The sequence below is a fragment of the Cygnus atratus genome, chromosome 3 (assembly GCF_013377495.2).
Source record: "Cygnus atratus isolate AKBS03 ecotype Queensland, Australia chromosome 3, CAtr_DNAZoo_HiC_assembly, whole genome shotgun sequence".
In the NCBI taxonomy this organism is placed as follows: domain Eukaryota; kingdom Metazoa; phylum Chordata; class Aves; order Anseriformes; family Anatidae; genus Cygnus; species Cygnus atratus.
The window spans coordinates 21,061,970-21,206,148 of NC_066364.1; the positions used below are offsets into that span (position 1 = coordinate 21,061,970).

At 37.6% G+C, this 144,179-nt stretch overlaps 3 protein-coding genes across 4 annotated transcripts; 2 read left to right on the forward strand and 1 right to left on the reverse strand.

The window, feature by feature from the left end:
* Positions 1 to 22,613: 22,613 nt before the first annotated feature.
* ALKAL2 (ALK and LTK ligand 2) lies at positions 22,614 to 30,863 on the forward strand. The gene is made up of 4 exons (XM_035542978.2): positions 22,614 to 22,872; positions 25,369 to 25,422; positions 25,532 to 25,612; positions 28,294 to 30,863. The coding sequence occupies exons 1-4, from the start codon at positions 22,614 to 22,616 to the stop codon at positions 28,356 to 28,358; spliced, it is 459 nt and encodes a 152-aa protein (XP_035398871.1). The 3' UTR covers positions 28,359 to 30,863.
* A 9,710-nt stretch (positions 30,864 to 40,573) lies between these two features.
* ACP1 (acid phosphatase 1) lies at positions 40,574 to 56,218 on the reverse strand. 2 transcript variants are annotated; one of them, XM_035542975.2, is made up of 7 exons: positions 56,018 to 56,218; positions 55,714 to 55,853; positions 48,590 to 48,663; positions 48,196 to 48,309; positions 44,379 to 44,440; positions 41,815 to 41,920; positions 40,574 to 40,924 (listed from the first exon to the last, which is right to left on the reverse strand). In XM_035542975.2, exons 2-7 carry the CDS (start codon positions 55,754 to 55,756, stop codon positions 40,847 to 40,849), a joined length of 477 nt encoding a protein of 158 aa, XP_035398868.1. In that variant the 5' UTR covers positions 55,757 to 55,853; positions 56,018 to 56,218; the 3' UTR covers positions 40,574 to 40,846. The 2 variants fall into 2 exon arrangements, with proteins under 2 accessions (XP_035398868.1, XP_035398867.1); XM_035542974.2 differs by lacking the exon at positions 48,196 to 48,309 and adding an exon at positions 48,365 to 48,478 and having other exon boundaries at positions 56,018 to 56,150.
* Positions 55,990 to 99,668, forward strand: SH3YL1 (SH3 and SYLF domain containing 1). The gene is made up of 10 exons (XM_035542973.2): positions 55,990 to 56,109; positions 66,057 to 66,167; positions 67,137 to 67,250; positions 67,744 to 67,808; positions 70,492 to 70,604; positions 75,615 to 75,743; positions 76,696 to 76,846; positions 77,610 to 77,682; positions 78,392 to 78,448; positions 99,078 to 99,668. Coding segments are annotated over exons 1-10 (1,014 nt in total). The 5' UTR covers positions 55,990 to 56,108; the 3' UTR covers positions 99,278 to 99,668.
* The last annotated feature ends 44,511 nt before the right edge of the window (positions 99,669 to 144,179 follow it).

The following is a 144,179-nucleotide window of genomic DNA, read 5'->3' on the forward strand; positions in this document are numbered from 1 at the left end:
GTCAAGAGAGGAGTCATCTGGCAATATAAGGTTACCCTACTATTTCTACCTGTAACCTGAAATAGCAGAGGTAATTTTTCTGGAATATTTTGGAAGCATAGATAACCAAATTGCAAACAAAAAAATCCTGAGGTGTTAAATAATTTATGGTTCACACATCTGTATTTTGTCTTTTTGCTCCTGTTAAAAAGTCTAGAGACAAATAAAAGTTTATTTAAATAAACTGCAGCTAAAAACCATTACTAATTGCAAAATTAGTTCACATACTGTGAGGGATTTGGAGAAGCAGTCCAGATATATTCTTGCATTTTGAATTGCCAAGGGGCTTCTGCCATGCTTTTTTCATACTAAATAAAGAAAAACTCCTGTTAGCCTTATGGAGTCCTGATCCTTGTAACACATTCAACAGATGTCTTCTATTAGGAAGAAAATGCCTGTAGGGTGTAAGTACTGCCTAGTCAGACTTTAAACATGAACATATAAGGGATGCAGATATTTGCCACATTTATCTCTCTTTTTTATGATGGAACTTCGGTGAGAATTTACACATGAATAAGGGAAACAAACCTGAAAAAAAAAAAATCTTTCAGAAGACAGTAGACATTAAAGGAAGTAAATATATCAGTTAGTAAGCTTCCCTTTGTGACAGGAGGTAACTCAATTAAATACAGTAATTTAGTAAAGTCTGAAAGTACAAGTGTCTGTTATTTCTTTGCACACTTTGTTTTAAATTATTATTTATTTATTTATTTATTTATTTTTATTGTCATAGTTAGGTTAGATCCTATTAAAGTTACATGTTGCAACTACCTTCTAGGCCCCTGAAACTTAAACTCAGATCTGGTCTCTCAACAGTAGTTGGGATGCCGAACACCTCAGAAGAGGACCCAAAATAAATAACACGGAAGAGACCAGCTCAAAGCAGCTGTTAGAAAAATTATTAGGAGAAAAGCATGTCTTTGAACATTGCCATTGCCTAAATTGTCCCTAACGTGTTTATTTCCATGCTGTCAAAGAGCTAAGAGGGATTTCATGTCTTTCATAGAATCATAGAATCATGAAATGGTTTTGTTTCAGAGAAATACTAAGAATGCAATCATTCCATCTTTTCTTAATTAGTGCACAAACATGCATACGTGTTGAAACACCCTCTGTGAAGCACGGGTAGACCTCACTTTGTTCTTTAGTCTTAAGGGGACCCACACAGACACGCAAACACACACCTTAGACTGGCTCAAGTAGTTCTCTAGAGTTCTTTCTCGGCACAACTTCTGAAGAGATGCAAAACGCTTGGTCAACACCAGCCAAATCATCCTGTAAAATAATATTTTCACATTTATTTATTTATTTATTTATTTATTCCATGGAGTTCATGATCACCCCCTGGGCTGTATATGGTATTCAGGTTCTCTGGTATTGGGATGGAGGCTGTAGCTATGTGCTGCTATGTAGAGGGGAAGAAGGATTGGATTAGGCTTGGCTGAGCTTGGCACAAAATTGTACACACTTGCAAAGGCTTTGTTTAGACAGGGGACTTTGTAATGGCTCAGCACCAATCCCAGCCACATGGTGGAACAGATTTGTGATCAGAGTTCTTTATGCTTCATCTATATGGATTAAGCATGTGTCAAATGGGCAAAGTTTAAGGAAAAGGAAGGCTGCTTGTTAGTTTAGCATTTAGGGAGTTAAATTGTGCCTTTCCTAAATTAAGACATACAATGATGTGAAAAAACTTGTATACAAAAAAAAAAAAAAAAAAAGGTTTGTTGTCATGCTACTGACTGCAAAAATGATTAAAATAAAAATCGGGAGAGACATTGACTATATAGAGATAGGGCAGTTGGTAGAGATAATACAGTTTAAAAGGGAAGACTATGACAACAGTTGTTGCTGTTCTTAATAGAGAGCTTTTTCCATTTAGACTGCAGTAGTGTTAATAACTTCATCTCATTTGAATACAATTGAAAAAAAGTATTTTTTGAAATAAATGCGGGATAAATATTCATAAGATGTATTTCTATGCTTTTGTTTCTAAAGAACTTTTAAGGCTAAGGCTTTGATAGGAAAAGGTTTATTTATTAAGCTTAACAGGGCTGTATGTTTTACTAAGTGATCTCAAAAAAAGAGACTGTACATCAGTAACAGCTGAAAAGACCCCATGTATAACTGAACCTTATCACACTCAAAGGCAAAAAGAAATAAAGAAGCACCCTTCGTGTCTTAGGAGGGCTAAGGCAAGCAAGCAAGTCATCATTTTAAGTGTAAGATACATTGGTAACACAAATTAACATCTCAGAATCTAAAGCTCTAGCTCTCAATTATGCAAACATCAATGTCGTGATTTTTCTTTTTCCAAACAGACAGATAATAAATCCAAAACATTTTTTAATTACACAGTATAGGGAAAAGAAGGAAGTACTTTAAAACTTGATATTTTGGCATAGAACAAAATATACATATATATATACTTTACCATATAAGGTGTAAGATAATGTTTTATATTGACATTTTTTCAAGTAAAAATTTAGACTGAGTTTCTATAAAAAAAAAAAAAGGAAAAAGAAAAAAAAAAAAGAAACAACTTGATTTTGACCATGAATCCCAAGATCTATGTAATATTGTATTATGATAAAGGAAAAGAACATTGAGCATTTTTTAGTGAGCATAGGTTCTGGTTAGAAAATCTCCTGGATATGTTATGTCGTTTAAGAACTCACTCATGAATAGAAAACACAATGAAGCATCTGTGAAAAGCCAGAAACAAAACTCTGATATGGAAAACATAATATGGTTTGAATTAAGATTGGAGTATTGATTTTTTATTCTGAAGGTGGAAAGCAGCCCTGCTGATATGGTGAATTGGTCATGCAAAGTCTATTGTTTAATGTATGTGAGAAGTTTTGGCAAAATTTATTTTGGACCATGAAATATTTTATGACAATCCTCATATTGTTATGAAAAACAGATTCATGTATTTTGTAATAAAGATATGTATATAATATAAGGATGTACATAAAAAATATCCCCTGCTTCATGCATGGCATGGTCCATAGCTGTAGAAGACAAAAAAGATTTGGGAGGCAGTTTATCTTTGGAAAGCAGGAACTGAATTTTTCACTTCATTATGCATGATTTGAAGGCCTGAGAGGGTATGATTAGCACAGTCAAACAGGTTAGAATGAATAAAGAGAAGCACCTAACCAGCAAGTCCCTTATTAAAGTTTGGTTAATACATTATTTCAGTTTGAGGGAGCTGGGATTGTTCAGCCTGGAGAAGAGAAGGCTCAGGGGCGACCTTATCGCACTCCACAGGTACATTAAAGGAGGCTGTAGCGAGGTGGGGGTTGGTCTATTCTCCCACGTGTCTGGTGACAGGACGAGGGGGAATGGGCTAAAGTTACACCAGGAGAGGTTTAGGTTGGATATTAGGAAGAACTTCTTTACTGAAAGGGTTGTTAGGCATTGGAATAGGCTGCCCAGGGAAGTGGTTGTGTCACCATTCCTGGATGTCTTTAAAAGACGTTTAGATGTAGAGCTTAGTGATATCGTTTAGTGGAGGACTTGTTAGTGCTAGGTCAGAGGTTGGACTCGGTGATCTTGGAGGTCTCTTCCAACCTAGATGATTCTGTGATTCTGTGATCAGGAACTACTAGAGATTTGGGCTATTTGTAAAAAGAAAAAAAAAAAAAGAAAGGAAGAAAAAAAAAGAAAAAAAAAAGAATATAACCTACTTTTACCAGCAACCAATGTCCACATCAATATTAGATATTAGACTTTCCAAAACTATCCTTCATCTTGAAACAGAAGATCCTGAACTATATTGTGATCAGCTTAGTTCCAGAGGTCCTGCGTTACAGTTCCTGATCTATAATACAAGCACATGTGTTGTTATAAGTAAGGATCTATAACTTAAACCTGCCTCAGATTTACTGAAAACCCACTCACCTTTATTGATAAAATCCTACTCTAACCCTGTGATATTCGTATTTTCAGATCCACTATAAACAGATTTTTGGCATCTTCTGTACCATTCTCTAACCAAGACACCAGTCCTTCCTCTAGCATTAAACACAATTTTCCTCTAAATGACAGGATTTTTTTTAGTCCATACAGGATGCAGCAATTAGCTTTTGTCAGTCACTTATTAACAGTTATGCTGCCTTACAATCATTACGGTGTTCATCCTAGATTTATGAGAAACATTTTCAAATAAAATATAAAACCATTTACCCAGGCAAATGGTGTGGAAGTTAGGGTTTTTTCAAATTTCAAATATTTCCCTCAGCTTTGCTTTAGGGGTCCATAAACTCCTCAGCAGAGCCTCTTGGCCCTGTATACCCTTCTTGGTCTAGCAACAAACTCAATTTCTTCATCTGTTTCTCTTACCTTTAACTTATTTCTATTCCTAACCCTCATTAGAACAGTAAATCCTCAATGCAACCACCATACCTAAAGACTCAAAAGAAGTATTTTTTTTCCTAACAACATTCAATCTCATTCTGCCTCTGCAAAATACATGTTAAAAGACTTCAGTCCCTGCTGTTCTTAATATTGGTATATATACGATAAAATTAGCTCAGGCTTCACCTTTTCAATAGAACTATGGTCCCTTCCCTTGCAGAACTAACCTTAACTTCTCATTCAGATGAAAAACAGCTACAATTCTAGTTCTACAGACCTGGCAGGAAAGATAAAGCCATTAGCCCACTCTATAGTCTCTGTTATCATAATCTGTTATCATAATCCTGATTCTTTTCTTTTTTTTTTTTTTTTTTTTATTCTGGTAACAGTATACTCATCCATAGGAAGAAGTCTCTAATGAGCATCATTTGGAGATAGTTCTGCGGCTATTTCAGCATGCTAGTATGCAGTTAAGATAAAGGAAAAGGTTGGGGTTAAGCCAAAATGAGAATTTACTGCATTATATTGTCAAGGTATGCTAACTGGCAAACTGGGATTTGAGCTGGACCTGGCAAGGACTAGTACCTTACAGTTGAGTCCTGGGTTATCGTATGCTGTTAATAAGTCTGAAGACAAAATCTGTATTGGTAATACTGTTGGGGTGATGAGATGAGGAAAAATTGGTGCAATAGCTGTATTTTGTATTGTTCTTACTTCTGTTCCATCCCCCTCCCCCCAATTTTGTGATTAAGTTTAAGAATAGGAGTGATTTATTTCTTAAGGTTATTGCTGGACATGCAGAAATTGGATGAAAGTTGGGTCTGGAATACCTGTATCCTCTTTCTCCTGAACCCGAAATCAAAGTATATATCTACTTTTAACCAGAAACAAGTACAAAGTGTTTGTCCTGGTGGTTTCAACCCCCATCTTAGCTCTGCATGACTTGCAGGATGCCTGCAAAATCAAGTTCTTCAGTATCTATTCTGCCAGCATTAACTGCATCACTGTTCCTAATCTTTGTTCTCAATTTGCATCTATTAGTCATAACTGCCACAGAAGAAACCATGACTCCCCCACTCCTGTTTGCACCAGCTTTTATTCCAATAACTTGCGCCTTTATTCTAGTACTGTATTATTAGCTACCCAGTCTCACTTTATAATGCTATGAAACTGGTGGGCACTAATATCCAACCTAAGGATTTAGGGAGGAATGAAATATCCTGGACGTAGCTAAGTGCCTAGGATTTTGAAAAAGGTGTGAGGTGACAGTGTAAGACACAGTAGAAACTTAACTTCTTTTTCTACAAGACCAGTAAAAGCAAAGTTTGAACCAACAGAGATGGATATGTTCAATGAAGTTTTTCCCAGATTGTAATTCCCATCTACTGAATTCTCAGGATCACTGACTTATTGAAAATGATAAGCTTGCAGTTTTAGTAAAGGTTTCGCTGACCAGCATAACAGACATAAATTCAGTATGAGATGGGTGCTGTATTTGATACAGGTAAATGTTTTACAGCTGTTTCTCTAGCCACTGCAGGTACCCTTCAGTATAGTAAAGATGGGTTTGGGCTGAATGTGAGTGTTGAACACATGCAGTTTGAAAAGCTAGCTTTATTTGTAGATCTTACAAGGTCCACTGAATAGGAAAAGTATTAGGAAGAAGTAGGGAGACAAAGTTTTGTGCTAAATACTGGTTGCCTGCTTATGCTTCTCATTATGGTTAAAATAATAGAGGATAACAGCAAGGACTCAAGAACAGTTAACTGTTACATTCTTATAACATTTCAACAGAGTGAACTATGTTTCTGCTACAGGTCGCTGTTAAGAAGTTTAACATTTGATTTCTACGCAGTACAATTTCCAACACCTAAATCTTCTGCTGGATGCTAGAAAGTACAAAGATCTAGACAAAGATCTTTACAGAAGTTAACCAGAAGTGGGCTATTGCGTTTTGAATGAAGAAGAACCAGAGCTGGATTCAGGCTCAGATTGTAAAAGAAGAGTGAAGAGTTGAATAATAAGTATGTTTCTTGAGCATAGCAATTCCTCAGGGCCTTCACAACTGCCTTCCATGAACTGTTTATTCAATACGATTGATGGTATAGGATTAACATACTTATGGACAACAACAACAACAACAAAGTCCTTTGCATTTTCTTTTTATTTTTTATTAGTTCATATATATATTATATTATTATATATATTATACTGTCATTTATCATGTCACTAAAGACTTTTCTTTTGACAGATGGCTGCTTCTGGGACTTGGTAGAGTGTTCTTGCAAGAAATTATTGAGGAGCAGAAAAAGTGGGCTGCTCTGCAGAAGAAGGCAAGCTGGGAGGAAAGCAGATGGAGCAGTAGCTTGACTGAAAGGACAGACAGTCCCACAGTACCCAAGAGCAGAAAAAGTCTTCTGGCAGTAATTAGAATCAACCAATAGTCCAGTGATCACTGAACAAGTTCAATGCGATAAGGTAGTTCTGAGGTCAAGCAAGAAAGTCAAGTCAGCATGATACACAGCCAAGCACACAGCCAGACACGGGCAAACCTATGCTCAGAAAAGGACCAGGGGCAAGGGCCTGAACTGAAATTCAGCTCCTGAGCCAGCTGAGGTCTCCATCATAGCTTCTCACAGTGATCTCACATGACATTCTTCACAGCAATGAACCCAGGTTACGTGGCTGCACTGTATCAGAACTGGCCTTCACCACAGTTGGTCGAACACCTCAGAGAGAGAGAAAGACTGCACAGGCATTGGTGCTCTCAGGATCCTGACAGCAAGGCTGGGAAACACATATCAAACGTTTTCACAATAAACTCCTACGATGAAGAGCTGATTTAATGTACAGTAAAAGGAAAGAGGCACCTTAGAAAGCAGATTAGCCTCTCAGTTCATTCCCCATGGGAGTTAGTTACCCTTACAATATTATTCCCTGTTAAAGTCGTTGTAGACCATGCAAGAGACAAGCCCCAGGTCAGCCTTCTGATACTACAGTAAGGACATTAAAATGGTTCAACATCCACAAAAGATAATCATGGCATCAGATATACCACAGTCAATACAGAGTCTCATCTCTGTCACACTTTATAACTAATGTCTTTGAGCTATTCTATGGACTATGTAACTCGTTAATGTTGTTAGCACCCATCTTCTGCTATTCTTTTACTGTGTGCTGCAGGCTTTCTCTGTTCAGAAGCTGTGCAATCACATGTATAGAAGTGTTCAAATAAATGCATGTCCTTAGCACAAAAACATGTCTGAAAGCTTCCCAAGCAGCTGCATATCTTGCCCTAATATCCTGAAAACACTATCTTTATATCTGTTAGTGTGTCTGAGTCCTGAAAATCAGAAGACTAAAAATCATCAAGGACTTGCTAAATATAATAGATCCAGACCCTGTATATTATAGCCATCCTTTGCAACATGCCACAGAGTCCTACAAAGATCAAGAACTTCACTAATAACTTGCTTTCTCTTAAAGAAGTAAAATATGGTATTGGTTCAGGGATGCTTGGGATTCTTGGGAGATGCTCCCACTGTTGCTGGTGGTGTGCTGCTAACCCCGTGTTTCTTCCTCTGAATCTGTGTTTTCTACTGCACTGTAGAACATGCCATGATTTCTTTCTCTGAATCTGTATTTTCTACTGGCCTCATCCCTGCTGCACACATTCTCCATCACAGGTGAACTGGCTTCGCCTACAGCCTTTGCAGGACTGTTGGTATCACTCCTTTAAGCTACTCTTGATCGCAATTTCAAAAGAAAGCTAATGTAGCAATCCTACCCAGGGAACAACAACTGCAAAGCCCTTGTTCTTCAGGTAAACAAGAAGCTTTTTCAGTTATTATAGAAGAATCATGACACACACAATGGCAGCCCACCAGTTTCAAAATCCACAAATACTTGAAAAATTGGTATGCAAGCTCTCATGCTCCTTCTTTCTGGACCTTAATTCACTGAGGTAGGAATTAACCTCCTGGATTTATTGCAAGCATGTATCATTTTATTAGAGAAAGAAGAAAAAAACAAAACAAAACAAAACAGTTTGTTAGATTCAAAAAAGGCACATGAACTCTATTTGAAGGAGTTAACAAAATTAGTTCTTGTGAGTCATCACTGCATTGCTGGTAAAGTGAAAGTATTCAGAACAGGAAGAATAGATGTATTAGTTTTAAACTTGAACCCTGCAAAGCTCACATGACTAGGTTAAAACCAGGAACCAGCAGGCATATAATGACTTTTTATTTTATTTTCTAGCAAGTATTAATAGGTGGTTTATAAGGGTAACAGAGCTGAAGAGCATAGCCTACTCATCCACAGGATTATAATGAAGGTCAGAGATATTAATGGTCATGGGTCTTTGGCCTACAATAGAGATAATTCTACTTTCAATTAAGTTTTCTCTACAGAAACTGATGAAAAGTTTTGTGTATTTTTTTTTGTCTGATGATGATGATTACTATTAATTTATTTTTTATTTAGATTTGGTAAGGTCTTCAGGAATATCTGGAGTCCTGGAGACATCAAGCCAATGTTGATTTCTGAAACAGATATGATCACCACACCACACAAGAAATACAGTTGGGTTTCAGTGACTCAAAGTGGGTATGTGATAGGAACTGTTAAGTAAACAGTTGGGCCTAGGAATGGGCTAGGGTTCAAGACATACAAAGAATTGGAAAAAGTGTATAATTCAAGGAAGAGTCCTTGGAAAGAAAAAAAAAATAGAATATTAGTCAGTACAGAAAGCGCAGCCACTGAGGGTAGAGGCATTACCAGCCTCAGACAAGAAAATAGGAAAAGTAAAAAATGTGGAAAAAAAAATAAATCCTTGAATGTTTTTAAGTGGTGAACACTTTGAACTTAAAGGGCCTGAATCTGCACGGACCTCTGAAGCATCTCTCTTTCAGTTCCCAGGGGATCTCCCAAGACAACTGACCCATAGATCATGAACACATGTTGTTAATGGAGGCTACGCACTGGGGCCTATACATCTGCAGCAAATACCAGCTGGAGGACAAATTATGTAACTTCCTTTGATGGCCACTCAGCTGCCCTCTATTCAGGCCAATCACTTTGGCAGATCTATTGCTTTGTAGGCTTGTAAGCAAAATTTAGGTGAGAGGTGGGGTTGGCATTACAGTTTAGGGCAGCACCAGTGAGAAGCTAAAACCCAAGATCCAGGAAGTGGGCTGGTGCTGGTAGAAGTGAAATGTTTATGTCTGTAGGTTCCCATGCTGTCTCTAAAATGAGGGTTGTGCTGTGGTTTCCTTGCACATGGATTCCAGGTTATATCAGAGCCCCCCAAGACGTGCAGGGTTAAAATGAGGACTGGGAAACTGATTTATGGAAAACTAGGGAAAAGCTGTTTCACTGACTTTGATAAAATCTAACACTGGGCATGGTATTATGATTAAGGTCATCTTATAAATGATGAATTGACTAATGCTGCAGTTGTTATCAATCAAACTGGTTAAACTATGGATAGGTTTTAGATAAGACAACAGTTATGAAAAATAGGGACTGAAGATGTTAATTAATTCCTATACTTTATGGTATTCTCAGAGCTAGGAGAAAAAATAGAGCCAATGAAGCAGTTTGTAGTTGATTTAAAGGTAACTGAAGGCAAGCAGGCTCTAGATAGACTTAAAATGTAGCACCAACTACTGTCACAAAACTTGATTCAGATTGCAGAGCTGGACTGCAATGTGTTTTCTTTTTTGTTTGTTTGTTTTAAATTAATATTCCTTAAGATGGGCCCTGCCTAATAAAATCAACATTCCATGTAGACCAGTATGAAGACTCTGACAAGAAGACTCATAGGGAAACAGCAAAGAGGTGTGTGTATTTAACGATACATTTATCAGAAAATCAGATTCTCCAAGCATTCATTCACAAACTTCAGACACAAGCAACAGTTTTGTTTGCCTTTTTTTTTTTTTGCCTTGTTTTGCTGTTTTATTTTTTTTTAATAACCTTTTTTTTTCTTCCTTTTTTTTTTTTTTCCTTGTCACTCCTAAATACATTTAAACTGTCACCATTTGGAGGATCTCATATCATGGGGTGCTGTAGATAATCTATCTGTGTTAAGAACCACTTCCTATCAACTGTTTGAAATCTAAGGTCCACAAACCTTGTTTTGCAAGACAAAATTACACCATACTTACTACCCTACCAATGGCTCTCATGATTTCATAGACCTCTATCATGTACCCCTTTAGCACATAATTTCCTTGTTGAACAGTCTTAATCTATTTAGCTGTTCCCTGTACAGAAGCTATTTCAAGTATCTGGTCACCTCTGTTAAACTTTTTCTGAACCTTCTTCAGTTCTAGTATATCTTTCTGCAATGAGGAAGGAGGATGCAACACAGCTGCAGATCAGCACCCTCCATGGAAAAGAAAGAAGCAGTTTCCATTTTGTTCTCTGTTGTGTTTGTTTGTTTGTTTGCTTGTTTTTTAATTGTTCTTAGCACTCAAAATCAGATAGTACTAAGATGACATTTTTACCAGAACTATGTAATTCCAGGATGTCATTCCATAAGAATAGTAATCAGCTCAGAGCTCAATTTACTCTCTGTGTAAAATTTAGATTTACTTAATTTACAGTTTAATAAATTTACAATTTACTTAATATTGGATGTATCAATACTATGTTTCATCTTCCATTATAGTCACTACTCATTTAGTCTCATAGTGCTCTTTTTTGATTTTTCATAATAAGGCTTTCCTGATTAGCTTGGTATCAGTAAATGCTGTCACAGTTTCCAAGGAATGTCTCATCTGTGAAATCTGAAAATTACCAAAATCTCATCTGGAAATTACCAATCATAGCTCCAATCCCTGAAGAGCTCTACTTATAGCCTTCTTGCACTGTGAAAATTGACTCCTTAGTTGAATCTCTATTTGCTGCATTCTAGGCCATTATTTACCTATGCAGAGACTTTGGTTCTTATTGGAATTATTTATAATTATAATTATTATTATTATTTTATGTAGGAGCATTTTGAGAAAGTTTGTTGACAAGATCAGCTAGATTTCCCTAGCACATGTTGAATCTTCCAAAAAAAGCACAACAAATTTGTAAGGCATGACTTTTCTTTACAAAACCTGCGTTAATAATATTGAAACAAAATGATAGGCAGCTAAAATCACCTGAAATATAGCAAAACTGATAACAATGGGGAAAAAAATCCATTTGTGGCACAGATAAGAGTGAGGAATTCTAATGCACTGCAAAAGAAATGAATCATAGCAATGAAACGGGCCTTTTAACTAGATATGAATTGTTAAATTATTAATAGTGTAGAAAAGGAACATTTATTCAATTAATACTTTTGTTCTGTCTTTAGAAGGAAGCCGGATAAGATACATGGATCACATAGGAATAAAGGAAAGATCTTACTTCACTAGTAACTGAGAAAGATATTAGACAACATCAAAAACAGATAAATATCTTACAGGCTCATAAGATGTTTCCAGTAACACTTAATTGTTTGCTGAGGAAATATCTGGCCTCCTAATTTTAATTTTTTTTTTTTTTATTACAGTGACAATGAAACCATAGGAGACTGAAAACACCTTTTTTTTGTCACCATTCATGATGAGGAAATGGAGTGATATGGATGCTAATTGATTAGCCTAATTCCAGTAAATTAATAGAATTAAAATAAACAATTAAAAGATGGGATTCTACTTAATGTAATTCAAAAAAGATTTTATAAAAAATAGGCTTTGTTGAACAAGATGAGATGGACTTTTAAACAATATATTTTCTTGACAAAACTAACCATACAGATATCATATTGTTAAGGAGTTAAATATGTGTTACTAGTATAAGAACTCAATGTTAACCTGTAGCAAAATGATAGAATGAATTGGCACTGGAGTTTACAAACGAGATATATAAAACTGTAAATCCAAAGACAGCACTGGTGATACTGTTACTGGCATGCTACGAACTCTTTTGATTTTTCCTATCGCAAAAGGATGTTGGAAAAAAAATGGAAGAACCACAGAAAAGAACATAAAAATATTTTAAGGGCTGTAGAGAGTGTCAAAGGAAACACTTTAATCTAAATTGGAACAAGACAGGTAATCAGGGGTTCTTGCCTTGAAAAACATGAAAATTTATTAAAATGGGCAAGTAAGCACAATAATTTATCTCTGTTGTCTTCCATTAAGCTGTGAATAATCCACTGATGTCTGAATAGTTCATTGGGGCTGGCTTCAATAAGACTCTTTTATTAAGTCCATGGATACTTCATCAACTGAGAGAAGTAGGACCTTCAAGGTTTACGTGGTTCCACTGAGTTAAAAATCACTTGAGTTTGATCTTCTGTATGTATTCCTTTTGGGTAAGATAAGAAAGAATCATGCAGTTTCCCTTTCACGTCAAGAAAAATGAACCTGTTTTCTACATTACCTAGACCAACTAATCAGAGTATCCATTTGCACTGGGCAATACTGGAATATTGTTTCTTTTCCGAAGTATCCTGTAGAAAACTACCAGACCCACTTGACAGTCTCGTAGGATACACTGCTGGCAGATAACTATTCTGCTGTTGCCATCTCACCTCGAATACAGACTAAGAAGAATGAAATGAAAATGCTTATTTTTGCCATGAACATACAAACCAGAGCTCTTTCTGATGTTTGTTTGTGTCCCAGTGTTTGGTAGTCAACTGCTCACCTAAAAGCAAGCTTCTGCAGAAATATTTTACTTTTTATCAACCTCTGATAAAACGCAAACACATTTTCCTAGTAGGTCCCACCAAACAGATTGCTTCAGTCAGTCAACTGAGGATTTCAGAGACTTAACAGTCAATGTCAAAATCAAGTTTCTTGGCACAGTCACGAGTTGCAGGACATCATGGAGCCAAGAACACAAAAATCTTGAGAAATCTATTTAGATCCAAGCTTTAAAGATGTTGGAAAGCCTTTCAAGTCTTGGTTCATAAGACATTCTGTTCCAGATGTTCCTTGTGCTAGTCATTGTTCTGGGGAACTCCCAAGAGTGTTCCCATTTATGAATTAGATGGGTGCCTCATTTAATTATGGAAAAAATCATAGGATATGCTGTGATTTCCTTATTATCTTTATTATTTACTTTCCACCATCAATATTTTTGAAGTTTTTTTTTTTTTAATGAGGTTGTCTTCAAATCAAAGGAAAGACGTTTTGAAATGTTTTCCAGAAAACTTTTTTTTTTTTGAAAACTTTTCCAGACAATGGAAGTTCCATCTAATGCCTAATCACAATTGCTTACTGTCAAAAGCCTTTTCCTTTGAGTGCTGTCCTCTTGCTCCTCTAACAACTAGAAACCAATGAGGAAACAAATATCTCCATCTGAAATGACAATAATATTTTTTTTTTTCTCTAAAATTTTCCGTGTTTTTTTTTTTCTTTTCCACAAGGAATAATTGCAAAGGTCACATCTGCATTGGTCAAAACTAACCACAGAACATTCTCATTCTATGACAGCCCCGATTAGAAACATCTGACTGCATCTGCTGACAGAACAGAAACTATCAAAGTGTCTTTCCACTAAATTTGCACTGCAGAACAAGTATAAGAAAATGGGTGTAAACGTATCTATGTTCAGTACCTGACGACAGCAATAAAAGTCCACCTGCATTCCTTTCACTACAGAGGCAAATTCTTTGGTATACCAGAAAAAAATATATAGAATTTGCATACAAGAGAAATAATCTCTCAGTTGAATATTTTAATTGGAAATTAACTTTTTAAGACAAAAGATTTTCCCTTGTGGTATTTTTTTTCCTCTAAATCATTACAAAAATGCATAAAGACTTCCCCAGATGACATTGCCAACTGGAAAAGGTGAAAATGAATGCTTTCATTATCCAGGCTGAACTCCATGTAAAACCTAAATGAATAACATAAATAGTGAATCATCAGTTAGATTTTTGATGATAGTGAATAGGTACAAATTCAGCAACATAAGGCCTTTTCATAGTTATATGTGTGTAGTTTATATTTTTTTATTATTTTTTTTCGCCTAGCTGCAATGCAAAAATAAAAACAAATTAGAGTGAAGATGGTAGAAAAGACCTGTATAATGTGTTTTTTGGAATATGAAACTTTAACACCAACAATTAAAGCAACACATGCAAATTGAAGATTGGCTGCACTTTGTAATGAATGTCAAATCCAAGTAAATTTTAAGCTTCTGAACCATTTCGCATTACTGCCAAATTGTTCTGTGAGACAAATTTTTACAAACCTGGTCTTTTAGCTTAGAATTAGATTAAAATATAGAAAATTATTATAATAACAATAATACAAATTCAAATCTATAAAACATTTAAAATGGTCCCAAAACAGTATTATTCTGTCACGTGTGAAAATTTCTCCATTAAAAAATAGACGTGAAAATTTTGGAGGGAAATCAGATGAGGAAAGATGCTGAAGAGAGCAATTGCAGTAGTAAAATGTTGAGTAAATACAGTACAGCTTGTTGAAAATAACGTAATGTGAGGCAAGCCCATTTTCTGCCTTAGGAAAAAGACCATCTTTTCAAGGTCATACAGTATTATTTTTTTAATTTTTGTTTTCCCCCAGGCCACAACTGAAGATACTGGCTATTTTGGTCCCTTGCCATACATGATCTAAGAGACGTCATGCTCAAACAGACAATGTACAGAAGATAGAGGGGAAAAAAATCAGGAAAAAAAAAGATATTTTTAGATCCTTTTTAATCCTGTTTTGCAACTAAGCTGATGTCACTGTGCTTCATCCTTATTTACATTGATTCTTTACTGCCTCCAGTGGAGGCTGTGTACAGCTGCCTGGCTATACAGAACTATTTTTGAAGCTGCTTATGAGCTCCCAGATTCTGATGCTTGCTTTGCTCCAGTTTAAGCCATGATGCAAAAAAGCTCCTGTAAGTTCTTCCAACTGGTAGGAGACCTGAAAGGGATGACTGGTTTGAAGCTGCCTGCATCCATCCTTGCAGTACGGGCAGAACTCACAGACTGTGTCTACACTAGAAGACAAAGCCGAACACTACCAGGGAGGGCTCCTGGCACTGCAATCCAGCTGTGTACGCTGCTGGATTGCTGTAGCGGTCCCTGACATGTGGTTGTGACAACTCTCCCTATTGATTCTGTGGTAATGTTGGGAAGTTAGGCAGTCCAGGAAGTAATAAGTAGTTTGCATAAGGCTGTCCTCTCACAGGGAATAAGGATGGGTTGTGGTCTATCCTGTGCCAGCTGGCACTGTCTTTAGCAATGGTCTTGAGCACATTATATTTACTCCTACAAATGTAGCCTGTATATGCTAGGTCCTGGATTTCCTGCAGTTTGGCTGACTCACGATGTTTTCTTTCCTTCAAAGGACAGCAGTCTTCCACACAAGAAGAGACAATATTAACTCATGGGCTAGTAGACAATTTCAAGTGGACTTGAAGTGATTCGGCACCTAAAGTGTGCAGAAAGGCTAGGAGTCAAAATCTTAAATCTTTAGATTGTTCTTTATGCTCCTGTGCTGCTGCTGAATAAACTTTATGACTTTACCTGGAAGGCAGCTTTTTTCATTATGAAGCTGGTCACGAAGAGGCTACAGTGTACATTCCTATGTACACTTCCTATGCAACCAGTGTGCATTCCTACGGGGAATGCAATGATGGTTTCTGGAAGGACAGAACCACTGATTATTTTGTAGGACTGTGGTCTTAAAGAGTATGCTTGCCTACAAGCAGCCTCTAGACCATGATCTTGTTGATAGGCATGCTCTACATCTGAACCACCACTCACAGAGGCAGTTCAAAAATTGAGTAGCACATTTGCCTATTCATGATCCAAAAGAGGAAAAAAGGAGGAAAAAAGTACCATGGCTTTTAAAAGTTCTAGTTGTTTGTGCTTAGCATTCAGATGCTGATAATGAGTCGTATGTGAAATACCCTAGCATTGCCTAAGATGGCTTTGTTTTTCAGCGTAAATCTTTTCAGAAATGGTGCAAACACACATTGAGATAACATTCTCAAATTTCAGCTGTACTATCAAAATATGTTATCATTTATCACCAAGGGCTCTACAAAACACATGTGATTCATTTGTCTGTTCAAGTTAAGATCTACTGTTGGGAATGAAGGCAGCAGCTACTCTGCCTCTAAAACTACTTTCTTATGTACACTGAAGCCATCCTCTTTCCTTTTGCACAGAGATCAGAGCAGGCCAGCAAATGTAATGCGTTCTATCGCTAATGAGACATCAGCTAGGGCTTTTACTCATACTCTTAATTTGATATGGAAAGGCAGTTTCTTGCAGCTGCAGCTATATAACTCTAAGTGAACAGATATAATTCAACAGTGAACACACATAAAGTAGGCTTACTGCTGCACAGTAGCTATAGAATTGCCTATGGCCTAAAATATATGGTTTTGTTTGTTTGTTTGTTTTTAATGCAATTAACCTCCTGCCCTCTCTCAACTGTTTAAAAGTTAGGTATCTGGTGTATGTTAGTGTCCCGTCCACCCCATAGTCAATAGTCAAGAGAGGTTTGACTTTCTTCTCTGGGGCATTTATCCTTACTCTGCAAACTAAAGTACCTCTGAAAAACTACATACATAATTCAGAGTGGTGGTCTCTGGACCTTGAGATTTCATGGGATACTTTGCACACAATGAAAGGTGGCTAAAAAAGGTGAGACTATTCTCATAAGGCTTGAATTCCTCCTGATGGTTCAGTAGGATTTACACTGATGCAGACTGTAAAACTGATTAAGATAATTTTGCAACTGTTTTAATGACTGTTGGCCAACACAGAGACATCTTTAGTCTTGAATTTACACATAGAGAAAAGATATAGCCAGAAATCTGTTTGTGGTATTTTTTAAACTTTCTACCAAATATCAGGCTGGCCCTGTTTGTAATATCACTAAAATATTTAGGAAATATGTCAAAGTTCTTCAGTTTTTGTTGCAGTGATGATTGATGGGATTTTAATCTGGTTGGCATTTGCATCAGGTAGGAAGTTGGGGAAAGCCCTTAAATACTCAATTGGCTTTAATGTCCTTAACATCTGTTGAAGTTTTTGTTCAAGTTATATATGTTCTCTGGCTGATTTTAGTGCTATAGGAATTCTTAATGCCTCGGCTTTACTCTCCCCAGCAGCTGTCATTGTGCATTGCTTCTGAGAGTTGGAGGCTCACAGAGATGACTGAGCCAGGAGGATAAATATTATTTTATCTGATGTACAATACATTATACTGAAAACATATTATGCATTTTCACAGCTTGGAGAAGAGATTTTGGAAAGTATCATCTGTTGAATGCAATGTATATATTTTTCTGTACAGATTTTAAAACTAGCTATCATACATGTAGATTCCAAAGTAATGCTTACTTGCTTAGTATACTGACAGAAAAATACCACAGTGACACTGGCCAGAAAGAAAATCAGCTTGCCACCTGCCTGTGTAATTATTCTTTAATCACCAGATAGGATAAAGTTTCCTCAATAAGGAATTATTAACTTTTATATGGGATAAGCAGCTTAAATTATAAGCAGTATCTGTGACTATCAAATTCTCATTTTTATAAAGGATCTGGCAAATATTTTGGAAGTCCAGTTGCCATCTCAACTAGCAGATATCTACTCAATTAACTCAACAAAAATTGCCAGCCCCATCTCATTCTATTATATTTATCTCTAGCAGGATAGACATACAATCTGAAGATTAAATGATTAAATGTTGCTTTTCTTTCATGAGGAGTGAGAAGTCTGCTTTAACCCAACAGTGTAACTTCAAATTTTAAGATTATTGTAAGTAGTGTTAATGTTTAAGGAAAAAAATGTATTTCAAAATCTTTTTTTGAGGTTCTGAGATCAATAAAAAGTAGCAAAAGGAACTTTTTCATAGTCTAGTCATTTGAATGTCCATCCATCGTAATTTTCTTCTAAGCATACGCTGTATTGGTTATGAGCCTGATGTAGACAATCAGCTTTGCTCTGCAATCACTTCAGAAAATGTTGCACTTGCTTTTATTAAATATAGATAGGAACCTTTATGTCTGTTATAATCAGCCAAAACAAGAGCATGCTTGAAACCGTAAAGCTCTTAGCATGAAAATTTCACCAGTCTTAGATGACAGAACCGAAGGGTACACATTTTCTTGTTTTCACGTACACTGTGTAAGTAAAAAAAGTCAAGATATCTTTTCTGTACTCTCTCAGCATGCCACAATAGAGTAGACATGGTAGAAACAGTGACTAATGTGTGTTATTTAACAAAGCTAAAATTCTGCTTGGTTTTTGCTCCAAATTCCAAATGTAGTGCCTCTGTTTCGTAACCAACCAGGGGAATGTGGGAACATTATACTGGTTAAATCTATCCACCAAGTACAGCATGTGATCTTTTAATTTGTGTATACTTCACAGGGTCCTTATTCTGAGGATCACAATGTGTATTTTAAAGACAGAGCATTAAATAATATTGTAGACGTATACATTTATAGATTTTGTTTGCAGAGTAGACAACTAAATTTACATTCTGTAAAAATAAGCCAAAAAAAAAATCACATCAGGTGTTTTTAAATGAAATCTATCCCCCTCAGGACAAGCCAAAATACTGACTGAATAGCATTACGTCTATGATCTGCTCTCTCTGGTTCAGGTTGCTTTTTGAGACTTGGTTTTCATATCTCCCTCTCAACCTTCTTTCATGGAAAGCAAGCCAGTTTTTGTCCTGGCTGGGAAGGTGTGTTCATCTTTCATCTCTACCTGAAGGGATTAGAGTTTACATCTTGTAAATCCTGGAAGAACACTTTCTGCAGCAGAATGGCTGCTTAGTGTTGACAAGAGTCATGCTTCCGGGTATCCAGGGAGGAAATCCAAGATCATTAATGGCAAACAGTGCACCTACTCACTCCAGAAGCCTCAGGAGTCAGACTGAAGGTGGGTGGAAGACTTGAGGATCAGTTTTGGCAATATATATGCAGAACAGGAGCTTGGCAGCATTTAATTGCTTAGCGTTTAGGTAGTAAGCTTAGATTGAGAAACGTACTTAACAAAATGAAACCTGGTGGAACATTCAATTATCATTGCAAATCGATCAGTGTAAATTTCGCTTTACTGCACTGAAATCATGGGAACTATTACACATATTTGTATTATTCAGTGTAAGCAAATCAAAACAGACCCTTGCCTCAGTTTCTGTATGCATAAAAAGACAGCAGACTGTTTACTTATCTACTTCCTATCTCAGTTAACATTTCCATCGTGCTTTGATTCTGTATAAATTAATTAAAAAAGGGAATATTCCTGGGAACTGGAATGAGGTTGTCTATGATAATTTGTCCTCGGCATGTTTTTGGCCCATGCCAGACATCCCTTTCTGAGACTTATGCTGAAGTTACCTCATAAAATGGATTGATGCATAGTTTTTGATACGTCCAGACTTTTCAGGAGGAAGAAAGCTATGTACACCTTATTCAGCAACTCACAAGTTGTTCCATGGCAGCTGGTCTCCATGCCAGACATGGCAGACATGCCTTGGTACATCTAAATTACGAGGAACGATGTGGTCTAAGAGTTGTGAGCTGAATGGTGCATAGCTGCTTGGTGCATACTTGAAATGCAAGATACTTCTTACTTACGGTACGGTGACCAAAAATCACACAGAAAGTGTAATTTTAAGCCGGGGAGAATCTTTCATAGAATCACAGAATGGCTTGGGTTGGAAGGGACCTCAAAGATCATCTAGTTTCAACCCCCCCTGCCATAGGCAGGGATGCCACCCACTAGTTCAGGTTGCCCAGGGACTTGTCCAACCTGGCTTTGAACACATCCAGGTATGGAGCATCCACAACTTCTCTGGGCAACCTGTGCCAGTGCCTCATCACCCTCTGAGTGAACGATTTCCTCCTAACCTCTAATCTAAATTTCCCCTCTTTTAGTTTAAAGCCATTCCCCCTTGTCCTGTCAATATCTGCTTGAGCAAAGAGTCGCTCTCCATCTTTTTTACAAGACCCCTCTAAGTACTGAAAAGCCACAATGAGGTCTCCGCGGAGCCTTCTCCAGGCTGAACACCCCCAGCTCTCTCAGCCTTTCTTCACAGGAGAGGTGCTCCAGCCCCTTGATCACCTTCGTGGCCCTCCTCTGGACCCGCTCTAACAGCCCCACATCCTTCTCGTGCTGAAGGCGTTGAGCTGGCTCTCCAAACCTTCCTTTCAGCCCTGTACCTGCCTTTTCCCGACAAATGAGACGAAGGACTCCTTGAAGCATAACAGCAGAACACCAGCCTGCGCACTACCTGCCCAGCTTTCCACCTCGCCTGCCTCCATTAGGTGACCCTAGCACACAACCAGAGTCAATATTTGGCATGACTCGGCGTGCAAACATAACCACGCCACGCCATGCCAATGCCAAGCGCCGAACCGCTCTCCCGAGCGCCAAGGCAGCACAGCGCCCAGCCGAAGGCAGGCTCCTGGACTCCTTTCCAAGCCGCTCTTGCTCGGTCTTGCCTCTGGGTGTCTTAAGCACGCTGCGAACGGCGGCCACGGCCGGGACATGGCGCTGGGGGGGAGCCGGGGGCGGCCGGGGGGCTCCCCCCTCACGGCGGCGGGCTCCCGCCCCGCCGTTACGGCCGTTACGAGCCCCTCAGCGCCCGATCCCTCAGGGCGGCCCCGCTCCCGCCCCGACCCCGTCTTGGAAAGCGCTCCCTCCGCGCCGTCCAACTTTATATTTGCCTTTATTTTCCTCCCCCGGCTGCCAAGGGAGAGGTTTATACACACAATCAGAGCAAATAGAAGGAGTTCAGCCGGATCGCGTTTCACCGGCAGCCCCCTTCCGAGGGGCTTAACGAGGGGGGGAAGAAGGAGCGAGCAGGGAGCGGCGGTGCCACGGCGGGACGGCTCCGGCTCCTACCGGGAGCTGCCTTCCTCCCTCCTTCTCCTCCTCTTCCTCCTCGTCAGTCCACCCGGCTCTCCGGGGAGCGCTTCCAGGCAGCGCCGGCAGCCCCGGGAAGCCGCCGGGGGCTGCCCCTGCCAAGAAGAGGCGACGCGCACCGCCCGGACCCTCCCGCGGCCACCTCTCCGCCGCCTTCCCGCTCGGCGGCTGCCGAAAGCAGCCGTCCCCCGTCCCCTTCCCCGCCCCAACACCGCCCCTTCCCCGCCGCCGCCGGAGCCTCAGGTTCCCGGTAAACCGGGGCCGGGGACCCGCCCGGAGGGAGCCGCGCCAGGGCCATGAATATTTCAGCGCCTCCTCAGCGCGTTTCTAATTAAAGGTTGGGGCCCAGCGCTCCCCCCCCCACCCCTTTCCCCGTCTGCCCTCCTCCGGCTCACACACACACACTTGGGACCAGCTCCTTACGTCGGAGCGAGGAGAGGAGCGACCGAGCCCTGCCCGGGGGAGGGACGGGGGGGACCGGGGAGGGAGGGGAGAGGAGTTGGGGGGGGGGGGGCTGTGCAGCAGCGACGCTCCCCAGGTTGCCAAGTGGACTTTTATTGTTTTCCACCCACTTCCAAGTCGATACTATCTGCCGTCTCATGTCCATCCTATAGCCTATATAAGCGGCTGCGCCGGCGATGGAGTAGGTGGCGGAGGGACGGGAGGGGGGCGGGCGGGCCGGCCGCCGACAACTCGGACTGTTCTGCTGCTGCTGCTGCTGCTGCTGCTGCTGCTCCTACTCCTACTCCTACTCCTGCTACTGCTCCCACTGCTGCTGCTCCTGCTGCTGCTGCTGCTGCTGCTGCTGCCCGGGGAGAGCGGCCCCCGCGGGGAAGACAGCTCGCCTTGCAGCACGGAGAGCCAGGTAACCCGGCCAGCAAGGGGCCGGCCGCCTCCCTCCTCCTCCTCCTCCTCCTCCTGCTCCTTCTCCCCGTCCCGGAGCGCTTGCCCGGCCGGGAAAGTTGGCACGGGTCAGAGAGGGGCGCCACGCGTGGGGCAGCCCTTGTGCGGCGGAGCCCCGCGGCGTGCGCCCGGCCAGGGTGGGAGCAAGGGGAAAACTTCGGGGAAAGTTGGACACCGCTCGGTTTGTCCCGGCTCGGCGGGGCTGCTCTGCCCCAGCAGACACTGAGCAGAGCAGGCTCGATGTCCCGGACCCCCCGTGTTTCCCATTTCACCCCCCGTGTGCCTCCCCACCTGCAACCCACTCCCGTTTTTCTCTTGCAGAGGAATAGGAAGCCTCCCCCGCCGGCAGCGGATCGTTCATTTTCATCTGCTCGCTCGCCCTTTGGGTCAGGCTGCGATGAGCGGACTGAGGTCTCCTGGGCTGCTGGGGCTGGTGCTCTTAATGCTCTCGGCGGGATATTGCAAAGAGAAGAGTGACTCCGCAGATCTGAAGGACAGGCAAAGCCTCTTAAATCTTATCATGGAGATCATTCAGGAACTGAAAAGGTACCACCTGGAGAAGGACAGTGGGGTGCAGTACTTCTCCAAACACAACTATAACTTAGACCGACGGGAAGTGGCAGACTACGGAGGGTACCAGGATGAGCAGAGAGTTGGTAAGTCACAGCCCCTGACTTGGGAGAGCTTTCTCCTTCTGTAGGGTGCCTTGGGGAATCAGACATCACATCAGGTTACTAATTTTGTATCGAGGATCCACCGCCCAAAATACCTGCAGACACTCTCTGGTATCAGAAACTGACGCAGGCGGCAAATTTTGGAATAGAAAAACTCCATTCGCATCTCAGAGCCTTTTACTGTCTGGATAATGTACTCAGCTGAAAGTCTGACTTCCTGTGTGTTGGCTTTGAACAAAATCTATTAACAAGGGAAAGGAGTGAAATGGGCTGAGATCAAAGAAATAAGGGATGAAAATGCTCTTTCTCCTGGAAGTTTACCATTTTTTAAAATGTGCCTAGTTTAAGTGTTTCTTGGAAATGACCCTAGCAGTAATTCCCCTGCAGGACTCTACTATGCCCGTGCTCTTAGAGATAGCAAGAAGTCTGTCCTAGAGCTCAGCTTCATTAAACTTTTCACCCTGCTTATTAGTGCTGCTAATAATTATTCTGGAGGGTAGCACCATTGAAAAACACTAGGGAACTGAAATAGAGCACTCCTCTGTCACCACATGAGCTATGCATGCTTCGAGTCACTCCTTCAGTCATCATTCTACTCATCTGTAACCTCCAGTGAAAGTCCCCATGTGTTTGTAAGATGCTCGGAGCTGGATGTTCAGAGCAGTCATACTAAGCCACGCAGTGATGGATAGCTACAGCTCAGTTTCACGATGTGCCTCTGTGCATCCCGCTCGAAGTTGACTTGACTTCTCCTGCTGCCATATCTCATTTAGTGTTTCCTGTCACTCCCAAACCCCTGCAGCACTGCTGCCACTCCTCTTACCCCTCCCACTGAAAGGGACTTTCTGAATATTTTCCAGCAGATGCATACTCACCTTCTTCCAATCTGGCTTTCATTTTGCTAGCATGCTATTTGTTTTGCCTTTATTGATCTCATAAAGCTCCTTTGTACCTTTACTTCAGTCATTCATGTTCAAATATCCTCATGATTTGCATTTGTTGGTGATTTTCATGAAAATGTTACTCCCCCATCTAGATGATTAATGAATACACAGAGGAAGACAATTTTGTTCCATTTAAGCTCAGCACAGTGAGAACATTTTGTTTTGTAAATTTTGAAGAGTTAAAAAGGCCAGATGAAGCAGTGAACTCTAATCCGCACAACTCTAAATTTCAGCTAGAAACATTGGCATGGTTCTTGGCCATCCGACATCAGCACATTGGTGCAAAACATCTGGCTTGTATTCATCAGTTATCTATGTAAATATAAAACCACTTCAGAGCAGAATAGTTGGTACTGGTGTCATTGACTCCTAAGCACAATTTTACATTTTATTCTTATAATGGAGTTATTCCCAGCAACTCTGAAAAGGAACTATTGCTTAAAGTTCTTCGTCTCAGTTTTGGCATCACTTTCCCAGTGAGCCTGTCCCCTGGGAAATTTCTGAGTGAAGCATGTGTGTTTTTAATGCTCTTCGTGACATAATTAGGTCAAATACCATAAGGTCAATTTTACTTAAACTGACTAAAGTTAGAAGTAAATGAAGAATGACTTTCGAGAAGTGTCTAACCTCACAAGTGAATCAGATCTGGATGGAAATGTTCTCTGCTTTATATCTGATAAGAGGTGCCAGGGGAATGAAAAAGGCTGCTCAGGCATTTATGGTCAAATAAATAAAGCACCATGTAGTGTATCATACACAATCAGCGCTAGGCTATCAGCATAGAGTTCGTAACGGAAAGCAATCAAAGATAGCTGTAAATCAGGAAGACACAGGGAAGGGTTAGGGCTAAAATGGATTTCAGAAAACCAGTTTCATTTTGCCATCTGCTGAACACAAAACGCGAGGTGGTAAACCACAAATATAGGGAGCCAGAAGAGAGCAATTTGCTTGGGATCATTTCCTGTGAATTTTATTTACTGCCAGAGGGGAAAAAAAAAAAAGATTCCTGTAAGTAGATCAATCCAGTTTCACGATTACAGCAGGACAGTGCTTGTACAGACATACCTCTGACAAAAGAATGGATATGGTTGCATAAGAGAATTAGAAGACAAGGCACAAAACCAAACTTGAATGTATCTTTGGATCTTTACCAGTAGTGGGAGGAGTCATTTCCAAGCAACTGTAAACTAAAACGTTGTAAAGAAATTAAACCTAGGTAAACGTGACAATGTAATTTATAGAGAGCTGAAATCTGATTCTTATTTATCAGACTACATCATTAATAACTGCACACCTAAGAGACACTACTTGTTTCATCCGCACACTGTGTTTCATGGTGCATTTTACAGTGGCTTCATATGTAAAACAAGAGCTTGCAATTTGGCCTATTGTATGCAAATGAGTTCTGACCACTGTGCATCTGTCAGGAGGTAGCGGTGATGTTTGCTCGTCAGAATTTATTCCTTTTTCTCATGCTGTGCCTGGCAAGCACAGTTCCTACAGCACAGTGACTATGCTTTTTTCTGTCCAACAGAAATAGTTCCCAGAGATCTGAGGATGAAAGACAAGTTTTTAAAGCACTTAACAGGTATGTCTTAACTTTGTGTTGGTATCCATTATGTCGCGTACATACCATAAGCTGTACTTTTTCCTGTAAGCTGCACTGATTCTTAAGTTATTTTTCCCTTCTATTTCAGGTCCACTCTACTTTAGCCCAAAATGTAGTAAACACTTTCATCGGCTTTATCACAATACAAGGGACTGCACCATCCCAGCATGTAAGTGCTAAAACCAAAGGCTAACTTTCATAAAACAACAGAAAACTCTGAAGTAGAGTAGCTCTGTGGGATACCACTTGTGATACAATGTTAGAGTATATTTCTTGCAGTGCAGAGTCTGTAGTGCTCTGCAGCATGTTTGCTGAAACTGCATTAGCATTACAGTGAGGGAAATGGCTACACAACATTTTCACTGCAAACAGACTGCATAGAATGACTGTAAACACTGGTTACTTAGTTATTTATGCATGTGCCTTTTTTGTTCGAAATCAAAGGCGTTTGTTGTTCATAGGAACATGTGACTTCTTTCCCAAACCTATCATACTTAACTTACAGTGCTGTAAATTCAAAATAGGATCAGAAATTCAGTTGGGGCTATTTCCTGTTCATTATTTATGGAGAACATATAATAGCTGGCACAGGTTGTCCAGAGTGGCTGTGGAGTCTCCCTCCTTGGAGATCTCCATAAAACTCCTGGACATGGTCCTGGGCAGCCTGCTCTGGGTGGCCCTGCTTGAGCAGGGGTTGGACCAGATACCTCCAGAGGTCCCTTCCTACCTCAGCCATTCTGTGATTCTGTAACATATCTTGAAGGCATTATACATTTTGAAAGTTCAGCTACCAATCTACCAGTCATGCTGAAAGTGAAACTTTGCAATCCTTCTCTTTAGTAAATTACAAAAAATGTTATTTTTCTGAGGCATAATGAAAACAAACAACAACTAGCTGATGGACACAAGTAAGCAAATCCATATTACGTTATCTCATCAGTGTTGGCAGCAAAGATTGTTGTTTTTTTTAATCTGAAATCGACATTTATCACTCAGGAGATGTGATTCTAGATTCATACCAAGGTGGGCCTGTTGAGTAAGAAGATGCTATTTTGGTGCAGCTTTTCAGAATGGAAGCACACTTTATTTTACTTTTCTAAGGTCAACCAGTTGGGTCAGTAGCAGAGCTGGGAATAGAAACAGGAGTTCCTGATTCCAAGTTTCAAGTATTAATAAATATTTCAGCCAAATATATTTTAAAGGCATATTTGGTAAGACCTGCAGACTTTCTCCATATTCATAGTTCTTCATATTAGGACTAATTTGGAAAGATAAAGGTTTATAGATAATGGCTAACCAGATCACGTTCAGTTTATATGGATGGTGATGGAGTTGTTAATAAGAAGTGTGTTTTAAATAAGCACATGGGCATATTACCTTTTTCATAAGGATCACATCACAAACATCATTTGACTCAGCACTAACAAGTACTTCAACCTGTGAAGATAAGTTGGCCTCTTAGTCTGAATTAGCCTTGTCCTTCTGACAGGTGACATACCCACCAGCATAATGTCTGGATAATGGAGGATAATTTGTACAAATGGTAATTATAGCATACCTATGCTGTGAGTTAAAGATTGTTAACATGGCATCTCTAGGAAACATAAGATGTAGTTACCCATTAATGGAAATAATGCCTAAAAAAATAAACATCAGTCACTGGACTGGACTGACTAGCATCTTAAAGTAACTTTCTTCTACAAACATGAAGTAAAAATCCTCCTTTAATTCTACATGCACAGTATGATGTTACTTTTTGATAATACTTTTGATGATACTTTTTGATATCCTGACTTCCGTTTAAACTTACTGTTTATTCTATGTTGTCATTCAAAGGCAAGACAATAAAGAAATTAAAAGCATCTGTGATGCTGCCACAAGGTGGGAGGAACAAGTACAAAAGTATTTTGTTGGCATATCTTCTTAGTAGCACAGACACCTAACAGCTACTTTAGTCTCCTGCCTGTATGTGACCAACTTTCACATAATTTGCTTTACATTGGCCATGGGGGGAGGGGGGAGGAAAAAAAAAACACAATTTGATTGATTTTGCAGATCTGCATTGGTTCTGTTCATCATTATACAGCTCCTTATTATTAATGCATCAAAATAAATAGATAAAAAAATAAGGTACCTAAAACAAGAACTACCAACAATAGACCTACTGTGGAAAAAAAATTACCAGTCTCAAGATGGAACTTGATACAGTTATGAATGAACTTATATTATGTGGTTGCTAATGGGCAGCATTCCTATGAATATATAGAAAACACCAACAAACGCAGGTGATGTTATTCTACACCGATATAACACAATGTATACAACATGTTTCTATCAGAGACCTTATTTGTCTAGTTTTACAATTTTTCCAGGAAGAAAAGTTAATGTAAAATATTGCAACTCCCCAGTAAGTTGATATACTTGCTCACTGATGGCTGGATTTCAAAGATGGATGAGCACTACTTATTCATCCTCTAGCATGGAAATACAACACTCACATATTTAGACCCCCACATGTAAGCACATACACAGATGGGTAAATGTTTATACATACATACACTTGGAATGCCTACAAGCACATTCATGCTATTTATTTATAGATATTAAGCATGCAGAAATACCATGCATACAATTATGTGCGCCATTAGACATGGCTCTCATTACGGAGCTTTTACACACTGCTTTTCTAAGTCTAAGGAACTGACTTCCATATTGTTGCAAACTAAGATGTTCATTTAACTTAATCATGACAATAATTTGCACATCTTTATCAAATTTGATTTTTAAAAGCAAAAGTTTTTTACTTCATTAATGTCTATATTTATGCTTTTTTTTTTTTTTTCCTGACAGACTACAAAAGATGTGCCAGGCTTCTTACTCGGTTGGCAGTAAGCCCAATGTGCATGGAAGGATAAGGTAAGCTTTTCGATAGTAATAATGACATTATACTGCATAGCAAAGCTGTGGATTTTGTTTCATACATGAAAACTCATAATAAAAATAGTTTTTTTGGCTAAGATATTCCTCTTTCAGAGTATTTGCAGTAACTGGTTTAATCTAGCAAATAGTGGCAATAAATAAAGGCTACCCCCTACTGGAAGTCATTATATAAAAGTCCATGTGCATCAGCTATGAATTATTCATAGAATTATACAGTTACCAGCTAGTGAATTTGTTGTTATAGAACAAAAGACAACAGCTGTAGCATATTTTTTCAAGAGTTGACTCAGTATACAATTGTTTATATTGGTAGTGGCAGCCCTTTTATGTGTGCAGCTGTAGATCTCTGGTGTACATTTCAGTATAAGTTAATATACATGTAGCTATACACATGACAGCTTTATACATGCAGATAGGTTGCAGGTGCTTTTATGGTACTTAAAATGTATTAGTAGCATTGACAAACTAACTTTAAGCTGTCCAGATTTCTAGGGATTTTCATTGTGTACACTATGTCTATGTACACTTCTATGTATGGGTTATTCCCTCCCTTTTTGCTTAGATGTACCTCTAATTCTTAGTACTTTGAGAATCTCAACATGTACCAAAAAAAAAAGTTCTTCCAAACGAACTGAATTTCTAGAAAACTGACACATAAGAATACAAAAGAACTAATTTAAATTCTGTCCTCAGCCTTTACCCGAGACAGAAATGTGACCTCTAACAAAGGGGTAAGTAATAACCCATACAGACATTTCAGTAACAAGTGCTATCAAAGGTATTTTAACTCTGTGACAAGATACACATCTTGTGGAGAAAAAAAAAAAAAAAGCATTAAGGCTTAAGCATCTTAGTTGACTTTTTAAAGCACAGAAACTGTTTTGCATGGCATTGTCACAAGCAAGCTAGTGAGATGTGATCAAGATACATGCAAAAATGGTTGGAAAATATTGAAGCTATCAGTGCTTCAGTGTCAAACTGAAAAGTTGTATTGAGCATAGTCACACAGCTACATTATGGGTATGGTATAGGTCAATACTTTCATTAATTTGCATGGTAGAAGTCAGTATATTTATGGATGACAGTGGTGTAGGAGAGGCAACCATGAGGGAGTACATCACTGAAATTTAAAATAACCTTGGAAATGCAGCTGAATAGTCTAAAAACAGGATAAAACATACGGGGAAAGCAGAATTATGAAGCCATGTAGGAGTACTATATATGCAGAAATATATGGCAAGTTGTGAAATGCTAGATAGATAGTTCTGTAGAAAGTGCAGGAATTATGATAGACTCATGTTTAGTTTGTGATCCACTATGTCACACTTGAAAAAAAGACAAACTGGAATTTATAAATAGAAACATTGTTTATAAAACGTGAAATAATCACTGTTGCTGGTAGAATACAGGATTTAATTGAGGACCCCACACTTGAAGCCATACGGGTGTTTCTTGGTTGCTCTGAAGAAGAGCAAAATGGATGACTAAAGAAAACACAATTTACAAGAACTAAAAGGAATTAGGATTATTTAGTCTAAAGGACAGATGGGTATGGGAAAACACAACTGAGCTACTTGACTTCATAAAAGGTGGCCACAAGCCATTCTTTTTATCCAGTGTGGATAAATAAGATTTAATTTGTTTAAATTTGCAATGCAAGGATTCCAACTACACGTTAGAAAAGACTTTTCTAACGGCCAGGGCAGAGATCATATATTAAATCATTAGATACCATTCAGCATTCTGACTTTATGCTAAACTCCTCAACGTACTTTTAAGTATTTTCTGCAGGACTTCCTAAAATAGACCTAGACTAGCCCAGCTTCAAGTCAAAAAGTTCCTAAGGTCCACTGACTGTTACATTACTTGTTGTCATCAACTGAAATACGCAGCCATCGAGAGGAATCTTTTATTCATACATCTTGTGTTCAGGGATGGAATCATGGAAACAACTGCAGTAAGACAAATAAAAGCTAGTAAATAAGTAAATCCTCTGATCTAACTAAGAGGAATTCCAGGATTTAACCTTTCAATTCAAAGAAAGCAAGGAATGAATTTGATAATGATTTGATAATGATATTCACCTGTGAAAGGTAGGTGAGTACTGTATTACCAATACTAATACACCAGAGTAGGGAGATCTTTTCTCTCTTTCCTTTGAAAATTTTATCAATCACTGCACCCTATCACAAAAGCACAAACTTGTAAACATGAAGGAACAGTGACTAAAGTAGTTCTCATCTCAAGCTGGTAGTCTATTAAAAAAAAAATAAATCCGTCTTATTTTGCCAAAGAACTCCTTTGCTCAACTAACTGGCATGTCTGAAGGTCTCCACAAGCCAAAGGTACAAACCATTAACAGTATCAGCACTCTTAAGCAACATTTACTAAAAGAACAGCCTTTCCTCCTACACCACATATGCCTTGAGACCCCCACTGAAGTCCCCATAAAATTAAGCATCTTTCCTACCCAAACCTTTTCCAGTGGATCAGTTCAATTTTGTGTGGGTAAGACATCCACTCACACAGAGAAGTACAATGCAGGCTTCATTTGTTTTCATCATCTCATGGACAGTGGTAGAAAAATGTAGGGTTTTGGTTTGGTTTTGTATTTTTCACTTATCAGTCCACCCTTTTTCTCCACGGAGCAGATACTTATCATTGTCCAAGATCTTTTCAAGGGGTTTTAAAATTTTGAGCATAGTACCAATTGCACATGGCAAAACTAAATTTCAAAACCATTTTTTGCTTAAGATGGCTCTCTAGTATAAGAAGAGGTTGTCTTATTTAATAGCCTGGCAATAGCTAAACGTTTCTGGTTTCTGCTATAAAGCTACAAGTTAATATCAATTCTAAAGCTCAGACTAATTCCTGAATAGTAGAGAACAAAATTTTATTGTGATACTACAAAAGTGAATACTTCCTTGTGATTCCCCCAAAGCCTGAATTAACAAGCAGAATTTGACTGTTTATATTAATTGTAATGACACATTTAAAAATCTTTTAAAATTATGACACGTTTCATGTTGTTGTTTCACTCTCTCCCAACTTCTACTGAGATTTACATAGAAATGCTGTCAAGATAAAATCTTAAGTAAGATATCACCCAGGGATTATTCACAGAGGAAAGAAAAACACCACATTTGTGCTTTTTCCTTACTTATTTGAATAGTGTTATTGCCTATGAAGTATGTTAAGTATTTAAAAATAATGGAACCATGAATATGTATTGCTTTTATTTAACAAAACTGTTGAACCTATGGTTAATTTATGCTGAAGCTAAATATACTACTAACTGAAGTTTATATGCCAAGAATGATAAGGAAGAGAAATTAGGCTAGAGATTTACGATGTTTTCTTCAAAATATATCTACAGATAGGGTTCAGCAAAAAATAGTTAGTCTTTTTCTTTCAAAAAGATAAGAAGATTTCATTGTTCTTGGTAGTTTTTATCCTGCATTCAGATATGGAGTCCCACTCATTTTTATACTTCAGCATTTGTTGTTGCTAACCAAGGTATATTGGATCAATCAGTGATCTGATACCATAGGTTATTGGATCAATCAGTGATCTGATACCATAAGTTAGTAGAAGAATACATTCTTAATTGTCGTGCCTACCTTTTTGTTCCAACAGAATTAGACTTTCTATTTTGCTCAACTTTGTTGAAGGCTTATGATTGGGATGGGTTATAAGAAGAATAATTGCTGTTTGATACTTTGGCAAATTGGTAGTTTGGGCACATTTTTAAGATCCATTGACATCTGCCTATGTTTAGAGATTAATGTGGGAGGAAAAGAAGTAAAACCAAAAAAGGGCAGATTCATTTTTGATTTGTTCTGACAATGAGTTTTGGACTATCACAGTTTAAAACACAGTTTTTAAACTCAGTGCTAAGATCAAACAAGAAAATAAGATATGAAAGCAGGAATTGGGCATCCATTATCACAGTGCATACTTAAGCCACATGGTGGTGGGGGTAGGTGTGTTAATTACAATGTGTCTTCTGAGGCATTCACTTTTTCTCATTTTTTGTACATACATGTAACTAAGCTCCCTTTTCTGTCTCCTTTTTACGGTGTAATTTTAAATTTGCTTCCCCCAAACATCTGAGCAATGCAGGGGCAATTTTACACGTTCAGACTGCATCAGTCAATCCAGAATAGCATGTCTATATTAACACAGCACTCAGTAGTCCCTTTTTCCAACAGGCAACTCAGGCCATCTTTCCAGCTTGCCACTAGTGCCACCTCTGACTAGTTTTATTCTGCAACACTTCTTCCTCTGTTCAAGACAACTATCCCAGTCTGTCCTCCATACTATTTGTTCTCTCCTTCAGACTCATTTTTCTCCAATTTCCCTAACAGCTCCTATACTTCTTGCTTTCTTTGCCCCACCCCATGCAGGTACACCCAACAACCATCGTGTTGTCCAAAACAAAGGTTAATGAATGTCAGGAACAAGATTCCTGAGTATTCCCCTAAAGTTCCCACTGAACATCTTGTATAGTTGCTGTGAAAAACAGTGATCCAACTGGAAATCTAGCCTCCCTGGCACCATTTGTCACAATCATGTTGGCTTCAGTCAGATTTTACTATTTTTGTTTGAAAGCCACAGGTGCTACTGTTGGGACCCTCCCTTTTCCATCAGTAGGTGTTTGCTACAGACCAGTAGTGATCTCACAATGTATTCTTAAAACCTCCTGGTACAATAAGGATCTAACTATACACAAAGATAAATACTTGTGTGCAAGTATACATTTATTTTTTTTGAGTTTCTGCAGTTATTTCAAATGAAGATAAAACTAGTGATACAATTTTAAACTAATAAATAGATGCCTAGTGCAAGTAGTAGGAGTCTCAGACTAAGGTGAGGAAGGGAGCTTTAATACAAGAAGTACATGAAAAATCTACGTTACTTCTTCCCCAGAGGAAAAAAAAAAAAAAACAAAACACGTAACTAGCAATATTTAAAATAAAACAATAGAATCAATGTTTCTTATTTAATAAGGCCATGATAGGGCAAGAATAAATACATATACATATGAAGGTCAAAGATTCTCTATAAAATTCCTAATAAGCTAAAGCATACTGATAACGGAAGTGTCATTTGAAAAATCTGTGTAAACTTTTTAAGATGTGTTAACCACACTAGCAATGTACGTTAAGAAAACTGAAAGGACAATATAAATTTGGAAATTTCAAATATAAAAGGAGAAAACTGAAATACCACACAAAACATCCCATTCCCATAATCCACATTCTATATTAACTATTTCAAACAATCTTTAAACCAATATATTGTTTGGACTCCTACTTAAGTTTTACTTCAAATGTTTTCTAACTGTGGAGCCTTTAATTGCTTTCTCTTAGTTTCTCATTCAGACTAAGACCAAGTGCACTCAAGAAATGTCAGACACTAATTTCTTAAAAGAAGCGAACATGGGATTAAGATGTCAGTTCTGCATGTTACCAAGTGAAAGCAGACCCTTTTTTTCTAGAAAGCATACGCTGATCCATCGTATACAACTTCCCATGACATATTCAATCATGTCGGCTTGGTGACACGAAATAGTTCCCAAGGTAACTCAGTTAAGACTTTATCAGAACCACTGTTCTGAATTAAACAGCAAGTGTACGTGGTTACTAGTGTGGTGTAATTCAGCTCTGTAATAGGCAGTTCTGAGTTTTAGCTACTAGGGGAACTTCTGTGGCTAGTACCAGATGTAAAATTATCAGCTTTATCTTCGCTGTATAGATCTCTGAGATCTGATGCTCACATTGGAGCAGATGTCCACCTGGGCATTCACTGCTGGGAAATGAAAAGGAATTTCTGATGTTAGCATATGGAAATTCTGCTACAGAATCCTACTAGCGCAGTGCTTTTAAAGTTTACATTGATATTTAAAACACTAACTTCCTCTCTTGGATAGCTTTTTCTTAGAATTTATTATCATCATGCACAGATAATGACTAGAACCAAATTTGGAAAGCTGTAATATGCCTTTACAGTATCTTTCATTTGTGCTTTTTAAAACTGGAACAACTGTATCATTCAGATGGTTTCAGCTAACATAACTGCTTGGGTGTTTCATTTCTTTTTTATTATTATTATTATTTTTTTAAGCGGGGTGGGCAGGGTGGGGGTGTTGTTTTTCCTTGCATTAACAAAGGAAAAGATATAATTTAATTAAAGAAAAAGGAGTTGTATGACTGTCTATGTTCCCAATAGATATTGCTGTCAAGTAGCATTCAGGATCTCCGCTAAGAATGCTACCTACCATCCTTCAGCTAAATTTCAGTCAATTTTCCTAGACTAATGCATAACACAGACTATACAAAATTTAAAAAAAAAAAAAAAAAAAAGTACAACAATAGATCAATTCATGCTCAAAACCTAGGGTCTTTTCATGGGTACAGCAAATGTCAGGGATTTAGAAAACTGCAAACTACCTGAGCACTGAGAATCTAGGACCAACGGCCTCTGATCAGGTAGCCATACAACAGCAGGTATAGATGAGACAACAAGTAAGCATACTATGCAAGTTCAACCACTGCCATTTTTTCCAACCTCAGTAAGCTGCATACTCCCCTTACTATTAGTAATGAACAAACTATTTACTAAATTCTCTATGTTTAACTTGTCAGTTGTACCACACTGTAATCAGACTAAAAGCATATTAATTTGTTTTTAAACATCACTTTTCAGCTTAAATAAAGCACAGTATGGGTACACATACAGAAAATAAGCTAGATAAAAATGTAAGACAGAAAAATTGTATCAGTTTCCCCTCTAAGGCAAGGACATAAAAAAGTGTTTGTGCTATCTCCAAAGCCAGAAGAAAAGTAAATTATATTAAGCTTGTCTGTAACATTGTTACATTTCCTAATAGTTTTTAAAACATTGCAAAATTAAATATATGTTTAAATAATACTAACAAGTACTTCTGTATGCATCGATAGCTTGATTTCCAATGGGTTATGTCAAGTCTGACTTTGCATTCAAATGATTCTATTACAAATTATACTTAAGCAGTAGGAAATGTGGAGAAACTCAAAATATCAGAGAATTCACAGGATCGTGGCAGAGAGATACGTATGTTCAGATACATGGTATGAAAGTTTTAACTATTAAAAATGACATAAGAAGCACTTTAATCCGCTGCTTTTTTCCATCTTCCACATGGATTTCTGACATCCATTTACTCTGCATTTTTTCATTCAATAAAGGCATTAACAGGTTGTCTCAGAAACACACAAAGCTGGGTAGACACCACTTGCAGCATTTGATGGTCACCCGTCTAGAAAATGCAGCTGTGGAGAATGTCAACATACTCAAAAGTTACTGGAGAGAGGGGGGATTTCTAGATATGTACACAAAGAGATGGTTGTATTACATTTTCTCAGCTGGCTTAAAAGTGTGGGGGAGAAGTGTTGCAGTAAATTTCACTGCTCAATTTGTGAATGAACCTTTCTAGACTAGACAATATATGTACATAAGCAGTGTAGAAACCTGTCATTTTGTATCAGTGATTTCCATACCAGTGTTACAGAAGTGGCTTTACTTTTATTCCAAGAACCTGTTCAGGGAAGAGCTATTAGAACTGGCAGCAAATTGATCCGTTTCAGCTTCTACTCAGTTTGTGTGGCCTAACTGTTTGCAGGTCCCAGGGACAAGGGACAGGTCTTTCAAACCTTATCTTAACTGATTTATGTTACTAGACATTGTACCAACAGCTTCCTGATATCAAGACACTAAGACAGAAACTTATGAACTGTTAATACTATACTTGATGTATATTCACTTTTTGACCTCACTGTTATACTCACAGGTACAGGCTAAACTTACCTACAAGCACATTTTGAGTAAGCAGAACTGTAGTATCCAAATCTCTTCAGTCTACCTAAAATGAACCAACACAAAAACAAGAATGACTTCCAAAGCTTCATCCTTGAGGAACAAAACAGTAATTTAGTACAGCTACATGCACTATTAGGTCTTTATGAAGTCATTACTAAATTTGACATTTTTATTTACTTACTATTTTCAGTATGCTAAATATATTCTTAAACACTTGTATGTGAGTATAAAAATGATGAAAGGCAATTTTCTTCTTTCTTTTAATCCACCAGATATTATTACCATGAAAAGAAAAACCAAGAACCAAGAGAAGTGCCTTGGAAACCAACAGGGAAATAGAACTTACTACCTTTATAACATATTCCATTGTGAACAAGAGATTTATTTTTGCAGATTGACAGACTACTTCCCATAATTCTTTTAACATGCATTTTGTAGGTTGTCAACAGTTGGCAGATTGACATTCTCTTTACAGTAGCATAACTGCCAGTAGTACATAATGCTCAATACTTAAAAAACACACTACAACTGATGTGTAATGCTGCCAAAAATTACGTAAACACAAATATTTCACCACGAAAATTGATGTTCTATTGCTTAATTCTACAATTTTAAGGAATGTTTGTTTGTATATCTAGAACTACTAAAGATCTGCTCCACAGTAGTTGTGGTCACTTGATATCCTTCATGCTTATGCAATTTTTTAAAAGTTTGGTTAAAACAGACTTGCATCAGGGTCACATTGTACCCTAGGAGTACAAATTGCATGACAAACAGAAATGTAATTCAAAGTAGACATATTTTTTGGGACAGTGGAGCATGGATTTTGTACACAAAACACAAGCTGCCATTAATTTACTTTATATAATAAATGTATAAAACATTCCAGCTAACGTGCAATATGTAAATACTGTAAATAACAGGCATAAGTAATAAAGTGTTTGGTATTAAGATGTCCTCAGTTTGCTTTCTGTTCACTGAACCCAGAATTTGAAAAACAGATGGCATTTTCAGGTAGCTACGGTCATTTATCCACACAAGCATCTTTCCAATGAGAATATGCTAGCATAAGAAAGGTACACCCACCTTGGAGAAGTCCTGTAATTTGGACATACTCTACGGACTTGGTAGGACGGCCATATCTGTGTATTTCAGTCTCATGAAATGCCCGTCCCACAAGGTTGCTCCAATTCCAGACAGAATTCTAAATTCGAATCTTTTTTTTTTAAATGACAAATGGTTGTTTCAAAATAAATAAATCAATACATCTGCAATCTATTCACAATACTGCAAAGAAATTATTATAACAAATGTGCCCAGTATTTTAGTATCAACTTTTGAGGAATCAGTGAACACTCACTCAAGAAGCCTTGTTAACATTTCTCTTTCTTCCCTCAATCTGATATTAAGTCCAGTTGTCATAATAAAATGGCTCAAACAGGAAGAAAACCATTAAGCACAATTTGTAAATACACCTCTGAAAGTTTTATCTTAATACTGGCATTTAGCTTCAATTTTATCCTCAATTAAATCTTCAAAATGTAAGCACAACACTCAATACCCTGTTCCCCTCCCAAGAAGTTAGCAGACTTCTTGAAATTCACACTCAAGAGCCTTCAGCATCTAGCTCTTTAGAAGAAAAAAAGATAAAACATTGGCAGAGAAGTACAAGACCCCATCCTAGAACATAGCTGTATTTACTAAGGGAGAAGTATGTAGTTCTAATTTGATTTCAGTCATCACTAAATGCCAAAGTTTCATTTCTCACTGGAATACGTGTATACTGAAAACATGCAGTTAAGAACGTACCGCTACAGGCTTCATTACAGCTCACCTGCAGTAAACGTGTCAGTGGAACTCTGTGCCTTCCTGTAGCCCCACTGACTGACATCACATCAGAACATACTACTTAATAAGGGAGTTTAAATAAGTATGATTATTTCAGTTTGTAGTAGGACACCTGAAATCTGGTTCAGTTGGAATTTTCTAGAAAAAATGTATTGTAAAAGGAAAACAGTAATTTATTTAATGGCTTAATAAATGAATATAAATAAGTTATTTCCACGGAAGGTTTTTTTTCTAGATTTAGCTGAAGTCAGCAGGTTTTGACAGAAGATACAAACTTCAGTATAGCAAATTTTACTTATTTAGTCTGGGTGTAGGCTTACTTAACTGAAACAATCCAGGGGCTTAGTCATTTGTAGGATTAATACAAAAATATGTACCACACGTTCACTGTTGCTCTTGGAAGCAAAACAATGGTACTATGCAACTGTCTTTCTTGAAGGCAATTCCTGTTCTATATTCTCATATTCTACAAATTTCTGTGCAATATCATGTTGCTCTCCTCCCCTTCCTCCAAAAGAAACCCACCACAGATAAAATAAGTAAATAAATCAGCTTTTGCCCTCCCAGTGGAGCTGGTGAATTATTTAGCTGATAGATTACTTGCTGAAAACATAACTTGGGTCAAGTCTGATACTTTACAGTCAGAAGTAAATTTAACACAAATAGTTTTGACTTAGTATTACTTTAGAGGAATTTTCCTAAGCCTAGTAAAGGTAAACAACTGTACCCTTTTATCTCCCTTCTGTTATCCCAGCAGCCCAAAGATACAGAGCTAATACTTAAATCTTAACTTCAATATGTAGGAAACGTACAGGTTCTACTTCTAGTCAGCCATGAATGGGAAAGCACAAACCATCATGTTCTCAATCATCTGAGTTAGTTTACTTTCACTGGAATATTTTAAATGATCTTTCTGGCAAGAATAACATTAGATTATGCCTAAATACTTCCACTTCTGAGGCTAGTGCATAAAACCACATTTGAGGTGGTTTTTCCCTAACTGCTCATCATTTTCCCTCATTTATTTTATTAAAGCATTAATAAAAGAAATGGAAAAACATTTTACGTATATTATTTTTTGTCCCTGTAGTGAAACAGCTCTTAACTTGCAAATTCCTAAACTGTTCACCAAAAATCACAATCATTGGTAACCCAATAATACACCAGATCCTGGTTTCTGTATTCCATCTACCACTTGCCTTTTTGTAAGCAGGTTCTTATGTTTTGTGTCCAACTGAAAGCTTAGCACAAACCAGAAACCTCATTAACACAAATACTTCTCAGCTGTTTTACAGCAAGAGTCCCATGAAATGCAATTCAAAAACTCCCGTTTTGAAGGCTGCAGTACGTGCACAGTGACACCAGGATTTCTCCTTCCCCAAGAGTAACACGGTCCTCTATGCAAATCCCTTTCCCAGAAGGAAAGGAGGTGACAAGTCTAGAGGCTATTCTATTACTTTGGAAGGCAGATGTAAGAATAACCACAACGCAACTAAATAAATAACAAAGTAAATTTTACAGATACAGTTTTATAGAGCATGTGGTAATGCTAATTCATACCAATATTAGGATTATTCTGAACAGGAAAACTATCATAGGAGTTACATTATTGATCTCAGTACATTTCTCAGTTATGTTTCTGCCTATGACAGAGACTGAATGGGATATTCATACAGGCATGGATTTTTACAATGCATTCCATTTTTGTCTAAGAGCAGAACTTTCTATTTACTGGCTTTCATATATCTTCATACTACATATTATATTACATACAAGTGGTCTGTCTTCAGGTTGAACTATACTCTTTGGGAACACTTTTGACAGGCCATCCATTCTCCTGGGTAAATCTGAAAATACAGTCTGCCACTCATATAGGATCTGGGAATATAGCAGGGATTTCAGTAGTTTACTACTACGAGATACAAAATGTACACTTGATGTTTAGGCTTTTAAGCTGACATGTTTTGTCCTGAAAGTAAACGTTAACGTTGTATGTACTTATATCACTGTACTAGGAATTGGCCCCAAGGCGATAGGAAGATGAACCAGAGAAGTCCTACTAACATCAGTGACTACTTCTGAACTGATTTCATCTTAATTAGTATGAAGATCTATTAGCACAAAATGATTGCTTCTTTGATAACTGAGCATTTAAAACTATATAACAAGCCATTTTTACAGGATCCTGATAATGGATTTTACTTGTTTGAGCTTTGAAATAATGCTAAGAGTCTATCAACAGTCAAAACCATGCCTGTCTTGTGGCAGGCAGTTCTCTTTGACCACCAAGCTCCATATGAAACAGCTTCATTCCAAAAGTTGTCTAGGGATACTAGGATGACATGCCTAAGTTAACATACATCAACTATCATTTCACAGTCTCCTGTTGTAAGTTCATTTAAATTAACTAATGTCACAATAAGAAGACCTAATTTTAGTTTGTATAGCACAGAAAGAAGCAAGACATTATTTTTTACAGTGCTTCTGAGAAAGGGTTTACAGATAAATTTATTCTGAACAAGTACTTTGTTATTACATTAATGTGTGAGGAAATGGTTGATCATCTAATCCAACTTTAAAACTTCCTATGTTTTTCTAATTAGATGACAGAAAAACTACAATAAAAAATTAAACTGAAAAAGTTTTCAACCTACTGAGGAGGCATAATTTTACAATTTAAATACATCAATCAAGTAAACCTTACATATTTCAGGAGAAGCTAATTATTTTATTCTAGAAATAAAATGATGAAGCATTAATGAGGCTTCTCCAAAAATGCTTTACAGCATCTAACGCACTGCTCGTAAACAGTTTCAAAGTCCTTTTCATTCCCCTAGAAAAAAAAAAAACAGAGGAAAAAGAATGTAAGTATACTAATACCATCTCAAACCAAAAAAAGTTTGCAAGCTGTTTTTTTGTTGTCAGTAATAGCAAATAACTGGCATTAGGCAACAATAAGAACAGTACAAATACATGGTAATAGTTGTAGCATGTTTCCTCCCTAATTTGAACTATCAGTGTCTCAGGAATTTCCAGAGCTGAACACTTTTTACTCAGGAGCTCTGGATGAACTTTCCAACTTTCCTTCATGCTTTTTTTTTTTCCATTCAGTTTTGAAGCCCTTATAAGCCTTTTTTTTTTTTCCTTTACATTCACAGTACCCTGTCATGTTGAGTATCACAGTTAAACAAAGCACCATGTGGAAACAAATACCCCTTTTTGTTTTGAACGTGTCTCCTACAAACCCATCTGATGTTCTCTACTTCTTGTGTAATGAATAGCAATTCCTTATTGGTACCTTCTTCCGTGATACCAATGTCTTACAGAACCCCACTACATCTTCCTCCACTTCTCAGTCCTAAACTGAAGGATCCTAATCCAACTGATTGCTCTTGGCTAATATTATTCAACATCTTTGACCACCCCCCATGTCTTTGTCTCTGTTTTTCCTAATTATATTCTTTTTGCAAGGAGACTGACCATGGAGGGCTTCACTTAATATTCAAAATACAGGTGCATTATGAACTTAAATAATTTCTATAAGAATAAAGATGGTTTCCTTTTATTCCAGTAGTTTATATTGGTTTGTTAATTCTTAAAAAAAAAAAAAAATTTGGCTTTGCATATTACCAGATTAAACGTTATAAGAAAACTGTGGGATCTGGCAAGGTTATGTACTATACATACAGGGTTTTTAATTAAGCTAACCAGAGAATTTCTTACATAGTATGGATCTTCAATAATAAGTTGTTTCTGTGGATCATATGTCCCAAGTAGTTCAATTTTGGCCTTGCAGTCTTTAACCTGGTTGCTTTTCCTTTTCAGATCTCTGGAAAAAAAAAAAAAAAAGTAAATCCTATAAATTTCTCTTCAGAATTTGTTGGTATCAGTATTAGATGTTCATGTTTCTAGAGAACACAGGAAAATAATATCCTTCGGGACTCAGTCAATGCTGTAGACTTTCTACGCTGCTCCTTTTTTTTTTTTTTTTTTTAAATTGAGTATCGGGGCATATATAAATTTAATTCAGAGTATAAAAAAACAGGCACTCAACTTAAGGCTTAACAGAACTTTTTAGCAGTATGTTTATCACCTTCTTCCTCAAATAATTCATTTAGTATTTTCAATGTCCACCTTTAGCTCACATTAAATAACAATAATAAAGATTATCTACATATTTTTTCAAAATTATGAGGAAGCTTCGTTCATGGGTTAAAAAAATGTTCTTAATTGTTATGTTGCAAGATCTCTTGATGCTGCCTCTAACTCCTGTGAAGTCCTTCTACATTGAGTTAGCAGAGAACAGCAAATTCATGAGATGTCTTCCCTTTGACATATTGTAACATTTTAGCAATCATCACATCTTTTACATTGCCTCCCATTGACAGAGCATATTTTTTTTGAAACAGTATTTTCCCCATATACTTACAAATGGCCATCCATCATCCCAAAGGCAGTTAAAACACACCTCTCACCACCTTCAGATTAAAAGATGCTAAGTACTATGATTCTGACAAACAGCTGAAACATGTTAAGTTCTTTTAACTTATCTATATATCTCCATACAAAATCATCATTTTACTTACCCAGTGTTGAAAAAGTTTAAAGTAGTTTGCAATTGGTCATAAGAAGTAATTCTCTGCAGAATATTCTTTCAAATAGTTAAGTACTGAGCAGGGCTTTTGAAAGCACAGACTGTATTTCTAAATTTTATATTATGGATGAGATGCATGCATCAAGTATAACATTCCCTTTAATAGAATGCAAAGTACACTACAACTGACAGTACTTTTTATAGTTCACAGGAAAAGAAATGTACGTAGTCATAAGCATAATCAGTTTCAAGAAACTAACTTCTGATGTATTAATTCTAATTAATGAAAAAATTAATTTCATAACATTTAGAAAGACAAAATAGCAGTGAGACTACAATACTGCTTTTCCATAAATAAGAGCCAGGACTCTAACAAGAAAGAAGTTATTGCTTGAATTTACAGATTTTAAAAAAAATAAAATAAAAGGCAGCCCTGTGAATCTTGACAACATTTTCAGAGGACAAGAAGGATGTCTGAAGACTGCCATCCTATACATATACCCAATTACAATAATTTTCTTCAAGTCTTTCGGCATAGCACCTAATGAACAGGAGGGGGCCAAATGGCTCTGGTACTACAGAAAAAGGGACGTCCTGGATCTCCCTTTTCCGATATGACAGGCGCCCACTCCACCAGCACCTGGAACCAGCTACAAATATGTATTCCCATGACAATGGCTGAATTGGGTTCACATTTAAGATGAAACTTAGAAGTGTGGCAGTAGCAAAATCCCTAAGTCTGTTATAGTTGTTATGTTTTGTCTGCTTTACAGCTCATATATAAATGAAAACTTACTTTGGTATTAACGATTTAAGAATTTGAATGAAACTACAGTAAGCCTAGTCACCTCTTTGCCTGACACACTGCAATCAAGCCAAGTTTTAGTGCATGGCATCCATGAATAAAGGGCATAACAGAGGTCATTCAAAACATTCTGTAAAATTCAACAAATGATACTTCCTTCAGATAAGAGGTTCTGGTTCTTAAAGTCTTTACGTGTTACTAATAGGGTTTTCTTTCTTTGTTTTATTAGGTTTACAGGTTATAGTCTTTACAAGCACTTACACTTGTAGATTATTAAAACTCTCCCCCTTAATCCTAATCATAAATACGTATGTAATTAAGTAGAAATTTTGCTAATGACATCCAAATTATCTAGGCATCTACTTCACCTAATCTTTCTTAAGCTCAAATCATCTCAAAGATGCACTTAATTGAAACCATGGGAAACAGCAGCAAACAACAAGATTTCCCCCAGCTAATGACTTAAATTATTACTGAGCTCACTATTTCCATTAAAATAAAAAGAGCAGGGGGAAGGGAGGAACACAGATTTAATCCCTTGCAGGTTTTCGGTGTCTTTTAGATCCTATGTAATCAGAAAAACAGATCACTTGGATCAAAAGACAGTGCGTCCTCGTTCTTAACTGCACAGGCATCAGCTACACTTGTGTAACACAAAGCATACTAAACTTCCTTTTCCTTAATCTTGATTGGCATGTATCACACTAATTAAACACTCAATTTTAGCTCATTGAACATATAAGAAATGAAGAATCCCTCTATTACAATATCGTTCACACACACAAACCCCCAAAAACAAGACTTGTAAAACATGACGTCTTCAAAGTGACTTGTGAGCTAGCACTACAAGCAATCCAAATTAATTTGTTCCATTTATTCATACATTACCTTAAATTGCTTTCATCCATGCAAAGTATATAATCGAAGGTCTGGAAATCATCTTTAGTAATCTAGAATTAAAAACATATGTTTTAGCCTATAAACTATGATTATAAAAAAGGGGAAAAAGTATTTTCAAGTTTTGTAGTTCTGATTTATTAAAGAAGACACATAAGGAGTAAAACTGCACATCCTTCATCAACTTGTACAATAATTTAAGGCGTTTTAAGTATACTTTGCCATGATTATTTATCCATTTCTACAAGTTTTCCTACACGAAAGTAAGGTAGCTATTTTATTAATACTTCCATGATCAGGAAGAATAAATGGAATAAAATCTATAAAGAGTTCACATTAAAGACTGCATTTCACGCGTAGTCCTAGGTGTAGTATTGTAACGAAAAACTTTGAAGGTTTCTTCAGTACAGGTTTTTCTGGCAGGTGTCTCTGGGAAGAATGGGATAGAGAAATGAGTAAGCAAGAGAACTGACATATTATCCTATATGATATTAACTTGTAAAAAATATTTACATATTTGAAAAAAACAGCAGAGAAAGCACCTACTTATGTGTTAACAGCAAATAAATACTGCTGCATAATAGGGCATAAGAAAAGACTTGCAGAAATTATCAGTAGACTAGGCCATAAATGAAACATTTCACACCAGGAAAACTGAAGGGGGGCAAAAGGGAGGAGCGTTTGAAAAGAAAGGGTTAATGGTGAAAACTAATGCAGACTTGTTTATTACCACAGTAAAAATATTTGCTGTATTCATGCTGTGCCTTTGACCTAAGAAAATATTTTTACAGTAGAAATAGCTCTGTTTTCCTGGCAACTCTAACAGAATCTCTACAAGCTTCTTCTGGTTGCTCTACACAGCTAAACACTGCCCCTGTGAAAATAAGTTGTTGGCATAGATTTATTTGTAGTGCAGACATAGGCAAAAATTACAAAAAAAAAAGATCAAAGGTAAAACACACCTGCCACACTTCCCCATCTTTGTATACTTTGAAAACATGACAGTTACTACTCTATGAATGAGCACTAACACAGATCCAAATGCAGCCCTAATAACAGGATTACTACTGGTTAGCTTGTGGTCTTCCAGAGATATCAGATACAAAAAGCATAATTCAGTAAACACTGATGAACTAAAGATATTCCTCAAAACTACAGAAAATTGGTATTTCTGGGGAAGGACCTAAAGAGGCAGTAAAGATGAACATGCATTTTTGAGAAGTAGTGGCAAGCTCAAGCAGTCAACTACACAGAAGTAATTTTACGTTCAAAAAAATACATGTAACCATTATTAAAGACCATCAACAGAGAAACACATGATCATTCCAATTTGTCTGTTAAGCATTTGCCTTTATTTTCAGAAGGGTAATCTCCTTTTCTCTGCCTTAAGAAGAAAAAAGAAAAAAAAAAGAGAGAGAGAGAGATGCAGTAGTCTTCAAATTTATCCAGCTGTGAAACAATGTTTAATACAACCTTCCTCTAAACTCAGTTTCACAATTAAGGCAAATGCTCGATATGAGTCATACTGAAATCAATTTTGACCTCAGCATGAATGGAAGTGAAACTGATTAATTCGTATCACTTTTGTGCATGAAGACTACGAGCTTAGAGAATTTCAATGGGTGCATAAACAGACAGCAACGTACCATCAACTAAAATGTTAACATTTTATATATACATATATATATTTATACTTCATTTTTCATTTAAAGTTTGCTTGAACAATCACTATAATGAACATCACCTATGTAGAATGTAACCAGTTTAACATTCTATCTTATATAAATCGCTCTTTTGGTAGCTATTGGATTAAAAGAAGAGATACAATCCACAATTATGATAATTATGCACAAAATTACATGAAGGAAAGTGCTTTTCACTGGATAAGTTTTCCACAGGAATGAAGAAGATAACTGTACGAGGTAGTCATCTTTTGACAGTATTTGGATATGAGAGAAGAAAAATCCCTCCTTTCTATTTCTGCAGCTCCTAGGTTAAATCTTTCTCAATCTGTTCTGAAGCAACAAAATCATACACAAATTTCTACCCTTGAGTTTGTCTCTACAAGCAAAACAAATACACTTCTGCTTGTACTAACCTGACCATTCTGCAAAGCCATACTTTACGCTGTTGAGTCCCTCTCTTTCTGGAGGTACTACAAGACCACGTCAGCTCTACCCATTTTGGAGTATCAGCAGAGACTATTTGACAGAAGTTTGAAAAAAATACTGGAGTTACATAGTTAACATCAGTGCAAAATGAACAGTTAACTTGCAGTTCAGGGACTCGGTTTTTGTATTTTTACTTTTTAATAAAAGGAGCTGTTTGTGCTGGGATGTTTTTACACAAATTTTCATCCTGCTAGTCTTTCTATTTATTGTCTCATTCTTTTTAATTTTCCTTCCTTGCATATTTAACATTTCGGGCTCTTCTACTTCAGAAACCTTTTCATTTGCCAGACATATAAACAAATATCTTCATTAAGGTGTTTTCATTTCCTCTCCTCCGAGTTCTTTCAAAGCAAGAGGATCCGATGTTTTTGGATGCTTTGCTGTGCCTTAACTGCCCACAGACCGCTCTAGTAATACCTAAGAACAGTTCTCAAGTTTCCAAGTCTCATCTTTTAAGAATACAAACATGTTGCACTACTGTGACTGAAACACTGAGTGATTAGTTTGAGTACCATTTAGCTTGCAAAATGATAAACAATGCTGTTTGTAAGCACTAATAAATAACAAATCCAGAACCAGGAAAAGATCACAACATCAGGCCTTTCCTACTAATTATTCTAATAGCTAAACATTAAAAATCTGGAATGGTATTATGCTCAGTCCTGTTTGCATTATTACATAACGAAGATTAGCATCAGCAAAGGTCAGCGGAGAGCAATTGACTAATTGAGGGAATTTATTTTAAAAAGTTAAAGAACTAACCATGCAGTCCTTGAAAGTGAAGAAAGTAAATATGACCTCAGGAAGGTCTGGTAAAATTCAGAAGGGATCAGAAATGAAAGACAATAACAAGACTACTTGATTGTTTTGTCAGTAGTTGAAGTAGTCACATAAACTCAAGCTAAGTAAAGGTGAAGCCCTAAAGGAATATCTTGTATCCAGAGAACAGTTAACTCAAGTAAGTTATGTGCATTTATTTGAGTGTCTGAATGATTTAAATAGATGCAGGCACGTTTATTTTCCATCTCTCCGGAGTGCCACACAGAACTAAACTTTTTGTTAATGAAAACTGAGATGAGCTTTGGTAAAACAGAGGATTTCATTATGGAAAAAACTTGTCTTTGACTTAAGAATGTTTCAAGAGTATGTTTTCCTCTGAAGTCACCACCAACTGTACTATTTATCCTGGGTTTGAGTGTCTTAGTATAAAGATATTCACGCAAGAGCAGAATCTTTTTATGATGGGTGAACAGGTATTCTGCTTCTTTTTGGACCTGCTAAAATTCAATTCCTTGCTGAAAGAAGCATCACAGATTACTAGACTCAGTCCACTTTTTAATAATATTCAAAAAACGTTTCATAAAAATGCCCATCATACTAACCACCTGAATGTAGGATTTTTCTTTAATGGAAAAACTGCTCCAATGTTTCATAGTTATAGTTCCAATGAAACTTAACAAGAAATTCACTAACCTCAACTGCAAGTGTCAGGCCACTTGGGAGTCCTTTAAGAAACTGCACATTGTATTTACTGTTTGATGCTTAACCATGCACTGGTCAAACGACTTCTGTAATGTAATGGTTAGCACTAAAGAAAGCATGGGTATGAACAAGAAAGAAAATATACTCTCTTCTACCTGCCGTGCTTTATGTGCTGTCTCAATGCCATGATTTCTTAGACAGCTTAAAGCCCTTGCATCTGGGGAGCGCCCCACGTTCCAGTCTGAAACAGCAGCACTGTCTGTCATCCACTGTAAGAACAAAACAAATACATATACATATTTAAAGAAAATTAAAGTACAGTACCTGCCTGGCAATATGATTCATGGTAATGCCATGCTTCTTCATGCAAGTCTGTCCTCGATAGTCAGGAGGGTTTCCTATTTCATAGGTAGATGTTGCTGCACTGTCTATCCTCCACTACAGAAAAACAAATTTACATTTTTATGATTCCTTTCACACTGCTTATATTTGTACTAACTGGCTACAAGACAGTTATTTCAAAGGCAAGAACAGGAATAAACAGCTTACCTTATTTTCAACTTTTTCATCAGTTACAAGTTTTCTAAAAACTGCTTCAGCTATTGGAGAGCGACAAATGTTTCCTATAGAAACAGGAGATCAAAGTAGAATTTTAGATGATTAAAAACAAAACAAAAAAATCAATAATTGTGTGGATTTGTCAGCACAGATCAGATGAAAGATTTTTATTTACTTGGGTAGAATGTGGATTGCTTATGTTATTGTAACTCAGATTCTGCAAGAGTGGAAACATAATATCCATCAGTCTCTTGAAACACATATTATTATATGAAAACATACAACTTGTTAAAATGAATAGGAGGAGTATTGTGTAAGCACATTTCTCTTTTCTCCTCCTTCACAGAGGTTCTGTGATCACAGAAGACAAAAGGCAGGCAAAATTACAAAATTTGAATGATAGCAAATCACATTCTTCCATACTGACGAATTACAACTAATGCATTACTGGAGAATCTATAAGTATTTGCCTCAAATATTTACATTACTACCCACCCGTTAACAGAAACCTTTTGGACAATTCCAAAATACAACCACCACCAGGATGGAACCAAATTAGTGAACTGAATGTGTAGCAGAAATCCTCCTGACCACTGAAGTGAAGTCACATCAGGTCAAACTGAATCCTCAACAAGAGCAGCTTCCAAATACTAATTCCACTCCCACTCCCCACCCCCAAAAGAGAAATCAATCAAACAAGCTCTGAACACACTTCAGGAAAAGAAATATTCCAGTGTTGTTTTGTTTTTGTTTTTTCTTTTTGTCCAAAATATGGAGGATTAGTAATGAACGGTAACTTATGGCAAAGCTGAAGTACTGTCAATCAACCAATGAACAGTTAAGGTACCTGTATTTATTACAGAAATACAAACTCAGTCTTGCCTTCCAATGGCCACCAATTACACCAGCCAATTGATCTGACCTTATTTTCAGAAAAAAACTATTTCAACAATGAAGTAGCACTCAATAAAAAAAATAATAGGTCCGAAGTATTTCTGCTCCACTGCTGAAGCTGTATGTAACTGGGTTTACCATTTAATGTAGACCTCTCAAGCCTGCATGCAAAAATAAATACTCTTCAAGAAAGAAAAACATCTCAACAAATAAATATATAAAACTATTTGACTGTTACTTGAACTTCCTATCTTTTGATCCTTTCATACGAGAAACTAGATGCATATTTAGAGTTGATATATTATCCACATCCATAATAAATCATACAAACTTCCACTTTCCATCAAAGAATATGATAGTCCATATGACTCCATTCATAGCTGACTTTTGAGCAGGTAACTATGAAATATCACAAATGGTAGCACTCAATTCTATACCTTAAAAAAAAATCAATCACAAACATCACTGTTCTGCTACTGATTAAATTCTTTCCAAATTTCAAAGAGTAAAAAAATGAAATGCCCACAAACAGAACTAAACTGCTGACACCAAGAGACTTACAGATCAAGCACTCAACAAAATATCAAGGTGGATATTTCACTACTAAAGAGGAAGAAGCTGCTATGACCTGGGCATTAAAGAACTTGCTGTCAGTCATGCCAACTATTAAAAAAAAGTAGGTGGGAAGTAAAACTACAAAGTTTTAGAGTACACCAAAACGAATGAATGAATTAAATGAATTTTGATGGCAAATCTTTTTCCGGGGAAAACAAACTGTTTCCTTTACTTGAACTAGCTTATTCCAAACAAGGAAACTAAATTGGTCTTGAAAGAAAAATAAAAGAGTTAAAATTTGTTTGCATTTATAAAGTGAGAAAAGAGATTAGTATTTATTATAAAAATGATAAAGAATGTGGTAAGTAAAAAAATATTCACTTAATTTAACTGAATGAGTTAAGCATTAAACTATAACTTTAAGAGGAATGGAACATGGCAACATCGAGCTTAAGACAGAAAAGAACCTTTGTAGTCAATGAGTCCAATCCTCTGATACCGTGGGCATATACGGCACCACATCTCTTATAAACACATTAGTCTCTCTTTTAAAAGCATCATCTATCTTAAAAGGCTGCTCCAGAAACTCATTTCCTGCAGTAGCCAGAACCTTTCCAATCCCCACTTAATATTTAGACTTGGAAGTCAATGCTCATTTGATCTTGGTTAACATCACTCTGTAGCTTAAAAACCTTTCCTCCCTTCAGCAGATACACAGCTCTTGTCAAGCACAGTTGTGCTAATCTAAACAAACCGAGCTCCTGGCCTCCTTTTGAAATTAATTTACCCTTATCTAATTGCTCCTGTTAAGCCAACTTTAAATAAATAAATTCGACAATTTTGAATTCCCAAATACTGGCAAATAAAACCAATGATATTCCAAGATTCTTTTTTTTTTTTTTTTTTTTAGACGATTAGGCTTACAAAAGACAAAAAAAAAAAAAAGTCCCAAAATATTTACTTAGTTCTTTTGAAAACAACCTAAGACAACTTCTATGATCACATCTGCTTCCTTCATGAGTATCAAATTTGTGGTCATAGTCCCCACTTCTCATTTGCCCATTCCCTCTTTTTCTCCATTGCTTCCAACAGATTACCTTTAAATCTTCTTTCCAAACTATTACATTCTGCTCCCATTACACAAGCTGTTGAGGATATTCAGTTCTCCCTGTATGTTATTTTTCCTTTGTACAAATTATAACGTGTAACTGTGCATGATCAGTAAATTTCATTACTATGCTTAATATTTCAGTAATTTCCAGAGTTTCAAAATGATACTTTTGAAATAAAACCTTCACAGATTTTTCTGTTTAACCTTCTCCTTTACCTGACTTGAATCACCTTCTGACTTGTTCCAAATCATTTTCACTCTTCTACAATGTGCTTACTACTTAAAATAAATGTCTGAATATCTTTGATCATACCACATCAGATATCATCACAAATGGCAACACAAACATTGATTAAATATATAATTACCATACTTCTAGCAATGCCTAGGAACTGCAGTTACATAATTTATTAAATACTTGTAACTTAATTTGTAATTTAAAAATTTATGTCTTCCATGACAACACATTCCAGGTATTACCAGAGGTATTTATTAACACTACTGCAGAATCACCGTCACCATTCAAGCGTCTTCATGGGGACTATGGACAAAATCTCAAACTGACTTAATAGCTCTCTTCTCCCTATATTCTGCAATATTATTTTCATCCTAACAAATTATTTTTATCTGTGCTACTCCTTGTGACATTATAGCTCATCCCATCTTTGACGTTAAGCCTTATTGTGACAGATACAAACCGCAATTCTTATTTTCCAGTCATCGCCCCTTTCCCACAGGATAATTTCTATCCATTTATACTCAGTTTTGCATCCCACTACTGTCTCTTCAGTCTTTACTGAGGTTCTTTGCACATGCACCATATTTCCTAAGCTATAGTTTGACTGTCATAATTGTGGAACGAAGGGAAAAGATTCACAAAGATTCAAAGGAGGATTACCTTCCTCCTTGGACTCAAAACATATTTTCCTTAAATGTTATCTACTCCTTCCTTAGCATCAATTTTATCAGTCTTCTCCTCTGGTATTCCTTTTTCCTTCACTGATCAGTCTCCTTCTAACTGATCTAATCATGCTTTTTTATGTATAAGATAATGGTACTGAAGTTCTTTGAATCTCTATCTTCTCCTTTCATTTTTAAAATTTCAATCTCATCAGGTAGTACCCAAGGTACCCAGAAAGAGCCTTACCATTTAAATAAATCCTATAAACATCAAACATAATGATTCAAGGGTGAAAGACAAACTTCATTTACAGAATCAGTACTGGAACCATTTGTTGACTACTTTTACAAATTCATGCTTTCTCACTCATTTTCCAGGGACAAGAAGACTCCTACTGCCTATTATCCAAACCAACGTTCAATTTTGAGTTCTTATTCCAGTCCATGATTTAATCTTTCATCTATTCTTGTACAGACATAGAAGTGTCACTTCTCCCATCATGAATGACAACTTGACTGCATTTCAAGCTCAGGCCCATTGCTCATCTCTACAAACTGCCGATCTTACAATCTACTCTCTCAATCTGTTTTGTATCTTCATTGTTCCTTATTCAGCTCTCTAACTCTTTCACATTCTTTGTCTTCCCCAAATGTGAACAGATGCTCTTCTCTTCTGTTACAAACAGCAGATGGAATAACAAAGGAAGAAGTTTTACTAGCTTTCATCCTCCCACATTTAAAAACCCGCTTTCAACTCCATGTGTAGTCAGTTCATCTAAGCCATTATCATACTACTTCCTAATGTAATTTGCATCATCCAATAACTTACCATCAGGCCTCCCTCAGCAACAAGTGTTTAAAACTTCCCTACTCTGTGCCATTATGTACTCAAATCCCTGTCTGAACTTCATCATGGTTCCCAGTCGTGTCACTCTATCTTTTCTGCAGTCAAGCCTATTTGCAGACACTACTGGGTTGGTATGCTTTTCACAAGCTAAAAGCTCCCCAGAACGAGTAAGTTCTCAAAACATAAGCACCTACTCGCAACAATCTGACTCCTAACATTTTTAAGCTTACACCATAATCTTATTTTCATATTCTAAGACGGCTTTTATGACCATGCTTTCAACTCTCCAGTTCTCCTGTATCACTCTGAAACAGATTAAACAAGACACTGTATTTAAACAGCTATCTCACTGCAGAAGTAAGGTATTGTCCTTACTTCTATCTAACATTCTCTTCTTTATCCAAAAATTGCATTAGTTCTTTCTGTCAGCTCACCAAGAACCCTCATGAAAGCAGCTGTTTAGGACCTCTTTGATGGCTTACCAAAGCTACTGCTTTCTCATTGGCTATATTTAAAAGTATATATTGGGTTGTGACAACTGAATCAGGAAACTCAAATCTTTTTGTGAGAAGTGTCATTTCCTCATACTCAATAAATTCATTGTCATTTTAGAAAAGATGTTATGCAATTTCTGATGGCAGCATTCATACTCAGTGATACACAACAAACACCAGCTTCTTTTTTTTGTTAACCTTTGGACACTCCCAAAATCACTTTGCTAAACCATTTGTCTAGTAACTACTCTTCCATGCATGGAGACCAGCTTCTGGTCTAAGATGCCCATACAGCTTGTTATGTTATAGTGGACAAGTCACAAAGAGGGTAACTTATATAACATGGCATCATATTAAGTTCATTTCTAGAGCTCAATCATTAATTAGATGAGCTACGTAAATGTAAAAAGAGAAAATTGCTTTCTGGTCCACCTCCAATTTTAATTCTTTGCCTTAAATGAAAAAAATATATGTATTTCCAGGTGCCCTTTCGTATTCTGTAATTAAATATGCTGCTGGATTCTCCATCTATTTCTTAGTGATGAGGAACTCTTATCATTAATGTAATTATGTACATTAACTACATTATATTTTGTTGTGTAATATCTGCTTATCTCATTACAAACAAAGAATAGAGTAAATGGATATTTTAATAACAGGTTTCTTTCAAAATAATGTAGAAAGAAAATATATTTTTCATGAAGGCTTGTACTTTTGGGGATTTGCTCTTGCTGAACGTGGGAGAACATCTGAATTAATACGCTTCATTAATTAGCAAAGAATACTACAGGTAAAGGCAGTTCAAGACACCTACTTAATAGTCTTTTCAGCAATAACCATAGGTTATTCTAATCAAAAGTTGGGGGGGGAACAACTATTAAGACATAATCATCGCTTTTCAAGACTAATTAAAAAATGTTAAGCAAACTTTTTGGAGTAAAGAAGTCACAAGTTGCCTTCTAATCTTAACTGAAATACCTATTTGACCGCAAAAAAAGAAGAGCTTTTCGTGTCTATTAACTTGTATGTCACATGCACTACTACAACCACTAGGTTGTATTTTTTATAACCCTGTAGCACAAAAGAGGAAATTTCAAAGATATTTGCAACATTTATTTTCAAAATTTCAATTTGTAAACATCAGCCCTTTTTGATTTGTTCATCCTTTCCTCAAATTCAGTATCATAGATCACTCTACACCTAAATTATCTTCTGTTAATGATGGCTGCTCAGAGTCCCAACTGGATAGTCTCAACTTATTACAGTGCAAATCACCATCACGGACTTACAAACCTGGAGATACATAGGAATTGTTTTATAAAGATTGCCACTGTCTTTAGAACATACTGTTGGGAGAGGAAAATGCATGTTAATAAGATGTTTTTATACAGAGATATTTGTGTATGCCACTGGCTCCCAAACATACACCAACTGATAATTCCTTATCTAAAGGATGTTTTTCCTGAAGTTACTACTACAGCTAGCTTTTACAGTAAGGTAAATATCGGAACATATTTCACTAAACTAAACTCGTTTTGCTATTTGACTAATCTCAATTTCTCTTATTACAACAGAAAAGTACTTAGTAAAAAATGAAAAATAAAAATAATAATAAAAAAAAGTATTAGCCAATAGCTTTGTAATGAAACTGGCAAAATGCCAAGGATTCACAGGGATCAAGTTTGAGCATATAAGTAAGATTATAAAAGCTAGGTGGCAGACAATATTAAAAGCCCTGCTAGATCAGAGCTGAGAGCCATCTAGCTTGTTATCTCTGAGAGGAAGCAGATGTTTTGGGAAAGTATGTACACAGAAAGGTGCATGGCCATGTAATCCACGCTGTCGGGTTGGCAATTTGTGGTTGTGAAGAAGCAGAAGATCGCTGTGCTCATTAGGAATCAACTGTCTTGAGCTTCACGAAAGCGTCCAAACCCTTTCTGATCCCTTCACGGTTGTTTTCCATGACTTCTCATGAAATGAGATTCAGACCCTAAAAACATGCTATACGCTTTTATTTTCTTTTAACCTGCTGCCTGCCTCTCCATTTAGGCAGCTCTTCAAAACAACAAAAAAGAAAACTTTATTATTTTCACTCCTTTTCACGATGACCAGAACTGCACAGACCGAAGTCCACCCCCCACCAAGCTTCTTTTACCTCAGGCCCCATCATGTCTCCCCGGCTTCACGTCGACCCTACCGCCGACTTCGGCCACCCCTGCCCCTGACCCCTGTCTCTGATGCCTGTACCCGATCCCTGTCCCCGATCCCAGCCCCGGGTCCCCGATCCCAGCCGCAGCCGCCCGCCCCCGCTCACCCAGGCACACGAACAGCACGGACTTCACCTCCCCCGCCGCCATCTTCTCCGCTCGGGAGGAGGAAGGAGGCGGGCGGGGGGGGCCCTCGCTAGCTGTCGCGCCGCCTCGCTTTACGACAACAGCCGGCTTCGTTTTTTGCCTGATTTGAGAGAAAACAGAGGGAAAAAAACTAAAAAAAAATGCCAAACCGTGAAAACGAAAAACACGCACCGAGGCGCGCTGGGGGAGGCGGGAGGGCACGGCCCGCCCGCGCGGGGGCGGCAGCCTGGCGGTGGGCGGCCGCCCCGGCCCCGCCCGCCTCACCTGGGGCAGGTGAGCGGCTCTGTGGGGCCGCCCTGGCAGCGGCGCTGAGGAGAGCGGCGGCGCTGAGGCTGAGGTGTCCTGGGCGGGCAGGAGTGAGTATCCCGGGGGGTCCAGGTGTCAGGGAGCTGCTGCCAGTGTGGTTGGTCTGACAGCCCTGGCGGTGGTGGCTTCTCCCTGCAGCCCGCTCGGAGAGGGGTTTGGGAAGCGCCTGGTGCGGTGTTGTTCCTGCTGGGCTGGTGGTGGAACACAAAAGCATGGCTGAAACGCCGCAAATCCTATGAGGAGCGGCTGAGGGAACTGGGGTTGTTTAGTCTGGAGAAGAGGAGGCTCAGGGGAGACCTTAGTGCTCTCTACAGCTGCCTGAAAGGCAGGTGTGGGGAGCTGGGAGTCAGCCTCTTCTTGTAGATGACCAGCAATAGGACTAGAGGGAATGGCCTCAAGTTGTGCTAGGGGAGGTTCAGGTTGGAGATGAGGAGACATTTCTTCTCAGAAAGAGCAGTCAGGCATTGGGACAGGTTGCCCAGGGAAGTGGTTGAGTCACCGTCCCTGGGGATGCTTAAGGAAATGTTGGACCTGGTGCTTAGGGACATGGTTTAATGGGTGACATTGGTAGTAGGGGGGATGGTTGTACCAGATGGTCTTGGAGGTTTTTTACAACCTCAATGATTCTGCGATTCCTGTAAGGGGCCCTGGGGCCACAGGGGCTGTGGTACGGCCTCAGGTGCATCCTTGTTGAGGGGAGCAGGGTGAGGAGAGCCAGCCATGTAATTCTTCCGTTTCAGTTGTCTGAAGCCTTTATTCACGCTTTCCATTGAGTGAGGTGTCTGGAGGTGTCAAAATTGGAAAAGAGATGCCTCCCTCCTACCTTTCTGTGTGTTTGTGGGTTGGGGAAATGTGGGACAGTATATAGAAGCGAGCACTTGAGACTTGATGATCTCTGTAGGTCCCTTCCAACTGAGCTATTCCAAAAACAATTCTGGATTTCATGTAAAACCCAGTGTATGAATACACACTGAGTGTGTAACACGTAGGTGTGCCTAACTCTGAAGTGAGGCTCTGCATTCCCAGCCCTCAGCAGCGGGACAGTCATGGTCTCCACCTGGTCCAGTCAATGCTGACTTCAGACCTTTGAAGTGAACTGGAATGAAGTTCCCTGTTGTTCTTTGGCTTGTATCAATGTTCTGCACTGCTAGGAGTTACTATCTCTGACATGAGCTTTCTATACTTAGCTTTTTAACGCATCCTTTACATTGTTTTGAAAGAGCGTGTCGTGTCAGGGCCCTATGAAGCGTAAGCTCTTGTCATTCAGCTGGATAAAAACACTACTGTGAGCAAGACAATGCAGGAGCTTAGCTAAGCTAGGGCTCTTTGAATTCTTCAGTAATACATGTCAAGCACTTGTCATGTTGTTTTGTGTTTTATTTTTTTAAAGCCATTCTTTTTTCCTTGTCTCTTGTGTGATTATGGTAGAAACTCTTCATATTCATTGTGGGAATTAATAACTTGTTATTGATAGGAGTGCCTAGGGATATGTATGGAAAGAGGAAATGAGGGACAGAATGATGCCCGTAGTTTTACTGATAGAAGCACCTTCTGCAAGAAGTAGCAGGAGTCTGAATTTTGTTAAGGTGCCCAAATATATTTGTTTCTCATAGGTTACTACTGTAGCATATGGGATTATTGGGCACATGGGAGTTGGAGTCTGCCACATTTTTGTTCTCTCTGTGTGTCTTTCCCCGGTTAGAAGAAGAACAGGATGAGTTTTAGGGGTTTATTCTTAAAAGCACAGCTTTGTTTTAGTTAAATCTTTGTTGCATACTTGCTTATCTCCTTGGATTGCCTGGAAGCTTATTCTTAGTGATTAAAATAGAGTTAGCAAGCCAAAGCTGGGATTCAGGTATGGGGATAAGGGGAAAATCCCAATCAAAATTTAACATGGCATACCAAGTCTTGTATTTAACATGAGAGACAGGCAGAACTGAATTCGTAGCTCTAGTTTAGCATTAGTCTTGCTACTTATTTTGCTTGGTGGGCAGCACCCCAATCCCTTTGGTACTGACTGTTTACACATCAAACAAATTACAATCAGTGTAAGTGAAGACTTGCCAAGAGGGCTTCAGCTAGACAGTTTCCTAAGGCTTGGGTGGCATGGTGGTTAGGTGTGGTGGTGTGTTTTGCACAAAAGCCTGCAATTCTTGTACTACAAATTCTTGGAAGAGTTCTCTTTTCAGCCTCAGACAGCCTCCAAGGTAGCTGTCTTTGGAGCTTGTTGTAGAGCATCCCAGTGCTGTTTTCTGACTGTCTTTGTACAAACAGAATGCCAATTGTTTCTTTGTCATCTGAAAGCTGCTGCTTATCATGTCCTGGTCTGCTTTAGCCTCAATTGAGGGTGATAGAATTATTTTACTTATGTATTGCTGACAACTAAATTCATGTTATTTTAACACTTTAGGTGGAACACAGTTCTTCTGGTCTTTCTCAACACCTGATCCTTGTGGAAATTCTCACGTTAAAGGCTTGACTTGGTGTTGCAATGCTCATACAGTGTCTTCAGCTTTAGTGGCTAGAATTGATGTTTCTTTGTTGGTGCTAAATTTGAACAAATATTATGTGTTCAGTGACTTTACGAAGGGTGTCTTGTGTACCAACTTGAGTTGGAACAGGTATTGGCAGATAATTTATTAGCCTAACATCAATCATAAACAATAATATTGAGATATACTACTTTGGACCCGGGTGAGTTATAGAAGACAGTCTGCATAAACTGTACTATGTAGGTGCTGTGCATTTTCTTCATATTTCATTGACTTACCTGTTTGGGTGGCATTGTCTCATATTTCATGTCTAAGCATTTAGCCTGCTAAAACCATGTTATAAAACACACACTCTCTAGTAGTTTTAGTCTTCTCCTGAGATGAAAAATCATCCTTGTTGTAATAGACGTAGTTGTGAAGACACATTTGTCATACTGACTTGTGATTTTTTTGCCTTCATTTTCCCTCTTATTTTTTTATCTGCTTGCCTTAATCAAATATTTGAAACAATTCAATCTTTGTTTTCTTTTAAAAATGGTACTTTTTTGTGATCATTGTGCATCTCAGAAGTAAAAACTTGAAGTCTGATGTAACCAGTCATCTTTGTTCTGGTTATCCACTTTGAGTACCACTCTGAATACTACCTGGCAGCTCACAAAGCTTTTGTATTGATTATATTTACTGTTAATAGCTTATTCAAATGTAGCGAGAGCTGTATTCCTTGCGAGAGAATAATGTGTTTAGTTTGTCAGTAGGTATTATGATTTCTTCCCCATACCGTTTTCATTTATTCTTTCTCCTAGTGCCAAGCCTACAACTCAGTTGTAAAACTCTGAACTTAGGATTTTTGCATTCTTGCCATTGCTAAATGTTATGGGGATTTCTGAAGATTTCTAGCTACAGGCATTCTTCTGCTCTACCTCCCATGGGGTTGAAGAGATGTCTTAAGTGCTTTTCAGAACAAATCACCTGATTCACCTGTGCCTCAGGCTGTTAGTGACTATTCATGTATCACAGTTCCTTAGAAATAAGGAGGCATCACCTCATTGAAGCATCTTGCATATACAAAGTAAACACATATTTTTCTTTAAAGCATCTTGTCCAGCTATGTCACTATCATAATAACCATATATATTCCGTCTCACATCACAAAGTTTATCCTCCTAGGAGATGAGAGGGGATTAGGGATGCTCCAAACTGACTTTGGTACCAAAACTGCTGGTAACCAAACTCATCAAATGTTTTTGATAATGTGGGTGGCTGTGTGTTATAGGTGTATTGGTTTGATCTTTGTTTGTTTGTTTTGTTTGTTTGGTTTGGTTTGTTTGTTTTTCTTGTTTTCACATTTCTTGACTCTTCTCAAGGAAATAGTTAGTCCAAAGTTGAATTGAGGACTGATAACCCATTAAGTGGTACACTTCATGTTTGGATTAGTGAAGTCCTTTCCTCTTGAAGAAAAGAAACAAAAATACCCACATGGTGAAACTGGGTATGATTTTTTTTTTGTGTGCATGCTTTTTTAACATTAGCAAAGTGGAGATTCCATAGGGGAAAAAGAAAAAAAGAGCTCCTGTGCTCTAGGAGTGCATACATAACTGATAGCCAAGCTTGAAAAGGCGGATGGTCAGAGATACCTACTGGTGCTGACAAAAAACCTTGTATTCTTTTGGGCACTATACATGATGATACTAACATAGCTAGCATATAAATACTTTTATCACGTTTCATACCATTTTATTTATTCAGCTAGCCTGTGCAGAGGCTAAGCTTATTGTTGGATGTGTTCTTGTATGCGGTTACTGCATTTCAAATAAATCTTGCCTTGCTTTAAGAAAGGTCATTGGCTAATGTCTTGTTTCATATTAAGGGAGAAAGAGTAGTTTCATTAAACACGTAGTACAAAACCCCCTAGGGTTGTGAAGGCACACATTGGCCTTCCAGTCTTAGCGCAGCTCTGCAAGGCCGTGTGGTTCCTGCCGATGTACTGGTACCCTGCCCTACTCTTACTGTCTCTGACACAGCACTGAATGCTCACATTAAGATTCCTGAGGAACAGAGCTGCATGAAAATGGGTAAGACTTCAGGAATCCAAGTTGTAAGGAGCATGGAACAAGTGCGTGAGATTAGTAGAGAGTCTTCACTGTGCAGAGGGCCTGTTTTCTACCTTTCAGCTTTGCTTCCATCACCTTACATGATGTCTTCTGTCTCCTTTACTGTTCTCCAAATGCCTCTGAGAGAATTATACAGTATACACAATTAGCATTAACCTTGCTGTCAGTGGCTGCTACTTTCTCATTCCCTCAGTCACTTTCTCAGATTCCTTCTGCCGCACCAGTAGTGCCTCCCGGCAGGATGATGCAAGTTCTGAAGCGTTCCTCTTTCATGTGCCTTGGATTCTCACAAGGAAACAACCTCTGCCTCTTGCTGTTGGCTCCAAAACCAGGAGTCTGGAGCTCAGGCTCTGACAGCTGAAGCCTGGTGGTTCCCAGCTGAAGGTGGTAGTTGTTGCCTTTATTTTATTTCATCATTTTTCTCCAGGTTGTTTTTCAGCTTCTATCACCATCTCCTTGGACTCTGCAGATCTTTTCTTGATTCTTGATCTGGGCTTCTTTGCTGTGTGCCATTGGCTTTCAGTACTGAAAGCAGTAAGTGGAGGGAGACTGACAGAGATCCGTTTAATAGTCTGCCAATTACTACGTGCTTCTTGGCCACTGCTCTAAACCCACCTCACTTTTTCTTGGGTTATACAAAATGCTTACAGTGCACGTCTTGCACATTGTTGTGTTACCAGATGAATCCCAAGGCTGGAGCTGGCGACCACAGTACCACAATGTTACATGTTCGTGAAACCAAAATGACATTCATCTCCCTAATTGTAATGCTGAGTTGAAATCTCTTGTTTAGGCTCTTCTCCAACACTGCTCTGTCTTGCTTTTCAGGTTTCTCATTCCCCTACAATGTCTGCCTTAAACCTTTCTTGACTTGTTGTCATGTTTATGAATGCTCTTAATCATTCTTTGTTCATACTTGCTGTTTGGGGCTGATGCTACTGCTCTAACCATGGGCATTTTGCAAATCAGCTGTGTTTTAATTTATTCTTGTGCTGTTTCTGAACTTTTCAGTGAAGTGAGAGTAAAGACAAAATTACTGCATGAGACTTGTGCCATTATTTTTAATTGTTCTTGTGAACAAAAAGTAAAAATTACTTCTGTCAAAATACTTCAAAGCTCATACGTACATGGACAACTTGGGTATGAAATCTGCATGCTAGGTTTTGTCTATACTTATTGTCAGTCTCCTTTGAAACTACTTCTTGATGTTCGGGTTCTTATAATGCCACTGAGCTTTATTTCATCTGTTCATATTCAGCAGAATTCTGATTATATCAGAATTAGTTCTAGCCTTTAAGTAAAAAGGCTTTATTCTTTATTACACCTTGCTCAGATAATTTCACCAAATGTTCAGCGAACACATTATTACTGTTAGTCAGAATGTAAATTAGAGGCTGACGCACTTGCCTCATCAGCTTACAAATTAAGCAGTTAATCAATTTTGGTGTGATATTCCCCCATGGGGCTTTGTGTTGCTGACTCACATATGCTCAATATCTTCTCCCTTCAACAACAAGCAGCAGTGTAAATGAAGCTTGCTCCCAGTTGAGCATTTGCTGGTCACGGCATTCCAAATCCGTCACTCAGTGTATCCTCCTGATAGACATTATTGCCTCATTGCTTCTCGTTACCTCTTTCCTGAGCACTGGTTGAATACAAAACAGACAATTACATATGCGTACTTAAAAGCTAATAGTGAAGACAGTGGTACAGGATTATTCTTTACGTTACTGGAGGGATAAACTGAACGTGGAGCTTCTGCTTGCTCCTAAATATTTCATACAGTATTTGTATTAAAGAGCAGATATTTCTATAACTTCCGTAGTTCAACAAATTACGGTGATGTTTACGTAGGTTTTAAGAAAAGAATCTTTCTGTTCAAATCACGATGTAACCTTGAGGAGGACAGCTTAATATGTGAACTGAAATTTAAACTGTTTTTCATGTCACAGAAATCCCCGTTATGGTTTTGACTGTTTATTAAATTAAATATTGACAGCAGTTAAAATAAGGAAAAATCAAGATTTTTGCTCCTAACCTTCCATATAGTCTTGATTCATATCATTTCTATTGTATTTTAGGGCAAGCACAAATCTTTTATAGTGCAAACTTCCATGTACTTTTTCTAAACTAGTAAATAACTAGCTTTGGATTGTCCTTGACATATTTGTGTGACTTTTTTTTTTCCACTTTTTTAATGGCAAATGCTTAATTTTCTTTGGCTTTGGACAAATTTTCATGAAACTGATACATTTATAATTTGACAGTAAGAGTAAAGCCTCATCCACGCTATATACCTAGCCAAGAAAAGCTGTGTTTGTAGGTTAGTTATTGTCAGTTTCCATATTTAATCTTGAATTCTGTCAACACAATCTTGAGTGTGGCACTGCCTGAGAGGGAGAGCCAGTTCTCCCTCTTCCTTCAGCGATAAAAGATCAGATTTCTTTGATTATGGCGTTGCAGCCTGGTGCAAGCAATCTTATAAAAATGGGAGTCCAGCCAGGCTTCACCAAGCATGATATTATCCATAATTAAAGTCAGGGTGTGAGTTTGTGGATTGGTTGGTTGTGATTTGTTGTTTAAAAAGCAAATATTTTTTCATCATTTCCTTGAGACCCCCGTAGGCATCCTGCCAGTTCCTTAGTATCTGCATAATGTTATGGAAGTAAGTAAAGGAACAGTGATGGTTCTGGTGGGTTTTGAGGATGGGAATTAAGCCAGTGTATGGCTGGCTGAGGAATCTCTCTCCATCTCCTCTATTCCCTGGCAGTAGAGGAACCCCACAACATGTGGCAACAAAATACCCCTTTAGAGAAACAGGAGTAGAAATCCACAATTTTCAGTTTGCTCAGGTAATGCTATTTTTCAGTCCAAAGATTGCATCTGGAAATAAAATGTTTAGGATCACACTGGAGTAGTGCAAATAGATAAAACACCAGGAGTCATGGAGTCAGCCTAGGTATCTTGTAAAACATTCAAAGTAAACGTTGGAAATAGTTGCTTTGATGTCCTCCCTCCTGACCCAAAGATGTGACCACAATAAGATTTTGAAACTGATTCTTTATTTGGAGTTGAAGAGACAGTGAGGTGGTAGCAGTATTACTTTTGCTGGCTCATGAAGTTCAGCTTTAAATTGTCTTCAATTAAACAGTAACGCTTGTGTGCATGTAAACACACACACGCTTTTTCTGGTAACCATAAGGCCTTCCTGAAGCAATTCTGAATCCGAAAATGTGTGTGGAAAAGTGGTGTTTTTTTAACTTGTCTCTTGTTTGCGGACTTTTAGATATCTGAAAACTTTTTTTTTTTTTTTGGTCAGTAGACAGACATGGGGAGGAGATTTACAAGAGAGGTTTCTCTGCTAATATGCTTGAAATAGCCTTTTTTTCCCTGATTGGAACTAAGGAGAAGCAGATTGGAGATGTTCCGCCAAAATCTAAGGTTGGCCGAGGAGAAGCGAGGTGGAGGGAGGAGGAAATGCATGTAAAGATAAAGAATAGTAAAGAAGCACAGAGGTATATTTTATTTCTCTATAATCTAGAAGCTAATGCTTGGTTTTGCTCTGTAATGTTTTTCACCTCCAATTATCAGTGCGCACACCTGTTATTTTCATAAAGTCTTGATGACTTTGCTAAGAGTTCGGCATGGCCAGACATGCAACTGTCCCTTTTACCAGAGTTAAAATAAAGCGTGTCTTCCATTTAATTCATTTTTCTTTAATCTTACTGAACCGTACCATGAAGTGTGTATCTGGGGAAGATTGCATAAGTGACCTTTCCCAAAATCAAGACCTCTCGACTTGCAAAACACAGTAAGTGAAAGCCTACATACAGAAGCATTCACCTGATTAGGCAGTGGCATGCACTGTGTTGCAATGTTACTTATGAATTATAAGTTATAGCAAGCTGAAAGTGTTATTCATGCCTTCTTGGGAAGACTGGTGTTGCAATACATTTGTCATGATTGACGTTTTGTAGGCTTTCTACATACAAAATCAAAAATATTATTTCTTTCTTACAACATGCTGGTAACGTTTTCCCTCTGACCTCGAAAATATGATGTTAAGTACGAACAACAGAAGTAATGGAGGTGTTTCCTCTTAGCTAGTTTGTTCATTTACCAAAAGCAATTAGCCTTTAATGTTTCTCTTGCGCTGCGCTGTCCTCTCTTGCTGTGGTCCATGCAGCCAGTTTCCAGCCAGGTGAACCAAGGAAGAGACGCCTTCTGAACTCCTGCAAGCCAGCTTTCAATTTTAGGGCAGTAACAGCCTGGGAAAACTGCGTGCGCCAACAGTTTTTCTGAAAGTCGTGAGCTCTTAGAGTCTTACCTTCTCCAATCTCCACACTTGGAGACTTGGCCATCATCTGAACTCTCTGAACACAAACAGAAGGGGTCGGGAGGCAGAGTTAGCATGTCTTCCATTGGTTATCACAGCCCAATGTACTCTTGCATTCCATACATCTTTCCTTATGTTCTCAGAGATCAATATTTTTGCACAACCTTGTGATGACTTCTGTCACTTCAAACTCTCCAATGTTGCATTTTTACCAAAGCCAAGCATTGCTACAAGCTTTCACGGGGTAGTTGGGAGTCTCAGCTGTCAAAATCTCTCTTGCTCTGGGAGTGTCCTTTCTTGACTGCAGAACATACTAGAAGAATATACTTCACTTTGAAAAGTAGATGTGTAACTCCAGTTCTGGTCGGAAGAGTCAGGAGAGAAACTCTGCTAACTTGCCGCTAGGTGCATCACTTAGTCTGAGCTGACTTGCTCCTCGAGCTTCATTGACTTCCTCTCAAAATATGTTTAGCCTTTACCTTCATGGCTTTGGGTGGGAAGGTTGCCCAGAGTGAGGAGGTAAATGAATGTTCAGGGAGCACTAATTACAAAAACTAGGCCACTTTTGACTGCAAGTTACTTCTCTATGCACGCAGTCTCTTCTATGCTTTTTCAAATTGAAAAACAGTGGGGCTCTTACTGGAATACTATGACTAATTCTTTTCAGAGACAGAGCATGATGCCATGTGGACCTTTGGTCTGACAATGTATATGTGTACTATTGGGACAATTTGTTGCTGATAAACTTGCAACTGGTGGGTGTTATGTCCAGACAGGAAAACAAGATTTTAAGTGAGAGTTTTGAGGGTTTTTAGCAGATACAAGAATCAGGACTGACTTGTGTGTGTGTATATATATACATATATATTTATCTGCTTTAAGGCCTCTTTTTTGCAGTTCTACAGGTGAAATGTTGCTATTCATACATAAAATGATATTTATAATGTTGCATAATATTAAATTGATTCTGCTCAATAGTCACTTTTCCCATACAGTTACACTGATTTATTTTTGTTATCCTAAACTGATCGTAGATATACTTCTTTCATGTTTTATAGTGAATAATCCTATACCTTCCAACTTGAAGTCAGAAGCTAAAAAAGCAGCTAAAATATTGCGAGAATTTACAGAAATAACTTCCAGAAATGGACCTGATAAAATCATACCTCGTGAGTAGAGAAACACATTTTGATTCAACTAAAACCTCTAATTCTCACCTGTGTTGATTTCAATCTCTCTTTACCAATGCCCTCTGTTTTCACTGACCTTAACCTTAACTTGGAAAGGAATGAAGAACTGGGCCATTAAAACTTCTGTGAAAATATTTTGGAAGTAAAGGGGTTCAGTTTGCTGGGTTCTAGACAGATATTGCTTATTGAGAAAAATGTTTTGCATGTTTATAGCCATAGGGTATCCACAGAGGAAGGCTTCTTTCTGGGGTGGAGTGTCTTCCATTCATAAGGAGAACCTTGAACATTAGCAGTAGTTTTTGAATATCTGTGTTTGTCAGAATTACGTAGATGAAAAGAAGTTGAAGGAAAGAACAGGGTTCATTTCTCCTTTGATACAGATTAAGCACCCTTATTTGTTGCTGTCCTCTTTATTTCTGCCATGGTTATTCTGTTTCTTCCACTGTCTTCCTTCGCCAGGTGTTGCTAGTTGTGGCTTTGAATTTGTAACTACTATGTTCCAGGAGGCCTGTAATAAGGCTTGCAGGATGATATTTTGACACAAACGCTGTCTAATGATATAAGCTGATTAGGCTGCTGTGTATCACCGATTTAAATTCAGACCTCACTCCTCCAAAAATCTGTAGAGACGTTAGTTGTCAACTATTCACTGCCTCGTTATCTTGCCAAGGGTACTCACAGACAGTGTTCATGGCAATAAGCGAGCTAATTCTGCATGAGCTAACCAGGATAGCTGAAGCAGTTGTGGCAGTGCAGAGATCAAAGCAGTGCTAGCTGTGTGGTTGACTGAGGAGTGGAGGTGTCATCATTGTTAGTTCAGTTTTCTTGCAGTTTTCTTTGAGTTCTTGCTTTTACTATTTGACTGTTATGTGATCACAACTGTTAAAAGTAAAGTTTCCTTTTTCCCTTTCTTCGAACTTCACTTAATAAATGATTTTCCTTTTTCAGCCCATGTAATAGCTAAAGCCAAAGGCCTTGCAGTTTTGTCTGTTATCAAAGCTGGATTTTTGGTTACTGCTCGAGGTGGAAGTGGAATTGTATTAGCTCGTCTTCCTAATGGCTGTAAGTTGTTATTTTAATTCTCCCATGAAGTACAAAAGGAAAAACTTTTTCTAACTTTTATATATATATAAATATTTTTTTCTTCATTATTTCTTTTTGTAACATAAAACAAGCTAGTAGCTGACAACATCTGATTGGAAAGCTGTTTTCAGAATTCTGTACCTATTTTTGGCCAGACGTAAATGCTCTCAGTATCTTTGTATCAAAATATGAAATGTAAAAGCATAGTATAAAATTAATTTTAAAAATGAATTATGTCCAGTAATGGACAACTGTATGATTGTAACATAGAGATTTGTTTAAATGAGGATTTCTATTTCTTCCATTCCTACCAGTGGAATAAACCAGTGTGATTGTGTGATTGCATTCTAGTATGTATGAATATAGTTTCAAGTGGAGAACTTGTTAGCATTTTTGAACTGCAATAACCATATAAGTATTTCTTCTAAGATGTAGTAAAATTTCTGTACTTTTTTCTTGTTTTGCTTGACAGCCTGGTCTGCTCCTTCTGCAATAGGAATTGCTGGCCTTGGTGGTGGATTTGAAATTGGAATTGAGGTATTATTTTGCATTTGAAGTACTTATTAGTGTGGTTTTTGTTGTTGTTGTTTTTCAAGCAATTAAATGCATTGATAAAGACCTAAATGTTGGTGAGATAGTGAAATCTAGTTTTCTGTGAAGGAAGGTGGGGGACACAATTTTAAGATTGATTTATACAAGCCAAACAAAATATGGGAGGTTGATCCTATCAATCTAATTGCATGGAGAAATTAAAAAATAAATAAATGAGGTGGTAGCTTTTTCCTGATTTCCTTGATTTCTTACTTATAGAAGACTGAATTTTTCCCAAATGGGGAAAATTCAAGTCAGTGTTCCGTTATAAGACAAATAGAATTAATTAAAAGTATACTATATTTAAGTGTATCAACTGCTATGTTGAAGAACACAAGGACTCCATCTAGCAATAAATGCTGAAAGGAACTGAAGGTGGTGTAAAACAGAGCCTAGCTAATGCCACTGTACTTCATGTGTTCCCTACTCAAGCTTGTGATTCTCGGGTGATACCCTTCAGTTTGGGAGCACCAAAACTGACGGTGCCTCCTCTGAAGAAATGCTATAGAAAACAAGTCAGTTTACAGCCAGCAGAAGCACTTAAATGAGAGACTTTCAGTGTGTTCAGAGGAATCCTGTTGATCTGAGCCCTGGCTGCCCTCTGCCTCTTCTTTGTACCTATTCTTCCTCACAGCTTCTTAAAAGTTGTTGCCATCTGTCCTCTTCTTTCTCACCCTGCCCTCCAGTCCCATCCTTCTATTTTCTATTTAGCCTCTGTTCACTGATTCCCAAATGAAATCAAATATGACAGTATGCTGCCAGCAAGACCTCTTGCTATGGGCATTCTCTTCTTCAGAAGAATCCATGTAAAGCTGATCTGGATGGTACACATGAGCCCCCCGTATGTCTCATGCATCCCCAGCTACCACTCTTCTGACAACCGGTCACCTGGTACTCACATAATGAGGAACTGTTCGATATTTTGTTAGATCCTCATTGTTCACTGCATGATCTTGGGTATTATTACTGTGTACTTTTTGAAGAACACTGTGAATATGAAATTACTAATTTTTGTAAGGATTTTTCTTTGGTTTTCATGACTGCAGGATCTGAATACATTACAAAACATTGAATTTGATGAGCCCCAGGGTTTTTTGTACATTCTCATTTTATGACAATGAAACAGACTCTTTAGATGCTTTGATAAATCAATGAAAGTTTTGCTTTAATCATCTCCATCTGGTCTTTTAGATAATGTAACCATTTACTACTGATATTTACTAAAATAATTTAAATACAGAAGCTATTTCCAAGAGGACATTTTTTTCTGAGCAATCTCATTTGAAATTTTAGTCACCCAGCTTACAAAATACAGTTTCCTTACTAGCATTATTATAACATGAATTTATTTTCTTCTTCTAGAGAAGAGATGCTATTCAGAAATACCTGGGTGGCTTAGGAGCCCAGACTCCAATTTCAGCACTGTTTTAGCAATTTAAGAACTTCTACATTGTAGAAACTGGTTGAATTTTTTTTCCTGTAGGAGAGATTATAATTAACATAGTTGCATTTGTGCTTATGGATGGTTTTAAACATTAAGAAGGAAATCACAGTTTTCATAAGTCATAATATTTGCATAAGGTTTTTCCAAATGAAAAAATTTGTTACCTCAGATTAAACATCAATTTTAAAATTCATGCTTTCCTTAAAGGTTTTATCACTGTAGATTCATTTAGCTTTAGCTGTGGATTCATCATCTTTATGGGTAAAAGGAGGAGGTAGCAGCATCCTGAATGACCTCCATCCCTGGATGATTCAGAAACTACTCATGTCAGACATCTTTTGTTTGGGATGGGGTGGAGGTTACCAGGGGGCTAATAATGAAGGCCTCTTACACTGCGTAATACTCGCGGACCAGAATTGTTTTGCAAATAATCTGGTATTTCCTCTTGTATTCCCTGCTGTCACTGTTTGGAATTTGGGGTAAGTTGAAAGTTTGTTCTGAACCTGACTTTCAGTTGCACCCATCTGATGGAAGATCAGGCACAGTAGTCCTTGGGTACACAGGACATCTGTTGAAAAAAGTAAACTACAAAAGTTGAACTCTGAAACAGGCTGGTACTGCTACAGTCCCGGGTTTAACGTTGAATTCACCCGTATCTATCTTGTTTTTTTAGTGCATGTAGTGTATTCACTGAGCTTTATCTTTCAAAAATACCTTATCTCTCCAGTTACATGTCTCAATAGTTCTTGAAGAGGCTGTCTACATCTCATAAATTCAAGACTTAAAAAAAAAAAAATCAAATAGTAATTTATATATATGTGTGTATATAGTTATGTTTATAAAACTCCTGATTTTGTGTCAAGAAAATACGATTAAGTAAAAAAAAGGATTTTTAGTTTCCAAAAACTAAAATGTAAATTTTAGCATCTATTCTTGCAGAAAAATGATCAACTTGGTTATGAAAACTGTTTCAAAAGTAGTATTTGCAAGAATGGAAGTAATTATCTGATAGGATGGGAGATTCTAACTTGAATTAAAACTTTGATAAATTTAGAGCTAGTTTTTAATTTGGGGAAGGAAATATCTGCAATGCTACCACCTGCTTTCCCACAAAACAGAAGATTCTTCTCCCATGAAGTTCAAACTTCTTAAAAAGCATGGTACTTTTGTTTGATGTTTTTGCAGGTTTCAGATTTAGTAATAATATTGAATCATGAGAGAGCAGTAGAAGCTTTTGCCAAGGGAGGGAACCTTACACTTGGAGGAAATCTTACTGTGGCAATTGGACCTCTAGGGAGGTGAGTAAAATCCCTTCGTAATATGGGTTAGCTTTAAATATGGACAATATTTTTTTAAAGGCTATATAAATATTTGCATGGCTTTCTCTGATATCTTTACAAAACAACCTGGGCAACCTGTATGTTGACTGGGCCATATTGTTTCGGTAGCATAATTGAAGTGTTATGACTTCTTAGTTGCTTGTTTCTTTTTTTTTTTTTTTTTTCCTTTCTCGATAAAGGTATTTATTCACAGAAGGAACATGTTCTGAAATTTACTCTCATTTTTGCAAGACACTGCTTGGGTAGGCTCCTCAGTCATCCTGGTCAAAGTAAGAGAGATTGAAAAGGCCAACTGAATCTGGCAAATAACAGATGGTTACAGGAATGGTGCCTCATAAAGGGGTTTGGCTACTTAGATCATGGGACTTGCTTGAGAAACCTGGTCTGCTGGGGCTGATGAGGTCCATCTGTCAGAGAAAGAGAAGACGATTAGCCTCTCTCACCTATCAGTCATAGGCTTGCCAAGCTGGAGAGTTGCTGGAGAAGGGGAATCTCAATCCACCCTGCTCCTCCCAGTTTAATGTTAGTATCAGTGATAGATGCCCAAAGCCTGGAGAAGGGTCATGGGTTAGCTGGAGAGTGCCTGAAGATCAGCACAAAGGAACTCCAGCCGTTAAGGCAGCTTCATCAGGGTCCCAATTCAAATGTCTTTATTCTAATGCATGTAACATGGGTCATAAACAAGAGGAGTTAGAGATGTACACATACCTGCAGGGCTATGACCTCTGTGGCATTACAGAGATGTGGTGGGATGGCTCCTATGACTGTGGTGTTGGAATAGAAGGATACAAGTCCTTTAGGAAGGACAGGCAGGGGAGATGAGGAGGGGATGTTGCCCTCTATATCAATGACCAGCTGAGTGCACGGAGCTCTGCCTGGGCATGGATGAGGAATTGATAGAGAGCATATGGGTCAAGATTACAGGGAGGTCAGGGACAGGTGATACGATAGTGGGATTCTGCTACAAATCACTTGGCCAGGAAGACCAAGAAGATGAGGCCCTCTATAGACAGATAGAAGCATCTTCATGTTCACAAGCCCTGGTTGTCATGGGATACTTCAACCACTGATATCTGTTGGAGGGGCAGCACGGCAGGGCATAGGCAATCCAGGAGGTTCCTGGAATGCATTGATGATAACGCCCTTCTCCAAGTGATAGAGGAGCCAATAAGGAGAGGTGTTATGGTGGACCTCATTCTCACCAACAAGGAGGGACTGGTGGGGAATGTAAAGCTCAAGGGCAGCCGTCCACTGCAGTGACCATGAAATGGTGCAGTTTAGGATCCTGAGGGCAGCAAGGAGGGAGCACAGCAAGCTTGCTTTGGCCTCTTCAGGAACCTGCCTGGTAGAGTTCCATGGGACAAAGCCATGGAGGGAAAAGGGGCACGAGAAACCTGGTTAATGTTCAGGGATCACCTCCTCCAAGTGCAGGAGAAATGCATCCTAACAAAGAGGAAGTCAGGTGAAAACACCAGGAGGCCTGCATGGATGAACAAGGAGATGCTGGCCAAACTCAAGCAGAAAAAAAATGCCTACAGAGGGGGTAAGCGAGGACAGATAGCCTGGGAAGAACACAGAGAGATCATCTGAGCAGCCAAGGATCAGGTTAGGAAAGGCAACGCCCTTTTAGAATTAAATTTGGCCAAGGGACATCAAGGGCTACAAGAAAGGCTTCTATAGGTACATCAGAGATAAAAGGAAGAGTAGGGAAAATTGTGGGTCCTCTCAAAAAGGAAACAGGAGACCTGGTCACCCAACTGCCACAACTTCTCAAATATGATGAAATTCCCACTGACTGGAAGAGGGGAAACATAACCCCCATTTTTAACGGGGGGAAAAAAGAAAGACCTAAGGAACTAAAGGCCAGTCAGTCTCACCTCTGCGCCTGGCAAGATCACAGAGCAGATCCTCCTGGAAACCATGCTAAGGCACATGGAAAATGAGGTGATTGATGACAGCCAACATGGCTTCACTAAGGGCAGATCTTGCCTGACAAATCTGGTGGCCTTCTATGATGGCATCACAACATTGGTGGATAGAGGAGGAGCAACTGACATCATCTACCTGGACTTGTGCAAAGTGTTTGGTATTCCTACGTGATATCCTTCTCTCTAATTTGGTGAGACACAGATTTGAAGGATGGACAACTTGATGAATGAGGAGTTGGCCGGATGATTGCACTCAAAGAGTTGCAGTCAACAGCTCAGTGTCCAAGTGGAAATAAGTAATGAGTGGTGTTCCTCAGGAGTCAGTATTGGGACCGGCCTTGTTTAACATCTTTGTCGGTAAAATGGACAGTGGGATCGAGTGCACCCTCAGCAAGTTTGCTGATAACACTGAGCTGTGTGGTGTGGTCGACATGCCAGAGGGAAGGGATGCCATTCTGGCTCGAGAGGCTGGCTTGTGCCTACCTCATGAGGTTCAACAAGGCCAAGTGCAAGGTCCTGCACCTGTGTCGAGGCAATCCCAAGCACAAATACAGGCTGGGCAGAGAATGGTTTGAGAGCAGCTCTGAGGTAAAGGACTTAGGGGTGTTGGTTGGTGAGAAGCTCGACATGAGCCAGTAACGTGCGCTTGCAGCCCAGAAAGCCAACCCAGGCTGCATCAAAAGCAGCATGGCCAGCAGGTCAAGGGGGGCGATTCTCCCCCTGTACTCTGCTCTCATGAGACCCCACCTGGAGTACGGTGTTCAGCTCTGGGGACCCTGGCACCAGAAAGACATAGGCCTATTAGCAGGAGTCCAGAGGAGGGCCATGAGGAGGATCAGAGAGCTGGAGCACCTCTCCTACGAAGACAGGCTGAGGGAGCTGGGGTTTAGCCTGGAGAAGACTCCAGGGAAACCTTATAGCAGAGCCTTCCAGTACCTAGAGGGGGCCTACAGGAAAGCTGGAGAGGGACTCTTTGTCAGTGAGTGTAGCGACTGGACAAGGAACAATGGCTTTAAACTAAAAGGGATAGGTTTAGATTAGATATAAGGAGGAAATTCTTCACTCAGTGGGTGGTGAGACACTGGAACAGGTTGCCCAGAGCAATTGTGGATGCCCCATCCCTGGACGTGTTCCAAGACCAGGTTGGATGGGGCTTTGAGCAACCTGGTCTAGTGGGAGGTGTCCCTGCCCATGGCAAGGGGATTGGGATTAGATGACTTTTAAGGTCCCTACCAACCTGAACCACTCTCTATGATTCTAGGCTTAATAAAGAGCACAAGTACTACAGTGCATGAGTGAACTGTTATTTTCATTGACCTATGGGCTTTGCTACTGCAGATCTGCCTGGCAGTAAGTTTTAAAAAAAATAGGACTACACCAAGTAATTACTTTTAAAGCTTAAGTGATTAAGCCAGCTTACTTTGAAGGATGAGATGATATAATCACAGAATAATTTAATTTGGAAGGGACCTTAGGAGATCTCTAGTACAACTTCCTGCTCAAAGCAAGGTTTGTTATGACTTCAGATCAGGTTGCTCATGCCTTTATTCCAACTGGGTCTTGAAAACCTCTGCTTAGCCTCTCTGGGAAACATACTCCACTGCTCAGCTGTTCTCATGGTGAAAAGTTTTGCCTTACAGACAGTCAAAATATTTCTTTTTTTAATGTGCCTATTGTATTGTCTTTCCACCATGCACCACTTGAAGAACTTGACATCATATTCGTCATTGCCTCCTCATAGATACCTGAAAGCTGATGATAGGTCCCCCCCACCTAAGACTTCTCCAGTCTAGTCAAGCCCAGTTGCCTCAGTTTCTTCTCTTGGAGAAGATATCTTTTTATGCCTGTTCTTACAGTGAAGATTTTGCTGGTGTTTTGTCATCTTTTTCTGACAAAATAGAAGGATAAGATGCTACCTGTTCCACTGATGAGACAGATACATGGATCAGGGGAAGGCAGTGCATGACATTGGTGTTGCGAGGCGTTCAGTATGCTGTCCTGCAGCATCTCTGTGTCTATATTGCGACATTGTGTTTCAGGTGTACAGGCAGAACTGGTCACCAAATAGGTGAAAAACTGGATCGTCAGGCTTGAAGAGCAGTGGCAAATGATTAACATGATATCCAGAAGCCAGGTTCTTGTGGAAGTCCTCAAGAGGCTATTCTGGGACCTCTCCTGCTTGATAATCTTCATCAGTGACCTGGAGGAACAGCTGTAAAATAGCCTTTTCGAGTTTGTGGATTACACTTTGTAATCTTATCTTTCTGTTGAGGTCTGATAAAGCCTTACTTGATATATTTTGTGCTGGTTTGGGCACCATAAGATCAAGAAGATTGGAATATATTGAGTAGTGTTACATGTTGCAACAAATGTAATCACAGCTTTTTAAACACCATCTATGAAGAATGACTAAAGAGCTGATTAAAGAAGAGACTGAGGGGCGATAATGTCTTTAAATGTATAAATGGCCACAAGAAAGAGGAAAGGAACAATGCGGTCCCCTCTCCGCATGACAGACTAGACAAAAATCAGAGCGATTATTGCTGCAAAAAAGACTTCTTTAAGGCCAAGAAAAAAAAAATTAGGAAGTAGCAAATTTGTCTATTGAAAATGTGGAACCTGTGTTACTGGAAAACAATTTCAAACAGGCAGTGACTATGAACTTTGTATATATGTTACTGTCCTGGCTTGGTAAATTTGAAGAGTTTTCTGAAATTCTTGTGTTAAGGTTAGTAATTTTTCAGTCTTCTGAATGCAAGAGGAGGTCTACTATAGAGTATTCTCATGAGGCAACATTATTCTGTGCTTTGGAGGAAACCTTATCGCCCAAATTAATTACTTTGTGCTGGGTTCTGTCTGAAATGAAAACTGAAAGTGGATTTTAACTCCGACCCAGTTGAGCATATCCAGCAGAGAATGTGAGAACAGAGAAAAGTGAAACCCTTGCAGGCTTTTGGTGGGATTAAGATAAAAAGGCTGTTCCTGCTTATGTTGTGAAGCCATACTGAAGACTATCAAGCAATTTTTTTTTTCCTTCTAGAAACTTAGAAGGGGATGTTGCACTGAGAAGCTCTGCTGCTGTCTATACATACTGCAAATCTCGAGGACTATTTGCAGGTGTATCTCTGGAAGGAACCTGTTTAATTGAAAGGAAAGAAACCAATCGCAAGTAAGTTTTCTTTGAAGTTAGAGGATTCAGTGAAAGAACAGTGACACAATGAACTGGGACGCATTCAGTTTGTTCTCACAACAAACTCTTTTTTTCCATTCCATGCTTATTTTAGGGTTTCTTAAGAGGTAAGGGTGTCTTCAGTTTACCCAACGGGTATTAAAAAGATGGTGAATGTTTAAAGAGACTTTAGGTTCAAAAAGGTAGTTATAGAGATATTTACTGTATATTGAGAAATATTTCAAGTCATTTGAAACAAAAAAATAAACCCTGTTTTAGACCATCACTGAATTTGAGAAAACAGTTTGAGAAATGCTGCAGATTTCCTTTGTACAGCCTATTACATTTGAACTACTTAAGGCACCTCCGAATGGGTGGAAATATTCAAAATGGTTTTACTGTGCTGCAGATCCTAAAATATCAACCAAATAATTCCAAGAACTAAAATACAGTAACTGAGGTGTCTGCTGTATTGTAAGTCCATGTTTATGAGGACTTTGGTTTTGCTAATACCAGCAAAGACTACTACTAATTTTAATGACAGCATGTCAGTTAATAAAATTGCAGTGCCAATGCATTATTAAACAATTTTACTGCATCATTAAGGAATCTGTTAAAACATTTTTTAGAAGTGTCATGTATTTCTTCAGTTTGCTGCATGATTGGCTTTCAAATGGTCTCGTTGATACATGCTACGTGACCAGTAACGAAATATTACCAGTGAAGAACATTTTGAAATAAGGTGGTAGGCAATCAAGTTTGCAGTAGCTATTTATCATTCAGAATTTATTGCTAAGCTAGTTATGTCACTTCTAAATAGAAGATCAATAGGAGAAATCTATTAAGAATAGGAGGGGAGGGGAAATGCATAAGGTGGGCTTAGCTAGACACTGAAATATAGTACTGATAAAAGACCTGGCATCTGTTTGTTTTTTTTTTTTTTTTTCATCAGGTTTTATGGGCAGGATATACGTGCTAGTGCTATCCTGTTGGGTGATGTTCCTTCTCCTGCTCAAGCAGAAGATCTTTATGAGATTCTAGCATCCTTCACTGAAGAGTATGAGAATGAAGAGCAAAAAAATAATCCAGGAAAAACTGTAACGGTACAAGGAAGGGTTTGTGTGTCTCTTTCTCACGGGCTTTTTTCTCTTCCTGAACTGTTTATAGTCAGTAGTAATGGTAATGTTGGTGTTCTTGTGGCATTCTTAAGATCTCTATTGGATTCTTACAAATGTAACGCATAGCAGACACTTCATAAAATCATCATAGAATCATAGAATGGTTTGGGTTGGAAGGGGTCTTAAAGATCATGTAGTTCCAGCCCCCCCCGCCATGGACAGGGACACCTTTCTGTGTGTAACGTCCATTCAAGTACACTCTTCAGTATTCCCCTGCTGGGCTCTTCTAGAGAAGTATGTTGCTGGTTTGGCTTTGCATCATCTAGAAAAACTATATATCCTTGTTTTCAGAGCAATGTATAATCGGATCTGAGGTGATGATTAGAAAAGTTTCTTCAATCTATTTCTAATCAAGTTAATTCGTAAATAACGAGCATACCAGGTTTGATTTGGTACTCTTCTAATTTTTCTACTTTTTCTGACTTCTATTTAATCACACTTAAAATAATATAGTTCTCAGTATTATAGAGGATGATTTTTTGATTGATGTTACTGATGGACAATCATTTAGTTTTGTCTTTGTTAAACCCATAGTGAATTACTCTATAGTCATGTGTATGTCACTAGTTATGTAGCGTACTTCTTGAGTTCATACATTTTCAGTGCAGCTTGACGTACCTCTAGAGTATGAAGTTAAAATCTACTTCCAGGTCTGATGCAAGTTATTTTAAAAATGTTTATGTTTTAGGTAAATGACCCACCTGCTAGACCAACATCAAGACCAGAACCACATAAACCTGCTGTTGGGCCAACACCACCAGGTTAGAAAGCATTTTGATAATGATTAATTAATCTCTTTATAAACGTAGATCATTAAGGCTAGCGAAAGTTATACAATTACTGTAGTAGTAGCTGTCTGTATGAGAACATTTTTTTTTATATATTCTCCCTTGAGCTAACACCGAGAGCATGTTGAGATAGTGCCATGAGCAACAAATGATAAAGCCTTTTTGTTTGTTTTATATTAACAAATCTTTTCTCTGACAGATTTTCTATAAAAGTAGTGTTGAATAATTACTTCTGTAACTAAACCATGTAAAGTATACATGGTTATTAGATATATTGAAGCCCCTTAGTACAATGACATTTCTTAGTAAAAAGTCATAGTTCTACTAGAAACTACTAGTCCTACTTCTAGAAACTTCTGGTTTCCACAAACTTAGTTTGTCTGTTAGGTTGTCATTTCTTTGAATAGAGTTCTTACAGTTGAGTGGGGGAGATAATTTTTGAATAATAATTAATCTACCAAAATACTCACATTGAATGTAAGGCAATATGCAGCTTCTGTTGTTAACTTGATTTATTTCTATGGACAAGGATAGAAGGCAAGATCCTTATTTCTTTCTCCTGTACTGCTCCTTAGATAACTGCAGTCATTTTGGAACTGTTGAACACGTTAGAAAAACAGCACATGAAATGTAACAACATAAGTTGGTATATCATATAACTTGCTACTTAATTTTCTTTCAGCTGAAAAGAGTTCAAACAGGCTTTATCCTGAACTTCCAACTAATTATGCCTCTGCGGGTAAGTATGAAACTTACACATGTTTTATTAATACAATGTGAATCTGAGAAGTCCTAAAAGTACTTTGGAAGACATCTTCCAACATCTGCACATTCCTTTATTATCTGCGTGTTAAAATGAGATTTGGTCATATATGCTTTCCTGAAAATATTTCATAAATACGCATCTTATTCCTTGGCTTTACATTCCAACAAAAGATGAGTCTTTTTTGCTGCTCAGAAAAAGAAAATGTTGGTTTTTTTGCTTTATTCAGTGAGCTTGAAAAATACACCCAAAGTAGCAAAACTGTTTTACGTTGCCATCTAATTGAAGTGAAGAAGTAAGATGATATAACAAGCTTGTGTCCAAACCCTTATGCAAGGCATTTTAACTCCTGTTTTAATTAAGAATTACTTCCACAGATCATATCTGATTATGCTGGCATAAACATAGATTTCCATTGCGGTTATACTCCTTGAGTTTTTTGAGATATCTCTGCATTGTACCAAGAAGATACTACTTGTTCAGTATTCTATTCTGATTCACTTAAGCATAAAGCAGTTTCAGCTCTAACAGTGAATCCTACTTGTAGTATTTGCAATGTAATTCTCGAGCTGTGAGGCCCATCGTCTGGAAACGTGTGATCCGTTAACTACATTTCCTGGGTGTAAGTAGGTATAATGGCCAGTGCAGGGATAAGTTTTGATACTGAGCAACAAACTTGTCTGGGTTGCAAATAATAAAGGAGATTTTTTTTTCCAGTTTTGGGGTGTGGATGGAGGAGGGCTAAGGTTGACATTATGGTCAGAGGTTTTAGTTTTCCAGCAGTTACAAAAGTTGCAGAAAGGTTGAAGCGTTCATCCATCTCATTAAATGAAAGTAGAGCTAGACTTGCAGATGAAATATTTTTAATTATATTTTATGTACACCTGAGTTATGTAGATAGGTAATGTAATATAACCTATTTCAAATGCAAGAAGAATGTTACATGAAAAACATGTTTTTCTAAACTGATAATGCAATGCTTGACTCAGATGCAAGTAGTGTTTTCATGTAACCGAATAACCCTTTAACTTAATGCACTTAGCTGGAAAATGAGGTTCAGAAATGCTTTAAATTTTTTCCAGATACTTAGAAATATCACAATTTTATTTAAAGAATAATATTTTGAAAAGACTTTTTGCAGTTCTGGAACTTCAAAAAAAAACCTCATGGCTCGTATTGTGATTCAGTGAAGTTTGAAGTTTTGCACCTGACAGGTAGTGTGTTCCCTTTTAGGAGCATTTATGAACAAGAGAGTGGGTCTATGGCTACAATATTGTAAGACAAAATGCTATTCCTAAACTCAAGTGCTTCTCCTTGTAACAATATAATTATTTTTTTTTATAATTAGGAAAGAGTAATGATGTGGTTTACAGCTTTTAAGCAGTCATAGGACTTGCTTTTAAAAAAAAATCTTGAACTTGTGCTTTTATTTTCTAAGTGATTGAGGTTTGGTTTTTGTGGTGGTGGTTTTTTGTTTGTTTTCGGATTTCTCTTGGACACATTGGCTTTCTTAGCTTTCATAAGTACTTGAATCAAATATTATAAAATTTAATTTTCAGGAAAATGTGTGCCCTCTTCTATGGATTTTTTTGAACTGGATGAATTATCTGTCTGCAGATACTGACTCCTTAAGCCTATTGTATATAAAATCATCACTCACAAACTTGATTACAGTAAAAATTTGAGGAAATCAGAGTATGAATTGTAACTAGCTTTCTTCAGCAGAAACTCTTCATTTTGAAAATATTACCAGATTGTTAGTGCACCATCAGGCATATGTTTGTATTCCTGTATACTGAAAGTAGTGTTATATCAAGCTTTCTGATGAAGAAGCAGAGGCAGACATGAAATTTATCACAGTGTTTTAGAAGCTAAAAAAAACTCAGTGATAGTTTGAGTGATTTTTTTAACATCATAAAAAATTCATACCTTCACATATTAATTTGTCTGCAGCTTTTCATAGACTTTTTGTTCCCTCTTATTCCCTTTCAGACACTTGTTCTGTAATCAAATCACCTCTTGATCTTCCTTGATCTTTCTTTTGATTGCTAAACAGACTGATGAGCTCTTTGTCCTAAGTAATTTTCTTTTTTCCTCTCAAATTTTAAATAGTGCTACAAATAGCAAATTCAGAGATGTGAGCTCACAGACATCACTATGGTTTTTGGAAGCCCAAATCCTATTGAATTTAGACCAAGCTCTACTCCTCGTAATTTATTTATTATTTAAACCTTCTTATGTATTGCTAATCCATGTTAAAACAGTTAGCCAATATCAAGCCTTTCTGACTAGGTGGTGCCATGAAGTTATGGCAAACTCAGTTTGTGTTTACTAAATCACTGCTGCTTTTCATGGTTGCAGTTCTCCAAGAATCAGGTCTGATGCAATTCTCTGTAATTTTAGAGATGATCTCAATATGTCTTTCAATAATCTCTGAATGACATCTGGTTGAAGAAATTTATGAAAATTTGTTTGTTGTGAGAATTCTAAGAAAGACTTTATGCCTCCTTAAGCATATTTTGTCAAGGAAATTTTAGGGTTTGTATATTTCCTTGTTTTGTTTGTATGTTATGGGGTTGTCTGTGACCAGTTACAGACTTGTTAATTAAGCCAACAAAATTACATGGACTAAGAGTCCAAGAGATGTAAAGCTTAAACTGCTTTGCAGCTCTCTGAGTAGTATATCATCATTTTTACTTGTGACCACCTCCTGTTTCATTTACCATAGCTTGTGTGTTCTGCAGTTCAGTTTCCATTTGACTTATGATCCTGGTGTTTTTTGTACTTTTACCCTGTAGGATGATACTGATCAAATTCAGGGAAAAGGTGAAATATATGGTGACACTGTGACACCATTCTAGATTTCTCTGCACTAGTACCTCAAATTACGTGTACTGCTGAGCCTGGTTAAACATAGTGTAGTGAAACAATGGAGCTTTTAGTTAGAGCTTCTGAAAGAGGGCGTCACTGTGAATGTGTTTGCAACTTCACAATAGGCTTGTTTTGCTAAGTGTGTATTGAAGCATTCACTGTTTGTTTGTTTTTTTCTGATCAGCTTCTCTTAGATTTAACAAAACTAGTATTAGCTTGGAACAACTCAAATTTAACTGGAAATCTGGCACATAGCTATTTATATCAGTTATGCAGTTCCACAGTTTAGAAATCTACTGATTAAGTAAATAACATCTGACAACTGCACTACAAAAGAAATGCAAGTGGGCCTAAATCCTCTCTTGATGAGGCACCTTTGTGTTGTGTTTTTTTTTTTTGTGCTCTGAAAATGAAATAGTCCATGGGAACATGACTTATTTCTGTCACTGAGACTGGCTTATATTTTAGAAACATTGGCCCTGAGTCATTTTCATACACATTAGCTTGTACACTTTAAATCTATTCTATAATGGGAGTATGAGACCTTTGAGATAAACAGAATAATATATTCCACCTGATGGAGTGCTGATAAAGGAAGTCATTCTTTCAATCAAACTTCCCATATTTTTCCATGATCTCTGTGATGTTACAGTTCTAGCTTCCTGTTAGGTAAGGAAGTTAACTGGTTAATTAAGTTGTTTTCACATTGTGTCTTCATGTTGAAGTGGAGTAGACTTGAATGAAAGATAATGATTTAAAAAAATAACTGAAAAGTGGGTAAAAAAAAAAAGTAATACACTTGGATGAAATCGGATTATGTCCATATTCCTTCAGGCACTGTGGATGTGTGCTGTGTAGTTGGAAGTGGGGAAGAAGAAAGCTTTTCATTTTTCAGTACATGAATTATTCCTTTTCCAAAAAAGGCAGACATTTGCTGTTGAATCAAGTAGAACTATTTCACATTGGAAGCAAGAACCCTCATCAGGCTGTATAATCTCTTCCTTCTATTTTATATGAAGAGGAGCTCTAATAGATTGCTGACCCTAAAATGAATAGGAAGGTTAGACTAATACATATTTGTTTCAGGAAAATTTTATGGAGTGTGATATATGAAGTCTAAGTTTTTTCATGTTTACTAAGTTAGTAGATAGACAATGTCATGAATGCTTAACCCCCTGTAAAGTACATAAAGTAACTTTTTTTTTCTTTTGAGGTTTAGCTGAGCTTGGTCTATTTTTGTGGGTTTGGTTTTGTTTTCTTTTGCTTTATGGCAAGGCTTCTAACATGTTTGTATTTAGTTACTGGAATAATAAAACATCCATCTGGTGGTCCCCACGGTATTAACTTTCTTGCTATTATGAGCTCTTTCTTAATACTAACCAAACCCAGGAAATCCCAGGAAATTATTTTTGAGACTATTTTTATCTCTGAATCACTTTTCTAGGATCATACTATTACTCTTGTGAATGTTATAAATCAGATAATCAAGCTGCTTATGGCTTATGTTGTGGCAAGCTGAGAGGAAAACATAGCATGCAGGAATTCTTCTGGTCATACTGAAATAACTTGCTGTGTATAATCAGCTAACTCAAAATACAACAAAGCATGAGAAATTGAGGTCAGATGTGTTAGGATGATATTGGGGTCTTCCTGATGTGTGCATTTGTTGGTGGAGAACTGTAATGCTAAATATGACCTAAATGAGGTGCATTTTTTTTTTCTTGGAATTTTCTTAATGGCTTGGAATAAAAATTAGGAAGTTAGAGCCAATTTGTAGGAAAATGATAGTGTAGTCTATGCTTTTTTTTTTAAGCAGCATAAAGATAATTCTGATTCACAGTAGTTAAAATTTGAAGTTGTTCATGTGAACATACAAATGTTAAATAGTATGAGCTAAAGCCTTTGTGTGAGGCCCTTTTAAAGCCCACAGCTTGATATTTTAGCATGTTTATGAAATATATGCTTAAAATTTTATTTCAAAGCATTAAATAGTATTTTTGTTCTGCTATAGTAGTAGGACAAAGACAAATTCAAATTGCTTTCCTATCTATTTAAAAAAAAAAAAAAAAAAGCCATTGGGAGTATGGGAGTTTCTGCTCCATTAATACTAATGGAATCCAAGCAGGACTTAAGTACCTCTAGGAAATGATAGGTACACAGGATTTCTATCCAGACTGTAGGATATTGCACTGTTTGACTGACTTGTGATAAAGGCTGATACTGATCTAAGAGATGTAAATCATTTTATAGTTGTGGTTGGGTGGATAGGATGAAGCTTTGATCTATCTTGATTAGCAAGAACTAGAAACTTCTACGTCTGAAGACTGCATTTTTGAGAACATCCTGTCTACCACACAGTTCCCATCTGATGGGAGGCCAGTAGGACATGGGAGGAAATGCTGCATACCATTTCCTGGAAGGATACTGAACAACAGCTTCACATTAGTGTTAAGGGAAGGCTCTGGTAATAAATACTGTCCTTTCTTTGGGAATTAATTAGGATTTGCTGTGACCAAGAAAAAACACTTTGTACTTTTCCATAAGCAGCAAAATGAATAGGGCAAAATTAGTATTTCCCCAAAAAGTGATGTTCGCTATTCTAGAGGGACCATCCAAGGGACCTGGGATCTTGCATCTACCTTTGCTGTGATATTTCAGTATTGCATCATGTTGATCAGTCAGCTAGGTCTTGGTGATTGAACCAAGAAGGTCATTTGTGCTTTGGGAAAAATACTCAGTTCCTGAAAAGGAAACAGGAGGCCTTGCAAAATTAAATCAAACACCAATATAGACTAACTTAGTATGCCAAATAACTGTTCTATGAATGGTATAAAAAATACTTCTCACTTTTTACAAAAAGAGAAAAGAAACTTCTTACCTGAATGGTGGTAGAATAACATAATAGCAATGAGAATATACTTACTGGGTCAAGAATAAGTCCTAGCATAGATTTCAGCAGCCCCTAAACCCGTTGACCCAACTAAACTGAACGAGGGGTTTCTGAACTTTGTAGATGTCTGCATATCATTGTTATGAAAGTAGTAGACTTCACATTAAAATAGTTAGGAGATACTCACTGGCTTTTTCTGTGGAAAGCAGTTTTTGAATCTTTCTTTTCTAATGGCTTGAAATCTTCCTGTGCTTTTCATCTAAATTTATTTTTGGAACGATTAAATCTGTTTCATCCCATGCTTTCCTGCTCTTTAGCTAAAATATCTTTTCTCTTTTATTCCTTTGCTAATAGTAACTTCTTTCATCTGAGGTTTATTCTGTAAAGCTTTTTTTTTTCTCCCTTGGAAACAACCTTTCTATCCCTCATCACCCTGTTCCTCATCCAGTTTTGAACATTGGTGATGGGAATTGTCAACAGGACTTCAAACAAGGCCCTGTACAATAATATTATTTTGTATGTTTCCATATAAGATCTCTTTTTCTCATTCACTCTTTTTTCTAAACAGTCCAGAGAAATTTTTGTCTATGCCAGGCTGGAAAAAAAAATAAATCAGTCAATATTCACAAAATGTTAGTGTAGAATCTGTGTAGAAATTGCCTAGAATGAAATTGGGCTTGCTGTTGGTTTTGTTTGTTTTCAGGCTGTACATTGTTTTCCAGAGTAAGGTAAAAGCTAAACTTGATATCAGGTAAACCAGTGCACGTTTCAGTAATGCAGCAGCAGAACTTTTGAATCTGACAGAGATTTAAGAAGCAAAATAAAGAGACATTGTGTTTGGGTTGAGATGTTAACTCGGCATGTGTAGTGGAAATGCGGAACATCTTGTCAACATAATAAAAGATCTGCAAATCATTCCTAAACAGTCAAACTGACCTGAATAAAACATTGTTCAGTTCTGTTTACTGTATTTTTCAGAATATGAATGCTATGCTTAGCATTGCGTCTCATATTTTCTAGTATGATTTCATCCAAACCATTATTTGCATTAATGTTATCTTGAGCATAATAAAACCCTTGACATTGATATAGTTTATTTGACCATTTCAGTTTGAATGAAAATTTAAATGTTTTTTGAAAAGGCAGAAAAATAAAATCTTAAAAGTAATCAGCAAAAGTACTGTTATGGAATTGACTCTTACAAGCAGGAGGTGTTTTTTTATATCCTAAATATCAAATACATCCACAGATGCTTGATAAAAAAGGCACTCTTTAATGCAAAAGCTGAGTGTGCTGCAACAAAGATAGAAAGCGTTCCATCAGCAGATGAAGATGATGAGCCAGCATGTTCCTCATGGAACTCAAAACTCAGAAACAGTGAAATGTGTTCCTATTGAATGAGCTTAATTTGCACAGTAACTTAAACTTTAAATATAGTCAGGTCTGCTTCAACTACCAATAAAACCATTGGTTTTGTCTGTGAGGTGTGATGCAAGCTGTTGGCATGAAAGCTTCTTTAAAATGGTCTTTTTCCAGAATATGTGGAAGAATTCAAAAATATTTGAGTCTCAATCTATTTTTTTTCTGTGTGTGAAATCTATAAATACATTTATATATGTATAAATACACATAAAGACATAGAAATTCAGCAACAGCTGCAAAAAAAAAAAAATTTACATCTGTTCAGTCTCTGGAGCACCACTGTGGATAGTACACCTTGCAGTCTACATCTGTGCCTAGCATTGCTTTGTGCTCTCTTTAACATCTGATATTAAACCTGGATGATTTTTTCCAGTCACCGTTTTCTTTGTTAATGGAGAACATGGGTTATTCCCAAAATCAACTTGAAGGCTTTGTAACCAGACAGAGCACTGAAAACCTGGATGAAAGTACCTACTTTAACTACTATGCAATGTCTAATTCTGCAAGGAATTCAGAAAATAGGCTTTGCTCAGACAAGTCCCATGAAAGTAGCAGAGGGCTTAACACTTTGTTTTACCTGCTTCTCCAGGACTGGGGTGTACATTTAGTACTGAGACTTACCAGAGAGTGCAATTCCTGGAATGATACAGAACTTTCTTGATATTATCCAAACTACCTTGAATGAACTTTATGAAATTGCCTTAAATATATACTCAAATATACATCTGCTCTTTAAAACAAAAAATCCCCACCTTCTCTGGGCAATCTGTTCCAGTGCCTCACCACCCTCTGAATGATTTCCTCCCAGTGTTTACTCTAACTCTCCCCTCTTTTAGTTTAAAACCATTCTCCCTTGTCCTGATACTGTCTGCCCATGTAAAAAAGTCATCCTCCATCTCTTTTTGCAAGTTCCCTTTAGGTACTGAAAGTCTACAATGAGGTCTCCCCAGAGCTTTCTCTTCTCCAGGCTGAACATCCCCAGCTCTCTCAGCCTTCCTTCACAGGAGAGATGCTCCAGCCCTCTGATCCTCTTTGTGGCTCTCCTCTGGACCCACTCTTACAGGTCCACATCCTTCTTGTGCTGGGGGCCAGACCTGGATAGGATACCCAAAGTGAGGGCGTCACGAGGGCAGAGTAGAGGGAGACAGTCACCTCCCTCAACCTGTTGGTCATGCCCCTGTTGATGCAGCCCAGGGTACAGTTGGTCTTCTGGGGTGCAAGAATTTTTTTATCAAAAAGTTAGAGAAAGACAAGTATTTTTGTTACCTCAAGCTATGGCCTCCTCCACGTAAAAACAACAGCTAAGGCAAGGGAATATTTGTTCTGAGAGTGATTTGCTGAATATCATGTCTCCTGACCTTTGATCAGATGAGCATTATTAGAGATTAATTGGATCAATGGTGGCATATGACATATTTCAAGTATCTGCACAGAAAGACCTATGCTTATATCTGATTATAGCAGCTTAGTACCTGTAGATATAAAATGTCAAAACTTCTGTACATACTTAGACCTTCTCAACCATCTGTTCAGTGAGATCTGATTCTTGTTTTGTGCATGCTGAGGGTTTTTGAGGTGACTCTACATTTAACAAATAAATAAAAAATGCTTTTAAGAAAATTAGCAGTTTAATATCTATAAGACAGTTGAGAGTTCACTTGTAAGATTTCTGACTCGGAACATTTAGCTCAGATCCATTTCCCGAACAAATGCTGGTTCATAATTTGCACAGAAACAACTAATCTGAAATTTTTAAGTATCTATATGTCTGCTCTGCTCTGGAGGCCCAGCTTAAAACCCTTTCTTCTCAGGTTAAAGGCTGAGAGAGGTGGTAAAAGAACATGGAAAAGAATTGCAGTAGGTTGAAAAAGGAACCAATGGGTGTTCTGGTGCTTCAAGAACTGAAAGAATTACTTTCATGACTTGTAGTATTTAGGATACAGGTGAGCTACTGTTTTTCTGTGTGAATGAGAGTTTCACGCAGACTTTTTTGTAAGTAGGCATTAACACCTGGAATACTTTGTTGCCATACAGGGCCTGAAAAGTTAATTTCTTCAGAAATTTCTAGTGTGTAACATAGCACAATATGCTTTTGCTTTACTCCTGTTTGCACCACCACCACCTGATGTTTCATTTTGTCTTGTGAGAAGAAAGCAATGACATCTTCCAGTTTACAGCCCTAAAGATCCTCTTTTTCTCTGCTCAACAATTTGTATTGCACTTCCATTTACCTCTTTTCATGTATTCCTTACTTCACTTCCGTCTTGTCTTCAAAAACAGGGGAATAGTCATGTTCCAAGGATGCTGCTGCATTCAGCCTATCTTTCACTACACATGGTGATAAAGCCAGAAAATCGACATTGCCCAATAAATACCCAGTAGTGAGCCTTAATGTCATAAGGTATTTTGTTTCTTCTCATCGTGATGTTGTAACCTAGATAATGCAGGAAGCTGACTTAGCTTTTGGGCAGCCTATCGGTGAACATGATCTCAACATCACCTATGTGGGTTTGGGCCAAAGTTGCTATTACCTAAACAATAGCTGTTATGAATAGCAAAGCCTTGGACTTCAAATAACATCAAAGGATGGGCCATTATCCGCATTAAACTTCTACATCCATAAAACATGAAGTATACACATACAGTCAATTAAACCTCAGAAGGTCTTAATCGCCAAGATGTTGCTTTGCCAGAAGTCATGTGCAGTAATATGCTCTATCAGTCAGGTTTTTATTATTGCATGTGATCATAAATAGATATTTTTGAGGGAGTGCTTTTTCAATGTTCTATAACCTCACTGTTAAAATATTTTTTTGTTTACATTCTAGCAACTAAGTGAGCTTTTTTTTTTTTAATAAAGGAGTCATACAGTATATGCAAGATTTTTTTTTGAGGGAATACTCAAAATGGTAGTCACATCAAAAGCAAACCATGCATTTTCTCCTTCCATAAAATAATACTGTTTTCTGTTCCAGTTTTCATAATTTTGATCGTTTCTTAAACTCTTGGCTAGAAAAATCAGTTGTAACAAAGGACTTTGTTTTGTGTGTGCTCATCGTTAGTAATAAACATACGATTACATACTTCTGTATCTTTATTTCTTTACATTCCGGAGTATCTTATGTGTTTTCAGAAGTATTCTATGCATTTTTTATTGTTGTCATAACATAAATGAAATAGTTTCCATTGTTTTGTTTCTAGGGAGACATATCTAGAGGCATACATGCATTCTTTAAGACAATTGAACTTGTCTAAGATTGTCCTTTAGAATATCAAAGCACATCTCTGGTTCTTTCTTTTAACATGTTAGAATATGACTAATTAATTTTTTTATGATCAAAACCACTGCTAGTCCACATATCTTGAATTTTTAAAAATTTAGTAGTGAGGTAGGTTATGTGATACATAAAATTAGAGGACTGAACAGCTTGCAGGAAACTGGTATGTAGGAATAAATAATGGTTCCCTCAAAATCCAGCTAAGCCTTACCTCTTTGTTACATGTGCGCTCTCTCAATTCCTTTACGCTGTTTCTTGGACTACCTCTGACACAATTCACCTAAGAACTCAAATCTCTGCAGGGCATAGCTTTGTGTTCATAGAATATTTTTATAGGTGCTGTTTTACATAATCGTTCAGGACTCAAATATAATGGAAAAAGAGAGGGTAAGTTTAGATCTAGTAAATGGTAGATATTTCTGAGTATGCCTGATCATATATAACCAAAGCCTCAGATTTTCCTCGTGTTCTTGAAAAAGATGCCTTACCACAGACATTTTCAGCTTCATAACTCTTTGGAGAAAAGAACATTATATCAGACAGCGGGCAGTCCAACTACTCTGTCCATATTGGTGATCCAGCACACAATTTAGTACTTTGACTTCAACCTGGTTAACGCTGCCTTTAACTGTTTTCTAATGTAATATCAACAGGTCACTTTTAGGACTGTTTCCTTACCCTTTGAAATAGCTGCCCTATTTAATACATGTGCTGGTATTTCTTCTTAAGGCCAGGGAAGAGATGAAGGCCCCAATTGCAAAGATATCTTTCCCTTCTATAGTTAATCTTCTTGTCTGTTCTGTAACCTTGGAATAGATTTCATTATTGTGTACAGAGACTCCTCTTTTTTTCAAAACCTACTAATATTAAAACAGTTTACGGAACTGATGGCTTTCATGGATTAATGGTGTCAAACTAATGAGGAACATTTCTGTGTTCAAAATTGTATTATGTTATATGGCTATGGTTCTAGTGCGTAGAATACATCAATTCACATTCAAAATCTATAGCTCTCAACATCAAAGTTTCTTCAAACTGTCACATCCACTTTCTTTTGATTTCTCTTAGTCTTCATTTTTAGATGTGTAACTTCATTATCGTTCTTCTGTATACATTAGGTTGGATATTAGGAGAAATTTCTTTCTTGAAAGAGTTGTGCAGCATTGGAACAGGCTGCCCAGGGAAGTGGTTGAGTCACCATCCCAGGAGGTCTTCGAGAAACATGTAGATGTAAAACTTATCATCTAGTGGTGGACTTGTCAGTATGGGGTTAAAGGTTGGACTAGATGATCTTAGAGGTCTTGATCCATTAGCTTTGTGTTGTTTATCACTTATTCTGCAGCCTTAGTTCACTGCTATGTCACTAATACTTCACTCATTCTTCTATCTCAGCTTTCTGTGGCTTCCAGTTCCTCCAGTGCTGTCCATCCCCTTCATTTTTTTCCTTTGTCTTCAGATTTCTTCATTCATGACTTTATCTCCTCATCAAAAGATCTGTTCTGACAGTCTTCTGTGCTGATTCATCTCACTATTTTTTTTTACTTTCACATTAAAAATAAATCTTGGTCTCCACAGAATGTACTCTGCATTCATTAAGTTTAGTCACTCTTCTGCATAAAGAGCTCTGCTCTTACTGGTACAACAGTCAGTTACCTATGGGCATCTTTCTGTGGAGGTAAGGTGATGATGTTTACATTTGGAGTCCACCTTATGTGGAACGGTAATATTCTTTTCTACATTTCGAAGAAGAATTAGGGAAAATTGAACAGGTGCAGAGAAGAATAAGTACAATGACTGGAGCAAGAAGTCACTGATATGAGGTAAGTAAGTTATTTCTAACGCAATAGCCTGAAGATTTGAAAAATGTTTCTGACTGTAAAAGCGTAAGGACAGTAAATGCCAAGAAAGAAAGGTTTCAGCCAAAGGCTACTGTTGGCAAACAAACAAACAAACAAAAAAAAACCACAGATGTAGACTAGTAGTGAATTACTTGAAGCTGGACATTAAGAAAGTTGTCTTAACCACTGGGGGAGCAGGACTCTGAAATAGCCTCTCCAAAGGGCTAATCGGGGCAAAAAGAGTGGCCAGAAGCGTGGTTTAACGTCTACTAACACACTAACCTGTCTCAGAGAATGTGCTTTGTCTAGTTCAATGCTCCTGATCTCATCTATATACAGGTTGTCGTTCATCTAATAAAGCCTATAGTTAACCATATTGTTATCTTCTTTTATGTTTCTGTTTGCAGTTCCTTAGTATTGCTTTTGACCCTCTTTCAAGCAGTTTCTGTTGCACCCAGCTGAAACCGTAGGCTCCAGCTATGCTTCTAAATTAAATGTTATAAGGAAATGTACTTGAGTACTGAAAATTTATCACTTTTTCTACTGAATGTTCAGCAGGTCCCTGGCATGATTTTGATCTGGGAAAGGCAGTGGGTGTCAAATGATTCCTTACTAGTTTTGGAAGTTACCATGTGCCAGAGGCTGTCCCCAGTCGGCAATCTGAATGAGGCTGCCTTGGTTTCAAGACAGTGCAATACCATAAATGGGGCCATACTCTGACATTTGGCCTTGGTACTGCTCCATTCACTGATGAAATATAACTCTTACTTCCAAGTCTCTGGTGACTTCTTTGTAATCATGTATTAGACATTGTATTCTGTCCTCCCTTAACCTGATAGATGGTGATCATATGCTTTCCTTGTAACATTAATGCTCCCTAAATTCTATTGCTTGGCTAAGTCTATAACTGCATTTGCGTCTATAGTTCTTGTGCATCACTGAGAACACCTCTTTAGCACTCCTTCATTTTTCTGTTAGGATTTCCCTGCCCTTTGTCCCTTTTCGTTTGCTAAAAAACATTTTCTGCAAACACCTCATAACGACCTTTGTCCCAGATCCATCTCTTTTTGCCTTATTCTGGTACTCCTTCATTAACTAATTATTAATTCAAGCTAAAAATGATGAAATAGAATATGAAACTGCCTGTTGCTGATCACTGCAGAGCATGTGTGATTTTCAAGTTGAATTATTTTTTTTTTTAAGAACTTCTTACCTTCTAAGCAATGTGAGTCCTATAGATTGTTCTCTGGATACTATTTCAAAGACACAGCCTTTTCTTTCCATCTCCAGTTTTGGCCAGGCTTTTGTCGTGTTATGATTCAGTTGTTGCAATATTTTTCTCTGACCTTTGCAAATTCAATATTCCTTTACTCTCACCTAGACTCAGTTCTTACTTCAAAGTTAATATATTGCCCTGTCACTTTGCCTGTTTAAGTTCTTCTTTAAGTTAAATGTCTTGTAGTTCAAACAGAACTGAAAGATCTCCCTGTCAGATCCAGCTTTCATCCCGTTCTTGTGAATTTTACAGATTGAACTTAGTGGTTTGCCTACTACTTCAAGCTTAAGCCATTTCTCTGCCTACATTCAAACCTAATCATAGCCCAGCGCTGCTGAATTCCTTAAGTAAAAATTTTAGGTCTTTGGTTCTTTGTCCTGAGTTCTAACCCTAATTCAAAAGCTGTTCCTGTCATTAGCAGTGACCCTGACATACTCAGAATTTACTACGGGGTATTTCTTTGACACCCTGTGTTCCACATTCTAAAGCAATGTGCTGGATCCAGTAGAAAATGCATCTCTTCAGTCCTTGTAGTTTCCTACCCAAATTCTGTTCAAAATATAGCTTTGTATGCCTTATCAAAATATGAAGGAGCAGCAGCAGTCATCACTGTAAGAAATGAACCTATTTAAACCCCTATTAACAACAAATCACAGAATATCCCAAGTTGGAGTTGACCCACAAGGATCTTCAAGTCCAACTCCTAGCTCCCCACAGGACCACCCAAAAACCAAGCCATATATCTGAGAGCATTGTCCAAACGCTTCTTGAGCTCTGGCGAGCACCAATACAACAACTATCAGAATGGAACAAAGTACTGTGTACTAGTAATTCCACAAAAACAATATTAACCTAGTAAGAACTAAAGAGCCTCCAGTACCTTATTGTACTTATTTTAATTACATCTAGTTTTTCTTCCTGAAGTTTCAAAAGCTAGAACAAACAAACCCAACTCCCCCACCACCACCTTCACATTGTTTCTCCTTGCAGGACAACACAGCAGCACACTTCCAACTAGACAAGTTCAAAATGTATTGTTTTAATTTCACTTGACCAAACTCTACATTTACTTTAAGATGTAGCTGTTCATTTTTTTTTTTTGGGGGGGGGGGGGGGTTATAAACCATAATTTAGTTAACTGTGCACATTCATTGGTACATGTGGAAATAGGAACTGTTGCTAGCTGGATCCTGTAATCAAATTAAATTCCAACTTTAAAGCTTTGACCGTAATGCAGTAACTCATATTTAATTCAGAATTAACCATAATTAATTTGCTGATCTTACTCTATCCTTCACCTGTTTTGCAACAATCCAGATCTAGCTCTATTCATTGTGAGCGCATCAAATACAGAAATATAATGCCTCATCTCATTCTTGATATTGCTTGCCCACCAATTGATCTTTCTCTACCTTACTGAACTCTGATCCTAATCTTAACCTTAGCAGTAGCTCAGTCTCTCTCTCAGACCTAAGGTAAACCAATTTACTTCTGCAGAAAGAGTAACCGTCCTAGCTTCTAGGGGGCTGCTAGTGAGTTTAGCATTGCATTTTGAATTCCTGTTCTCAGCCTAGCATTATCACCACAGTGCATACTTCTCCTCCTTACCAGATCAACAGTTAATCAAGCTCTTTAATAAAAATTATTAATTAAAACTCAGCAATGGCCGTGAGCAGTTTGAACACTAATCTTCACCGTGAAAGTGGACACTTGTGCAAGAATAGTTACGGAGAAAGACTGCTCCGTTCATATAGCTGAAACCAAAACCAGGATCAAAGTGGTTTGTTAATTCACTAGTGACAGATAATTTGCTGGTAATAGGTGATCAATATCGGTGTTACAGCAAGTAAACCAAAATATTAGATAGCTGCAAAATGTTAATAAACACCTTCACTTTCTAAATGCTCTTTATAACTAACCCTTCACATTTTTAATTGCACTTAAAGGCACGCATGCGCTTTGTGTTATGTATAATTGTAATGGCACTTACAGGCATGCATGCATATCAAATGTGCAGTTTTCCATTCATGCACATCCAGCCTTGCAGGCAGTGTAAGCTGCAAACACACACCATCTATTCTGGCAGTGCGTGTCGTTCTACTTGCATGCACCTCTTGTTGGAGATGTGGGTTCTCCAGCTCTGTGTGCTCTCACAACCCAATGATCCATAAGCTGGCAAGAAAGCCCCACCACAAAGCCACATGTGCATGAAGAGATGTCTTTACTACTTACACCCCATGTTGTCACTCCTGTAGATAGGTGCAGAATGGTCACAGTGCCTGGTGGGGAGGTTGCTCTGCCTGGCCTGGGCAGAGGCGATTCCAGCAGGGTGACTTGTAGTGGTATCAAGTTGGGATTTGACTGCTGCTGTTTCCAGTCCAGACTCTCTCCCCACCACTGCAAATTTTCATGGTGCTTTTACACTTCTTCCTAAAGTGACTTCTTTGTTTCAAAAGTCTTCTTGAGGATTATGTGTTACTGTTGCATTGAGCTAATGCTTGTCTTCCTCTTTAATGTGTCCTGTTAGGAACTGATGATAGTCTTCCTTTTTAACATGGTAGTTTGCGGCAAACATCCTTCAGACAGTTTAGTGTATTTAATCTGTGCACACATATACTATTCATACTTACAACTGTATCTTTGCTGGTGGTGTTGTCCAAACCATTTGCTAAAGGTGGCCATTAAAAGCTATAGACTCTTCACTGTGCCTGGCACCAGTTACAGGACCAAGTAATTAACCTAGTTCTTCAGCCTATTTTACGTTTTTTCCTGAACTTTAAACTCAATACTAATCCTTTCCAAACAAAAGCCCAGTGTCCTGTGACAGGCAAACAACTAAAATTTCTGTCTGTTCACTGTTAGATACAGCTCTCATCCTAAACTCATGAGCAGTAACTGAGGTTTTCAGTCCCTGTTAACACTATATATTAGTGATAATAAAACCTTTATGATACTTGATATATTTGTTTTTCAAAGCATAGATGTTTGCATCCGTCTCAATCCCTTAATAGTTTTCCATCATTTTGTCTGTTTGTTGATTTTCTCTTATTGCTGCTGCACAAACAGGGTTCATGTGGTTGCTCAGTTTTCTAGGTGTCCATTTAACCGATGAGAATTCTGTTGGAGCTTTTCTGTAAGATGATACTTTTTGGTGGAGCTTTTATGTCAGTAGTATACAACTTCTGTCATGTCTAATGCTGGAGATTCATCTAACTCTACCATTTTGTGTGGCAGTTCCAGTCACTTCTCCCTATTTCTTTACTAAATATAGAGAAAATAGAATTTAGTATATTGAACATATTACTCATTCAGATTGATTTGTAAATGACAAAAACTTAAGACATACATTTTAAAGGTTGTACAAAAACTTTGAGTAAGGTAGACAGGCTCTTCAGTTTCAATGAAAAATAAATCTACCTAGACTATTGCATTTTCATACGGTATGTTGCATGGCAATGGAAACAATTTTACAACCGTTCAGCTTCAAAAGAAACCAGACCCACAGCCCATTTTTCAAAGCAGAGATTTAGCGGAAAGTGCATAATAGATGGATAATCAGTAATATGATTACCACCTCAGTCATCAATACCCTTGATCAGTTGATTTGTCTGAGATAACAGCTGAGTCATAGGGCTTCTTTAACTAACTAGTATAAATGTAGCAAGTATACCTTTCCTATAACAACTTTCGTGAGAATACTTTCACTCTGCAGTAAGAGTACTGTAATTTAGGGTAGTTTTCTCTCTCATTTGCTATGGGGCTGGTACTGCAGAGCACACGAGACAGTAGGTTCACTCTAGTTTATACCTCATCAAGTCCTTAATCCATAGCAGTGGTCAGAAGTCCTTAGCAAAAAGTTTGTATCATTATAGAATGTAAAGATGAATGAAAATGATATTGTACGTACCATGTCTGTGTATGTTAGGACAATGCATATGAATGCTGGCTCCTGCAGTAGTAGATCTTCAACCAGAATTTTTATATTTCTGTTTTGACCACTGTGTTTGTAGAACTGTGCTCCGTGTATTCAGATACCATTATTAAGGACTTTCCACAATGTAATTTGTTTTTATTCCAGTATGCTTACTCATAAATCTCAATGATTTCAGTATCATATGCTGTATGTTGCACTGTAGCACCATCTTGTGTGAGCTGCAAATGTGTTTCCAATATATGCATTCAGCAATGTTCATGTATATCTACTACGTTTTCATTTAAAACTATTTAAATTTTAACAATACATTCTAAAAATTTATTACAGTGGAATTTGAAAAAGTTTCACTTTCTATTCTGCAGAATGTCACATCTATCATAATACAGAATAAGATGTATCCACCTGAGTTTATGTAAAACTGAAATGAGGAAACAAGAACATGAAACAGCTCCTCCTTATAATACATGTGGCAGTTTTCATGATACCACCAGATACCTCTTTGTTAGAATGCTCCGTATAAGTATGAGGTATGGAATGCTGCAATCTGAAGGCAATAAATATGTATTTTATGTGGTTTGTACCACCAGAATACAGAATTAATGCACAAAGATTAGAATCTTGGTGAGAAATAAAATTAAACTATAGTAGGGAAATAGCTGCTATGGAAAATTAAGTTGGAAGTGTTGTAAAACACCTGATGGTAATACAGCTGGAAAATGCTTTTAAATGATAGCATGTATCAGTTGGGGCAAGTATTTGGAAGTTGTTGTTCATAATCAGTTGTAGCACTTTGAGGTTTCAGTATGTTTGGAAAGATACACGTGCAAAGGAGCAACAGATGGGAAGCAAAATGCGTAAAACAATCCTGTTCATATGATAGAACAAGCAATAATTGGAGATACGATTGTGGTGCATCAAATTCTCTCATACGCTTCAAAGCACATTTCACATGTGCTTCTTTTGTTCCACATTTTCGTGCAATGTGTCTAGGTTCCCTTCATTTTTCTTCATACTTTGGTTGAGCCAATTTCAGTATACTCAATAGTTTGTATAAGAGGAATGATAGTCTTAATTCAAGTTTAGTCCTGGAGGTAACTACTACTTCCGTCATTGCTATGAGTCCAACATATTAAAGTGATGGTGACAGTTCTGTTAAATGTAATTAAAAGAGGCTCTTGCTGTCAACTTCCCTTATTACCGCTTTGTCTTTTTTTTTTTTGTGCTATCCACTATCTTATTTTTCCAAGTGTATTTACATTATGCAGTAATAAATATATAGTGACTGTAATTCTCCTTGAGTGATTGTCCATTTGAACATTTAGGCAATAAGAAACGCTTATAGTTAATATGTAATATAAGAATCTGTAGCCTTCATAGTAACTCATCACTTATAGCCATACCTGCTGCCTGAATGTGGCATAGGGATAAACCACAACCCATCTTTCTTTGTATATGCAAATGAGTCATGATTGTTCTCATGCCCTAGCACCGAAAGAGTACTGATCCCCAGTATATTCTCAGTGTTCTTCAAGTAAGGAGTAAAAAGTCAAAGCATCTTATGTTTTTCCCTATGATTTCCTCCATCATAATATCTAGTTTCAAACCATACTTTCCATGTGAACATATCATATCATCCTGACTCCGTCATGCTTGAATTCTTGGTGGAAGATTATGAATTCCTGAATACTTTGTCTGTAAGGATTTCGACTGTGAAAGTAAAAAGGATATTTAGAAAAAGCTGTCTTTTTTCGTAGAAGTAACTGGTGGAGGTAAAGACCTAATAAACACAGGTTTTGTTTTCACAACAAAAGAAATAGTGATGTGTGACTTCAAATTATGAATATATATATAGAGAGAGAGATGGCGTGATGAAGAAAGACGGCATTTGACTTCATTTCAGTCGACATTCTCCTAGCCCATGGCCAAAAAAAATTGTATTAGTCTTTAATGATTGTTACAAATTGTTGTCGTGACAGGAAAGAAGTTAGTCTATGGAATGAACATATATATTGACACATTGCAAAAAATAGCTATGCTTTTTATGCATGCGCTAGTCATTGTCATTGTCCTCTGTTTGTTATTTTTTGAGAGAAGTTTGTATTTGGGCTGGGGAGGGCACAAAAAGGTTTTTCTTCTTTCGTTCAAATTGATAAAAGCAACTAAAAGAAAAATTCTGTGGGTGTCACTTGTTGAGGACAGACTGACAAAAAAAGTTGTAGTGGTGCTTCTCTCACCATCCCTTCTTGCTCTGAACTTGAAATGTGTAAACCAAGAGGATCTTGGGTTTCTGCTTTTGCAACAGAATTCTGGCAGCAAACATGACTTGGAGATGAAGTCAACGCTGGAAACCTTCAATCTTTGTTTGAACGTATGTGCAGCCACCATATCCATATAACCAATACATCCTGAATTATCTGAATTAGCTACCTAAAGGTCTTCATTATTTCCTCTTAACTAGTCTTCCATTGCACCTCATAGGTGTTTTTTTCACTTTTGGATGTGTTCATGCAAGAGATTTAACTGTGTACTAAATCAACATCAAACAACATGCAAGATACACTGAAATCCTAGACACTGTAAGCCCAGTGCAAAGAGAAGGGATATGCTGTGAATATTTTGTATTTTACTATTTTATATCACAAGTACTGATTAAAAAAAATAAAATAAAGCAAAATTGCTGCTATAAGTTTCACATGTTGTGTCGAGAAACTCACAGGGAACACAGTCCAAAACCAAAACCCAAAAGTCGTTCTGTTGAGCAATCTTTCAGTGTACTGGCACTTTCTTCAGCACACCACTTTTGTTCCTACTGTCTTCACGGAACAATATGAATCATACAGAGAAAACGTCTGATCTTTATTTTGGGCAGAGTGCTACTTTATGAACTTGGTTATGTTGATAGGCTAGATTCCAAATGTCCTGTACTAAGAATGTAGTGGAAACCAAGGGCTTTTTCATCTGCAGTTGATACACTCAGATAAATTAGTTTGGTATCTTTGTTACTGTTTTCTACTGTTATTTAAGAATATTTTATTCAAGGACTTACTGTATGTGCAATTTAGTAATTTCTCTTTTATTTAATTTCTTTCACTTCAGGTAGCTCTTCGAGCAATTCCGTAGAAGTGACAGCACTTTATTCATTTGAAGGACAACAGCCAGGTGACCTGACTTTCAAAGCTGGAGAGAAAATCAAGGTCACAACCAAAACAAGTTCACAGTTTGATTGGTGGGAAGGAAGAGCAGGAGAAAAAACTGGCATCTTTCCAGCCAATTATGTTGCCATGAGTAATGACTAAACTTGTATAGAAGAAAATGTTGAAGCTAAATATATTTAGACTAAAAAATATATTTTAACTTCTCAGAATTTATCAAAAGGCGATTCTTAGTCAAGACTAATTCAACACAAAATTCAAATGCATTTAATGGCCTTAGCTTTCCCTTAAACTTATTTCTTAAATAAACATTAGGTGATGGTCAATTTATGATTAAATTTTACTTTTGGGTCAAGTTGCTGTATGGAAAGTACTCCATTTTGCATCTAGTTTCAATTCTGTCATGCTATATACATTTATTTTTTAAATGAGGGAAAACTTAGAAATAATTTAAAACTAGACATGCTGAAAAATGCTAGCTTCTTTTAAATTATGATTTATGGTCTCTTAATAAAAATACTGTCAAATTTGCATCAAACTATTTGAGTTGGAGTTCTTTACTAAACACACGGTTATTTTTTCAGGTATGGCAGAAGAAATTTCCTTTACTTGGTTTTAAAAGTCACTTCAGTCATTGCAGTTTTTCTTAGTAACTACTTTAGGTCTGGTCCCCAGTACAGATCAGTGCAGCTGATCTGCTATTATGATCTACCAATCTATCAGGTGCTGTTTAGCTTTAAGGCATTCCACCTGAGGGCAAGGATAAGCCTAGTATAGCAGTAGACTTATCATTAGAAAATCATTCAGTTCCAACCATTGACAAAAATTTCTGGACTTCTTACAGACCGGGTCACACATTTTTGACAAACAAAACCAAAAACAAGACAGAAACAAAACCAAAATCAAGTGTGTTTACTACATTACAATGAAAGTCTTTCCTATACTTTGCCTGACAGACAAGGTAAATGTGTGTGATCTGTCTTTATACAGACACCACCACTGAACATCCATATGCTTTATGGTATTTTTGTAAGAAAGTATTTTCCAAGCAGCTGAAAAGTGTTATATAAGCATAACTGCAGTGAAAGTGTTAGTATACATTTTCTGAAGGATTGTCATAGTATCTATCAATCTCAGGTAAACCAAAAAGCTAATTCTGTGTTTGTCTATTTTCATAGACTGCATATATTGCTCAGTAAGCAAAGAAACACTGTCGTCCGATATCAAGATTCATTGAATAGAATTAATAATATCATAGACCCAGAAACTAGATATTCCACATACTCGCAAAGAATCACTCTTGCATTTATTATACCCTGTTGCTGCACTTTAGTTATGCAGTACAAGCTGAAGCATCCACTAGCAGAATTGTGCTATAGTACTTCATTAGTCATTTCCGGAATGCTGGCTGCTTTTTCAGCCAGTATACTTGCCTTTGTATAGGGTTGTTAAAGCTGCTTAACTCATCTCAAGTGTCTGCTCCCATAAAACTGACAGAATTTATGGACTTGAACAGTAAAATCTTTTTATTGTTTATGTAAATTCAGTTTCTGGGATTACCTTAGCTTAGCTTAGGGAAAAATGAGGGTTGTCTAATCTAACTGTTCATGACAGTCTGTAGACTCTGCAGTATAGTACTGATTAATCCTAAATCCAAGGTGAAAGGGAAATATTAAATGGAAATTGTTATCTCATACTTGGAAAAATTCTTTCTTCCTCTAAATATAATATAGGAAAGAAAAATCAGTGGGTTAATCTAATGCAAGAAATGACATTCAAAAACAAGCCTTCTTGAAGTACTACAAAACCACAGTACAAAACTACACTGCCTGATTCTATAAGGCTTTGACACAAGCCAGATCAACCTACATCAGTGGACTAAGACTTAATTCCAAAAGTGTTTTTAGTTACGGGCTTTATGGTAAAAGGCAGCGTGCACAATTTTGTAAACTAAGAGATCTGTAAAGGGCAGGTAGCTATATAGCAGGTTTTCTTCAGGAGGTCTAAAAAATATATATATTAAATTTGAAAAAGGGATATACAGAGGGACCCAGAGACACTTGTATTTGGTAATAAAGGTTTTACATGAAAGAAGGCTCATGTATGAGTTCCTTTGCTACAGAAAGCCTGACCCAGATCCAGAAGAAAGAAAAGATAGTGGAGGAGATGGTGCCTCTACTGCAGAGTATTAGAAGTGTTTGGAGACCAGTTATGAGGTGCATGGCAACTGGTCTTTTGTGAGGGGTTGGAAGGATAGATGTCTGTAGGCCCAAATCAGTAAGTATATTGTACTAGAAGAGGAACAATTTGTTGTGGAGCCATGGGGTTTTCTCAAGGAGATACTTAATAAAAGGTACAGAGATTACAGGCAATGTACTTCTACTGTGGTGTTGAGCAGGCCCAATTGAACATCTTGCTTATTTAATCAGTTCTCTTCAGCTTATAAAGCAACGATTCTTATTGCTCAAGCACAGTTAATCATACAACAGTAATTTCTCTATATATAACACAGGTACCTTCCATGTTTATTTTAGGTCTGTGTTCTATGCATGGCAGCCTGATTTCATGTCACTCTTGGTCTTGTGTCTCAGCACCTTTAGGAGTTTTTCTCTGGATATTATTGCTGATGGGTTACTTACTAGTCTGGTGGGACAGTATTACAGGTGTGCTACAAAGAATCTTCCTTCTGAAATGCCTAGCTGCTGTATTTTCACTAATGCATGTACAAATATTGCTGGCAGCTTTTCAAGAAAGTTTTCACCCACTGTGGCCTTTTATAAAATATGAAATGATTTGTCTGCTAGGAGCATTTGAATTCATCTTCCTGCTATCTGTGGCCTAAGGTTTACCCTTTCAGAGAGTGAGATGCTTGCATAAATGTCACAGCTTGAAGGACAAAAAGAATGAAAACTCATTGTTATTTTCTCACCCTCAGCATGAGTTTGGGTTTGCTCGGTCTCCAGAGTACTCAAAGATATTTCTCATAATACTTCAGAAGACTAAACAACTTTTTTGAAGTAAATCTGAGACTATGAAAGCCTTACCATCTATATCCATTTGTGAGGTTTTACTGCTTACAACTGGAGAAAGATAAAGAGAAGTCAATCACTCCTCTTTTAATAGAGTTTCCATAGTTCCACTAAACAGTATTTCACCCTACCCATATTTTCAAACCTAACTTTGAATTAGTTCCTAAGCTCCCTCTATCACTACTGGAAGGCTCTTCTAGAGCTCTAGGGACATTAAGATGATGTGGCTTCTCCACTGTTCTGAGTTTTTTCAGTGCGTGCATGCAAGTTTTTTCTCTTGAGACTTTTTACATTCCAATGCAAATTCCATGCAAATTTCATTTTTTCCCCAATAAAAGCATGCTGAAGAACACATATTGATGGTAACAAGACTATGCCGAGTCTATCCAGCAACAGTTCAACTCACAGGAAGATCGCAGCACATGCAATCTCTTCATCAGCTTTAGGATTAAGACCCCTTTTCCTTCTCCTTCTTTTTATGTGGTTGCAATTCATACAAAAGGCTAGTTTCTTCAAATCCATCCTTTCCAGGGAATAAAATTTCAAAAGGTTTGATACCTGCTTTAATATCAGTATTTAGCAAGATTTACATTAGCTGACTATGAAGTACTTTAGTTTTGCAAAGAGAATCTATTGAACTTCCCACACACACACTCACCCAAAAAAAATATATTTGCAAAGTTTTATACAGTGTTTGTAATGGTGAAATAATAATATCTGACTGTTCCATGCATCCATAATGTTCGGTATTCAAAGTATTTAAGCAACTTGTCTGTCAATAAATGATGTAAAGACGAAAAGTATTTGTCTTTTAGTAATGGAACAGGATAAAAAATTTTAAATTTTATCTTTAAGCCATTAAGATTAGCATAGAAAACAAAGTACTCATTTCATCCTGATACCATCCAAAGATAAAAAATCAGGGTGAAAACTGAAAAATACATTTTTTTTTTTCTTGCAGGCTTTTAATCAGCCTGCTGTTAAGACAGAAACTGCAAGTAACTGTTATCAAGAGATCTTTTCTTCCATTTCTATTTTAATTAAGGCATCCCCTTTAATTGAGTATTTAAAATGGTGTCTTTGATTTCAGCAATTTAAAAATACATTTTGTAAACCTTATTCATTTATTCCTAACACATCTCCAACAGCTTACACGATTTTGTCCATTTATGTTCATTTGCAATAATTTCAAGTGCATGACAAAAAACATAATTACAATATGTTCAAACCTTACTCTTTACAATACCCATTTGCAAAAACCTGTTAATTTACTCGTAATTAAATTTTAACTTGTCATTTTAAAAACTAACTTAGGTAATAAGTATAACTGCAAACTTTTGATCTGACATTTTCCTTCTTTCTATTTTCCCTTTCATTTTCTGACCAAAAGATATTTTTGTTAGGTCTGGGTGTAAATTTCCACTGTAGTTGAAATCTCCAGTTCTTCAGCAATATATAAATATGTAATCCCACTCTCAGTTTTCACATCAGACCAAACATTCCAGTTTATTGAACGTTCCACAAAAACAGCTCAGACCTGTCTTTCCTAATTAACTCTTCTGTTTTACTTTTTTTCTACATGTATATACACACGTGCATGTGCATTGGGTGAATACTTTGGATACTTGTTTTGATAAGGAACAGTTCAGTTCAACTGAATGTCTTCCTTAGTGATTTTATATTCTATTTTCCTTAATGCAGTGGGAGTCAGATGGCAGGTATTCCTGCCATCAGGAATCCTGAGGAAGTTCCTCAGGATTGAGTATAGAATGATAGAATCATTAAGTTTGGAAAAGACCTCCCAGACCATCTGGTCCAACCATCCCCCTACCACCAATGTCACCCACTAAACCATGTCCCTAAGCACCATGTCCAACCTTTCCTTGAACATCCCCAGGGACGGTGACTCAACCACTTCCCTGGGCAACCTGTTCCAATGCCTAACTACCATTTCTGAGAAGAAATGTCTCCTAATTTCCAACCTAAACTTCCCCGACACATTTTGTGGCCATTCCCTCTAGTCTTATCACTAGTTATCTGTGAGCAGAGGCCGACCCCTAGCGCCCCACACCTACCTTTCAGGTAGTTGTAGAGAGCAATGAGGTATCCCCTGAGCCTTCTATTCTCCAGACTAAACAACCCCAGTTCCCTCAGCTGCTCCTCATAGGACTTGTGTTCCAGGCCCTTCACCAGCTTCATAGCCCTTCTCTGGACACGCTCCATGGCCTCGATGTCCTTCTTGTGGTGAGGGGCCCGAAGCTGATCCCAGTACTCAAGGTGCGGCCTCACCAGAGCTGAGTACAGGGGAACGATCACCTCCCTGGTCCTGCTGGCTACACTATTCCTGATACAAGCCAGGATGCCGTTGGCCTTCTTGGCCACCTGGGCACACTGCCTGCTCGTGTTCAGGCAAGCATCAATCAGCACCCCCAGATCCTTTTCCTCTGTACAGCTTTCCAGCCACTCTCCCCCAAGCCTGTAGCACTGCATGGGGTTGTTGTGACCAAAGTGCAGGACCCGGCACTTAGCCATGTTGAACCTCATCCCATTGGCCTCTGACCATCAACCCAACCTGTCCAGGGCCCTCTGCAGGGCCTTTCTACCCTCCAGCAGATCGACACTTCCCCCCAATTTGGTGTCGACTGCAAACTTACTGAGGGTGTACTCAATTCCCTCATCCAAGTGATCAGTAAAGATATTAAAGAGGATGGGCCCCAACACCGACCCCTAAGGAACACCATTGGTGATCAGTCACCAGCTGGATTTCACTCTGTTCACCACCACTCTCTGGGCCCAGCCGTCCAGCCAGTTTTTAACCCACCAGAGAGTGTACCTGTCCAAGCCATGGGCTGCCATCTTCTCCAGGAGAATACAGGTATCTCATTGATTAATAACTGAGTTTATCCTTTAAAAGCTCAATAATTTCCTGCAATAGTTCTAATTGTGCTTGTAAAGCTTTTGAAACCAGATTTTTACAAATTGTGTCAAGCTTCATGGTCTTAGAAACATACTGCATACATTTCTACCAATTCTATAAACTGTTTATGTCTATAAGTTCATAAAGAGGAGACAAAATGATCATACATATGTAGCTTCTGCAGTAGATCTGTAAAAGTATTGTCGGATCTAAAGGGAGCTGAGGTACAGCTTCTTACATTGATTTATTGCAGGTACTTGGATGCAAAGAACTTTTGAAATGTAGACCTTTCTTCAGTGTTTGCTAGATACAGACACAACAGCCTGCCTATAAGCATCTATTTCAAAAAAAAACTTGCTCAGAACATTTTGAAATCAAATTTGGTTGTTTCAAGAATCTAAATTTATCTAACACTTCAGTCTAAAAGTTCGTGGGAAACCATTTGTAAGTTTTTAATTGGTTCTTGCTCTTAATTGAATTAGAAATACTGCAAAGAAAACTTCTTGGTCTTTTCCCATGCCACAGCTACTGTAAGAAAATAAATATAAAGAAACAGCAAGCTGCAGTCTTTGGAAAAGGTTTTAGTTCATTTCATCCAAAAGATGAATACTTCCCTAAATGTGAGGAGTGTACGAACTAGTGCATGCTAACTGTAATACTGAGTCCAAGAGCCTTTCTGTATATACAATCCATCCTGTAATTCTTTACCTAAGACTTATTTTTACAGTAGAAATAAAAATTCCTCTAACTGCAGATTTCAGAGGAATTCTGCCATCTGCCTCACTAAGCTGAGTCTTGTGATCTGCCTGTACAGAAATTTACAGTTAGTACTGGCTTTGCTTTTCTCTTCAATGATTTTTGAATCTTTCACCTGGCAAAATTCACCTTCCATCTAACCTTATGGAAAAGACTCCTTGCACACTTATGCATGTTTCTAGCTTTCAGCTTGAGAAATTGTTTTATATAAAAGTCTATATGAAAGGTATAGAAAGAATGTCAGGCAAGTGCCTAGATGTGCTAAACATAGCTGTCTACCACATGGAAGATTTACATACCCAAAGAACCAATTGCTTGATTCTTGAATGAAAGGAGGGCATTATCTGTAATTTTAATGTCTGAAGGTCAATTTAAGTATATATACAATTACCAAATACAATACAATACCAAAATTTTAAATATATAAATATATACACCAAATAGCAAATACAATTAGTTCCATTCACAAAGGTAATACTCATAGTTAAAATAATTTTATTGATTATAAAATTATGAAGTAAAGAGTTGCTTCTCCTCACTTCTTCTTTTCCACCTGTGTATCCTTCTGCAGTTTTGTACTACTCCTGTGCTATTCATGGCCTTTTAACACCTGACTTGCTGAATGCTAGAGGACTTATGTTTGACGATGTCCAGGACAATTAAGCCTAGACTTCATGTGGCTTCTCTGTAAACATCAGTAATGCTAAATAGTTAATCACCTGAAGGGAAAGAAAAAAAAAAAAAAAAGAAAAAATCAGGTATATGGTCTTATAACAAGTGTTATTAGAATTCTGAGTTCCTGAATATGCTGTTTTCACAATATTTGAAGTGACTTCTGCTTCCATTCATTTTTATTTTATTTTCCAAATGCAAATGCTAGTCATATAATTTTCTTGAATGGTTTTAAATCATTTTAGACTCTATTTTTTACGTAATCTATTGTAACTTATTTCTCACAATAAATTTAGATGATGTTATTGAGGGAAATAAATAAACTACCTGGATGCAAAGCTATTCTCACAAATTGACAGTTCCAGCTCTTTGGAAGACATTTTTGGATAATAAAGTATCAAATCACTTAACCAGGTGCCATTCTGTAAGTTTTTATTAAATGCAGAAATTTGGGCCACAATGAACAGCTGTGATGTCTGTTAAAACACTGGCTTTAATTTGACGCATACATTCTGTGGTGGTCATTATTTTGTGGAAACTAGATCTGCCCATTACCTTTTAAAACCTGTCTCAGGCTGTTACTTGCTCTCAGACCTTTACTGTGTCTCTTGTACTTTCATGTTCCCAATTTCCTTCTTTCATATTTGATGTCAAAATTAAGGCCACAGCTAAGCCAGAAATTCAAAACACCGGTTTCTTTTTCTAATTTGTTTCTTGTCAGCCATCAGATTCTTACAAATGTGAACCAGGACAAGCTGCTTTAAGATTTCACAGCCCAAATTGTATTTGATGTGTTTTGGATCACTTCTTTAGCATATCTGATTTCATGCCTTTCAGGCTAAGCCCTTGTTTCCTTGTGGTAATGCTGAAAATACTTGAACCTGTTCCAGCTGATTTGAAATCAGTGGTAGCTTTGAACTAGTCTTTAAACATTAAATGATGGCACATCTACTGAAAATCTATGTTACTCCTCTGACTTTACTGGGAGCCAGGCTGCTGCTCAAATTACAGTGTAATATGGAGATTATTGATGTATTTATATGCTTCTGAGAACCATCCAATCAATATTTTCTCCATCTCCGTCACACTCTTAAGCCTGTCTTAATTTAGCTTTCCATTAGCTCATATAGGATACCTATTTTGCGTCAGTCTATGCTAATTATTTTTTATGTTACCATCTCTGTCTTCTTCTGGTTAGTTAATTCTGTCATTTGAAAAGCCATCCCATACTTCTCACAGGTTCGAAGCCAATTACAACTGAAAATCTGAAGCAGCCCTAACCTTTGCAGATTCCTCTGCAGGTTTCCGGCATCTTTTCCTATAGATACCTTGGAGTATGGTCATGAATATGACAGCTGAAGGAGGCAGACTGTCTTTATAAAGATTTCTAATCACAATTGCTCTTTAGAGAGTGTCAGAATAATTTTCTAAATAAAAAGTAAAATCCTAGAGTAATTTCCTTGTTTTGCCTTCTCATTGCTTGTATTGTTACCTTAGCTTAAGTTAGAGTCCATCATAAAGTTAAGAATTTTCCTGTTACAACAAGGTTTTTTCTACTGATACAAAGAGGTCCCCTTCTGTGGAGAAGTGCTCATTGCTGATAAATGTTACAAAGAAATGTGTAAGGGAAAGGTATTCAGCATCAACCAACGGATCATCCATAGAGCATTTCTATTTTGGAAAATGAACATATATTTGTACCAACTATTTTCAGGTACCTGTAGATTTAGAAGACTTTCCTAGTTAGATTTTTGTTTTTCAAAGCAATCAGTCGAGAGATGTAGGTTACATGAAATGCCTTCTAGAGTGCTTTCTGGAGTCTGTAGTAGAGCAGTTTGACATGTTCCTCGAAACTGTCATCCTTACGCCATTTTGCTGACAAATCTTCAGGATCATCTCCATACATGAAAATTCTTGTCTTGCATTTCAGTAGTAAGTATGATTTTTTCTCCATGACCTACTAAATTAAGCAAGGAGACACAATTCCAAATCCTATTAGCTAGAGTTTCCAAACTGGAATGTGAACTGAATCTATGGATCATTGCCACTGTGAATGAAGAATGGAAAATCTAAGAAAGGGAAAGATATAATTAACAACAACATCAGTTCATATCTACTTCAGAAATGGGAATTAATATGGGATATTAATCCTTGTTGCTGTTTTTGACAGATATAAGCTATCTGCTTAGTTCATCGTTGCCTTTTTTGGTACTAAGACAAGTCCTGGATAAATATATATATATAAATGTCTCTCCCCATTCAGAGAATTGTGTCCAAACCTTTCTTTTAGATTAATAGAATACCCTTAAGGTTAGTCTTCTGATAGTTTAGAAATATCATTGGTAAATCTAAGAAATAGAAAATAATGAGCTGAAAAGTGAACTACCTGAACTGAAGAAATAAAAATCTCATGAAAAGAAGTTATGTCTTAAAACTGTTCAAATCATAGGTTGTTAAATGGATCATCTTAGTCTAGGTCTCTTAATTTAACAATGTTGTTGATGATATCTAACAACAGTGTGCATACTAAGCCTAAGGAACTCAGGTAGCCTGAAATATCTTTCTTTTACATGTTATAATATTAAAAAGCTATATTTATATTTCTCTCCTGAGGGTGATGTCTGAATAAAAAAACAGAATGGTATTCACTTGCATTTTTAAAATGCCAGATTTTTAAACATGAAGAGTCTTCTGTTAACAATTGGGCTGTAAAATCCAAATGAACAAGATGTTTAACATGAAACTCAGCAGTTTCACATTAATAGATCCTGGCTGACAGTATGAAACTTGGACATTATTGATTACAGTTCCAATGAGATGTACTAACTTTAATACAGTGTACTAGCAACATGTGCAGGCAAGCCAGATGCAAAACTGAAACATTATCTAAACAGAGTTGATTTCAAATGTTTCAAATGTAAATAACCCACTGGGTGGTCCTTGAGACTGTCAGCAGTCATTACTTTCTGCAGCATAAACAGGGCTGTCAACTAGGATTTCTGTCACGAAGATAAAAAGTCATTCTTCCCTAGTAAAGCCTAGGCTGTTGTTTTTAACTCAAGTCATGCACTTCCATGATAGATGAAGAGTTCCTTTCTGGATTTTACTAAAAATATTTTCTAAGCTGCTGTGAAGAAAACAGAGTAGATGTCAGAACAATGTAGACTGGGAGATAAGTAAAGGTTAATAGAAATAGCAGAGGAACAAGTCTTAAAATTCTGATATGTTTAAATAAATGCATAATCTCCATAGATATGCTGTGTTTATTTTTTGAAGTTTTCTTCAGGTAGCAAAAGTTTAAGAAAGAAAACAGGTAATAACAGATAAGAAACCTGTACCCTTGGATGAAAAAAATTACTGTACTTTTGAGCCTACTCTTTGAATTAAAAATACAAACAGTATCAGTTTAAGTGATCTAAAGTATTAGTTGATAGTAGGGATTTTTGGAATGGCTTTAAATCCTCTAATCTGATTCAGATTTTTCAGAGGAATATTATTACAGTGCCTGCCACTGCTTAGTTCAATGGCAGCTGAGTAATTAAAACATCTTTACAAATCTGGTGTGTTGTCTCTAGTAACAAAATTGTTTGTATAGCACTATCTTCTGTATTAACAGTCACATCTTTTTTTTTTATCCTCTGAAATCTACAGGACCATTGACATTGGCTTCCATGGAAACATGGCTTTGCACAGTGGAACACAACAAAGTTTATTTCTGAAGTTGTTAAAGATTTCCAATTGATTTCCCAAAACTAAATAAAATTTATAGGTTCTCTTCAAGACCTCTTTCAGATTTCCTCCTGGAAATGGATTGTTAAGTGTCTATATCTCCCTTCTGCAATTGTCCCGTGTAGTGCTCAAAAACAAGAGAACTTCATGCTCTAGTAAACTGCAAAGATGTGTTCTTCCTATGCAGGTATTTTCCTTATGCCTAAAGAACTGAATACAGATTTGACATTCCATGAAAAAGTAATCCTTTTTAACCTGTATTTGTGCTTGCTTACATGGTGCAATGAAAGACAATTAGAGTCTTATCAACTGAAAACATTAACAATGTGGCTAATCCCTCCTGGTGCGTTGACTCCTAAATTGGTATTGTGTCCCTTAGTAATTTTTGACTGAGGAAGAAAGGGAATTCTTCCTCTGGAGTGTGACCTTAAACCTGAACAGCTGAGGAAACTATTGTACTTTTTAATGTCATAATGAAAATAGTGGAAAGCATTTGTCAGGGCTCCAGGGTAAGTCTGCTCTCTCATCCTTTTGTAATTGGGAATATCGTCACAGTTCCTTTAATCTTAAACTGGTCCCATGGCTGTGCTTTTTCGTTTCCAGATGGAAAGACATCTAACTAAGCTCTATTTGACACTGCAAAAAATATCCCTTCATCTAAGAACCTATGACCAGTGATGCACAGTTAGCTTTCTTCAAAGTCTCTGATTCAGTTAGAGATAAACGCAGAAAAAGTTTTAAAAAGCAAGAAAACTTTAATCATCTCTGTTTATTCTTTACTTGTATGTTCTGTAAAATCTGTGTAAGCATTGTCTTTGTGCTTGTCAGATTGCCTACATACCTCTTTTCTTTTTCCTTCCCCACCCTCCTCTTTCAATATGCTCCCCATTTCATCTCAAGCAGCCACAAGATATTCACTTCACCTTTCTTTCCCCAAAATATTTTGTATGGTCCTTTTGACCCTTGTGTTTCTGTCTTGGAAAAATACCTGTACAACATGACTGGCATCCTGAAACAGCATTTACTTATTTAAATTGAGCACTGGTACTTTGTCTTAAGTTCTCTATAGCAGGTTATCATATTTTGTGCTGTTATCTTTTTCTTGCTACAAAAACTTTCAATTTGCATAACTGTATAAAATAATTCTTTCTATAGCCCAGTACATTCTATTGCTGAAAGGAATTCAATGGCCAAGTCTGAATGAGATCAATAAATTAGAGATGCCTAAGATAGTACGGTGTCATTTATTGCATATTTTTATTTTTGTGTCAAAATTAACTTTAGTTCTAATGTCAATATATTTTAAATGGATCTTTAGTTCAGCAGATTACATCAGCACATACTCTGAGGGCAAGAAAGCTGTAAGTATCCCATACAAGTTTCAGTAGGTACAAAAAAAAATAATAAATAAATAAAAAACAGCCTTTAGTGAAGTTAGATGAAACCTTCCCAAGTATCACTCAAATAATGGCCAAACTTAACTGAGAAGAATCTATTGGACTTTGTACCAGAACAAGACCTTAAGGAAGTATTGCACACATTGCAGTGGACATTGAAGGACTGCAATGGTATCTATGCTTTGTGAAACAAGTGAATATATGTTAGTGAAATGCCTATAAAATTCCCCTATTTATGTGGGAAAGGTGCATATATTAATTAATGTTTATTCGTATCTAGTTTTTCCAGGTTGTGATTTTCAGTTTAAAGGCTATACAATTATAAAATCAGAGTACTATAAGCACTTACATTAACCATCCACAGATTTTTTTCCCTACATCACATTTTTACTTGAGCTCTGTCCCAAACTTACAGCTATGTGCATACTATGTGCAGACCTAAATAGCTAAAATGATGGGAGCAAGGGGCTCATCCTTGCATAAATACAAAGTGTTTAGAGGCCAGTGTCTCACTTTCTGTGTCCTGAAAAGGGAATATGCTCATTTCTTGGTGTGTGTTCTTTTCTGATTCTTTGAATCAGATCTGTCATTTTTGGTTTTTACAAAATTTTTCATCAGACTGAAATTTTCCATGAACTACTCCCTTTCACAAGAATTGCCCATTTTTAAAACTACTTAAAATAGAATGTGTTTAGATTTACTTTTTTTTTTTTCAAAAATGTGAAAAAAGGTTGAAGGATAATTTCAATAAAAACAGGGGAAAATAAAATGTTCTTCACTCAGAGGGTGGTGAGGCACTGGCACAGGCTGCCCAGAGAAGTTGTGGATGCCCCATCCCTGGAGGTGTTCAAGGCCAGGTTGGATGGGGCTTTGAGCAGCCTGGTCTGGTGGAAGGTGTCCCTGCCCATGGCAGGTGGTTGGAACTAGGTGATTTTTAAGGTCCCTTCCAACCCAAATCATTCAGTGTTTCTATGATTCTATGATTCTTCAAGTGTATATCAAATGTTCCAGCTCCCTGAGACTTCTTCTACTGTTCTCAGTTCAACAACATTTTATAGCTTAACTTCCCATCTATAAATTAACTCTGTTATCCTAGTCATTCAGTAATTTTCTTACATATTGCTTTTAGATTTGCGTTTATGCATTTCATGGACATTCAGAACAAAAAAACATAAATAATCGTATAGAAAGGGATTGAAATCCCTGCAACAGAATGTGTATGTCATGAAATCTGTAAATGTGCTCTTTATAATTACAGACCTTTCACTCTTTTTTTGTTCACCTGGCATTATTATTTCAGTACAGTACAGAAGCCCGGTAATTGTCTATAGTCAAGAAAATTCTAACTTTCTCCTATGCACTACTGTTCTGATATGTCTGTCTTCAATGTTAATGAAAAATACACTGAAGTAAGCTGAAACTGTGATTGCTGAGAAAGATTTTTTTCAAATCCCATTCTTCAGTATCTTCATTATAAATATTCTTTGACTTTATTAAATTAGTGCCAGAAGTCTTTACTGCATAAGGAGGTAATAAAGTGGAAGGACTGGACAAGCTAAGGGTATATTCTATGTAGCAGTTTTTATTAGTGCCTCTGTGTGTGTGTGCATCTATATGTAGTAAGTGTTGAGGAGGTAATGCTGGACTAAACCTCTTTCATTGGATTATATTGAGTCTTGCCCTTTCTATCATTATTATATTATTAGATGATGTTTATTTTCGTTAACTGTGCTTTCACTAAATCTGTAATAAATAAATAAATACATAAATTATAAAATAAAATAAAGAGCCTGCTTTGAAGTTCAGGATTATGTTGTGCTGGGAATAGTACTTAGAAATTGGCTGAAATACAACAGAAGAGGGAAGGGGCTGAGCATGGGAATTCTAAGGCTGAGAGAATCAAAAGCCATAGATATTGTGAAGATCTGGTCTTGTGACCTTTAATAACATAGCTTCTCTTCCCTTGCACTCCACAAGCATGATTTACTTGCATGAATAAGATTTAAAGGATCAAAACTCTAACTTGATGCTGTTGGACATCTTGGCATCATTTGGTTTTGTCTACTGTAAGATCTAATTTTGCTTTGATTCTAAAGAGAAAAATTAGAAAACCAAAATCCCTACGTAGTCACTGGAGAGGGGTAAGTGCTTTCAGGGAGGGCCACTTTGATAGTGTTAGTAAAATGGCTAAAGAAGACAAGGTAGATAATGTACTTGTTAAATATAACCATGCCATGGGGTTCTTGCCAGAGACTTGGGTGCATGTTAAGATTAGTCAAAGAAAGATAAACTCATGGTGGAGTTCTTGCTAGTTTCATTTGGAATGTTAATAGCCCAAATTAAACATTGTAGAGTACTCCAAATACCAGAGCAATGAAAAAGTTTACAGCAATGATATCAACATTTGGAATATCTGTATTTTTTTCAATCTGTTCATTTCCCATGACTTTCAAAATACTTGCACATTGCCAAGTATAACACAGGGTGCAGATATGATTTAGGCCTGATTTTAATTTGAGTGCCTGGGTATAATTCCTTCACTGATGTTACCCCACAAATCCAAAACAGAAACAAAACAATATTGCTTTCAATTATAAAAAAGTGTATATGCCTGTAGATGAAACAAACTTCCAGGTTACTGTACACAGCAAGAAGGCCAAAGACTGAATTTGTACAGAAAAATTGTCCCTTTAAGAATAGTGATTTGGTAACATCAACATAGAAAGTTGTAACCCCTGTTAAACTTGTATCTTCTTTGGGCAAATGGTAGGTAAGTTTGTTCTCAAAGATTGCCAACCTGTCCTTTTCGTCTACTGAATTCAGGTTTTATATGCAGCATTCACATCGGAGATAGTGGTACGAGATGAAGTGTAATCTCTTTAAGATCAAATCACACCTTTTTCATAAACAGAAGTGATCAAGAACCAGGAAGCCAAGACTGAGAAAATGGCAAAGCATCAGGGAGAGAGAAAAGTCTGGGAATTTGTGTCCAGTTCATGAATCTGCCATTTGTTAGATACAATCCCTTGTTTCAGCCAACCTTGCTACTCAGTCTTCCCCAAAAGCAATGTTAGGAACATGCTATTTTTCAAACACTTCAAGGACTAATACATGAAAGAAATTGAGTGTAGGCACATTTAAAATATAGAAATCTCTTTCTACAACACTCTTGTGTAGACACTCTTCCTACATTTTCTGTGTTAGTAACTTGGCAGTAATGGTCAACTCGATACTTGAGTGCAGTGCTTTTACAGGTGGTTCTGTGCTAGTAACTTCTTTAGGGCAGAGGACAGTAACACAATGAACTCCTTGTAGTCTCCATGGTGTTGACAAAAGCAAAAACAAATGAGTCTATTCTAAGTTGTCCTCTGCAGTCAGGTTATGGAAGTAACTTTGACACTGAACTTCAAAACTGCGAGGACGTCTACTGAAAGTGGTACAGGAGTACCACTCTTACTGCTGCACTAACTGAGCACGTACTGGCAGACCTAAATTTCACAGGAAGTTAATTTCAAAGTTACAAGAGTTGTTATCTTACTATGCACCCACAGAATAATTGATACTCTATCCTAGAGAAGACTTGCCGTCTTGGGTAAACCCCAGCTGTCCATCACTCCAAAAACAACCCTTTGGCCCCTTTATATTTTCATAATTATATGAATGTTATCAAAAAGAAGCAAGAACATGGGAAAGGAAAAGTAAGTTTAAAATAAGCATTGGAACTGTGGGAACATGGTAGGGGAATAGTAGTGAAGGCAGTAGATCTCTTCCACAGCAGCACTGAGCACTGTGCAAGGTGGTGTCACGTACATGATGATTTTGTCATGAAAGGCACTATCACTTGGTTTATGTGAAAGACAACAGGAGCTACAAAAATAGGTCTTTCTTAGAGACTCCCAAAATGACCATAGTTTAGTGATTATTGGGTCCAAGGCCAAGAGAAGGCCAAGCCACGCAAATGGACCTTATAGTTTAGCAAGCTCGGGTGCTGATTGTTTGCTGGAGGGAACGATTCCTATTGTTGTTACACAAAAGCATCCTATCTTTGAGCTTAGAGAGACCTAACCTGAAACATCTGTGGAAAGCAGATTATTACATGAATCAAGTATTACATGAATGTGAAATCTAGAGAGGAGGTCCTCTTCACACACACATACACACACACACACACAAAAAAAGAAGCAGTTCATTTTTATTCCTTTTCCATTGTTGTCTTTAGAAGTCTTTTAGTGAATACTGAAATGCAAAAAAAAAAAGAGTAGAAACTAGATTAGAATAGCTCATACACTGAAAAGGTTTGATCCAATTGCTCTTGAAATCACTAGGAATCTTTTCATTAACTTTATATTGAATGCCTAAGGACATTTTTTCTTTTAAGAAATGAGCTGCCTCACTGAACTTATTTGAAGAGTTTGGGGTAAAGTAAAGGGCATTTAATTTACAGAGCTGTTGGCTAATGTGTTAACATCCATAGAGTTAGAACAGTCACAGCCCCAGGCAAATCACAGATGAAAAGATACCATCAATGTCAGCAAGAACAGTGGTGGACTCTGTTAGCTCAAGAGTATAGGTTGTACACATGTTTACCATCCACTTATCTTCTGCTCTGTTGGTGGTGTGATGTTTTTTTTTTTTTTCCTTTCTTTGATTTTTTTGTTTCTTTGTTTTGTTGTTTCTTTGTTTAATCCTTTAAATGTTCTAAATTAAATCAATATCATTGATACAATGTGGGAAGCTGATAAAAGCTTCTTGAGATGTCTTTGTGAGACATACAAGATACTACTTCCCAAAGTGCCAGTTTCCTCACACACATTGAGCAGGAGCAGGCAAAGCCAAAGCTGTGTGGGACAATGGGAAAGGGGTAAGGGATATGGTACTGCTGGAAGAAGTTCTTGTGATTCCAGACAAACAGAGAAGATAAATAATATCTAAGTAGCTAACACAGTTTTACTGGTCTGCTTCAGTCTGGTCTGCTGCCAAGGAGCTGCTGTCTTACTATCAGATGTCATTGGGACTTTTACACCAAAAATGTGTACCAATGTTTTGCAGTTGTTTTGTCAGCCTCATTTTATTTTGGGAGTTTTCTTTCAGATCTAGGAGGAAGACAACAAAAAAAATGAAAAGTCCATTTTCCTCCATAAATGAAGGATAAACTACAAATCTGTTGTTTTATGTACTTTCTAGTAATACTAAACATTCTTTTATTTCTCCTCATCCCCGTCCCACAAAGCCAAAAGCATATACACTAAATTTGGTACAATACAGAGATTAGCAATACCTCCATGCAAAGATTACACAAAAATCTGTGAAGACAGAAAAACAGTTAAAACTCGGGAGCCCTATCAAGAAAAATGACACCTCACATGAGGCGGTTTATAATTTTTGATAGCAAAACTTTCCCTCCCACAGATTATTAATGGCTGCCCCAATTGCTGGTTAGGGTGAGCCTGCCGTGATAACAGAATGAACAGTAAATAGACAACATTTGGGTGTGAGCAAACATGTAAGCAATGGGCTGTACAAATCTCAGTGAATCAGTTCTCCTTTTGACCTTCACACATCTATCCCTAATGTGTGTGATTTACAGACTTCACCTGAACTAAATAAAAAAAAATATTTCTTCATGTTCACTGTCCTGGATTTTTTTCACCTTGCTTTTTGTACACCAGGTTTCTTCCTTGCACAATCAAAGAAAAATGGGCTTTAAGCTCAGCACAAAATTCATCACATAGGCAAGAGATAGAAAGAGACATTTATTATTACTTTTCTTGTTAGATACTTCTGCAGCACAGGACAGCTATGATTACAAGAAACATACTTAGATAATTATTTTTTGTTTGCTTGCTTGTTTGTTTGTTTTAAGGAAAAGCACAAAGAATATCTCAAAATCTCAGATGATTCTTAAGTTACAGAAAATTGATGCAAATCATTTAAATGCATGTGTTTAAATTTATGTGATATCACAATGGTGATGTTGGTGTAAGCTTCATAGATTTTAATATGCTTTTAATTTTTTTATCACATCATTAACTGAGTATCTGGGCTTCACAATGTGGAATAAAGTTTACAAAGGAAATAATATGCAGAAGGGATAAAGTCTTCATAAAAGAAGTGTATTTTGAGTATAGTTTGGCTGCCATTCAAAAATGCAGAATTCTGATGGCTCAGTTCATTTCAGTGGGAGCCTTGTTCTCAGACAGTCTAAACTTTGCGATCAGTGGCAACCGGCAGAGCAATACCTAACTTGTCTTTTGATAGATGGAGCTTCTTGTTAGCCAGTTGGGTTAATAAACAGTTTAGAAAGGATTTTTTTATTCCCTGTTACATTGACAATACTTGCCATCATTGAAAGTTTGAATTAGAAAAGAATCCTGCATCTTCATGTTTGTATTCATACATTGCGTTTAAAATAGGGTATTTTGTTTTTGATTCCTTTCATTTTCTTTATCAAACACTTGTAATTTTTCTTTAGTTTTGAACATACCATGTTCAAAACATGAAATGTTTTAGGATGACTAATTAATTGTTAAGTTTTTGCTTTTTATCACAAAGGTAAATATGTATCAACGAGAAAGGTTACAAGACAGTGACCTCTCTTGATCTTTGGATTATGTCCTGAGTGCTAACACCTAGCATCTGAAACAGGGAGAAGTAAATAAAGAAGTGTGTCTTGTTCACACTGGAGTCAAAAAAGCCAAGTTGATAGCAGAGTGAAGGTTGCTACACACTGGCAGTGTCAGCTGAAAACACACAATCTCATTCTGTATAGGTGAAACATGCATAGATATATAAGATTTCTCATTAGAAATATATTTAATGTGTGCTTAAGTCACGGTGGAATTCAACAAATATTTTATTTTATAGGGTACTTCAGTTTCTTTGATGAACTAGGGCATAATGAAGTAGTTTTATTAAAAAAAAAAAAAAGAGTCTTTCCTAGTCTTGATATTTTTTCAACTCTAATTGTAATATGGGAAAAATACACACACACACACAATACTTAAAAGAGAAATGGGGAGAACAGCAAAATGGCAAAATTTAGAACAAGAAATCACTGCTTATTTCCCGTTTCTCCCTTTAGCTTTTAAAAGGTAGGCACTGTAGAGTGTGAAAACAGGAAGGATTAAAACAAATCAGAAGAGTGCATAAGGTTAGCAAGCAAATAAATTACCAAAAACAGCTGACTTGTACTGGTCCTTCAGAATGACATGTTGATAAATTTAAGGGACCAGATGGACAAGAATGTTGAACTGGAAAAAATATTGACGATAGGACCAAGAAAGTCATCAGCCTTTATTTTAAGTCAGTTAAGACTTTTTTTTCTGCCACTGTGGTATAAACCTAAAGAAAGTACTGACTACCCTCACATTAATTTTTATAAATGATGGTTTTTTTTACAGGTAGAACATTTTCAACTTGATCACACACAGTGTTTATGGAAATATTTGCTAGGAGAAAAGATAACTTTATCAGGTTACTTTTCATAGAGTTTTTTCTGCAGATCTACTAGGAACTACTAGGTGTTCAGCATTGCTGAAAGATTTGGGGTGAAATCATGGCCAATGGGAATTTTGCCATCAACTTCAAAAGAGTAAGATTTCATCCTAGATCTTATTTGTCTAGCAAGAAGGAGCTTATTTTTCTATTCTTTTGTGTGTGTGTGTGTGTGTGTGTGCACAGACTGTCAGCATTACATGACACAAACCATCCTTATTTCCAGAGGGCCTTTCAAAAGCCGGGTGATTGCCAAAATTGCAAATCCAATTTGTTCACAGATTGACCAGTGTGTGATCATTCCAATTATATTTGGCACATGTCAAGTAGAAGAATCAAGCCTCCCTCTTTTTGGATCACTTATAAACACTTCAAAAAATAAACTCCTGATATAATTAGCTGTCAAAATGCTTGGCAGGTTGCCCTCAAAAAAATCCCCACCAGAAGAAAACACCCTCCTTTGATTCTTCCTGAGCATGTTCTTCAATAAACCACTCAGACCTTGTCCCCTGCATCTGTTTTGATTAGTGCAAGCCTCCCCACTGTCTGTGGATACCCCAAAACACTAGCTTTCCCACAAGTGACGTCCAGGAGCTGTGTTGCATGAGACCTGGACAATGTGGCAAGATCATTCCCCCTCTCATTTTTACCCTACACAAGCTGCTGCTTAATCCCAGCTTCGATCTGAATGTATGCAGCAGCACTTGTTGGAACTCTAATCCTTCAATAACTCTGTTACTGGTAGATGTTGAGGTTTTTGGACATCAGTGAAAGGGCATGGCCCTACCTGTCTGAAATCCTGCATAGGAGCTACGTTTTGTAACAAATGTCTGCCTTTTACCCCTTAAAAATCCTTATCTTCTGCCTTTTGCATAATCCCACCAAAAGGAAAATGAAAAATCAGCAAACAGGTCACTCATTTTTGCTGCTATCTTGAAACACAAGAGCTCTCACTCTTATTTCTTTATGGTTTTCATTTTCCTTCCCATTGTCATGAGAATAGCTTCAAAACAATCAGAAGCTCAGAAACAGAAAAAAAAAATGCTACTGAAAAAAGGAAAGCAGAATAGCAGGTAAATATATAATGAAACCCAAGCTTATTTAGCAAAAACACATTCCTAAGAACAATTTGGCAAGAGAGAAAATGTGGTTTTGGACTTTTTAAAGTCAGTTTTTATTTCAGTCAGAACACTGGGGACCTTTTACTGGTCAAGCTTTAAAATACAGTACTTCTGAAACCAATTCATACTCTTCTTGTGCTCCAACTTCCAGTCTGTGCTGTTAACTCCCACCGTATTTCTATAAATTCAGGTCTCAAGATCATCCAGATCTTGACCCCTCTTTGTGCTTGTAATGTTTCTTAATGTTCTGCCTTTTTAGCAAAGTTCATAAATACCCATTTTGTGTGCCAAGATCACCACTAAAAGTATTAAATCAGACTTATTTTATGACAAATCTCTGCCAAAAAAAAAAAGAGAAAAAAAAACTTTTCATCTCCGTAGATACCTGCTCAAAGCACCACATTGCTTTTTCCCTATTAAGTATTTCCTTCCTGATCATCACTTTCCATTTACTTCATCTTCTCTATCTCAGTTTAGTTCTCATGTAGGAAATGATCAAAGGTTGCATCAAGTGTTTTAGACAAGTCCAGACAGATTGCCTTTGGTCCATCACCCTTTTCCAGGAATAGCTTATCACAAAAGCAGATAGATAAGCCTTGCATAATCCATATTTGGTAAGTATCGTTGCACTTCTTCCACATGTTTACTTGTGTTTTTCTTCAAAATGGTTCAAAAATCATGAATACTGACGAATTGGTTGATGCCAGGTTCATGTTTTTCTTTCATTAAATATAGTTAGCAAGTTTATTGTTCTCTAGTTAAAAGCTACCACAATCAGTGTGATGGATGTATTTATAAATTTCTACTAGACTTCAAGCTCCATGAGCCAGTTTTCTAACTGTTCTGGGATCATCTGGTCCCTCCAGATGAACAGTGGTAAGCTAATTAAGACTGTCAGCCGTCTTGTACACAATAATGTTCATATCCATAAATCATCTCTCCCCATTTTATATCTACACAATCTTTCCATTGAAGACTAGTAAGCCACTTTATTTTAGAAATATCTCAACAAGGGAAAATCAAATTTTGAATTTAAGTTCATGTACTCCATCTCAGTAAATTATATGAGATCACTACCCAAAGACTGCACTTTTGAGAGAAAAATAATTACACCTATAAGTATATGTAAAGCCTACCACAAGTTTTATGAAAATAGCTTTCAGTAATCTTTATACCTAGTAAAATAATGAGATCCCCCTCACTCCTTTTCATTTAAGGAAAAGAACTACTTCCAAAGCAACAGGCTAAAAACTTATTCTTAACATCCTCTAGAAGATTGAGGGGTTTTTATATTTCTCCTTTTTAAGGCAGTGTAGCAATCCCCACTTGTGTGAACGGTGTTGAGACACTCTGCCTTTCCTGTACAAACCTGCATTTCTAGATGTTTGTAAATCAGCCCCTCAGATCGTTCCAGGCAGAAACTTGGCTTCCAGACTCTCAATACAAAAGAAAAGGTTCTTCTTTTCTTCCTGCATTTGGCTAAACTAGATTTGATAGCATGTAAGCCATGCCACTGGAATGCAGTAAATAAATAAACATTTAAAAGAGATATTAGCAGCCTCAGTTAGTTTGTTTACCTAGTTTTAACTCAAGTGACCTCAGGTTAAGGCATAGTTCAGTTATTTAGCTGTACTGTGACTTCCAGAATCCTGCCCCCTCACTGAGGAAAGGATTTTGAGCAAAGAGCTTCATAACATCTAGGAGTAGGCAGGAACAGCAGAAACAGAGAAGCACCAAAACATCAGGACTATGTATCCGAGTTTGTATTGAACCCCACATGCTCGAATCCCACGTATTTCTGGTGAAGCTTTGCCAATGGTTCCTGAGTGCAGTGGGTACTATAGATGCTGCTTACACTTATTCAGAGTGTGAAGTACTGGGCAAGGAGACCTAAATCTCCCCATCCCAGAAGGTAAGCCACTGCTGTTCCATTTTCATACCATTTCCATAAGTGGGGGGAAATACAGAACATGGAGAAAGAAGGTAATAGACCCAAAATTCAAGAAATTCCCAATTATTCCCTGCTTTCAGGGGTCTAAAGCATCAACATTGCATTTCAGGCCATAAAGTTCTTTGAGTGCTATTGCTCAGTGACAGGGAGTATCTTCCCTCAGAGTCCCTCCTTGGGTCAGTGCTATGAATATCCCTTCCAGCAGAGCAAGCCGAGGCAGGCAGCAGCCATGGATGGCATTTGGCTTGGAGAATGTTGAGTTATGTGAACATCAGCTTTCGCAATCTGATTCATAGCCTGAATGAAGGCTGCAAGTTTGCAGGCTGGTATGCAAACACATTCAATGATAGGTTGCAGCCTTACTAGCACTCTTATTTAATCTGGAGAGATTCAAGTTACAATGAACATAAAACGCCTTAAGAATCCCCATCCCACTTAAATTTCAACCCTTCCTCCCCATTCCCTGTTCCTTTCCAGAAGGGTTTGGGAGTCCAAGTTTTAGAAAGGTAGTAAAAGAAAAACAAATAGTTGTGTATCTGTTGGACTTCCATGGCCTCATTAAATTGACTACTTCAATTCCCTGTGGAAGGAAAATGCTGTCTGCTACTAACTACAAAGTTAATCAAGGGTCTTGAAGAAAAAGTCTTGTTGTAGAAGAGGGAAAAAATACCCAAACCCTATGCTCTCTTCTCCTCTAACTTCAACACTAAGATAGAGTCATCCAGCTTTGCTTGGACTTGTAAGCGAGGCATCTGAGTCCCCTCCATGGCCACACAAGGAAATGGCCATCTCTAGGGGGTCATACTGGTAGCCTCACAGCGTCTCAAGACATCAGGTTCTTAGTTCAGCTGATCACCTAAAGTAAATTGAGGACACGGCTTAATGGAAGTGAAGGTGTGGAAAAGACTCAAAAGTCTGCTTAGTGAAGGTATAGGTAAATAAAGACTTCAACTACTTAAAAATTATAGAAGAAATCTAGTAGACAAGGCCACCACTCTGATCTAAACAACACAGACATTTTTCAGAAGGTCAGCACAGGGCAATAAGCAGTTTTTCCTCACTGGACCACCCCTAAAGTATCTTTCTGAGCTTTAATGACTGCCAGTGCAGCAGCCTCTTAAAGCAAGTTTCCCAGTTGTGCTGCTTCTGTTGACAACAATACAAATGATACATGTGGAAAAAGTCCCATAACTGTACTTCAAGCTGCAAAGCAAGCCAGAAAGCTCCCACGGTTTGGTGTAACTATGCTAAAAGCTAAAGAAGTCTAAATGTAGATGGAATCATATTTTGCTTTGCCTATGTTAGGCAGAATGAACAAAGGTTAGTGGTTGTATCTGAAAATACTTGGGTTTGCTCTCTTGTGTTATAGGCAATAGAAAAGCTTGTTCCTACTAAGCTTTCTCTTCCAATTATGTTAAACTTTTGTCTTTCTTTCCTTTCACTCCACTGGGACTAACAACCTTATCAACTATTCTCTTCTAAAACTCTTTGCTTCTTTCTCTCAAATTGTGTAATTCATTAAAATAATTAACTTAGAGCAGTTGTTTTTTCTTAGCTTTTTTGTATCTGTTAACTATATTAACTTCAAGTTTGCTGCTTCTAACTCAGACAGCAGGAAGGGTTAATCATCCCAAGCATGCTCGTCTCACTTGCATAGAGGTTTGCAAAGTACCACACAACAAAGACCAGTACATTTTTTTTGACGAATGTCATTATTTTAATGGTACATGTTGAACAGACCTCTTGAATTATAAGAAAGATGTAATAAACAATATTAGCTCCTGTAATATATACTCTTTTTTTTCTTTTCTTTTTTTTTGGCAGAACTGCCATCAGGTAGACAAAGTGATATTTTATGTCCTTAATCACAATACTGCTTCATTAAGGCAATTAAAAATTTTGCACCTTCTGTCACTGATTTTCAAAGATCTGGTCATGTGTTACATTATATGTAACAACTGGTCATCACCTCTTTTCAAATGAAGTCCTATGTTTCCAAACTGCTTGTTTCAAGCAGCATGAAAGCCTTTAGAGAAACTTTTCCCAGGACTTGATCTTCTATACTTTTTTAAGCCTGTAAATACAGATTTTTTTCCTCAAGTTGTATCCTTGCTTACTTTTGCACTTGTCATTTTTATTTATGTGTTTCTGTTATAATTACCTAGTTAAGACACTGGTTCTGATTTACTTTTTCTCTAAAAATTTCATAATCAAGCTCTCTTCAATTTGCTTCTTTATTTAAATTCTAATTACATTGTCACTATTTTGGAATATAAGAATTATGTCTATGTGCATAATTCATAACTTGGTTTAGTAGCTGACCTCTGAAATATGGGCTGATGAAAGTTTATGGCAAACCTAAAGTGATTATTAATTCGGAGGTGTAAATGTTGGCATACTTTTTAAAAACTGCTTTTGCTCAAACTAAGCATGAATCCAACCCAAAGCGATTTAATTTGTTTCAAAATATCCAGGTTTTATTATGATTGCATTTTCAATTGGAGTCAAACTTGAATTCATCAAAGTGCACCAAACTGGTATTCTAGATGTCATCTTACTGGAGCAACACTATAAATATAATATTTTGTTTTAAAGACGCATATTTGTGCTGCCATCTGAGACCAATGTTGTTAGCTGATTGGGCAGCCAAGGGCAGGAGCGATAGCCAGCTTGTCCTCATTGTGTTGGAGCAACAGAAGCAGCGTCTTCTACCACGAGATATTTTCCATCTGATTTGAAGCTGAAGACCTTACCTAGGACTCAAGTGGGTTGAACACAGTGTATAAGGAATTAGATCACTCACTTCCGTGCTCTGGGAATCACCTTAATGGCTAGAGGCATATTACAGGACCTAGGAGAGTCTGTACCAGACCAAAAATCGAATATTTGGCAGTGCTGTTATAGCTTTGGGGTCTCTGTGTTAAATAGATCCATGGGTGTAATTAGGCTTCCCTGTATTTTAGCTGTTCTCTCTGTTCTGAAACCAAACATTTTTCCTTGATAAACAAATAGAAAAGACTTCATCATGACTATTAACATATCCTGAACAGTATGAATTGCAGGCGTGATTTTCAAAAGCATTCTTTGTTACTCTAGCTGTGACTTTGGAAATCAAAAATATTCTGCACCACTATTGCTGATTTCAATGAAGCCACTTAAAAAACCTTTATTTTTTTTTCAGGCTACTGGCATTATGCCCTGGATCTGAAGTTAAAATTATGTTCGTATTATTTTCCCAGACAAAGACCAGTCTAAGCATTTTTGAATCAATAATTTTCCTATCCTTTCCACATATAAAATGGTTCTGTTTTCTCTTTAGTTTCTCCATAAGTCTTAAGATACTGCCAAAATACAACACAATTTATATTCATTGTGCTTCATGTATGTTTCCCAAAGGTGCCAAAACAATAAACCCTGGATAATAGATATAAGCTATTGCTGATAACTCAACCAAGAAATATATGACAACTGTGATAGCATGGTTTGTTCTTAGCAATTATTTGTATTCTCTGAGAGATGGAAACTATTCCAGAGCTTGGGAGCATAAAGCCTCTAATCCCGCCATTAGGAAGAGAAGAAAGTCACTGCGCTGCCAGGCTACAGAGATTGCTCGTCTCTTTGTCACTGCATAGGGGCAAAGGCAATTATTTCTGTTGAGCCAGGGCATGGGTTTCTCTCTGAAGGAACCTCAGACTGGGAGCACTTAATTTCTCCAGGGAGAAACATAATTTATCGTATTCATAAGCAAGTAAGTAGGTTAGCAATTAACATAAAACAAGCCTGTATAAAGCAGATGGTGGAAGGCAAAAGAGCTGGAACCTCAAGTGTCTGCCAAACAACAAGACAAGGGCACATGGATCAGTGCAGGCAGCCTCATGCCCTCTCCGTCTCCATCCAAGGTCAACCAGGCACAAGCTGCTTCACCAAAGAAGGTAGAAGACAAGAGCTGTGTGGAGCAGAAGCATGATGTAGCCACTCTCAGTGGGGCTGTTGGTGGAGCAGCAGGAGCTCAGGAAGGTGTACACAACCACCTGGACCCATGGTGTAAGTGCTACTTAGGCAAGCAGTTCAGGAGAGTGACCACTGAAAGGTGGAGAAACCCTCTGAAGATGTGTGATATGAAATGTAAAATCAAACACTGTTACTCTATCAGCAAAATGTTTTTAGTACGAATGGCTCTTATATTATAAGCACTTGAAGTAAATGCTCTCCAGAGACTAGCAGAGAAACTGTGGACCTGAATATCTCATGGAATGAAAGTCACTCGGTTCTCTCCCAGCAGCATAGTGTTACAGGCAACATTCAGAAAACATATCTGAGTTTAAAAATAAAGCAAATAAACAAGTAAGAGCGTTGCCCTCCACCACTCCCCAGCACAGATATCTTCCTGAGAAATGAACTGGCAGCAGAACTAGTTCTTGAGATTGCCAAACCTGCAACGTAGGCCAAAATTCATGCATTTTTTTTCCAGCTCACCTGAGCTCCCTTGATATTCAGAAGAAAGGCTGCCTCCCAAACATCCAAATCATGTTCTGGAGCAAACTATTCCACAACTGAGAACCACTGAAATTTTCTGAAACTTATCACTAAATTTGGGAAAGGGGTTAGATACAGGCTCTACTGCTTAGTGATAGGTTCTTTCATGCATCTTCTCATCCTTTTTTCTATTTAACTAGTAAACTTCCTAGCAGAAACAGGTTCTTGCACTGTTACTGGGATCGTAGGTGCTGGCAATACAATTACTCTGACAGTGCAAGGTCCCACCATGTCATCACAGCTCATGCTGCTATTTAATCACAGAATGGCTGAGGTTGGAAGGCTCTGAAGATCACCTAGTCCAACTTCCCTGCCGAGCAGGATCACCTACAGCACCTTGTGCAGGGTGGCATCCAGGCAAGTCTTGAGTATCTCCAGAGAAGGAGACTCCACAACCTCTCTGGCCAACATGTGCCAGTGCTCTGTCACCCTCACAGTAAAGAAGTGTCCTCTCATATTCGGATGTAACTTTTTGTGCTTCGGTTTTTGCCTGTTGCACAATCCACCCTCATCTTCCTCCTTTCCCAGTAGGAGATAGGACCTACCTCTGAGCATGGGCACATTTGCATTTACAGCACAGCTGGCTTCTTTACAAATTAAACCTAATTTTGGAAGAACCCTGTTATGGGAACTAAATCTCCAGAGTATTTTTTGTGCAGAGGAGTTTGACCAAAGTCTCTCTGTTTTTTGTTTGTTTGTTTGTTTTTCCATTCATTTCTGTAATCCCACGTGGGTAGGAAGAGGAGAAGATAAGAGGAAATTTTGGTAAAGGTGTTTTAGTTTGAACATACCTTGTGAAGAACCCACCATCGAAGACTTGGTCCTCAAGCTCAGCAGCTGCATCCCAAACGCCTGATGTCTAGAAGTACCAAAGGCAGGAAAGCAGCGGTGCCAGATCACAGCAGATCAGCCACCACATACTTTCTCAGAGTTGTGGCAGGGGACTTGAAGGGTGAATTGAATTAAAAGCAAGGGTCAGATCAGGTGCCACTACTGACTTGTGCCCAGGGGCTGCCCATGCCCACTTGCAGTTTGCAGTCAGCAGAGCTGCTGGACCGAAACAGATGGAGGTCCTGTTCTGCTCCACACTGCACTAGGCTGGCTCTGGTTTACTGACACCAGGGTAAATAAGAGCAACATTAGATAAAAATGTTTAATATAGACATACAGCAAAATCACTGGTGGTGCTGAGGTTAAATCCAAGGGTTAGTGGTCTTTATTATGTCCACGGAAAGAGATTGCTACTCTTAATTTTTTTTTTTTTAAAATAAGCACTGTGTAGGCTTAATATAGATTGAATTCTCATTAATCCTTACAACATTGTATCACCAGTGTCTATATAGCAATGTTTTCCTAGTTTCTAACATCTACTTCATATTGCAGAATATCAATTATTATTTCTACAGGAATAACTGTAAATAGAATTTCCATGTAAAAGCAAGGCATTCGTGATGCAGCAGGTCTAGGGAAGTGATTGTGCCCCTGTACTCGGCTCTGGTGAGGCCGCACCTTGAGTACTGTGTTCAGTTTTGGGCCCCTCGCTACAGGAAGGACATGGACGTGCTCGAGCGAGTCCAGAGAAGGGCGACCAAGCTGGTGAGGGGTCTGGAGAACAAGTCTTACAAGGAGTGGCTGAGGGAGCTGGGCTTGTTCAGCCTGGAGAAGAGGAGGCTCAGGGGCGACCTTATCGCTCTCTACAGGTACCTTAAAGGAGGCTGTAGTGAGGTGGGGGTTGGTCTGTTCTCCCACGTGCCTGGTGACAGGACGAGGGGGAATGGGCGAAAGTTGCGACAGGGGAGTTTTAGGTTGGATGTTAGGAAGTACTTCTTTACCGAAAGGGTTATTAAGCATTGGAACGGGCTGCCCAGGGAGGTGGTGGAGTCACCATCCCTGGAGGTCTTTAAAAGACGTTTAGATGTAGAGCTTAGCGATATGGTTTAGTGGAGTACTTAGTGTTAGGTTGGAGGTTGGACTCGATGATCTTGAGGTCTCTTCCAACCTAGAAATCTGTGTCTGTGTCTGTGTCTGTGATAGTGACTATCTATAGGAATATTCTATAAGCAAATACTTGGATGTGAAATCTTAGCCCAGCAGCATGCACATGAAGCCCCAAATTCTTCTGCTAGCTGTGTTAGCTTTAGAAGAAGATAATTCATCAGCCACAGAACTGTAATGTTTTATGAGTGGTGGTTTATTTTTATATTGAATAAATAAATAAATAAATTCAGTACTACTTTTGTCATAATACCCTAATATTATCATGGCACTTTTTTGAAAATAAACCACAAATGCTGCATAGTGTGCAGTTCATGGGAGAAAAATGGTGTAAGCAGAGTTACAGAAATTTTCTTCTATTCCAATCATAAACTGCAGTATCTCAGTAACTCAGAATGTTTCATTTCAAGTATAAAGTAATGCCTCAGCATTTATTTACGTCCACAGACCATGACCTATTGCGTTTCTCAGTCACTGAGAAGATGAAAATGTCTATCTGCAGACTTCAATGTTTACCACCATGGCTGAAAACCATGGTTGAGAGTTGAAACCTCGGATTGCTGGTTGGAGACACACGGAGATGCATGGTTTCCAGAAAATGCACTACTCGAAAATAGTCCCTAGATGTCACTAAATACCACGGCTGGTTTAAACACAAACCGAGAAGTTTTACACCAGATTTGTATTCTCACTCTGAAGATGCAATGTATTCCTACTGGGTGGAAACTTACAGGTTTCAAAAACATTATATACATACATATATATATATATACATATATATATTAGAACTTCCATAGCAGTGGTGAAATAATTGCATATTGAAAATTATGGGAGTTGGAGTATAACAAGCTGCTCGAGCTGGCAGGACGGGTGGCAGGACGGCTGGGTTTGCTCCTGAGCTGTCAGACCTCCCAGGTGGTTTGCGTCTCCTTCTGGAGGTGACATGGGGCTCAGTCCAGCAGCTTCTCATCTGAGAGGGAAAAATATTGCTGCTTTATGGGGACAAAGTTAAGCCAGTGTTAAGTGCATCTGACAATCTCTCTTTTTTCCTGTATGAAATTACTGTTCCACTGCAGCCTGTTCACAACACATACACTGGTCCTTTTTCTTCCCAGAGGTGCCCTGAACCATAAGAGCCCCCCAGCTATTATGGGGTGGTGTGCGTGGGACATGGCTTGTTTTTGTCATTTTAAACCAGTTTAGGTGAGTTTTACACTCTCTTCAAGGCTGTGGTCATCTGATGCTCACCACTATTATAATGCGGAATTTTTTTCACCTCCTTTATTTCTGAAACAACAGTTCAGATATAACTCAATATAGGAAACATCTCAGTAACCAAAGTACTCTTTGTGGATTGTTACTGCTAGTCTTATTATGTGACAGATACAGCTTTCTATACTGTCTCCACATCACTGAATTACACATGCTGGGACCACTCTCTGGCACTGAAGCCACCCAGCGTGGAGCAGCCCATGCCTGTACTTTCTGCTCTCTCCAAAACACTCTAAGTGCATGCAAGCTGCCTGCTGCCAGCAGCCTCTCAGCCTTTCCTGAAAATTATTTGGAATATTTCTGGTTGATCTTGGCCAAAATTATGTTAGACCATTCTAAAATATTATCAGCATAGGTAATTACATTGCTGTTTATGAAATTGTAACTTGGTGCTGTTACTTGTGTGGCTGTGGAAATGCTGTTTCCTTGTATTCTCTAAAAAATAAATATATAAAATAGGGGGAGGAACGTTTGAATTATTTAAAATGTCAATTAAAGTTTTAAAGCCTTTCATTGTTTGGCATTTTAAGGACTTTGCATAACCATGCATGTTCATTATTCATATGTTTTCCATGCGTGTTCTCAACAGTTCCTTTATTCAACAGCTAATCCTTGGTCTTTTGTGGTAACACTTCTTTTCTTTTCTTTTTTTTTTTTAAAAAAAAGCATGCTATGCTATCCTAGCTTAATTACATTCTCTGTGGAACTGCATCTATATATGTTCTGCAGAGATCTCCTTGTCATACCAAGAATTTTGGTTAAAAGGCTGCCTTTGACAAACAGCAGGCCTATGGGGAAGGTTTTCAAAGGTGGGTATGGCAGGTGGTATTTTTGATCATCTGCCTTTACTTTGCATTACAGTAAACTGTGTGATACAGTGGTATAATCTACACTTAGTGATGTCTACCATTTCCCTGAACTCCCAAAGGGGAGTGAGCTTTGTAGCATGAAAGGTATTAGTCAAGTGACACTTTTTCCTTACAGAAACGAAAAATACTTGCAAACATTAAAAATCCTCCCAAGTGGAAAAGAGACTCCACTAAAGGTGGAATAAAGAAGTTCTTTTTAATATGGAAAGTGAAAAGAGATTACATCTAAAGTAAGAAAGAAAAGCAACAAAAAAGTCTCACGTGGTTTGTGGTTGCAGAAGAGAGGCTGTAAAGCAGAAACCTGCTCCACCAGCAAACCCAGGCAGGTGTTGCTGTTGCTGCTACAAATAGCACTAGACAAATGGCTCTGCCTTGCAGCAGGAAAAACACCCGATTCTGAGGATTTATTCTCATGGACAGGACATCTGGCAACTTTCTGTATGGTACATTAAATCATACCCGAAGTTATACTCTCTTGACTACTTAAGTGTTCTGTTCAGTGTACTGGGATGGCACAAGTTTAGCTCTATTTTAGCCTTTCTTCTTCATCCCTCACTGGTAATTCAGTTATCACTGATTGTGCTTATTTGGCACTGCTGAAGCAAATCCTTTGGGTTGTCTCTGCTAAGTCTGGGTCTAGATGGACAAAATTAGAGCAAGTTAATATAGTTCTTGTATTATTTCGGTATTAAATTGAAAGAAGGCAATACAACAAACCACTGGAAAGAAGCAGGCATCAGGCGTACCACAGGAAATCAATGCTGCTAACATACACAGCTGTGGATTTACTGTAAACATCAGCACTATAGGACTGCACAAAAAGTGTGACCCTGCTCAATGGCTCTCATGCTGTCTGTCATTCATTGGCACACTCTATTGTTATTAACACCATTCGTGATTGTCACAGTGATTGTGCCTAAGAACCAAGTCACAAGACTCAGCTGGTCTGTGTGCTCTATAAATACAGGACAAAAAACAGTCTGAACCAATAAGCTCTGAGGCTTCCCAGAGGGGAAGAGAAAAGCAGATGAGCAGACAAGGGGACACCGCTCAGCACTTTACTTCTCAGCACTGCAGCTGCTGTTAACACTGACAATGCACTGCTGTCACTGGTTTGCTCCTGGAACAACACTCACAAGGCATCTGAGGAGCAACATCTGAGGACAAGTGTGAGGGTGTTTCTAAAGGGTCTTGCTAAGGTGTGATGGAGACATCACAGGAGAAAGTAAGTCAGTGTTTGCTTTAACAGTACAAAAATCAGGTGTGATCCCCAACACTCTCTTGGTTTGTAAGCAACAAATCTCAGAGAGTGTTTTTCCTAGTCAGCTCCCTTAATACCTGTAACAAGAAGTTATCATCAAGGTGTTTTAGGAATCTCCTGGACACATTTGTATCTGCTGTGTGGTATTCTCTGTTCACGTCTGGCAAAGTTGAAATCACCCAAAAGGATAAGGGCACTTAATCTAGAGGTATCTCTTAGTTCCTTATAGAATAATTTATTGGTGTCGTCGTCCTGGCTGGGTGGTCTATAGTAGAACTCCACAATGATACCTACTTTATTTGTTTTTCCCTTAATCTTCACCCAGAGGCTCTCAACTGTGTCATCACCAACTGCAAAATCCTGGAGAGTGATCTGAAAAGACCACCAGGCATTTGCAGTGGTCACCCTGGCATGTGTACATCTAGTTCTCTGACGACAGCCAGACCACTTGAGTATGGGTGGAGACTTCCTTCTCATCCCCAGAACCGCTCAGTCTTTTACTTACTAAAAAATACATCTTTTTTAATTATTAAAAAATGAATTATTAAAAATTATTAATTATTTATATATAAAAAAAGAAGATTAATCCTTGCTCTTTCATTGTCTTCTTTTGTTGTTATGTTGCACATAGAATCATAGAATATCCCGAGTTGGAAGGGACCCATAAGGATCATCAAGTCCAACTCCTGGCACCGCACAGGTCTACCCAAAAGTTTAGACCATGTGACTAAGTGCACAGTCCAATCGCTTCTTAAATTCAGATAGGCTTGGTGCAGTGACTACTTCACTGGGGAGCCTGTTCCAGTGTGCGACCACCCTCTCGGTGAAGAACCTCTTCCTGATGTCCAGCCTAAACTTCCCCTGCCTCAGCTTAACACCGTTCCCGCGGGTCATAATTCAGGATGCAAAAAAAATCAAGAAGTGTCCAAAATTGTTTTTTTTCTAGCAGGTAATACATAAATATAAATATATTTCATATTTTAAAAGGGGTACAATGAAAAAATAAACAAGGATGCAATATAGTTATGGCATAGAAAATGCACTGGATATAATTATGAAAATATGCAAATGATTATTGTATAGATAATTAATGAAGGTAAGTATAAATGTAAGAAGAAAAATAGATATAAAAAAAAGACAAAGGTTATTTTAATAAAGTGTTATTGGGGCAAAAGATCTTACCTCACTTGTGTAACTTTATGGATTTACAGCATCTTTAGATAACTGTATGAACAGTGCTGCAAAGTCAGCACTGGACCTTCTTTTTATTGCCTTATAGAGTAATATAAAATTATCTTAGTCTGCGTAATGTAAGTGGATATGATAATATTGTAAATCACTCCAAAGAAGTGAAAATCATATTGGTTGGCTATTTAAATATCAACTTGTTTTTCTGACTTGTTGCTCATAAAAAGCCCCAGATGATTTCTGCCTCTTATAGAATTCCCATGACAGCTCACTTCCTATTAACCTAACTAAAGCTATGATGGCACAAGATGCTTGCAGTGTTTGCCCACAGTAGCTGAATTACTGCTCATACTGTTACCTTATTTTAGCACTAATATTGCTTCCTCTGTTACCTCAAGGTGAATACTACACTTAAGTGTACTAAGAGTAAGATGAAATGCTGTGTCCACAACTTTTGCTGAGGTCTGGATGAAAAATCACCAAGGACAAGTAGCTACTGTTATACCTGACTAATATTTAAGAGATATTATTTGAAATTTCAGCTGAATAAAGGCAAAATCACAATTCTTCATTCTTACACATTTTTGTCACTGTCTCCTTTCTGCACCTGACCAACATTTTCAATGAGCATTTTCCAAAGAGCTATTTCCAAATCACTCTCTCTCATGCTACTAGGGAAGAGGGAATGAGGTATCTGACCTTAGGGATCAATAACACATCCTAGGAAGTGTTTGTATGAAGCCCAAAGACAAATTTCAGGTCCTGAACTGACACAGACATTGCCAGCTCCACAAATATAAGCGTAGAAATATATTACTATGCAGCAGTCCTGAAAAAACAGAGCAGAGGTTTTAGCAGCAAACAGACCCAAGACAGTGGTGCCTTGCCATTGTAGGAAAAGCATGCTCCTGCTTGGACAGGAGGTTAGCCTCCAAAAGATTCAATGTGCATCCAGGCCTCATCTGCAATACTGGGTTGAAAGTTTAACTGTTGCACTTGGAGATAGTCTGTCCTTGGATATGGTCCAGAGAAAAGTGGTAAAAATGATGAAAAGTCTGGAAACCTATGTCCTATGGAAAAAAAAAAAGAAAAGAAAGAAAAAAGAAAAAAAAAAAAGATGGACTGTTTGGAATGAAAAGATACAACAACAAAAACAACAAAATCCATACTAATAAAGCCTTATTAGATTGTTACTTTAAGTGGTAGTTCAAAACTTAGAATTCTAAATAGTTCCCTCGTTTCAAAAACAAACAAGCATACACACAAACAAAAAACCTACACACCTTATCTGTTACAGTTATTATCTTTCCTCTTTTTCTACAAACAGGCATTTTCAGTGCTGCAACTTCCATGGATGTGTGGCAGTGAATTTAGTGCTGGACTTCAAGTCCTCAAATGAAAACTGACTTTCTATGGGCAAGCTCAGCCGTGACACTTTATGCCTGCTGATGCTGTGGGATCAAAGGCAAAGCAATGTGCTACCTTTACACCTGATTGCTAGAGCGACAAATCAGATTGCCTTTCAGTCCCAAATTTACCATGCAAAGTGCACCAACATAATAAAAATTTCATTAAGCAGCTTTATTTTTTCCATATAACAAACTTCAAAGGAAACAAGAACTTGGAAGAAAATGTGTATGATAGAAGAAAAAAAATATTCAACTCCAAAGAAATGATACCACGGAAAACTAGCAGGTTCCTTTGCATAAGTATTGAACGCTTGCAGCTGAAAATGATTCCACAGCACTGAAAATCAGGCCAGCATTATTTAACCAAGATGAGCCATTTTCCACATATCATTTATCAGCACTAATGTGTAATAACCTTAGCAAAGAGTAACTAAGTGTGGAGTTTGACCTTAAATATTCTGTTGCAATAATATCTTCTTCTTTTTATGGAGAAGCTATGTTTCCTTCATGATATTAAGTTGACAGGAGTCCCTAATTCCTAATGGGATTGAATGATGGCAGAGATTAATTTGAAAGGAGATCATCTTGGAGCATTTCCAAGAATGACTGAATTTTTTTTTAGATGCTAACACCCTTTAGTTTCCCGTCAGTACATTACACGTGGTGAGGCGTCCTAAGAACTGCTCAGCCCCATCAAACCCTCCAGATGAACGCAGCTCAGTCTTTATGACTTTATAGGCATAATATTTACACTGATATGTGCAATTTCTGTAAATCATGTAATGGAAGACTGATTTCAGTAAATAATTAGATTTCATCATATACCAAATTGACAAAGGGCTCAAAATCTGAAATCCTTATTTATTCCATAGTGTGTTTCATAGTGTAATGGCTATATCGAAAATTTTGTGCTCTAGAGGTTTTATTTTGCTTCACTTTCTATTTGAAAGTGAAGCAAAATAAACTTTCACACTTCCATATGAGAATATGCCATGCAGGCAAGTCCTGCTCACTTATTCTCGATCAGTGACATATAAAGTAAATTACAATTTACAAAATTATCCTTTTTCGGTTTAAGGGATATATATATATTTTTATTTTATTTTATTGCATTGAAATAGGAAGCAGTGGTTTGTTCTTCAATAATTTCCAGTGCATTTGTTCCACCTGATTTCATGCATATTGAACAACTCAGAGTCTGTCTTGTAACCAGTAAAAAGAAGAAAACAAAACTAAGATTAAAAAAAAAAGAAAGAAAAAAGAAAAAAACAAGGTTAAACAAGCAAACAAGCAAAGGAAAACAGACAATATTTTCCAAAGTTTCCTCTTAAAAAGGGTAGTAGCTAATGAATATTGGTCCATATAATAACCTAAATCCTGTCTTTCTTGCCAGGACTGGCTTCTAGAAACAAATTAGATTCCAGTTAGCCGTTTCATATTTTTATAGTTTCGAAATAAGACATAAATAAAAGAAAGAAACAAGGTTTCATTTGCATTTTCACACTTCACTATTATTGCCTATACCTATTGTAAATCCATAGAATAACCATCTAAGGTTCATAACCACTGAACTTCCATCAAATACAGCATTTAAACTTCTGATATCCCCCTGCTAAAATATTCACTTGATACAAAAACACAACTAAATATAAAGTATGACAAGGGTGGAAAAACTTGTGGCCTTGAGGCCTGAAAACAACCCATGACTTAATTTTACAAGACATGTAACTGCATGCTTCTTTCATATTATTACTTGTTAAACAACTGCGGTTAATGTTTGGTCTAAAAATGAATTTGAAAGACCTAGTCAGCATTTGGCAAGGGCAAGTTTCCCCACTCTGAATACATTATATTCAAGTGATACTTTTTTTAGTATTCAGAAGCCCTATTACCAAAAACTGTAAAAGAAAACTTGTGTATTGCACAAGGAGTATCCATGATATATCTGATCACAAGATAGAAGAGAAGCAGCAGAATCCTAGACCCAAGAGATGAGTTAGAGTCATATATGGTTGCAAAATGTCTAGAGATACTATTGATCTTGTACCGGCCAGTGCAAGAGCTCTCTACAATGAAATCACCGTACCTTGCTTGCATTTCAAGCTGGCACTTTGGATATCAATTTCTTTTACATATATAAAATAGAAGGCTTATGTTACATATAATACACATGGAGTATAGTATTTACATTTTACTTCATTTAGTGTTCCTGGTGAAAAAAAAATCACCTCTATTGTAATTACATGGGTTTCCAAGAATTTTGACCAAGGGTGAATTTTGTACATTCAGCTTATTTTAAACATTGCAAACAGTAGTTTATGCATTCTAGTAGTATGGAGGAATTTGCATTACCTCATCCATGAGATGATGTTGATACTTAGATTATTTTGGCCATTAGGAAATCTGATGTTCAGTCAGTAGCTTTTCCCTAAACATTGTTCTGACATGTGCAATACATTTTCTGCCATGCAATTCATGCATCCAGTACAAGATAAGGAATCAGTTTTATACAAATTGGTTCCGGTCTGGTGAAAGTTTCAGTCTCAGTCAGTCAGGTAAGCTTGATTTTTAGTCAAACGTTATCCTTTTCGACTGTTGTCAGGCCCAAAGTTTCAAAAGTCAAGCTTTCCACCAAAAATAAAATGATCAATTTAACTAGGAGACTTTTACCAAGCGAAAGGTTATGGATTTGTTCTTTCTTCTATTTTTAGAGTGTATTTTGGTCTTATTTTCTTGTTTTTCTTTTAGGACTGTCTTAAATATTTCTGCTTTTTAATGAATGTTTTCTTCATAATCCTATGACTTCTGGAGTTGAGGTTTAGGAAAGCTATCAAGTATCAGGAAACTTAAGATAAAATTACAAGAGTTGTTACCACTTCAACTGCGTGTACAAAGAGGGACACAAGCTTGTCATGGATGACTGACTTCCAATTTTTCTAAAACTGTATTCCAAATTGACACCATATCTTTGCCTTTCAAACTTATCCAAAAGAATTATTTAGTATGGCCAGTCACCTGTAAGAACCATATTTGTTATGGGGTAATTAGTAGACTATCCATGAGATTGGCTCCTATCCTGAGATTGGCTAGAAGAAAGGGTAAATCAGAATTTTTCCTTTATGGATATTTTTATTTTATTCCACCTGCAAACTCCATGGTTTTACATTTTCATATGGGCTTCTAAGTTTGGGTCACCCATGCCTGTCTATATTTTCACTTTAGACAGTTCATTTCTCCCTGCACAGTTCATGCTGACCTTGACATTTTGAACCTAACAATACTTTACACTTTCTGCTGTTTGTTTTGTTGTTTCATTTAATTTTTTTTTCTTTCTGAAGTTCTTAAAAGTATTTTGCAACAATCATAGTGCTTCACTTTTCTGCATGAGCAGCAATTTAGTTGAATTCAGTATCATAACTGACAAGGCTAAGGAAGAAGAAAAGCTAGAAAAAAAATATATCAGCCCTTTCATGTGGATTGCTTCTTTTACAGATGTTCTTATGTTAATCATTTCCTTTAGAGCAATCCCTGGACCCAACAAAAATTGTCCTGCTGTGCAGCTTTGAAGAGATATATGGAGCAGTGGCACCCATCTCACATTCAGAGGATGGGAAATGTGCCAAGTCTGGGGAGAGATCATTGGTGGTATGAGGAAGAGAGATCCCTTTTCCTTGAGAGGACTGTGGCCACCACGATCTCAAGGTTGCATTGTCCTTAAATAATTTCAAAGGCATTCAGATGCCATTAATGCAGTGCCAGCTTCAAGTCATCTGCCTGCTCCAGAAAGAGACTCATGGCTGCAAGACAGCTAAACTTATGTTGTTAATAAAATGAGTGGCAACCGGGGGCAAAGAAAACATAACAGATACCACCTTTGGCCAGAATAAAAAATACTTTGAGAAACAATGGACTTCAAGGTCACTGCCCCTTGCCCTAACCAGCACAGCTACCAGATCATATAAGGAGTACAAGCCATACTGCTTAGATGTAGAAGAAATACTAACCAACACTGACAGCCCTGGTACCACACTACACATTGAGGAAATCTGCTCTTCTTGTTAACACAACTTTCTGAAACTCTGAGAGGACTTTCCACCCGAAGCTTTATATACTTCAGATTGTGGGTGCACCATAACATGAACAAGCCTTCAGGTCTTGCTCCACCTAAGAGGCAAGGTGGAATGGCTTCCTCTCCTCCAGCCCAGGCAGTGATGGAGGGACAAACATTATTCTGCACGAAGGAAGCAGTAGCCTCCCAACTATTCAGACATTTGTTATGTTCAGAACAAAAGAACTATGAGGGTCATCTCACAGGCTCATCTCACAGATGAGGCTAATTCTGTCATATTTTTCCTGAGATGGCATGATAAGAAATATGTGAAGAATTCATGATGGAAAGTGCCACAATGAATGTTTCTGTTTCATTCTTTTCTAATAATGCCTAATATGAAGCGTGCCTTTGCAATCACAGCTTAGCAGTGGGCTGAAATCTCAGGGGAGATAACCACAACATTTCCAAAACTTTATTTTCTGAGCAGTAGGAGCTCATTCAGAATCCACCACAATGCATGTGTAGTTATTGATATTTTTCCCCATGTGAACTCCTTTGCATTTGCTGACATTTAATTTCATCCGTCATTTTGTCATTTAATATTGTGAGCTTCTTCAGTAGAGTTCTGCATTCAGCTTTAATTTTGAATCCCCTGAATAGTTTTGTACCCATCCCAAACATTCACCTCCGTATCAATGCCTATATTCCAGGCTAATTCTGAATGTGTTGAATGTTATAAAATTCAACAGTGATCCTCAGAGGTTTCTCCTCAGAGTAGTGATCTTGCCCTTTTTTTTTTTTTTTTTTTGATTCTTATCCTCTCTGCTCTGAAAATTTTCTGCTGGCTCCCATTTTAGGTATTTGTAGATGTTTCTGCTCCGTGGTTATCTTCTGTGCTATTGTAGGAGAGCCTCTTTTGCAATGCTGCTTCTGAAATTCTTCCTGGTTTAATTCTGCCACTTCTCAAATAGCTTCATAAAAGTAGTGTTAAAAAAAACTATTTGCTCTCTGATTGAGAAATTGTATATCGTCTGACTGCATAGCATATTTTTACAACTACATTTTTAAAAATCAGGATAATAAGTTCACAATGATAGTGCTGATAGAACTTTCCAGTAGGAAAGGCTGTTATGGGATAAGATATATAAAAACTTCAGATAAATAAAAGATTAACTTCTCTATGTGAGACTGTAGAATACAGATAAATGAAGTAATAAGAATGAACTGAACCTGAAACACATTTTTATTCCTCCAACTTGTCTGATATAGGGAAAATACTAAAGATCAAAAGATCAATATGATTAGTTTCAAGAATACTGCAGTGTATTTCTGATAGGCCTCTCAAATAAATTACTACTTTTTCACTTCTTTTCAACTAAACTTTGCCTCCCACTTGGTGCCATTAGCCATGCTGATCCAATACTGCTTAGCTTACTTGCAGGAGTACTCTAAGCAACCATTTCAAATGACGTCCCAGTGGATTATCTGAACAATTTCCCATTGAAGGCAGTGAGTAACCACTGAGTGCTGAGGTAATATAATTTTAATAAAACAGTTCCATCTGAAATGTCAGATAATGGCCAAACTAGATAATGGAAAATGGAATTCAGCCACATCCCTTTGTGGAACGCCAGTTTAATGTGAAATAAAAGCCATTCATCTGTCCCACTCCCTGAATCATATTAGTTGAACCAAAGAAGAAATTTGTCAATGCTGAAATTAGGGTGAAGGCATAGATTCAAGGAAGGACGTGAGTAACAGCAAGTTGGGTGGTGTGATACCTGAACCCTGAAGGGAATATGGATTACCTCTTTCCCACACATAGAGTATGGCCACTGCTCAGTAGTCTGAAAGATGTTGGCCAACTTATTTAGATATTGGTTTAATGGCTTAAATCATAACCATTGATTTAAATATCCAGTCTCTCCCCTTCCTTTTTCACTGTGAGTGGAGGTCAAATAAGTCGTGTCAAACCCAAATCTCTGGCCTTCAAAGGGAATTCCATAAGCATCTGGTTGTAGTGTAGAAAACGGGGGTGAAGAGGCTTTCTCCTCTTCCTCATGACAACTGTTATCACTCTCCAGTGAAGAACACAAACTGCACAAAGAGGACAGAGTTATCAGAGGACTCCCTAACCTAGGGCTGTGTTAGGACACATCTTGGGAAGTGCTGGGTGCTGATGTGAGCCACCTCAGGTGTTGGAAAACATTAGCTATACCCTCTCCAAGGAAAACAGCTGGGTCATAAGCTGCAACTGGACATGAGGTTGTGGCAGGAAAGTTTGGGAACCATTTCATGACACTAAGAGGACACACCTGCTCTCCCCTTCATCCAGTGTGGTAAAACATGGTTGGCTAAGGGCCAAGATCTGTCGGTGAGGGGCCTCCCAAAAAAATTATATTGGACAATATCTGCTTTGGGAGAAGGGGCAAAGAGAGTTGAAGATCTGCTCAGATGAGACATTTCAGAGCACTTGCAGAAATGAAAAAGAGTAATGAGCCCTCTGGGTGCTGTGTGGTCATCTTAGGTGTCTTTAGGTGTAGGGGCTTCGAAGTAGGGGTGAAGAATGAGGAAGGAAAATAGTGGTTCACAGGCTATAATTTAGGTATCTGAAAGCTGCGTAAGTGCTAGTTTGGCTCTCAACCCAAGCTATGCTGTGAATAACAATCAGGTTTGAAAGCTTAACACAGGACTTCAAGGCCTGAGATGACAAGAAATGATCTCTGTGGAGGCTGGAAGCCAGAGCAACATTTCAAGGCAAGAGACAGTGTTAGAAGTGCAGAGAATGACTACTTTGGTGGTACTCAGATGAATAAGTATGAAGTATAAGGAAGAGACTGCAGTGTTCAAGCTGAGAGATCCATTTTGGCAGTAAGGATAAATGAGAAGAAACAGCTTTCAAGCTGAGGCTGGAAAAAAAATATGGCCAATATTTGACAAAGTCTTTTCTGTGGTGGGGAAAAAGAGACAACAGGCTTATAACAGTGATAACATTATTGTTACCTAATATGATCTCTCCTCTGTGAATATAGATGTTTGGAAAGAACAGCCCCATCATTTCCTAAGAGACATTAAAAACATTAAAACAGGTAAAAATAAGGAAAAAAAATATGATTAAAAAAGTAAGATGATGTCTAACATTAAAATGAACATGCAATCAGACATCTTCTCATGTGTATAAAACAGGGAAAGGTTCAGTCTTGCAAGCTGATCTTGCCTGGAAAACACGATGATTCAGATAACACCATGGCTAATAATACAAAGTGGTCAAGGGAGCAGTGAGGGCATCTGTCATTAGGATAAACTCAAAGAGATTAACCCTCTGCCCTCAATACATTTTTAAGCACACAAAAGCCTCATTTTGCCAACTCAATGTATGGTTACAGACCTTTGTGCCATTGATTGCCCATTGATTGAGCTGGGATGTAACATGTACACTAGTGCAGCATTAGCTGTAGGAACTTAAGGGATTCAATCAGTGCCATCATTATTGGCTTAAAGTCAAATATGAATACATGTGTTAGCTTGGAAGAGTAAACCAGGCATTTCAATATGCACAGGATGAAACTGCTCCCTCTGAAATTGCTCTGTGGGGAAGGCCGCAGCAGAACAAGGGAGCTTTCTGCAGCAGGAGGCATTGGTGGGTGGAAGGTTCCTTTAGAGCATCCCAAATCCCACTCAGCTGCTTTTCCTTTACACTGTGGTGCAGAGGCTAATACTGTGTCAGATCCTGTAGCTTGAGTCAAAAATGTGCATGGCTGGATCCAGAGTCTTGAAATCAGTATAAAAAAGTTTGTAGAGTGAGATGAATGAAAGCAGAATCTAACTTTACATCAGAGCTTTATGAACATTCCTCTTTAACACTTGTGTATTCTTAGCAAACTAATTGTCATTAGCCAAGAAAACAGGAAGTTCAGAAAATGAGAAGCACTAATCACAATAATTGATTTTAATGCATCTAAAAATAAAAGACATAGTACTGCATTCAGATATAACATCTGAGAAACTGATTCATTGCACTTAATATCTTTATATTAAGTAAAAATACTGTAAAATAGTGAATTAATTCTCAATGAGAAATGTGGCTAGGAGGGGCATAGCCAAAAGCAGGCAGGATGATTGTAGCTTCAGGATGTCTGGGAGAACTGGACTTCTGTAGCACTGAAATTCTGCAATTAGTTGTGTTGTGTGTGTTCTTGACATATTTGTTTGATGTTTCTACTACTTGTGTGTTTCTCCAGCTCAGAGGCTAATTCAAGCTGCCCTTGGTTTTTCCACTTTTCCTTTCTGACAAAGGACAGACTAAAAGGGATGTTAATTTTATTGCATCCCTAACTGTCAAGTGTCATGACATTCAATTACTTACAAATGTTGACTAAAGGATTCTTAGAAACCTTTTCATCTCAAATCACTAATGGAACAATGAAAAGGTCTTATTAATTCAATGTTATCTGATTTTCTTCTGCTACTTAAGTCTTACATATCAGCATGTTAATTCTCATTCAGTACAATCAATAATTATCTTCTGAAAACAAAATAAAACAAAAACAAACAAAACAAACAAAAAACATGAAAATGTTTAAGATGTCAATCATTATGACACAGTCTTCGGGTATATGATTATTTCCTTCTTTTTCCTTCTCTCAGTGGAATTATGTCCTACATTTGGGATATAAAGAAAAAAATTAGATTTATAGAAAAAACTAGGTTGGAATAGACTTCTGGAGGTCACCTGTTCAAGGCAGAATTTAACTTCAAAGCTAAATTGGGTTGCTCAGGGTCTTGAGTATTGAAAGGTTCTGGAAATCAGTGGATCACTTGTCTTCTCCCAAAATCTTCAGTACTGAAGGGGATCCCTGAAGTACTGAAATCAGAATTGAGAAAATTGAGAAAATTTGTAGGTGTATTCCAAAAGAATGCTGGACTGCCAGTGCAGGTAAAACCATAGAATACGTTACTTTGGATTCTATCAACAAATAATTAAAACTAAAATTGTAATTCAGAACAGTCAGTATGGCTTTGCAGAAGGTAAATCTAATGAAAAAGTCTTGTCTTTTTTGGTGCAGTAGGTTGTTAAAGAGAAGACAACTCATTTTTGCAATCTAATTTTATTCCTACAGCATAATATTTTAACCAAAAAGCTTGCATTATGTGGAATTAACAGCACAGACATCATATAAATTGAAAACATGCTCAGCGACAGACCTCAGAAAATAAATAGTGGATGGAGAGGCTAGCCAGACAGTTACTAGCAGAGTATCAGTTCCCTACCTAAAGATGTTTATATGACTGAGGTGATCTAAAATCATTGCTGGTGTGTTTGCAAATTACACAAAAATTGGCAAGGTAGTAAATAATAAGAATAAATTTCTGTTATATAAGGGTAAGAACTGTACAGT

What these genes read in the sequence shown, in the direction of transcription:
- SH3YL1 (XM_035542973.2), top strand. An exon ending in GATTTGAAATTGGAATTGAG is followed by an intron (nt 67,809 to 70,491) that starts GTATTATTTTGC and finishes ATGTTTTTGCAG; the next exon opens with GTTTCAGATTTAGTAATAAT. An exon ending in AACTAATTATGCCTCTGCGG is followed by an intron (nt 78,449 to 99,077) that starts GTAAGTATGAAA and finishes CTTTCACTTCAG; the next exon opens with GTAGCTCTTCGAGCAATTCC.
- ALKAL2 (XM_035542978.2), top strand. Translation starts at nt 22,614, where the DNA reads ATGAGCGGACTGAGGTCTCCTGGGCTGCTGGGGCTGGTGCTCTTAATG. An exon ending in CCAGGATGAGCAGAGAGTTG is followed by an intron (nt 22,873 to 25,368) that starts GTAAGTCACAGC and finishes TCTGTCCAACAG; the next exon opens with AAATAGTTCCCAGAGATCTG. An exon ending in GTTTTTAAAGCACTTAACAG is followed by an intron (nt 25,423 to 25,531) that starts GTATGTCTTAAC and finishes CTTCTATTTCAG; the next exon opens with GTCCACTCTACTTTAGCCCA.
- ACP1 (XM_035542975.2), bottom strand. Translation starts at nt 55,756, where the DNA reads ATGGCGGCGGGGGAGGTGAAGTCCGTGCTGTTCGTGTGCCTGG. An exon ending in CGTGCTGTTCGTGTGCCTGG is followed by an intron (nt 48,664 to 55,713) that starts GTGAGCGGGGGC and finishes CTGTTTCTATAG; the next exon opens with GAAACATTTGTCGCTCTCCA. An exon ending in ATGAAAAAGTTGAAAATAAG is followed by an intron (nt 48,310 to 48,589) that starts GTAAGCTGTTTA and finishes TTGTTCTTACAG; the next exon opens with TGGATGACAGACAGTGCTGC.